Source organism: Mirounga leonina, unplaced genomic scaffold (assembly GCF_011800145.1).
Source record: "Mirounga leonina isolate KUSES-001 unplaced genomic scaffold, KU_Mleo_1.0 Mir_99, whole genome shotgun sequence".
NCBI classification, from domain to species: domain Eukaryota; kingdom Metazoa; phylum Chordata; class Mammalia; order Carnivora; family Phocidae; genus Mirounga; species Mirounga leonina.
The window spans coordinates 4,874,713-5,013,939 of NW_023270971.1; the positions used below are offsets into that span (position 1 = coordinate 4,874,713).

The window sequence follows — 139,227 nt, forward strand, 5'->3', positions numbered from 1 at the left end:
GGCTTTAACAAGAAGGTTTTATTACTTCCATAACGAGAACCCTTTGAAGGGCAATAGTTCCAAGCGCAAGGATATCTCCAGGAACTTGGGACCTTCTCATCCTTCCTCCCAATATCCTCTGCATATCACTGATGCTTCCCCTCATGTCCCAAGATGGCTGCAGCAGCTCCAAGCATCACATCCGCATAAACTCACACCCAGAAACAGAAAAGAAGGAACATGGGGATCTCTCTTGAACCTATTGCTTTCTTATGAAGAAAGGAAATATTTCCTCGAAACCTCCCAGTAGACTTCCCTTATCTGACATTAGTCAGAACAGGATTATGTGATTGCCCTAGTCACTGCGGAAGGCTAGAAAAGCACAATTCTGCTATTTTGAGTCACTACCTACAACTGGGCCCCATGGCAGAGAGGATGGGAGGAAGAAGAGCTGTTGAATGATTCAACCAACCTGCCTTGTAGAATAGTCTTGAGAAGGAAACCAGAGAAAAGGTACACGAATGGTATGAAACATACCTACACATACTGAAGATATTGTTCTCATAAATAATAACAGCAGTGCTAATCCCTTTGGCTTTAAGGTACAGTCTCCAGAAAAGCAAGATGTCAATAATTCTAGGTAGTTCTGTTCTTTCCCTATGGATGTGGCAGGCAAGGGAAAAATGAAAGGAAGCCAACTGCCTCATGACTCTGACCACTAACACTGACATTATATGACCTCACAATAACCCAGACCCAGGGAACAATTGGTCACCAACTTCCCCTCTCAGTTCGTAGGTATAAATAAAGCCTGGAGGGGAAAAAAAATAAAGTTAGTTTAAGAAACAGTTTTCTCTGAGAGGAGAAAACTTTTGTTTAGAAAACACTTTGATGGGCCATTTTGTAGTGAAAAGTCAGCCCTCCGGCCATGGTCTAGATCAGGGATCAGCTAACTTCTTCTATAAAGCGCCAGATAGTAACTATTTTAGGCTATGTAGACAATATAACGTTTTTGCAATGCTATACTCCAAGTAGTGTGAACGCAGCCATGAACAATACATCAACAAATAAGTATGACTGTGTTCCAATAAAAATTTATACAGGCAGGTGGAGGGCCACATTTGGTGGAGGGCCACAGTTTGCCAAGCCCTGCTCTACATGGCAAGTTACATAAGACAGCAACCTTGGCTAAAGGTTTTAAACTCCAATGCAGGGGAGTCTTTGCAGGTGTAGAAGTGAAGCAGGCGGGGTGGGGTCTGTGGCAATGTGGAGAACACGTGACTCATGCAAAGGGGACAGTTGCAAAAACCAATATTGTCAGATCCTCCCACTTTTCAAGTAAAGCAGAAATGCAGCTCTTTCTATCTTCTCATTTTTAAGTGTCAGCAATCAATTCAAATTTTAAATCTGATGACGCAGACCAAACCAAACCCATCTGGGGACCAGCACAGCTTGGGGGCAACCAGTTTGTGACCTCTGGCCTAGAAGATCATCCTTCTTGAGCAACGTGCTTTGACAACCAAGTACACATGACAAATGTGAGTGACACAATCCAGGAAACTTAGCACAAAGCCAGTCTGACCTATTGCAAATGGAATGCATCGTGGCTACCATCCTGCCTGGGCGGCCGGCCGTATGTCAGAGGCCTCACACAGAAAAGACAGCAATCAGCCGGCCTGTGCTGTATTTCTCTTCCTATCTCGCTCATGTTTCCCTTTGCAGGCATGGTGGGGCATCACCAGGGCTCTGTGACATCAGGTGCTGCGGAACATTCCTCATCCAGACCTCCCTTAGGTTCCTCAGAGGAGCAATGCGGTCATGTGTAGAAAGGTACTTTGCAAACCATAAAACTACATACGTGTCACCTTGACCGGTTTCTGGCTTCCAGAGCCCCAGATACTAACTCAAAGGTTCTGATAAGGAGTATATTTTTTAAAGAGACGTCAAGATAGCCCAACAGCAGGACAGACGCAAAACAAAAGGACTCAACAATATTGCTTGCTGGTATTATTTGCTTCAGAGAATATGTTAAAAAAAAAAGAAGAAGAAGATAGCAGGAGGGGAAGAATGAAGGGGGGGAAATCAGAGGGGGAGACGAACCATGAGAGACTATGGACTCTGAAAAACAAACTGAGGGTTCTAGAGGGGAGGGGGGTGGGAGGATGCGTTAGCACGGTGATGGGTATTAAAGAGGGCACGTTCTGCATGGAGCACTGGGTGTTATGCACAAACAATGAATCATGGAACACTACATCAAAAACTAACAATGTAATGTATGGTGATTAACATAACATAATAAAAAAAATTTCAAAAAAAAAATAATAATCTTTAAAAAAATAATAAATAAGACCACCCAGTGTGGGAAAGCATAGGCCAATTGAAAAAAAAAAAAAAAAAAAAAAGATTGCTTGCTGGTAGGAAAGCCCTTAATCTGTGCCCGAATGGCCTCTGAGGAAGCCCAGGCTCCATCCAAAAGCCCCAGGCCGCAGACAACTCAGCAGATCCTTGGCTGTCTTTGAGCTACTCTCCTCACCTAGTCACTGACTACTTTGTTCTTCCCACCCATTCCTGTAAATCTGAGGCACCCTGACTTCCTCTCCTGCCCCACTCACCTCTCCATCATCCAGCCTTCTGCCCTTGTCTGCCCAGAGCTTCAGCTTTAAAGGATACACTTTGCTCTTCTCTCTGTAAACCACCCTATTGATTCCTTCAGCCATTTCTGGGGGCAGAGAGAGGAGGGTGAGACAGAGATGGAGGAAAAAAGACGCAAACTTCTTAGCTCAGATGTCGTTCAGACCTATGACCACCGAACCCAATTCAGTTCAAACCGGACACGTGCTGGGCCAGCAGATGTCCAGTGTTTCTTTGTCCGATGCTTTCTCAACAGCTGTGATTCTTCAGAGATGCCTCGGGGACCGAGGTAGGAGAATTAATTCTAGGAGACGCCGCAGGTCGGGGGTGACTTCAACAAAGCAGCTCCATCTTAGTTCTTTTGTATATTATAGTCCCTCATAAAACTATGATCCAAAACCTGATTCCATTGCTAAAAAAAAAAAAAAAAAGTTTGAAAGCCCCTCTGCTGGCCACGGTGCCTAAAACAGAAGGAAGAAGCCCAGCCCCTACACCAAAGAAGCCAATAGGATTGCCTACAGTAAGCAACATCTTCTGGCAAAGGGCAATTCAGGAAAACTTGGGCCAAATTTTTGTTGAAAATAAAAATAGCTTTGTTGTGTCTCATATGGGAAAAAGGTTCACACAATTCAAATTACCTACTTAGCTGATAAAGGAGAATAACAGTGAGGAAATGAGTATTACTTTGTAGCCACTTAGATATGAATATCTGTTTATATTTGCTTAATATAAAACACTTGTCAAGTGTTTCTCGAAGTCACCATGAGGGCCGGCTCATCCTTGCCAAGCGGTAGACCATGCTGGGGCCACACTGGGGACTGCCCGGGGCAAAATCTCTTGGCGTGTCCCAGCTCCTGGGATCTCCACCTTCTTGCTCAAGTTCGTATTTCTTCTGTGTAGTCTGCAGATTTCTGCCAGGGAATTGGAAACCCTGGGTCTCGGGGACAAGCCAGGGGCCTCCTCTGGCAGTGCTGTGTGACGTGGAGCCCCGGAGAGAGGCGGACGTGAGTAAAGGGATGTGTTCTGTCTGCTGAGCCCAAGTCCACCAGCCCTCCACGCCCTGCTGCTGACTCAGCTGCCAGCTCAAGCCGACAGCTAATTTGGGAGGGGGGTTTGCAGGTATGAACACTGACCAGCTCTGAAAGAACAGAAAAAGGAATTAATCATATATTAGAATCCTATACTCTCAGATTTTCAGGAGCTTACAACCTCACGCCGAGGAGGAAACAGAGAGGCACAAATATTGTGTAATTGTTAGGTTCGTGGGCTCTGGAGGCAGAAAGACCTGAACTCAGGACCACCCAAAGACTTCGGCTAAAAAGCAATTTGCTGGAGGGCACGGGGCAGCTCATAGACGGAAGACAAGAAAAGGTTTAGGACAAACTCAGAGCAGGCAGCCGAAGTTATCTGGCAATCTGGTCCGAAAATGAGCTGCAATCAACAAGTCCTGAGGATTTCTTCTGCTCTCAGATGATAAGCTCAGGATTCCAGGCCCTGGAAGAGAGAAATTCGCATTGGACTTTCCCTTGCCTCACCAGTGTGATTTGAAGAAAACCTCGGGCACCGTAGACATCTGATTTACCCGCAACAAGACCAAAACACTGAACATGACGGAACTCCCAAAGGGAAACCAGGGGCTCTTGGCATGTGGGAAAGCTGCCTGGGACCATAAACAAGGACATCCCACACCTGCCACAGGCCACTCAGAGTAATGACAGAGACATCTACATCTTGTCTGGCACAGAGCGAGCCTTTTATTAACCCTTAGTGCCTTCCATTGTCACTTGTGCTCCTGTATGGAGCTAGATCCCCTCTATGGCATGCCTAACCATTGAGACCCCTTCCCCTTGGGAATCATGGTTCTAGGTTCCTTAAATGTACAGGCCATTTGGCTGGAAACTTTCAGAGATTTTACTGACCATGATCTCTATAGCCCATGCATTGAGCACCCAATGGTATCCGGGATAGGACAGACCATGGCTCCGAAAGAGAATTTCACGTGGACTTTATTCTCCCCATCATTCCAGCAATGTTCTATATGCTGCCCCCTCTAATCCAAGCAGTCTGAGTAAAGTTTTTGGTGCTGAAAGCTTAGCTTCATCACACCCTGAGGTCAGGGAAGGAGATCCAGAAACCCTTTCAGAAGACACAGCCTTAGAGACCTTATCTCCTCTTACTATTCCATAGAGACCACAGCAGATTCCTTGGACCCTCCAGCCAGACCTCGAAAACTCTAAAAGCATGTGCCAGACAGGGGACGCCCGCCCACCTGCTTCACTGCTCCCAACTATGCCTTGTTAAAGGGCTGCTGCGAGACTCTGGCTTCTGAAGACATGGTGGCCTCACTTGAGGCATAGTCTGCCTTCAAATCAATTATGCAGAAAGGGGAGAGTGAATGGAAAGTCATTGTCTGGCCAGTCGAAGACACCCTGCCCTGAAGGACATCAGCATCAGCTGACAGGTAGCAGATCTCAAGCTTGTCTCTGAGCTCACTTCATTCTGCTCTGGTATTTCATGGGAGTACCAGGACCGTGACTCAGTAACACACATCTTTAACGTGGACACCTCTGGCTTCCTCCCTCGGAGGCAGCCAGCTCATCATTTTCTCATTCCATAATCGAAGACTGAGACCCACTGGGAGCCATCTACTGCATGAAGAGTGAAAGACTCCTGGCTAGTATTTATGGAGTGCCTCTGATGGGCAGAATGCTTGATCCACATTGTCTCAACTCATCGCCATGATAGCCCTGGGGAGTGTAACACTCTATTCTTTTTGTAATAACTGTCTGTGCTGCTTGAGCAACCAGACCGCTTTTCAGTGCATTGCAATAATTCTGCTTCCATCCTCCATGTCCTTGATGTTCCTTTGCCCTCAGAGAAGGCTATTAAAGGAAGCCAATTGGCTGGAGCTGGACAGAGGGGGCAGGATGGTCCTATCTGAGACAGTCCAACCTCCGGCTCTCGGTTCCACGAACTCTGGCTCCAGCGGCAGAGGTGCCCATGATGACTGGAAGTCTGAGCCAACGACAGCTCCAAGTGAAGAAAGGAGGAGAAACCAGAGATGGGCAGGGGTCCGCAAGGCTCCCCTGAATCCAGTGCTCTCCCTTGGACCCGAAGAGACCACCTGGCCCCTCAGATGTCCCCCACAGGTACAGGGATGCGCAGGCCAGCACTGTTTCTGGGGAATCTCCCCACCGATGACTCTCCCTGCCGGACCAGCTGTTTGGCTATGTTTAAGCTGTCACCCAGCCAAAGCAACTTGGTGACACGCCCAAACTCCAGCTCGGCAGACACACCAGGTCTGTAGCCCGCGCCAAAACTTTAAAACATAATTTGAACCAAACAGCCAGTCAATTTGAAAGTACTCCAGGCAGAGGACCAATGAAACTTGAAAACAAAGAAAACTGAAAAGAAAAGGTAAATGCATGTAGTTATTTGTTCATTCATTCATTACTTAAACCTTGCCTTTTTCCGGAGAGGATCTAAAATGTCAAGAGACAAATTATATATTTTTTTAACAGTATTACATGTGTTCTATAAATTTCAATGATATCACAAAAATTCAACTTGGGTTGACATTCAAAACGTAACGTGTTCTTGCACGTGCGTGCACGCATGCCCACCTGTGCCTGTCACTGCTCCACAGGATGTGAAATGCACGCGTTTCCTTCTCTTTTGTTCCCAAACATATTGAGATGTCACAACCCCGTATTTTGCACCTGAATCATGCATTCAGTCTTCAAAGTCACTTGTTGAAATCCAACCGTGTGCCACCTGCTGAACCAGGTGTTTCAGATACAGTGGCCAAAAAGCAGCATATGGTCTCTGCACACACAAAGCTTACATTTAAGGCAGCTGGAGCCCAACAGTGTGTGCTCCGTGAGGAAACTGGGGCGTTCACATCCACGGACCCTCAGAGCTGGAAAGGTTCCGGGAGGTCATCTCGACCAGAATTTTCCAAAGGGCAGCCTTTCATCCACCAACCACATGGGTTTTGCCATTATGCCAATACCACCTTGATATATTTCTCTAAATGTTCTCATCTACAAAAACCCTTTTATTTTAAGGGAAAACTCTACATCACTGCCGTAAATGGAAAACCAGGATCACTTGTCATTAACAAAAATAAATAAATAAATAAAAAGGTAACCCTAAAAATAAATAAAATGAAAACAAAGCAGTATGATTAAACTCTCATCCAGATAGTTACGTGCAGTCCAAGGAAGACTCTGAGCCCAAAGTCTGCTCTCACTTTGTAAAAAAGGAAAATCAGGAGGTGTTGAAAGGTGTTAAAGATACATGAACACTTCTGAGAGTTCTCCTTTCCCTAATCAGGAGGATTAAAGGAAGATTAAATTATGCACAGGTCTCTACTATGTGACTTAATGGTTTATAATGTTGTGATAATTAGTCACAGTGTTTAGGGAATCATGATCTAATTCAGGCTTCTCATTTTCCAAAGGAAGGTGGGTCCCAGAGACGGGTGGCAACTTGACCAAGGGCAAACAGCAACTGAGTGGTAGAGTGAATACCAAACCCCAAGTCCCTGTCTTCTGCCCAGACCAGTATGTTCCGCTATAGTGGGCCGCAGACCACCAAACTAACATCTAAACAAATTCCTATATTTGTAATTCACCATGATTGAAGACCAGGCTTGATCCACCTTACTTTTGGACTGGAAGAAACCAAAATTCATCTCAAACTGACAGCCATGTTGATCCCTCTCATTAGCAAAAATGGAAAGTTTTCTTTTTTTCTTTTTTTCTGTTTTGCGAATCCACTCATTTTCCATGTGTTCTGGAGGTCCTTGTAGTAGAAATATCCACTAAGATCCCAAGTAAAACCTAGAAAGTGTGTAGAGACTTCTGAACCTCCCAGTGCTCAAACAGGGTGTTTAACCTGCTTTGAAAAAGAACTCAGTGGGGAGAGAATAGCCAGCCCCACCCCCTACGGACTCTTTGTCCTAAACAGCCCTCCGTGTGCACCTCCTGTACTCAGGCCCTCACCACGTATTGATTATAACATTTTAAATCAGGCATAGGAGATAAAAGGAGAAAAACTGCTCTCTGCCCCACTAAGAAGGTCACCTGCAAGTTGCCTGCCCTCAGTCCACCTCAAAGAGCAGCTTTCAGCAACAGTCCCTGGGAAATAATTGGATATCAAAGTACACAGAAGCCATCAGCCTATCAAGGAGGGGGCATTCCAGCATCCTTGCTCACGCTGCTTCTCTGGGAAGATGAAGCCAGGGTTTCAAAGCTCCTCTTGCAGGACAGGAGGGATGGAAAGGGAGACATGACGGTTCATGAAATCTGGCCACTTTTTCCTCTTTCCTTTGAAGCTGGTGCGGGAACACGTTAAGGCTCCTTGGGTGGGCTGAAATCCATGTTTTATGGTGACAACTCTTAAGTTCAGCTTTTCCCTGCCTTCCCTGAGGGAAGGATTCCTGCTTCACCCCCCAGTATAGACTGGACCTATCTATAGTGTTTGAGCAGCATAACCCTGTGGCCTCAGGGCTGGTGCCATGAGAGCTCCCAAAAGCGAAGAGAAGCGACTCTTGTTCCTAATGTGGAAAGAGCAGGACTTCCTATCATGCAGCTGGTGTTTCCTGAAATAGAACAGGATTTGAGCAAACGGTTTTCACTAGGCAGGCAGGAAAAGCTGAGTGTGGCTCCGTGTTTCATTAGCGATGACTCAGACTCTCACTCCTGGGCACTCACTCATCCTGCTTGGGCCTGACTTTTTTCCAGTTATCATGCTCAGCCGTTGGATTCCCTCTTTGCCAATGCTCAATGTCCTGCCAGCATATTTGATTTCCTGGGGAGGCCACGCCTCTGTCCTTACTCTTATGTCATTTACACTCCGTTCTAGTTTCTATTTTGAAATTGATTAGGTCTTGATCAGCCACCTGTGTTCATTTCCAGAACAGCAAAGACGGCCTCAGACTTGCTGCACCATCCAGAATCCATACCAGACACTCCGTCCCTGTCTCCAATTGCACCTCATTCGGTCAACGTGGAAGGGCCTGGTCCCCAGGGCCACATGATCCGTCACCCCCCGCCTCTCCAGCTCGGATCACAGTGCTCTTGTCCTCGCTCTGCATTGGCCTCCCTGTCCTTCCTTGCATGGCCTCTGTTGTCCTTCTCTTCCCTTGCCTGGAATGATCTTTCTCCAGCTCTTCACTTGGCCAGCTCCTTATCATCAATCAGCCTCGATTATACATCCTCCTCAAAGACCTATCCCATTACCTTTTACCCCGGATGCATTTTTCACTCTCTGACATTACCTTGTTTATTGATCTGTATATTGCCTATTGTCTGTTTCCCCCCGAATAAAATGCAACCTCCACCAGAGCAAGAACTTTGAATCTTGTGTTCATCACTATCATCCTCAATGTTTAGAACAGACTTGGCACAGATTAGATATGCCAACAATAAATGTTTGATCATTGAATGAATGAGTATTCTATGTGGAGAAATCAGGAAAGACTTCGGGACGATGTGACTCTGGGAGGTTGCCAGGTGAAGAGTTACGCAGGTGAGCAGTTCCCAAACCAAGACATGAAGCATGAGGAGAATGATGGGCAGACAGTGACATACTCGGGGAGGGATCCAAATGGAGGCTGAAGCAGGGGCCCTGTGGTGATCATCTTTGGATGCCAACCTCAGGAGTTTTTACTTTTTTTTTCTCTAGGGCGGTAATGAGGTCATGCTTCAGCTGCATCTGAAGGAGGCAGCCACTCCTATTTCACAGGAGGTCTCCCACCTGGACAAGTCAGAGAATCAGGGTTCACTCTATGAGCTCACTCAGGCTGTCTGCCAGCACCATTAAAACTATGGCTGGCACTTCTAAAGACTCGCTGTGTGCTAGGCCCCGAGTTAGGGCTTACAGCCGCCATCTTGTTCACTCCTCACAGCACCCTGAGGAGAGACCTTATCTTCCCCACTTGAAGAAATGGAGAACAAAAGAGAAGTGACCGACCCAGCACCTGCTAGGTGGCAGAGCTGGCATTTAAACCCAGGAATCTGCCACGCCCATGCCTGACTGCTTTCCACTCCCTGACTTTCCATGAAAGGATGGGCGAGACAGGGTGTTCCAGAGTCTTTGCTTTCCCCATTTTTGAGCATAGGCTCTGGAGCCGGAATATCATCCACTTTGCTGCCTGTTGACTTTTGCCACCTACATGCTGAGGCCTTCTCTGAGGATGCCGTGCATGGCCGTGGCCTTGACCGAGTCACCCTGCTCAAATGTAATCCCACTGGGTCTCATGCCACTGAAGACCGGCTCTCTATCTTCAGAGATGTCTCAGGGAAGCAGGAGAACACACCAAGGTTGAAAAAGGTGCGGTAAGATTGGTGCTAAGGAGATTCTATGAAAAACTCACGCCTGACCTATCACTCCTCCTCAGCCCCTCCGTGCCTGCACAACACTGTGGGGATAAAGTCAAAGGTCCTTGTCAGGGCCCTGTCTGGTCATCTTCAAACATCAGCTCCGTGGCCACATCAGCCTTCAGTTTTACGTCAGCTCTCCTCTGTTGGGTGCTCACAGGGACATGTGTCTCTCCTTCATAGCGCTCACCACAGTGGCGGTTTTCCTCGCTAGAATGTGAGCTCCAGGAGGACAAGGACCTGTCTCTTTTTCTCCATATCGAAATCTCATGTTCCAGCGCAGGACCTGCTTGCACTGGGACTGCTCAGCAAATATATTGGCCGAACTAATGAACTCCGCATCGGAAGGCAGGTAGTGAACGAGTGGGAGTGGGTGAATCATTTCACCTCTTTCATTTTCTTACTCGCAGAATGGATTATATCAGTTCTATGCCCTTTTCAAAGCAGTGAAATAACACTAAGCGCTTTATAAGTCATTGAGGGCTCTACAGATTATTTTTATTAAGGAACTACTGACAGAGTATATCCCCAGGATCTGGAGCACTTCCAGAAATGTCAATATCTAAAGCTGAAGCCGAGCCGCTTGTGAATGGAGCCGTGACCTGGTCTCAGAGGTGGCCTCCTTGTGGAAATGGAGGTGGTCACGGAGACGTGCTCGAAGCCAGCTAGGAATCAGGGCCTCTCTTCTAGATGCCATGCATCTAGAAATGTACCCGACCAACTCCATCCATCTTTATTCTTGCTAAATATTTTCAGCCTTAACTTCATCTTCTAGCTGAGCCAAACCCTGGTTTCTACTAACGTGGTGGCGAGAACCCCAGTTTTAGAGTCAGAAAACCTGGACTCAAGGGAAACAAGAAAGCTGCCAAATACTGAACTCTTGCTGTGTCCAAGCACTCTGCTAAACGCATGCCAAGCTTTGCTTCATTTACTCTTGCAAGAGACCCTCTAAAGCACTAGTACCATCAGCTTCACTTTACAGATGAGGAAAGCAAGCCTAGCCCCCTGCCCAAGGTCACACAGCTTCGTCTAAGCTCTGTAAGTGTGTTTCCTGATCCACATCATGAGAACAAACATCTCACAATGGGGTGGTCTTGAAAATCAAGTGGGCTCACGCAGGGGTCATGCAAGACTCCGTGCTCCTTGGGCCAGGAGCAGCAACATCCCCTTCAAGCTGGTTGGAAATGCAGAAGTTGGGGTCCCCTTCCAAACCTATGGAGCTAGAATCTGCATCTTAACAAGATTCCCAGGTGATGTGCACATAGCTTAGAGTTTTGAGAAGCGCTAATATACGCGGTCACTAGCCACCGCCCCAAAGTGTTGAGCTGCTAGAAGACTCATTACTGTCCTCCCAGTGTGGTTAGTGAGAGTCTATTCCTCCATGCTGTGATGACTTCTAGGCCAGTCCTTCTCACACTTTAGTACTGAATACAAAACAAATGGGGATATAGATTCTGATTCCATCCGTCTGGGATGGGGCCCCAGAGTCTGCATTTCTCACATGCTCTCAGGTAATGCAGCAGGGCTCATGGACCACACTCCCAATAACAAGGAACCTGACAAATCAAACATCTGAATCAGCAAAGTAGAAAACCATACTTTGCTGGGATGATGCTATTTAGGGGAAGCATCCACTCCACACACATACCCAGAGAGCCGGCGGCATCTCTGCCTTCCTTGTGTGGCCAGCACCTTGTTCCATATCTGTCGCAAAGGAGGCATGTGTCATTACTGAATGAATGGATGGATACCAGTCAGTTCTCACCTGTCCCCTACTTAATCCTGTCCTGTGGTATCCCAGATTTACAAAATCCCATGAGACTCACCGTGGCCCACAAGGTCTGACCAGACCTGGATCCTGTCCACCTCCCTGAACCCTTCTTCCTTCTCCCCAACTCATTTCCACAATGCTAGCCTTTTCTTGTTTCTCAAACACACCAAACTTTTTCCTGCCTCAGGGTCTTGGCACCTGCTCTCCCCTTTACCTGGAATGCCCTTCCTCCAGCTCTTTCCATAGCTGGCTGCTTCTCATCATTCATACCTCACCTCAGATTTCACCTCCTCCACAAGGCCATCCCTGACTGACCTGTCTAACCTGGTATAAACTCCACCCCAAAACTGTCTATCATAATTTTTTTTCTTAGCCTTTATCAACCTGAAAATATTTTCTTTTTTTTCCCGATTCTCCTATCAAAAAGGAAACTTTATGAAAGCTGGGACATTGTTGACAATGCCCAGCCGATAGTAGGTACTCGATAAATAGCTCTGGAATGAAGAGATGGATGATCTAACACACCCCAAGGAACCCATAATTTGCCCCTGTGGCTGCAACAGGAAAAGGAGAGATTGAGCACTGTGTGAGGCCAGAAGAGGAACAATCCTTTCCTCCTGGATGAGGAAGTGCATGTAGTAATCAGGGCAGCCTTCCTGAAGGAGGTGGTGTTTAAATTTCACCTCGAAGAATGGGAAGAACTTTTTTGGGTGATGAGAAGAGGAGCGGCCACCCCAGGCAGAAAGAACAGCTTGGGCAGAGGCTGACCGAGTGGGAGGGCTTAGGGAACACAACATACAGCTGCTGGGTGGAGACTCAGTACCTGCCCTGTCCCTGCCCAGCCCGGGGCTTCAGGCAGAGGCAGCCCTCGCTGTAGGTGTGACAGCATCTGGCAGGGCTCCTGCAGCTGAATAGTTGAGGTCACTGCCTTCCCCCAAGCAGGCCTTGCCACACCCTTAGCCAAGATGACGCAGCCCAGCTCTCTGAAGCAAGACAAGGCATTAGTGGGGGACGGGTGGGCTTGAGGGTCTGACCCCCCCCCTTCCTCACCCAGCGGGCACCCAGCGGCCTGCCTGGCTCCTGTCCTCCCATCTGTCAAGAGTCAGAGAGTTGTGATTATTGCTCAAACCTCCGTGGTAATATTTCAGGTCCAAGTTCCAGTTTATCCCTAAGCTCAGTACAAGAAGGAGCCATGGTTCTATTGGTCAGCCTTGTCCATGGTTCTATTCCCAGAGCTAAGGGCGGGGAGCCTGGCACATGAAAGCTCTTCAACGAGACTCGTTCTTCGTTCACCATGATTGATCAAGCCCCTACAAGGTGCCAAGTGTTGCACCACACATGAAGCCCGCAGCCGTGACACATGGCAACGAAGGTCTCTACCCTCCCAGAGGCAGGATTTTATTTGAAAGTAACATATTCTAGAGACTGGATTTGGCCAGTCTCTCTGTGTGACCTGAGCAAGCCCCCTAAATTTCTCTGCTTCCTATAAAGTAGAAAGGAATAGACTAGGTCACCTAGTTCAGAGTTTCAAACTAAATTTTGAGGGTCCTAGGGGTCTGTGGTGCCTCTTGGCTCAGCAAACCATGATGTGTTTCTCTTAAGGAAGATTTAATTAGCCCAAGTAACGTTTGTTGTTTTGTTTTGTTTTGTTTTTCCTTTTTTACTGTTTTCTGTTTGGGGTTCCATTTAAAAGCTTATGTGTAAAAGAAAAAGATGGTTGGAAGACGCTGCCCTTGGCCACGGTATGGGCCAGAATGGAAGAAAGTAGAAACTAGACATGCCTCTGAGTTGGGGACAGAAGAAGCAGGCCAGCTGTAGGTGGTGATAGGCCCCTCTGAGAAAGAGAAACGATGTCTGAGGAAGGGCAGTCATGGGGTGCTAGCCAGAGAGAGAGGGCAGCCTAATGGAGATCCAGCAAAATGGGGTAGAGACAGGCCCTCCCCGTGTCCTGGGCACACGGAACTGTCTGCCTGGGAGCTGGCGGTGGCCAGCGAATTTTCCAGCAGTTCTGAGAGACAAAACTTAGACTAGAACTGAAGTCCAAGGTGGAGATCCGGTTGGTTTCTGAAAAGAGAACCATGACCCACGCAAAAGCCAGAGTCACAACTGCAGCAAGCTGACTTCATCAAGCTACGTGTCCAGCAGTCTTCGAGTCTCCCTCTGAGGCTTGTCCGCCGTCATGTGGGCAGCAAGGGCGGCATCAGAAACACAGCTCCCTTTACCAGATCTTCTGCCCATGCTCTTAGTACAACCTGATCCGTGGGCAGCCAACTGAATGAGATTCCAAATCCAGACAGGATTTTCTAAACCTGCAAGAGACAATGTATTGTTTCTTGAGTACTTGGTGAAAGGGAGGAAATAATTTTTTTCTTAACTGGTTTCTCCCTTGTGATCTCCGGAATTAGCACCAGCCCACTTGGGGGGACCGGAATGGCTTTTTCTGTCGCTAGCTCAGCGCCCCCGGGCCGTCTTAATGGCAATCTGAAAGTTCTGTTTACATAACACCAAAGCAACAGGTCAGTTCAGGCCAAAACTAATAAATGAAATTACTATTATTAGCAGTAGGTTTGTGAGCGCTTTTTGCTCACTTTACATACCAACCTTTTCGCTCCTAATGATATGGGGGGTGGGCAGCTGGTTCTGCCCCCACCTCAGCTCCCTCTACCACATCACCCGGTGTTCTTCAGGGCACTTGACTTTCTCCAGAATGATAGTCTCCGTTGTTCATCCATCTTGTAAGGTCTTCACTGCTAGAGTATAAGCTCCACAAGACGGGGAATGTGTATCTTGTTTGGAGCTTTATCTCCAGGGTCTAAAACCCAATGCATGCTCAGGAAACAGCTATCGTATGAATGAATGAGGCAGATCTGTATGTTCTGAATAATGACAATGATGTATTTTGAGAGAAAAAAAAGCTGCAAGTACTCCTGGGACCCTTAACATCAGAGTGATAATAGAAATTTATCCTGGAAATGGGATTCAGAAGAAATGAGGAAGGGACATTCAGTGACTGTTTATTTTTCTATAGTTTGAATTGAAAAGCAGTGAGATAACATCTCACTACGATCAAATACACAAAGATATAAAATTTGGTAACAAGCTGTTACCTGAAGAAAGGGGCCACCTCAAATGTTAGAGGAGCCCACACTGACTGGACTGTCATGGAGGGCAAGTTCAAAAACCCATGAAAACAACAAATGCACATACCCTTAGGATTTTGCTCTTTCATTTTGGGAGACATTATGTTGCACGTACAACCACAGACACGTGAAATGATGTGTTTATAAAGTTATTTGTGGCAGCATTGTGGAGAATAGCAAAACATTGAATGTCATCAAAACTGCCACCATTACAGGACCAGCTACATAAACTATGACCCCATCTCACGATGGAAAACTAGGCAGCTGTAAAATTGATGAGGATGGTCTTTATATACGCATAGGGAAAGTTGTCCAAGATAAGCACCTGAGTGAAAAAAGCAAAATACAAAGCAGAGCATATAGTATGCTATAATGCATTTTTTTAAAATGGGGAGTATGTCACTGAATGGTTTGTATATGCGCAAAATATTCCTGGAAGATACACAAGAAATTAATAAAATGTGTTGCCCATGGGTAAGGGAAATGGAGGCAGGGAGGGAGAGAAGCTTTATATGCCTACCATTCCCTATTTAATTTTTGATTTAGGAACCATGAGAATGCATTATCTGTTCATAGATATTGCTAAAAGAGTATTGTTTAAATAAAAATGAGCTCTTTCCACATGGGTGGACGCTACGGAAGATCATTTCAGGTTGGAACAACAGAAGCACTGTGTCTGAAAACAGAACTGGGGCACATACTGAAAAGATGTTGGTCCTAGGTCAACTCTAACATGGACATTGACACCAACATTGATGCTGATGTGAACTTTGGAGAAATCACTCCCGTCCCCAGCCTCAGTGCCCCCATTTGTAGGATAATGAGGGTGGACTAGGGGACTTTTTTTTTAATTTAAAAAAAATTTTTTAAAGATTTTATTTATCCATTTGAGAGAGAGAGTGTGTGGGAGAGAGCACGAGTTGAGGGGGTTCTGGGGAGGGGCAGAAGGAGCCTATGTCCCAGGACCCTGAGATCATGACCTGAGCCGAAGGCAGATGCTTAACCGACTGAGCCCCCCAGGCGCCCCTACTAGGGGACTTTTTTAAAGGTCCCTTACTGTTCTGACATTCTGGGATCTAATCTATGACTACACTTTACTTAAGTTGAATTAAACCACATGTTCTGTAAAATAGGTCCTGAAAAGGCATCACGAGCTCTGCATTTTGTTTTACTCTGCTTCATTTGTTTCCTTTATTAAAAAGTGCCACTTACCTATTTAGTAAGGGTGTCTTTTGAGAAACACTCACCTTGTCTCTGCTGAAGGTTACCTGGGCCATGAAGGTGACTATGGCCCAGGCTGTGATGGAGAAGACAGGCCAGATCCTGAGTATAAGATGACCCGAAAAGAGACAGAGAGCAAGGAGCACCAAGAACCAAATTCACTAGGATGGAAGCAGCCTCTCAGATGCATGCTAAACGCCTGGCCTCAGTTTTCCTAGCCGGATGATCCAAGAAACCAAATGCAGCTCCCTTCTTCCTGCTTCCGCATACCTGGGAGCTGAGCCGCTCTGAGTAATCAAATTTGAGATGAGGTCAGACACATGGGTTTCATCTCACCGAAGTGAATGTTTCCACTTCCAGTAACAGCATTCTAGTCTTCTATGGGGGAGGTTTCTTGCCCACTCCCACTGTCCCCAGGCCATGTGTTCCACCCTTGGATCCGGGTGTCCCAGGCCGGCCCAACTCTGGAATCCTCCCTCCCTGCCACAACCAGCATCAGACCTGGAGCTTTTGTGCAAAGCATTGGGAACAAGATGCTCTCTTTGCTGTTACAACCAAACCTGGGGGAGGGGATGTGCAAAGTGGAGCTGCCGGTCACCACACTTACACGGCATGAAGCTAGGGAATGGAGGGAAGCAGAGACAAGAGATGGTGACACCATGGGTACCATTAACCCATTCCTGGAACTGGCTTGGTTTTTAAGTCACATGAACCAGCTCCTTCCTTCCTTCCTTCCTTTCTTCCGTCCTTCCTTCCTTCCTTCGTAATTAGGTTTCACCTAACATTTCTTGCAGTCAGAAGGACCAGCTCCAGCAGTCTGAGAGTGACGGCATGAGAACAAGATCGAGAAGAACCGGGAGGCCCTCTCAAGGCTCACAACTCATGCGGAAGGTATGCCAGGAGACAGAAAAGGAAAAGATATAAGGTGGTGCATCCCTTTGACTAAGATGAAACCCCTGACTCAGTCCTCTGCCTTACTCTGGACTGGGCAGTGTTTCATATTTTTCCAAGGCGTGGTCTTTCAGGTGGGGATACGGGAAGGAATTTGGCAGTATGTGTCTCGGAGTGATGTACATCCACGTTTGCTTCGAGGTTTAGCGGACATTCTTGCCCTCAAAGAACTGTGCTTGGTGCCATAAGCAAATTAGCGTCTAGTAGCTGTCCTCAAAGAACTTATACTATGAAGGGAAAAATCTACTTCTGCTGAATGCTTTGTGTTCCACTCACTTCCCTGACCTCAAAAATTTGCCAATTCTATATGGTTAGAATGAGTGAGGATGCTCAAAACATAATGGATTACAGAAGTCACATTTTACAAGTTTACAAAACAGAGGATAGGATGTGAGTCCTAGGGACCAAAGCAGTAAAGATTCCTGGCTGATTATTTCCAACCTGGTTTTCGTGGTTCCCCCAACTTAGGCAACCTGATCTGGTTAACCAAGATTCTTCCTGACAGGCCTTTCATTAGTTCTGACCCCATCTGACATCCTCAGAAAATGGACACTGCAAAAAAAAATGGGGTGCTTTGCTAACATTAACTATTGACTATTAACTCAAAACATTTAAAAATCAAAACACACACAAGTATATATTATTACTTTTTTATACTCACACGCTCTCTCTCTCCTTCTAAAAGGGAAAAAAATTAAAATTAAAAAAAAAAAAAAACAGTCCCATCACTTCAAACGATTCCCTGGGTCCCCTGATCATCAACCCGTCCCCCAACTCCCAATGCCTGGCAGCCACACATCATTTTCTAAACTGCCACATCAGTGGAATCATACATTATGTAGCCTTTTGCATCTGACTTCCTCCAATTAGCATAATGCACTGGAGATTCATCCAAGTTACTGCATGTGTTGGCAATCCATCCCTTTTCATTACTGAGCAGTATCCCATAGCCATGGGCACACCACACTTTGTTCATCCGTGCACTTGTTGAAGGACGTCAGGTGCTCCTGTTTGGGACAACTATGAATAAAGTCACTATAAACATTTGCGTACAGGTTTTTGTGGACACAAGTTTTCATTTCTTTCATATAAATGCCTAGGAGTGGAACTGCTGGGTCATTTGCTAAGTGTATGTTTATTTATAAGAAACTGGCAAAGCCGGGCGATGGGCATTAAGGAGGGCACATGATGTGGTGTTATATGCAACTAACAAATCCTTGAACACTATATCAAAAACTAACAATGTAATATATGTTGGCTAATTGAATTTAAATTAAAAAAAAAAAAAGAAATTGGCAAAGCATTTTCCAAAGCGACTATTCCATTTTACCTTCCCAGCAGCAATGTGCCCACCTTCATGTTTCAATGGGTGAATGTCATTTTATGTTTTGCTACATTGTTATGTCGCCTTCAAGGCTTAAGGAACTTCCTGTCTGTGGTAGGGGCAAAGTAGCCTATAGATATCACGCAATCACTCAATCATGTCTGTGGCATTCTAGCTCCAGAGTGGGGTTTTTGTTTTTTTTTTAAGGACACAAATGTAGAACTTTGATGTTGGAAGGATATCAAAGGTCACTGTTTCAACATCTTTGAGTAGACCTGAGTTGGGGAGGGCTCGTTTTTTTTCCCCTGCTTTATTGAGGTATAATTGACAAATTACAATTGTATATATTTAAGGTGTACAAGGTGATGTTTTGACATATGTATGCATTGTGAAATGTTTACCACAATCAAGCTAATTAACATACCATCACCTCTCATAATTAGCTTTTTTTTTTTTTTTGGTAACCACAATTAAAATCCACTCCTTAGCACATTTCAAATTACACAATACAGTACTGTCAACTGTAGTCACCAAGCTGTACATTAGCTCTCCTGAACTTACTCATCCTGAAAATCTGGAACTTTGTGCCGTTTGGCCAACATTTGCCCATTCCCCACACCCTCAGCCCTGCTAACCACCATTCTCTCTGCTCCTTAGAGTTCAAGTTCTTTTAGCTTCCACATGTAAGTTGCATCATGCAGTATTTGCTTTATTGTGTTTGGCTTATTTCATGTAGCATGATGTCTTCCAGGTTCATGCACACTGTCACAAATGGCAGGTTTCTTTATGTTCACTGCAGCGTTATTCACATCGGCTAAGGTATGGAAACAGCCTGAGTGTCTGCCAACACATGAGTGGATAAAGAAAATGTGACATATATATAATTGGATACACATATGTATTCAGCCTTAAAAAAAAGAAGGAAGTATTGTGATTGGAGTAGGGCTGTTTTGATCTGATAGTAATCAACTGTCACTCAGTAAGACTCTGCTCCACAGACCCTCTGTTTACTGCCCATGTGAAACTGGGTATGTTACTTAGCTGATTTAAACCTCAGGTTCTTCATCTCCACAGTGTTTTTGTGAGGATCAAGAGAAAAATGTATGGGAAAGAGGTCTGGAATCAGAAAGCAATTAAACATCAAGTGTTAGAAAAAGAGGCCTTGCTAGTGAGTCTAGCTCTCTCTGGGCAACCTTACCAAGCCCAAATGTTCTTAAAACCTAAAGTACAGATGACGTGATTTTTAAATGTTAGAACTAAAAGAACGTTTGAGATTGTCCACCAAGTGGTACCTCTTAATGGCAGCCTTAGTGAAGAAGCAGAGGCTGTGCAAGGCCAAAGTCACAGTTGCCAAGCTAAGGAGAGAATTTAAAACTTCTGATCCTATGCCCACTGTTCTCATTATTCTGCACGACCTTCTTCCAAAGGTTGGTTTAACCAGCAATCACTCACAAGAGTGAGGCCAGTCCCCACCAGGATGAATTTACCACCCAACTTAAAATAACGCCCCGCCATTCCCTGTCCCAGATCCCTGTCCAACTGCATAGCACTGATTCCCACCTTCACTCATTTGTTTCACTGTCTCTGACCCGCTGGATGGGAAGTTAAATCAGTTACACCCAAAAGGATTGAGATTATTTAACAATGCAGTAACAGGAGGTCATATCAAGGTCATATCTGCTAGGGTAGGCACCTCTAGCAGCTATGTTGCCTGGTGCATAATAGGTCCTCAGTAAACGTGTCTTGAATGATGATTAGGAATATCGACTTTAATCAAATTATTCATTTGATTAAATAAGTTTGGCTAAATAACACATATCTTCTTTGACAATCTTGAAGCCATTTGTTTGGGTGCCTGTGGGTGTCACTGACCAAATCAAAGCGTACGAACGGCTCAGACAACCAGATGCGAGAGGCCCAAATCCCATTCCCAGGCTGTAATCACCCAGTCCTGCTCCGTCTTGCTCCTTTGAGGAACACGTTGTCTAAACAGCATCAAGTGTTAACTTGTTAAATCAGTTACACCCAAAAGGATTGAGATTATTTAACAATGCAATAAGATGAGGTCATATCAAGAATTCTGAGGAGAGGCAGAGTTTTCAAAGACTCCCGTTCCATGCCAGGGAGCTATTGTTTAGGAAATGATTTTTGGAAAACGAAGAATTAACTCATTCAACTAATCTCTTTCATGGGAATTCATTGTTCTTAATTCTCTAACTTGAAATTCTTTATTTTAAATCCATTCCATAATCATTTTATAGTCTCACTTTTTTTTTTTTTTTTTAAGTAGGCTCCAAGCTGGGCCTGGAGGGCCCAAACTCAACGACGCTGAGATCAAGATCTGAGCCAAGATCAAGAGTCAGGCACTTAACCGACTGAGCCACATAGGTGCTCCAGTCTCACTTTTCAGGAAAAAAAAAAAAAAGAAATGTATATATATATACATATATATATATGAAGGAGATGCTTCTATATTTAATTTAAACTTTAGCCATTGTAACCCATCTGTGTGGAGAAGAAACCCCAAATTGCCAACCATCTTTGTTCTGAACAAAGGTTGGTACCGTTTGCCATCACTGAGTCTATGTTCCAGGAGGTCAGGGGCTTGATAGACTTTGTTTACAGGTCTATTTCCCAGAGCCTGGGGCAGCGGTAGGCTCATGGGAGAAAGCTGTAACTATTGGCTGAGTGCATAAATAAAGTTGGGGTTATTTACTCACGTTGAAACCCTCGCATGGCTTCTTCAGGTAGAGATTAGACTGGGCCTCCAGATCCCAGGCCTGTCCCAGAGGAGACCTGTGTGGCCTTTCCATCAATGATCTCAGGCATATTCCATGTGAATGCCGTGTTTAGCTGGGGTTTCCACTCAAGCTAACTTATGGTCCTTTTCTGAAAGCCTCACTACATACAAGTCCTGAAATAACTAGGTGCCAGGAACCACTACAGAAATAAAGGGAGACCTTATAAGGAGGGAGGTAGAGTGACTAGGTGAGGATCATCAGGTTAAGACTCATAAGAACACAGGTCTGGTCACTCCCACGTCACTTAACTAGTGTCTGAAGCTTGCCAAGTCATGTACTCACTTGAGACCTCATTCAAAAGCTGAGGGGGTTCTTTAGATCTTAAATTTTTTCATCCAAAAATCTCCACTCTGTGGCCTAGAGTGAGTTTATATACCCTGCACCCAAAGCTGAATCCATCTACACTTCTGCTACTCCTTCAGAGATGCCCATAAGAAAGGTCTGAGAATGCTCTTGTACCTGCCCTTGGCTGGGGAGAGAGTCATGCTTGCCCTCTTGGGCACAGAGAAGGTGACTGGCCTAATATACCTCCTGCAGCTCTTAAGGACAAGGCTGGTTTCTTTTGGCCTCGCTAGGTAATAAAAACTTGTGCAAGTATGCTAGGAGTTGCATGATGGAAGGTTCAAGATAACCAGCTGAATTTTATGAAAAACAGGCAGCGAAGCATCTTTACTCCTTTTCCATGGAAACAAAAATAATTTTCAAAATTATTACCTAGCTAACAGTGCTATCTGATCTAAAAAAGCCCTTTGATATCTAGTCTTCAAAGGTGACCCCAAGGAAACATACCTCTCAGTTTTCATGCCCTCCCACATCAAATTGAGGCCACACCTATATAACCAACAGAATGCAGCAGGAGTGACACTGTATGACTTCTGAACCTAGATCATAAGAAGTCTTGCAGCTCCCCTTTTAGTCTCTTAGAATGTCAGTTCTTGGAATGCTCAGTCTTGGATCCCAGTCACATGCTGCAAGAAGCTCAAGCTCTGTGGAGAAGCCATGTCTCAGCACTCCAGTTGACCATGGGCCCAGTTGGGCTCCCAGCTAACAGCCAGCTTTGACCACCAGCCCTACAAGGGAGCCATCTTGGAGGTCTGGCACTTTCAAGTCTTTGGATTACTCAGCCCCGGCCACCCTCTGACTGCAACCACAATTCTGCATCCAATCTGCATCTTGCAAGCTGTCTCTCACACCAAAGAATTGTACAGAAATTCTAGGTCAGGTCAAGTATTTCCTTTTACAGTTCAAAGAACATAATCCCTATAACTCCAATTTCTCAGGGTTGTCACTTTGCTTTCTTCTTTGGATTTGGGATGCTGATTTATCTGGACTGGTTGGGCCCTACTGAGCCCAAAGAGGAGGGAAATAGAAACAACTCCCAATCACACATTCAAATAAACACACAAAACGTACATAAAACAATGTCTTGGGTCATGGAAGACCTTGGGAGTCAAGGTTGTTTTGTAACTTATTTTCTTTATGTTTCTCTGGGTTCCTTTTGGAGTTGTTGAATTCCCTTTACGAGTCGTTTTTTCTTCCCAGATAAATATATAGGCTTAAACAGAGTCATAAGGTCATATCTCCTATATTCCAGGCACCATGCTAAGTGCTTTAGATACATTTATTATCCCACTTACAGTTGGAAGAATCATGGCTGGGGACAGTGACATCATTTGTTAACACTTCACAGATAACTAGGTAGCCTGAGCTGGGATCTGAACTTAGGTCCACCTCTCAAGCAGAATGAAACGTATCTGAAATCCCACACATCCAGAAATCACCCCTGAGTTATGGAATCCCTGGGCAGGAGCCACAACTTGGCCAATAGAACTGTGTATCCTTGGGGATCACCCTGAGGGAAGCACTTAAATCTGAGTTTGGGAGATTGCAAAGTGTTGACATTTTCCGACTGCTTACTTGTATTAGAAGCGCAGTTGCCACAATTCTCTATTGTCCAGATTGTCCTGGTGGTTTCTCTGCCCAGTAAGAGTTTGTGTCATCTTTCAAGTGCACAGATGCTGGGGATTATTTGTTCAGGGGGCTTTGGACAGGGGCACGATAATCACAGAGACCCACAAGATTCAACACTCTGGAACTCAAAAGCAGTGGGAATGGGCTACAGCAGAAAAGCTAAGTAGCAACCAGAATATTCAGAACTGTCACAAGGAAGTGATCCATGGCCACTGGGGAAAGACCAGGTACAAAACAGAACAGAATTGGTTCTTGGAGTGGGTGTGTAGGTACACATGTGTGTACGTGTGTGTGTGTGTGTGTGTGTGTTGGATGGGGTGGGGGTTGCTTTCTTCCCTGAGTCATTGCAAGCTGTTTCCCCCTTAAGCCAGTTTGCTCTGCATTCTCTCATAGACAGACCATCCTGGGGAAACTGAGACAACCGGAGAGCCTTGAAATGAGACTTTATGCTAGAACTGAGGGTGGGGTGGGTTGCTCTGTTTGTTCTTTTTTTCCGACTTATTCCTGTGTCTAGTCACACCTGCAGTCCTTCTTTCCCTCTGGAACATTGGCCGTTTAAAATATACTTACATTAAGATGATCAACAGTTCTTTGGAAATGCAAGCATGTGACTCTCTGAGCCTCAGTTTCCTTGTCTGTAAATGTTCATACATCTTCTCACAAGTGGGGTGGCCTTTGTTAATGCACGCACACACACACACACACACACACATGTCATTCTACTGGTTCTATAATCCACAGTTCCCTCAAAAGCAAAGTTAACCCCGTCTTTATGGGATCATCCTGTATGTCCCAGTGCCTGGTTGAATTCAGAAATTTCTCAAGCAAGTTTCTACCTTGGCTTTTGCCTGAGTCAGATAATAAGGTGATTATGTCAGAAGGGTTTCCCCCAGAGACTCTGGTCCTTCCAAGAGTGGTAACATTAAACAGCCCCTGATATTGCAGTTGGGTAGTTGAAATGCCTACTCTGGGAGGGGCCGCCAGTCATGGAAGCCAAGGTCATAGAAGCCTTGTAATTAGACTTAGTGTGACTAATTTCCGATGGAATTAGAGGCTCCTACAAATTGCTTTTGTAGAAGTCATACCATGGGTGTTCAACCTGCCCTGAATCATTCTGTGCTCACATGCAGAAACAGCTGGTATTGGAAAACTCTACAAATACAGCAAATAATTACATGGGACTTGGTCTGAGGGCATAGGCCTCCTCTTGCGCTGAAAAATGGGATGCCGATGACATCATGTTAGTTGCCAAATTTTTCCACTGTCTAAGGGGAGTGTCAGAGAGCAACCCTGAATCGACATGGGTGAGTAGGGTGACCTCAGGTGAGGCTCCTCCCTTTACTGATTCTTCCTAAAATGAGAGGTGAATTCGATGGTCTCCAAAGCCCACCAGCTGAAATAGTTAACCACTTGTATGACATAAAATTCTCTGAGCATTTGTTTATATAAGAGGTGATAGGAGGTGACTTAATCAAATATCTAGCTGGTTCATACACAAGCCCTTTGAAGTTGATACTATAATATTCCTATTTTACAGATGCAGAAATTAAGGTCCAGAATGGTTAAGTGTCTTGCCTGAGATCATGCACAGAATGGGGATTTTAACCCGAACGATATAATCCCAAGGTCTAAGCTCTTCACCATTTATAGTATTAATGAAAATACTAATGAACCAGCCATGCATACAAAGGATTCCAGATCCTTCTTTTCTGGATTTCTCCATTTTTATCTATAAACAATGTGTGTGTCAGCTCTCAGGAATCAGCTGGCAGATGTATATATATCACCTACCTCAGTCCTGGCATGTCAACCCTGGACAGGTCCTAGCAGATCACCCAGGCTGGGTGTTCCTAACTCATCATCCTGGGGCATGCGTTAAAGGGTTCAGGGACTCTCTGAAGATGTGTACAAAATGTGAGTGTGTGTGCATATTTCCAAGGGCAGATCTCAAAGATTTCCTTAGATTTTCAAAAGGGCCTATGAACTTTTAGGACTAATTCATCCTTTGACAGTTGGTAAAACTGAGACCTAGAGAGGAAAATGGACTTGAGGACCACAGCAAGGAGTAACCAAAATGCCTGAGGACCACAGCAAGGAGTAACAGAGCTGGGTTCAGACCCCAGAGCACCTAACCTGGAGCCCAAGGCTATCAGCTGCATCACACTGACCTTACTCTGTTCCCTCTGAACACCCAAACCCTGACAGATTCAAGGTGCCTTAGTGAAGATCCCATGCGCAGCCCACGGGTGTTGGCGTATCATTTAGAAACATTGTGCTTCATGTGTATCTTTGAGTTTAGTCTTGGGCCTCTGCATCTCACTGTTTCTCTTAAGTTCTTATTGTTGATATTTACTCACTGATCCACCTGTCTGCTCTAGATGAGAACTTAGGTGATGGCACTTCACTCAGACCTGATCAGTTGGCCTGTACCTAGCCCCATTTCTCCATAGATGCTGAAGGTGGTTGGGCACTTGTGTCTCAGTGTTTTGCTTGAAATAAGAAGTCCAAAATAAAACTGGCAACAGCTAAACCACACAAAGCAAAATGTGTTAAAGACTAAACACTGGTGAAAGAATCAAATTGTTCTGACAAAGTTCAGATCAATCAAATGTGAACTGGGGAAACTGGACTTACTAGAAATAAAGCCACAATGCAAAATTCACTTGGGCAGAAGCCAAAATGTGATACAATTAAATTTGATACAGATAAATCACACTCAGTAAGTTAAGACTTTCTTATAAAAACTCACACACAGTAGAATTAATCTCTATAAAATTATTTTGATCAAATAAAAAGGAAAATGGCAAAAAGTAGAAATAGTTTCACTGCACTGTATTGAACATGGATCTTGAAATTAAAATGGTTTAATGAGAGTTAATTAAGAAAATTCTTGACAAAAATTCAGCCGTGTTTGTCCTTTAAATATCAGTAGTTACAAGCATGGAATCAAAGCATCCTCAGTGCCAAATCACAGAGGCTAGAATGTCTGCCACATTAGGGGCATGTGGGTGGTTCAGTCGGTTAAGCGTCCAAATCTTGATTTCAGCTCAAGACATGATCTCAGTGTTGTGAGATGGAGATCCGTGTCAGGCTCTGTAACCGGTGTGGAGCCTGCTTAAGATTCTCTCTCTCCCTCTGCCCCCACTCTTGTTCTCTCTCCCTCTCTAAAAAAGAAAAAAAAAATTTTTTTAATGTCTGCCACATTAAACAAAAGGCTCAGAAGAAAGCTCCTCCATAAGGAGGACAAAAGTTCTCGTAGCTGTGTTTGGTGAGTAAGGAGGCAGTCATTTGCGGGCGATGCTCTGATGAGGCAGGCAAACTGAACTAATCACTGCCTTTGCAAAGCTCGCTTGAAGAGCCAAGCATCTAGCATGGACTACATTCTTCTTATGCATGCTTTAACCCTACAAGGTCAATGATTAAGTGAAACACCAAAGAATATATGCTGTGAGTGAGTGAGTGAGTGAGTGAGTGAAGAACTTTCCAAGCCTGTTGGAGGGTTCCTGGGGAATTTCCTTTACTTCCTGAACAAGAGGAATCTCTTCCTTCTTCACCTTCCATTCCGGGTAACCCCATCAGTTTACTTGTCCCATGTCATCTTCAGTACTAGGTACTGGCTCATCCACTAGACCTCTGGCCCACTCACTCTTATGCCTTCATCTTCTTTGATGGAGCTGGGGTCAGTGGTGGGCTAGAGTTGGCTTGAACCTAGTTGTTAAATTTCAGGAATTTTGTAAGCTGGTTGTTAAACATAACCACTATTAACAGTTAAATTATACAAAGAATATAAACTCATGATTTCAGATATCCCATTAAAAAGAGGTCATAAATACTCAATATTCATCATTTCCTAGTTAGCTTAGTAGTCTTCACTGTTAGATGTGCTCTGGAGTTTGTTCACACTCATCATCTCCGTGTGGTACAAATACTATATGGTTATGTGCAAATCTTCCCCAGCCTATACTCAGCGACATCGCGTTAATAGCTTGAAATCAGCCAAGGTGGGAGTATTTATATCACAGAAATTTGCAAACGTTATGAATCAGGACTTAATTGGTGGCTTCACTGATTGTCTAGCTTTAGGAAAGTGATGCTAACAATGCAGATTATACTTAAAATTGTCAAGTCCGTGGCCATTCCATTTGATGAGCACAAAAAAATTAAGGTAATATCCTTTTGAATTCAAATGCAAAAAAGTCGCTCATGCTATTGACAAACAAGTGATTTCAAACCTCCTTTATCTTACTTGTAAATATCAATCAACATTCATATCAAAACTATGCTTGTCATCTAATTGCAACCATAGTTGACTCTAGATACAAGAGGTCCACATAAATCAGTGAATGCACTGTCTGAGAATCAATTGGCTATATGAAAATTTACAACGAAGGTATTCATATTTATTGCTTTTGTAAATTGTTGCTGTACATCCTTTACAAAAGGAAAATTTACAATTAACTTGATCAACTTGAGTGTGCATATACACACACACATTTTCAGAGAACCAGTTGTTAGACACTTACCTCTGATTTCCCTCATAAGCCCCTCCACTCTTCCTACAAGTCCACCAGAATGTGCTGCAGCCACCAGGCCGTTAGGCCAAGTGAGGTCATGGTGGGCCCAGGGAAGTACCTGGAAGCTTCAGGCCAAAGAAAAGGAAGGCCAATGTTTACAGTGAGGCCTGGCTTCAGAATGGCCTTTGTCTGCCCAGGGACTTTATTTATTTTCCAACCAGCCTAACGCCTTTGACCCCAGCTTAAAGTCAAAGGACAGGAAGAAAGGTCCTTTTCTTTCATGGGGATTGGCCACAGGGCTTGGCCGGGGGAGAAATTCGGGATGCTGTGAAGGCCTGGCCCAGGACCTCCCAGAGCCCCGGAATGACAGCTCATGTTAGAACTGGAAAGAGAATGACCTCGCTTCTTCCTGGAGGCCCCAAATCCTACAGAGTCTCTGCAGGAAGCCCATACTTATTCACTCACGTACCTCTCTAATTCAGGTCTGCTGATGTCCCACCGAGGGCATACGTCTTCATTTCATCATGTTATACTGTGAGTAATGTCTACAGTCCATTCATTTATTCGTTCATTCATTTGTCCAGTCAATCAATATTGAGAAGCTTCGATGGGTCAGGCGCTGTTCTTGTACTGCGGGTGCATCAGGGACCCAGATAATCTCTGACCTCAGGCATATGAGGCCAGGTGGACAATATGGACATTAAGCTGGTTTCACATCTGGTCAGATGCAAACTGTAAGTTCCAAGTTGAATTCCTGGTCTTCAACCAAACGAATACTTTTCTGAAACGTCTATCAGTAGGACAACAGTCATCATAGCCACCATGACCATGACATGGGCCCAGCACTGGTCCAAGCACTTCACATATATTAACTCATTTAACCCTCCCAAGAACCCCCTGAGATAAGTACTATTATCACCCTCACTTTACCAATGATGACAGTGAGGCAATAAGAGCTAAAAACTTGTCTGAGGTCACACATTTGATAAGCTGTGTGGAGTTGTTCATTGGTCCCACCATTCATCCTGGGCAGAATGTATAGGTGAACAAGATCAATCTGGCTGAAGTCCCATGAAATTTAGCAAAAGTCTAGCTCCAGTTCTGGTAATAGCAATATGGACAAGGCTTAGATTCCTTTGCTGACTTTGCCACTTTCTACCTTTAGGACTTTGAGGAAGAGTTCCTCTCTTACTTAACCTCTCTGAACTTGTTTCCTTTCATGTACTGTATGAACAACTATCACATGCAATTACTTCTTGGGTGGGGAGAGACTGTTAGGGGGAGTCAATGATATAATGGGAGCACACATTTAGCACAGTGTCTGGAGTGAGCGTTCACATCTCAGCTGTGAAGGCAAGAATGTTGGAGAAGTTCATAAGAGGACCTTGGTCACCCAGGAGCCATAGGTTCCATGGGGTCATGGACTGTGATTACCTTGCTTACTGGAGTATAAGCCTAGTACATGAGAGGTGCTGAACATTGGCTGGTTGGTTGGGTGGGTGGGTGGCTGGTTGGAGGAAGGGAGGGGGGGAAGGAGGGAGGGAGGGAAGGAGTAAAGCATGGTTCGCTGCTTCCTCTGTCCCACAGGAGCTATCCCCTGAATCTCCCTCCTAAAACTTTTCACATGTGTATCCAGTCTCCTCCAAGTCGACTAACAGATATTCAGAATCAGGGACTGGGTTTTTTGTCATGTATCTCACCACATCCCCAATTTCTAAGTTCCCAAGGAAGGAGCCTGGGGGTTCTGAAACAATACTCTGCGCACTTAGGCCAGAAAATACCCTAAAGGTGTCACCTGTCACTGGGTGTTCTCTATTCCATAGACCTTCAGCACTGAAGCACCTATGATGTTTGATGGCACGATGCTTATATAAACCAAAGGTCCTGCCCCCGGTTTCCTGGTCACTGCTCCTCCTTAAGGCAAAGGGGAACCAGCACATGCTCATAAGAGAAATACTTCTCTTGAAGATCCTAAGTTCTAAACAAGAAAATGTGAAGCCAAAATTACATAGTTATTAAAAGCGCTGATTTTCAGGTTCAGAAAATGTTGCGAGTGTCTTAATGACTTTGAGCCTTGATTCCTTCACCTAGAAAGTGGAGAGAATAACACCTTCTCTGTGGAGCCATTTGGGGGATGAGGTCATATACTGTGTGTGAATTACTTGGCACAGTGCCTACTACAGGGCAGGTGCTCAGTAACAAACCATGATTATCCCTGGTCATAACTGCTACCTCCTTCAAAATTAGGAAGACACCACCAAGACATATACTGCAACTCATCCTAAACAAATGAAAATTATGCTCATTATTCTCAATAAACTCTAACTAAGCATTTGCTCTGAGTGTAAACAGCCCTCCCACCCAAGTCCCGAGTCACTCATGAGCAATAAGCAGGTAGGTTATGGTTTTAATAATTTCTCCCTCTCATAAGTGATAAGAGGGGGTCACAATCTGAACCCAAAGTCTCAGTCTTTCATTTTTTCATTAACCCATTCACCAAACCTTTATTGAGATGCTACAATGTGTCGGCACTGGGCACAACTCTGAAAACACAGAGCTGAATGACCCAGGCAAGGTCCCTGCTCTCATGGAGCTTCCAATCGAGGTGGGATTATTTGTTTAAAAGCCACACAGAGAGCATAATGATAAACTGTGATAAGTTCCCTGAAGGAAAAGTACAGGGATCCTTGAGGGCATGCAAAAGCGTGAACTTAATTTAAGGATACTAGAAGAAAGAAAGAGACACAGACTTTACCTAACTGGAAAGAAGAGAAAGGAATGTCACAGGACTTGAAAGAGCGGCAGAAGATCCATTTGTATAATCCCTTAAGACTTCAAAACCATCCAAAGTGCAAATCCTGCAGGCCATCTGTCCGTTTGGCCCTCTCTCCCTCAGCCCACCAGAGTCCCAAAGCTACGTGTTCTAGGGCAGACAAAAGTCCATTTTGTTTGTTTCATGAATAAGTAGCTGTGTGGTCACCAGAATGACCAGGCCACTGTTACTTAGCCTGTCCCACAGCAGGTCCCCAGGGAGGAAAGCAGATGTAGTGGGTGTCACTGCAATCTGGTACGTTGTGCAGAGAAGTCAGGGGCATTCCTGTGAGCATCTCTACGAAGCAAATGTCCGACCTATCTCCAGATGAACAAACAGCAAAAGCCCTCGATTTACAAGATAGTTCAAAAACAAAGAGTTCACCTTCACACACAAAAGTTGGCCCATGCAGGAATGGTAAAATAGTTGAGAGTCACAGGCATCATGTTTAATATCATACTCTAGATCTGAAAGGTTAGCATCAAAGGCAGAAGAGATCACCTATTTTAAAAATTCTTTCCATAGATAAATAATTCATAATCGATAAAATCTTGTAATCCTAAATAAAATAGAAGGTTAAGAGAATAGATAAGCATTTCTAAATACTGTGAGTCCATGAAAAACTGTTTCTAGCACTCTTTATCCATAAGAATTAAAGCATCTCCACACGAGCATGGCTTTCCCCAGCCTATCTGTTTCACAAGATGGGTCTGGAAGTTGATTCCCACCAGCTCTTTCATGATATCAAAAGTAGGTGATTCTCCATGGAACTAGAGGGTATCATGCTAAGTTAAATAAGCCAGTCAGAGAAAGAGAAATACCATATGGCTTCACTCATCTGTGGAATTTAGGAAACAGAACAGATGAACATAGGAGAAAGGAAGGAAAAATAAAATAAGATAAAAACAGAGAGGGAAACAAGCCGTAAGAGACTCTTAACTATAGGAAACAAATTGAGGGTTGCTGGAGGGGAGGTCGGTGGGGAAATGGGGTAATTGGGTGATGGCTATTAAGGAGGGCACTTGATGGAATGAGCACTGGGCGTCATATGCAACTGATGAATCACTAAATTCTACCCTTGAAACTAGTAATACACCATATGAACTAAATTGAAGTGAAATTAAAAAAAATTTTTTTCAAACTACAGTCTATGATCTCCTTTCTGCCATTCAAGCCACTGGCAGCATGATGAGCGAGACCCTCAAGGCTCCACCTGGCTCCTCCCTTGCTCAGGTGTCCATACATTTCCACTGTTGGCTCTGAGCTATCCTGCAAATTCCCTTCACTCACCCCACTCCTCACCTGGAATCTTCAAAATCTAATTCGTAATTTGTTTTGACCTATCACCACTATGCCATTGTACTGTTCCTTCTTTCATTTTCCTTTTGGGAAAGGTGGTTTATCCTCTCTTCTAGGCTGCTACTTGACTGGTCAATGATAACCTTCATATTTTTCTTAAGACCTCCTAGAAAATCAGTTCTCTCCAATCCTGTTCTGGAGCAAGTCATTTTTTGACCCACCAGACTCACCGTGTTGATTTCAGCCCAATATTCCAGGCTGATGAAACAAGTCTTAATCTTGTTCCTATTGGTGATCACATTAGTGATGGTGTCTGTCCCAGACATGTGTCACCTGACATGGACCCATAATATAATGTAAGAAGTTAATGCTCTTGTTTCAGTATCAGGGAGACATGAGTTCAAATCTCACCTCCACCACTTACTAACTATAGACTTAAGCCACTTCCACTCTTTCAATCTCGTTGGAGAATAAAAGCAATTGTATCTTCCTCCAAGTGTTGTTGGATTAAGTTTTAGATAGACCCTAGTGCATAATACTCACTCAAAAATATCAACCGCTATTTTTATTTTGATAAGTGCACATTCTCTGGTCTCAATAAAATTGTCCATCAAATGATATATAAGAAAAACAAAGGTCAGCCGTCTCTTGCGCTCTTTGTGATTTCCCCCCAGGTCAGTGCTTTTCAAACTGCAAGTTAGTGAGTCTGTGAGAAACCAGTTTAGCAGGTCATAAGCTAGATATTTTTAAATTAGAATAGAAGAGTTTTAAAGGGCTTAGAATAGGTCAGTGCTTCTCATGTTGTAAGGACTAAATAGTGTATCAAATGTGTATTATATGCATGTTTGTGCATATGCATACTGAGATCCAAAGTAAAATGCATTTCTCACTGTGTGTCGCAGTAAAAAAAAAAAAAAAAAAAAAAGTCTGAAAGCCACTGCTGGAGGCTAATCCAGAGCCATTATATACATTCTTTGGTAACGCTATACTATTTAAGAAGACATTACTGCCCCCTACTGGAACTCTTGATTTCTCACAAAGAGGGACAACCACTGATTAGCAAAAGCCTTGCTTCTCTTTGCCCATGTGACCTCGGTCATCCTCCCTGTACCCTGTCTGGAAGCTCACCCAGAGGGAACTCTTCCCTGGATCTATCCCGATGCCCTGAGCAATGAGTCAAAGGCAGCCCCAGAAGTGGGAGCTGGAGTTCTCACCTCTAAAATAGTTTGGAAAGCAGTGTCCTTCCCTCCCACCCACTTTCCCCCGTCTCTCTTGGAAAGCGAAGCTGAGCAGCCCCATGACTGAGTCTCAGCCCAGCCGCCCAAGTTCTCCTTGGCCCCGCCCCTACCCCATCACATCTCAGGGCGGCGCGGAGCCTCCCCAGCCCCTGAGCAGCCACCTGTCTCTGCTTCCCAGGGGGAGACTTCTAGGCTTACATCAAGAAACACAGGATTGAATTGCAAAGTGGCAAATAAGACCTATTAGGAAAGAAAGTTTAAATCTTGGCTTTAAAATAAAACTGATGGATGGGGTCAGGCATTTTTTTATAACGTAAGCCATTTGTATTAACCCCCTTTAAAAATAGCCTCGTTTGCTTTGAGTCTTGCATCAAACTTCTTTCTTCCTTGGGTAAAGGCCTGCCCCCAAAGACAGATGTGCTTCAGCCATTTCCTTGTCTATGAGGTAGAGAAGGTCAACAAATCTGTCAGGTCATCCAGCATTTATACCATGTGCTGGGCACTGTGTGCTCAGGACTTTTGTGTGTCATTTCATCTCATTCTGGCGTCGCTGGGCTCGGAGACCTTAATTAACGTGCTAAAGGTGGCAGAGTTAGTGAGAGCCATCTTCTGACTCAGTCTGCCTGCCGCCCTCGCCCCCTTGGGTCCTGCCTGGGTGAGGGCCAGTCCGCTCCCTGGGATTTCTCCTTCCTCTCCTCCCCTCTCCCATCTCAATGGGAGCAGTTATCAAAAAGGAAGGAGGTCACAATGGCCAGCCAAGGTCATGAAAAACACAAAAAGACAGAAACTGTCGAAGACCAGAGATGACTAGGGGAACATGACAGCAAAATGGAGCTTGGTACCCTGGGATTCTGGATCACAAAAAAAGGACTTTAGTGGGGGAAACGGATGAAATCCAAGTAAAAGCTGGAGTGTGGTGTTGTCATAGCTAGGTCCTAGTGGGCTTCCCAGCTGCCTTCCCAAGGCCCTGTCAGCCATCCCATACGGCTTCCAGAATCATCTTTGTAATGCACAAATCTGACCATCTCTCTCTCCTGCCTATAACCTTTCCATGGCTCCCCCTCACCCTCAGCTCCCTCTCTAGCAGCTTCTCCCACTTCCCCTTCCCTACCTCCCTGACTCTGCTCCACCTTTACTAAACTCACTGCTGTTTTCAGAAAACACCAAGTCCCCTCCACCTTCTGGAATTTTGCTTGACACATGCCCTGCCAATTCCATACCCAGCTTGCAATCAGAATTAAGTAGATCTCTCCCGCTCTCTCTCTCTCTCCCCCTGACACAGGTTAGATGTCACTTCTTCCAGGGAGTCCTCCCTGATGCCCTGGGTCCCATGCTGGGGTAAATGCCCTCCCCGGAGTTCCCATAACACCCTGTAATTAGCTCCTACCACAGAGCTTCCCATCCTGGATTACATTCATATTTTCCCCTTCTATCTTACGACACTGAGCACCCCCTTCCCTGAAGTGGGAAGTCCGGGTCAGGCATGGCACTGAATAGCACTGACTGTCATTGTGAGGATTTCAGTCCTTTGCACTGCTTTCTCCATTTCTTTGATTGCTCCAAGAGAACCGTGTTAGTCTGTCTGCAACGCTCCCGGCCACTTGTTCATTTTTTTATCATCAAATAATGCCAGATCAAGCCGAGGCCAGGCATCTGCCATGGACAACAGGACCTAGTTTGAATGTGGTGCATTGTTTTGTTTTCACTGTATTTGTTTTCATTTATGAAATTCTATTTCTGGAAAGCAAAACTTGTGTTTTCCTTCTACACAGACCAGTCATCCTTTATAAATTAATTTATATGAGTAAAGAAAACAACTCAATTTAGAAAACGTTTGAGAAATGGTTGCTCGGATGGCACATACAGTGAAAACTGCCTAAGTGCCGACACACATGCACACACGCACATGCGTGCTCACACATGCACACACGTGCATACACACATGCACGCACACATGCAAACACATGTGTACACATGTGCATACACGCATGCACACACATGCACGCACTCACATGCATATACACACATGCATCCCTGCAGGAAGGTCGCCCTGAGCGAGAGAAGCACTGTAGTACTGTGAAGTCCTTGGGTCGTGAGACCCTGAGTACTGCTGTCTTTGCCACTAACATCCTCTAACAGGGAAAAAATTACTTTTCTATTTCTGTTTATTCACCTATAAAAGAAGAGAATAAAATGGGGTCATAAAAATATATATCTCCTAGGTAAAAATCTCTTTTCCTGCTCTCATATGGTATGGAACAACACTGCTGAGAAGGAACCCAGAGGTGATTATCCTTTTTATATCACAGATCAGAGATCTGACAGGTATAGAGACTCAATGACTTGCCCAAGGTCACAGTGCAATTTAATGTCAAATTCAAGACCAAAATACAGGTCTCACCTAACCTGGTGATCTGTTTCTCCCCCTAATTCTCACACTTTCCACCCCTACATACTCCCTTCCCCCGGTGTTACTTACAAAGCACAAGCAAACACACACACACACACACGTATGCACACATGCACACAGAGACACAATTTGAAGACATCTTAAAATAACCAAGAAGCAGGGTGCCTGGGTGGCTCAGTTGGTTAAGCGACTGCCTTCGGCTCAGGTCATGATCCTGGAGTCCCAGGATCGAGTCCCACGTCGGGCTCCCTGCTCAGCAGGGAGTCTGCCTCTCTCTCTGACCCTCCCCCATCTCATTCTCTCTCTCAAATAAATAAATAAAATCTTAAAAAATAAATAAATAAATAAATAACCAAGAAGCAAATAAGCAAAGGATCACAGCAGTACTGGATTTCAGAGTGGTAACACTGTTGGGTAGGATAGAGATGCACCTGAAAGTTGAGAAAACACGTGACAGGGGTTTCCACAATGTGTAACCCCCTCCTTGTTCTTTATTCAGGTTAGATACAAGCGGCCGGGAGCTGGGTGGCTCTCACAACTTTTAGGGGAGGACAAGGATAAAAAGAGTAACTAAATCATTCACCTTTGGCTACGATATATATACAACAGAACCTGCTTAAATACAGACCAGATCCAATCACCACTCCACGCTCTGTAGATTGCGGGGGGAGGGGAACATCAACATGATTTCAAGGGGAATAGTTAACCATATTTTTTTAAAGACTTTTTTCATTTATTTATTTGAGAGAGAGAGAGAAAGAGAAATAGCATGAGAGGGGAGAGGGTCAGAGGGAGAAGTAGACTCCCTGCCAAGCCGGGAGCCCGATGTGGGACTCAGTCCCATGACTCCGGGATCATGACTTGAGCCAAAGGCAGTCGCCTAACCAACAGAGCCACCCAGGTGCCCCAGTTAACCATATTTTTTAAATGGGATTCTTAAACACTTTCATTTTTTTTCCCTAAGATTTTATTTATTTATTTGAGAGAGAGAGCACGAGCAGAGGGAGGAGCAAAGGAAGAAGGACAAGCAGACTTCCCACTGAGCAGGGAGCCTGATGCAGGGTTCAATCCCCTGAGATCACGACCTGAGCCGAAGGCAGACGCTTAACCGACTGAGCCACCCAGGAGTCCCTCTGAAACACTTTTAAAGACTATTTTAGCAGAGCAATTTCATATAGGCTGTAGTAATTGCAATGATACAGTGCAATGTTTTTCTCATTTAAAAATGAATCCTACCTTCGTCTTTGGAAACATGCTGAACATTTTTATAAATGATCTGGGTAGAGGCAAAGGTACCAGGTTAACAGATGAACCAAAGTGTATAGAATCAGAAAATTTTAGCTAAAATTCCCAATGAAATGTAAAATGGGTAGATATAATACCCTTCACTTAAAAATAAATAAATACATATAGGATATATGTATGTGTGTATGTATATATATATATATATATATATATATATTTTTTACATATATAGATTTGTAGCAGTTAAGAAAGATCTAGAGAAACAGAAGCTCACGTGGGAGGAGGTTTCAATTGATCATAAGCTAAATGTGAGCCAGAGGTAAGATGTGACTGCTGGAGAGAAGAAAAATCTTAATGCAATGGTAAACTACAACACTAAATTACATTAAGTACAGTAACCTCTCTCTGTACTCTCCCCACAAGCCAGTCCCAAAGCTGGTGCATTATGGGAAGCACACTTTCAGAGCTGAAACTAGCATCTGGCCAGAGGAGAGTAATAGGTCAGTGGGAAAAGGGAAAGGGGCTGCAACCTGAGACAGATGGGGAATGAATGGTTCATGGCATGGGTTCCAGGGCCAAACAAGCTCTCTTCAAAATAAGATGCATAACTGTTCTGGAACGCATATGCCCTTGTCTGTCTCCCAGGAATGTTGTTGAAAGGACGCTGCCTGGGAGGTTAGACCCATCCACAACATCCCTCCCTGCTCAGGGATTTTACAGTTTGTGGTGGGAACAGAATCACATCTATTTTACATGGTTGTGGATTAGGTCACTTCGTTTCCTTCCTGGAGAAGAATATTCTAGAACAGAGACCGTTTTGGCAACCAACCAAGCTCCTAAAAGAAAATAAGATGTACTGATGTGTAGACAATCTTGATGACTAGAAGATGCCATGTTGACTCAGTTTAACACCCCAATCCCAACTCACCGCACTACCAACCATCTGGTGGGCCCAAGAAGCTAGAAATTAAGGGTAGAGGGTCCGATAAAATCTAAGCTGCTGGGCATCGGTGGCCAGCCCTATGGCTAGATCATCTTGTATGTTCCCACATTTCAGAACAAAGGTGAACCCCCTGCATCAGGATCACCTGAGTCGCTCATTTAAAAATGCCTGTACCTGGGGCATCTCCCAGACCTACTGAATCAGAATTACTGGAGTAGGAATCAGAAAGTTCATTTTCAGCAAGTTCGGCAGGCGATTCTTTTGCACATTATCTGAGAACCTTGGCTCCAAAGCAGTGTTTCTAATGCTTTAGTCAATCATCTGGAGAGCAAGGCAAACGCGAGGGCTCCAGAGATTCTGATTCAGAGGTCTTAGGTGGGCCCCAGAATTTGCATTTCAAACAATCTCACAAGTGAGGCTGATGCTGCTGGTCCAGTCAGAGGACCATACTTGGGATTCACTGCCTTAGGGAATTCCTGATTCCATTATCAAAGTACTCAGATACTGAGGTAGGCAGCTTCTGAAAAGGCCCCCAGTGATTCCCTGCCTTCTGATACTTACCTCTCCCTCTTCCTGTGGGCTGGACCTAGCGACTCCCTTATAATGAATAGAATAGGCAAAACTAATTGGATGTCACTTCTGAGATGAGGTTAAGCCGAGACTATTCTCTCACTCGGCTCTCTCTCACTTGCTCTCTGACGAAGCCGGCTGCCATGTTGTGAGCTGCCCTGTGGAGAGGCCCACATGGCGGGGATCTGGGGGCAGCCTCTGGCCAACAGCAAGCAAGGAACTGACTCCTGCCAACAGCCATGGGTGTGAATTTAGAAGCAGAGCCTTCCCCTAGCTAAGCTTGAGGAGACCGAAGCTGACAAGCCTTGACCGTAGCCTTGTGAGCTGCCCTGAGCCAGATGACCAGCTGAGCCATGCTTGGGTTCCTGCCTTCCTACAGAAATCATGAGATGAAGGGTGTTCCAAGCCACCCCATGTGCTATGCAGTGACAGATAACTGATAGAGATGCTTTGTTGAGGAGCCGCCCTGAAATCCATATGGCACCTCGGTGTTTAAACCAACCTTCAAGCCTCCCCCATCTCATCTCTCCCCATTATAAAGGAGACAAATGTGCATAAAAGTAGAAGAGCAATATTTAATAATATATACTATTTACATGTAATTTATGTCATGATTTTCTTAGTGTTCAATGTTTCAGCCTTGGCCCTTGAGGAGCCTCCCGGAGTTTCTGGAAGGTTATGGAGGAGCAGAGCCTCAGGCAGGATGGAGAAGGGAATCCGCATGAGACCCCAGGCCGTGTGTGCTGAGCTGGCCATTCTGAGGCCGTCTTTTGAGCTAAGAGCATGGTGAATTCCCACCCACCAGTCCCCATGAGCAGGAGGAGGAGCACCTCCTTTGGCTGAAGAAAGAGAAGCAAGAAACTACCAGTTTCTCTGCTGGCAAGGGGAGGGGGGCTTTCCCTGAGAGAAGTCAGTGTGCCTCCTTTCCTCACTGTGCGCAGGAGAGAGCCTCCCCCTAGGGGCAAGCTTTCCCATTTTCTCTAGGAGAGCGGCATATTGACAGAGGCTGTACGTGTGGACTTGAGTCCACTGGAAACGCTCTGGACACGAAACCAGGACTTCCAATCCCTGCTCTATCATCCACTCCTTGTGCGGCCCACCTGGAATGAGGCCCTCTCCCTCTGGGCTGTGCTCGTCCCCTGGGAAGATGAGGGACTGGGCCGGGTGATGACACAGACCCTCCAGGTCGGGGTGGAGGAGCCCTGGGCGGGGAGGCAGCTCTGGCCATGGCCACCGGTCAGATCGGGGACAGCTGTCCTCAGAGGGCCAGCCCCCCACCGCTCAGCCACCGTGCCCTCTCTGAGGCGCGCCCAGAGGGGCTGCTGTACCACAGGGGGCTCTGGCAGATGTTGTCCAGCCTGCTTCTGATGGCGTCCTGCAGCTCCTCGTCACCCAGCAGGACCGCTGCTGCCAGGGCCAGCCGGAAGTACTCGGCGGCATCATGGGCATCCTAACCGCACGGCAACGGGGCAGAGAAGAGACAGCAGTAAGCAAACACTTCAGCAGGGCCGGGGACTCAGAACTCGAGCTGTTGTCTGCCCCACACACTTTCCCACCCCCTCCTCCTGGTTCCTAGGGGACCTCCTGCCCCCCTCTACGTGGACCAGACAGGTGACATTGCTCCCTCAGTGGCCCTCCATCCTCAGGCCCAGGGGTGGCACCTCACCCAGGCTCAGCTAATCATGAAGCGACATCGTCCTGGGCCCAGGGCCTCAGGGATTCCTAAATGACTCAGGCCGACCCAGCCCAGTCATTCCCTGGGACCTCGCAGCGTGACCTCACAGAGCAAACGGTCCCTCACCCTCTTAGCCATGGGCTTGAGGCTGCCAATAGCTGGACGCAAAGGACACCAAGAAACAGAAGTAGAAACATACAGAGGGAAGAGAAACAGGAAAAGGTGAGGAAATCTGTGATGACATTTGAGTGCCAGCATCCAGAACTACCTAAAACTCCTAAATTTATACTTGAACTTCCCAGTTACTTGAGCCAATAAATTGCCTTTTTTGTTTAAACTAACTTGAGTTGAATTCCTCTGCCTGGCCCCTAGATCCCCTGGTTGAGTCAATCCGGTCATACACTCCTTGTCCCTGAACCACTTCTGGGGAGCTATGGGATAGAGGTAAGATGGCTGGGGAGTCCTTCACTACCCCGTCGTCCCTCCCCACATGGTAGGAATGAGGCTTATTTGGGTGAGATTCAAAAAGGGTTGTCTGTTTCCCATTAACCCTCATAAGTCAATAGTTAATTCAGGCCAGAAACAATGTCTGGTAAATAAGAAAAGGACAGCAGAGTTGCCCTGAGGTTCCCCTGGGGGCCAAACACAGGCGTGACTCAGAAGGATATTAAGAGATTAAGGGCTGGGGGCGCCTGGGTGGCTCAGTCGTTAAGCGTCTGCCTTCGGCTCAGGTCGTGATCCCAGGGTCCTGGGATCGAGCCCCACATCAGGCTCCCTGCTCCGCGGGGAAGCCTGCTTCTCCCCTCCTTCTCCCCCTGCTTGTGTTCCCTCTCTCGCTATGTCTCTCTCTGTCAAATAAATAAATAAAATCTTAAAAAAAAAAAAAGAGAGAGAGAGATTAAGGGCTGTGCTGGTGCAGACAGGGGCCTCTGGTCAGGGGAAGCCAATACCGGGGAAAAAGTTCGAGGGCCAGAATTGTAACAGAGACTTTCAGACCACCAACACAGTTCTAGAAGTGCCTGGAAAAAGAAGCTCTGAATTCAACTCCTACTGAGCAAGCAGGAGAGTCAGGGCTAAGGCCTCATTAGGACAGAGACATGTCTGCCTTCCTAGACCCCACCTCACTATCTCAAACATGTTAGCATGTACCCAGGTTTCTCCTAGAGTCTTATATAACTTTATAAGAAATATGTCACGACTGACTAGTTAACCTATAATATTTTGAAGATGCACAATTAAGTATTAATTTTTATTTCAATGTTGGAGCTTATAGTTCCTTTGTTTTGCATCTCACATATTTCTATAGGCCCTCGAGGAACCCACAGGGACCGGGCAATGTCCCCATAGTACCTGACAGATAAAGTGGCTACGGAAGTCATAGCAGGGTAAGGAGAAAGAGGAGCTAGGATCCCTCTCCTCAGCAGACAGGAGCATCTTTGAGGTCTCCACTGGGGCTGAAAAGAACCATCATGTCCCCAGAGGAGTCACTCCCCACCCTATGAGATGTGATTCCCCATCTTGGGCCACTCGACTGTACCCTGAAGGCGAAGGGTCAGGGAAGAATAGGGTGGGACTGCAGCTCTCACACAGCCTCGTTAGCCCGGCTCTTACCTTCAGCTGGTAGAATGTGAGTCGGCCCAGGCGATAATACACCTTCGCGTAGTATAGGGCCTCCTTGGGACTCTGCAGCCAGGGTGGACAGAGGGACAGAGTCTTCAGGTAGCAGTCCTCAGCCATCTCATACATGCGCAGGGAATAGTAGACTGTAGCCAGACGGTGAAAGGCCACCAGCTCCTGCTTCTGATCTCCTAGGAATTGGAAGACTAAGGGAAAGATCTCGCAGCCAACACTTCACGGGCATCCGATCACTCACCCCGTTCTGTGCTATTTTTTGAAGGTCTTCTAGGGATCGGGGACTGTACTTGGGATACACGGAATAAAGCAGAAGAGGTCCCTGTCCTCGTGTGAGGTTCACTGTCTCCTAGGACACAGATGTTCCTTGAATAATCTCACACACGAAGGCAAAATTACACCTGTGGTAAGTGATGCAAAAGAAAACACTAGGCTCTGGGAGTGACAGCTTAGAGCACGTGTGCTCGTCAAGATTTTCTAGGACGATTTCCTGAAAAAAATTTTCTCTTTTTAATAGATGTTTCTGTAACTCAAGATTCTGGGAAATGATTATTCCCAAATCCCTGTAATGAAACATGGTGACAAAACTAGCTTGATGGGGTAGCTAAGGATTCTTTGTAACGAATAACTCTGTAGTACAAACGTCTTCTCCACATGAAAGCCTCCCCCTTCAGAGAGCTCCCTGGGGCTGCCCCCAGGAGCAGTCACCCTCTGGCTCCTTCACCAGCTCGAAGTCTCAGATGACTACAGAGAACGCCCCCCACCACCCACTTCTAACTCATGCTTTAGAACCTTGGTTTCTAATGGGTCTATGATTTGTTGTTCTGGGTTTTGGTGGGTCTGTTGTTTTAATAACCAACTCCTTTAATACAAAGTGGCCTTTTAAAGAGAACAAAGGCTTCCCACTGTGGTTTTGGAATATTTGCAAGGTGGCTGTTTGATGCAATCTGAAAAACATCACTTTTAAGCTTCAAAGAGACAAAAGCCAAAAATAAAAGAAAAAAATCCAGGGGAGAGAAAATTCTCTGATATGGAAAAATCCGGTCACGGGGAAGTGCACAAAAGGGTGATACAGCCTCCTTTCAGCTTCTGTCCAGGGAAGGATAAAGGAGTGCTCAGAGCGGGAGCTGCCTGGGGCTCCCACCGCCTTTCCTGAGATAGCACACTGTCCCTCAGATAAGATTTTCTGCAGTAAAGAAAAAGGTAGGAAAAGGAGAGAGAGAGCTCTGAAGTGCAATTAGACACAATAAAGTCCAGTGCCATCCACATCTCAGGCCCTTGAGAATGCCCAGAAGTCCCTTCTAGAATCCTCCCAGAAGACTCCATTTGCCCCTCCATCAAATCAAGCCTTCTCTAATCAAACCTGCTTTTCCTCAAGACCAACATTCAAGAGGAGGGGTTTTTTTTTTTCATCTTTTTTTTTTTCCCCTGCCTTTTTCCTGTTTCCCACTAGCTTCTGGGGTCATTGCAAGCGTTTTCAGCTACACAGTGAGTTAAGTTCATGGGAATTTGATCTTCATTTACTTTTCAATTCCGTGTGGAAAATGTGCTTTTGACTAACAATCAACCCATTAAAAATCTAGAGCAGAGGCCTCTGGTAACAGGGGCATTACCTGTGCACAGGATAAAATACCACCTACCCTGCCCTGGGGAACAATGCCGACGGTGGAATGGTAATCAGTATGGCGCAGGTAACACTCAGCAAGGACCTAGGGATCAAGCTCTGTGCTGCGGGTTTTACGCGGATAATCACTGGTCTTCATAACAACTGCATGAGGTGGGGGCTGTTTTTAATCCCCATTTGCCAATGACACACTTGTGGTGTATAGACATTAAGCAGCTTGCTTGCAACTAAGATCTCAGTTGGCACCTGGGATTTGAACCCACACAGTCCGACTTCAGAGCCTCTGCTGTTATACTCCGTTATCCCCCCACTGGATAAGCGGGTAGCCCTCCCATTCAATATGGCCGACCATCAGGACCACCTACCTATGACCGTGCTGAGTCTGGCCGCCAAGGTGGCAAACTCCAAAGCCTTCTCATAGCCTTCCAGGCTGATCTGCAGCTCCGTCAGCTTGTTGAAAACCCGGAGCTCTGTTCTCAGGGCCTTCATCCTCCTCGCTAAAGGAACGGCCCCGGCCTGAGAACAGAAGCACGTGGAAACGTAGTCCAGCTAAGAATCCTTGGTACAGACCATACTCTAGGAGGCTTACATTTTGCTGGAAGGGGTTGGGAGGATGGCCATGGCTTTTCACAGCTCGCTCTCCTGGCCCTTGCTCTGGGTTGCTCTGCCCAGATTTTAGAGGTAAGAGAACTAAAGGTCATCAGACCTCCTAAGACCAGAAAAACGGAGATGAGGAAAAGGAAGGTGACATTTCTTGAGGTCACATGGGAACGTAGTCACCTCCCAGCCCCATGATCCATTAGCGACCACAGCACCATCTGTGGAGTATGCACATGGCGTCCGAGAGGGCCCAACAAATAGTCATTTCTATTACTTTCATTATGATAGAACTGTAGGCAGGTCACTTCATCCCTCTAGACTTAATTTTCTCATCTATAAAGTGCATAGGACAATGCGTAGCTCAATAGTCAGCGACATGCTTCTTGTTCTCCCCTCCCCTAGCTCAGTCCCTGGCACACTGATAAATGTTTGATGACTGAATAAAGAGCTGAATGAGCAAATGAATGAATAAATGAAATTTTAGGGTCAAATAAGATAATGAGGTTTCCGACTTTCAGTCAGTGATGAACAATTATGATTTTGACATATCTGCTTAACATCTGCACAATTATTTAATTACTATTATTTTTAAATCAATGCTCTTTTATTACTTTGCCTCATCCTTTGCAATAATATCTGTGAAGTCATGGGTTTGATGTGCTGGTGTTACACATTTTTAATTTTTAAAATATATTTGAATGTGCACACTTGATAAAAACATAGTAAAACGAAAGTGTTCATCCGGGGACCCATCATCTCCTACCATGCCGCCAGTGGTACACAGGAACCTTCTGGTAAACACAGAAGTATGCTAGAAATGGTAAAGTACCATGCACCCAAGAGGTATAATTATTTTGGTGTGTTTTCCCAGAGAGGATAATTTATCAAGCCCAGGAATGACAGAGTTTATCAACCCCTTCTTTGAGAGCCTGTTGATTGAAAAAAGGGAGAGCAGGTGGGCACTGGATGAGGAAGGAAAGAAAAAGGAATCCCAGCAGGAGAGGGGAAGGGGACCCCAGGCCACGTAGCCCTGCCCACGTTTGTGCCAGGGCCCAGCTTGGTGCACGACGCAGCCCGGGGCTCACTCGGTAATACTCCACCGCACGGTGCCTGTGGCGGGTCCCATTGAAGAACACGTCACCTGCTTCTTCATAGAGTTTGAGAGCCAGAGAGGGCTCCTCAGACTTCAGGGCTTTCTGGATGGCTGCCTGGATGGGACAGAGACAGGTGTCAAAGGCAGAGAGGCCTTCCAAATATCCACAGGAGCGACAGGAATGAGATCCTGGCCACCTGGGTTAACCCTCTGCTCACATCCTCCGAACCTGAACTGTCCTCCGCACTCACAGGGCCGGTAGGAAGCCTTTGCGACTCCCGAGTCTGGCATTTCCCCACCACGGTATGAGAGACTGCTGTGGTAGCCCGAGAGATGATTTTGAGCAGTACATAGACAAACATCTTATGTTTTAATAGTTCAGTATTTATTTTAATGTGTTTTAGAGAAAAGATTAATAATACATCCACACCTGTGGTTTCAGATAGTGTTATTTAGTGTAAAAAACTAAGTTGATTTGAAGTTGAGTCAAAGAAAATAGTAATGGGACAGAAAATACATGAACATGGCAAAACCATGAACTTCACCCATAAATGGCTGCAGTTTGGAAAACAGTGATCTCATCCAACACCTGCACTTCGCAGATGGAGAAACTGAGGCTCAGAAAGGAGACGGGAACTCTGTGTTTACATAGTAGTGAGTGGCAAAGAAATGCTAGTGCCTTCCAGCCCCCTACCCTTCTCCTGGCACCCAGGACCTCTTTAGCTCTCGCTTCCATACTGCATCTAAACAGAAGGCGGAGAGGAAGCCCAAGTGGCAGATGGACCCCACAGCATCTGCAGCACCACTAGGGGGCCTCAGAGAGCCTGAGGTTGAGAATGGCCCTGCAGAACAGCGGGAACCAGTCTGGGGTTGTGCGGGCCTGGGACCAGGCCTGGCCGTGGAGTCTCTGGCGCAAGACCCCGCCATACAGAGGAACAGGCAAGGAGATGGGATCCTGCCATCCGGAGGCTCTGCCGCCAGGCGATGCACAACCCCACGGCTCAGCTCCCTCTGGGCCTCACCTCCTGGAGAGCCAAAGGCAAGACCTAATTGTCTGCTCTCCGAAAGCCCTCCGAGCTCTAACATCCCACGGCAGAATAGCGTAGAGGCTGAGAGTGAAGGCGTTATGTCACACTGTCGGTGTGCAGTTTTCACCACTTACCAGCCGGGTCACCTTGAGTAGGTTACTCGGGCTCATTGAGCCACATCCGTAAAATGGGAGCTTGAGTAGAAACTCCTGCTGCATTTGGAATGAGGGTTCAACTACAGCAGGTATGTGACGTGCTTGCAAAATCTCCTGTGCATAGTGAGTGCGCGCTCAATGCTACACAGTCATAATTAAGCCTCAGTGGAAGTGGGTTTGTGTGTGTTTAAGTAATAAGGGGAATAATAGGGAGAAAATAAGAAATGGGAAGGAAGAAAAGATAACTGGCATATTTTCAATGGAACAAATAATATATGCCATCATAATGTCAGCCTCGTGCAGATAACAGAAATGATGATTAAAAAGAAAAAAATCCAAGGGATTTTTAATAATAATAATAAAATACCATTCATTAAGGATTTACTAAGTCCCAAGCATTTAGTAAATGCTTGCTTTGCATATGTATTTACTATGCAAGTGACACACCTAACCCTTACCCTAAGAGATTGGGTTTACCCATGAGGACACTGAGGCCCCATGACATAGAAGTAGCTAATGTAGCAAGCCCAAGGTCACACAGTCCGTAATCGATGGCCCTGTGATTGGATTCCAGCCCTGTCTCTCTCCAAGGCTTTTAATCACTGCACTCTACCATAGCTCAGGTATTAAAGGGACACAAGAAAAAAGACTGGAAGAGGACAATAATGTTAACGCCCTGCACACAACCTTGCCTCACATTGCAGTGAAACCCCAAAGTAAAGGTGTGTGTTGAGCTTAGCAAAAATAGATCTACTTGACGTGACAGATGAGTGAGCCTCCTAGCACGTTCTTTGAGAGCTCATACATGTATCTGGGACTCAGGGATTGTTGGTCACCAGCCCTCCCTTGGTTCCATCTTGTGCCCAGGGAGCATCCCAGGGTCAACCCTCCCTCCAAGGGCTCAGCATGGATATCACCACTCTCTAGCTACAGCTGATCACTTTGGAGGGTACAGCTGTCTCCTCTAATGGCCCAAGTGGGCAGATGAGCTCTGCGGGAGACCTACCTGCAGGTACAGCTCCACCAGCTCATCTTCCTGCATGAGGTAGTGGAGTCGCCCAGCCCCGAGCCAGGCCTCAGCAGCCTTGTCTTTCTCCCCTAGGTCGATGAAGATACGCAGGCTCTCTTTGATGCAGGTGAGAGACTTCCTGAGAGACCTGGGCAGACAGACACAGACCCATTAGGTGTGAGTCAAGGGACCCCTCCAAGGGGCCTTGGAGTCACTCAGCACCAGAGGAAACTGAGGCTCTGGGAGGGAGTGAGATTGACCCTGATCATACAGACAGGTTGGGGCCTGATTGGAATCTTGGCTCTGCTTCAAACATCTGTGCGACCTTGAGAACGTATAAAACCTTTCTGTGCCTTAGTTTCCCCATCTGTAGAGTGGGGCTATCATTGTACCTGCCTCAGAGGATTGTTGGAAGAATTAAATGAGATGGAGAAACTGCAGTGCCCAGAACAGTACCCCCCACAGAGTAAGTAACAGTGATGAATGCTCACGTTAGTTGTCACTTTCATTAGTATGGCCCATGGTCCATCCATCTTTCGACTGCACTATGACATTTTTTCCCATAAGCACCTATAACACACAGGGGATGCCAAATGCATATTTACTGAATAAACGCATGAATGAATGACTGTGGTGGTGACTTTAAATCATCAAAAAGATGTTGATGTTTTGTTTAAGAAGAAAAATCAAAGAAGGGCGAAAGTTTTAAGAGGTTGGTGCTTAATGGAGGACTCTAATTATCTGGAAAATTGTCTTACGTAGAAAACTCTTCCCCCCCGACAGGGATTAATGAAGAAATGAGGCATAGGTAATGTAGTGTGCACAGATTCAGAATTCTAGAACCAGAAGGAACACCGGGTATCATCTAGTAGTTCTCCGTTCCAGCAGCAATTAGAATCACCCAGAAGCTTTTTAAACATATATACACAGGCAAAGTGACCCCAATGCGTGGACACGCCATGGTAGACTGGGAGACTCTGGGAGCATTTTGTCAAAGCTCAGTAGCAACTTGACTGTGAACGTGGGTTGAGACTTGCAGATCCAACACAGCCCCTTATGTTATAGAGGAAACAGGTCCAAGGGTGGGAAGTAATTTGCACAAGGTTGCACAACACATCAGGGGAAGATCCGGGGCCACAACTCCCTTTTCCTGAGTCCCAGCCTGGAACGCATCCCACAGTGCCTACCTTCCTCTGAGACTCATGGTGCTCCTGCAGCAGCATTATCTGGGAGTTTATTAAAAACACAGACTCCTAGAGTTATCTCAGACTCACTAAGTCCAAATAATTACAGATGCAAGCCCTGAATCTGGATTTCTAATGCACCAAGGTTATTTTTCACACACACCAAAGTCTAAGAGCCACTACTCCAAACCATACAGATCCTTCTAGAAACACTGATCATCATCAACCGAGTGTATGAACAGTTAGGAGGTCCTCATCAAACCTCATTATGGGCAACTCAGCCCCAAACCCTTGTGCACAGTGATGGAAACAAGCATCGCCTTCGACTAATGAGGCCCTGACTTATCTTGGCGATGAGGCAGCTATTGGCCTTCTAGAGAAAGTGCCAGGTGTTTGGCCCTTGGGAGTTTTGAGAAGAAAGAACTTAGGTTTTCCCCACTGCCCAGCTCCTGACATGACATCCAGGATGGTCACAGGCCACCCTCTCTCAAGTATTAGAATATCAGACTTGCTGCTGAGACCATGCTGTGAGCTGAGAAGCTGCACAGGATGCCGAGCTGGTCACCAGTCTCCCTGGTTGAGCTAGGATAAAAACTCTTTTATCACAGAAGCCCTGTCCTTCTCTCTCCTGCTTCATACTGCCCCCCTCCCAGACCTCCAGCACAGTTTCCAAGCACTGCTCTCCCCACTCCCACTGGAACAGTTGATGAAGACAGGACTCATACATCTCATCCTCCTATTTCCTGCTCTGTTTTTCTTTATCACCATTTGCTGTCCTGGGAGACCCTTAGGCTATGGTTGCTTTGTCCAGACCCCCAGGGAGCAAGATTTGGGTTATTACAAAGAAGCCAATTACAGAGGAGGAGAGGAACTTTGCTTCTTAGACCTTTTCTCTCCGAGCTCACCATGACTGCGGATGAGAGATCAGTATTTCCAAGAAACACCCCATTGCAGGAGGCAGGACTTACAGAAGCCTAGCTACTCACACAGCACCATCAAGACTCCTTGTGCATGCAAGGTTTTCCAGAGACCACTGCCTCCCACCAGCATGTACACCTGAGCCATGATATCCAGTAAAAACACATGCATTAAGGCCTGAACTTGGGAGGTGGTTTCCAGCCTCCTTGGTCTTGTCATGTCAGCAATCACCACCCCATTCGTTCACATATGACAATGGCAGTGCTTTATCACCCACCGGATGAGCCACCGGCTTGGCCTGGAATGGCTCAACATCCCAGTTCCTTCAGCCTCACCAGCAGCAGGCTCTAGGTGTGGTTTGGCTCCCAAATCAAAAGAAGTAAGGAGCCTGCTGGGGGGGACAGCCTTCATCCCAAGTGTCATGCACTCCTGGGCCATGTATGCCCACGCCCTGTCAGGGTATCTCTCCTCTTCTTCAACCCTGAGTCCTCTGTTTCCCATTTTTCCTGCCCCAAAGGTTTGGTCTTTACAGCTGAGTCCTTATTTCTTCCTTCCCACCTGGCCCTCAGCCATGAACTTGTGGCCAAGGGACTCTGATGCACCTGCATTCCCAGACTTCCTCTTTCCCTCCCTTACCGGGGCTTTCCAGATCCCTGCCCGAATGAGCGTCTGACCTCTCACTCATTGGACCTGCCCCATTGCCATAATAAGAACTGCTACTCACCAAGGGCTGACCCCATGCCAGGTGTTGGGATATGAATTTTCATGATACGTTCTCCCATTTAAACCTCAGAAACACTAAGCCGCGAGGGATCTTAGCCCATTATGCAAATAAAGAAACCCAATGGGGACCTTTTTATCTTGTCCAAGTTTGCACTGTTCATTTCTAAAACTTTATGTTGAGCCCTCTGCGGTTTTGTCTTGTGATACGTGACAGTAATGGTTCCCTGATATTTATTGAGCATTTGGCATGCATTATCCCATGTAATCATCATAACAGCACCAAGCGAGCAGTAACATTATTACATCCATTCTACGAATGGGAAAAATAAGGCTCAGAAAGGGTAAGTGACAGGGACCAGGTAATAAACGCTGGTTAAACCAGAGTGTAACCCTGAGAATCTGACTCCAGAACCCCACACACTCCCTCAAGCAGTGCTCAATCTCGGGCTCAGAAACCAGCATATGGGAAGGTTTCTGCTGCTTTTACCTCTCTAACAGCCTAGAAGTTTTGAAGAACATAAGCTACTTTTCAACCTTGAACAAAGTTTCCTCACCTGCAAAAGTGGGGTGGTGAAGTACATCTAGCCTAGCGATCAAATGATGACATGTCAGTTGAAAACAGTTCTTTCCTTGCTCGGGATTACAGAAATGTTAGTTATTGGTCATATTCGTTACATTGAAAACCAAATGTTGAGGCATTTCTTTTTTTGTTCCACAGGAATAAGAAGCATAAAAATAAGAATAAAAGCCAGGAGTAATGACTTCTAGGCTACTATTATATTCATACGCAAAGAACTGTTATTTTGTGAGGACCTATTGCATGCAAGGCATTTCTTCTTTCTAAAGATAATATGCACACCCTTCGTGGCACCTACCACAGTTTATAGGATACCTTTGGCGAATATGTATATAAATATTGTCAATTTCTTGAACTAGTCTATAAGCATTGTGAGCTCAGGGACCATATCTCTCTGTCAGGTGTTTGGGCTGTAGTAAATGCTCAGTAAATATTTGTTGCATGGGTTCAATAGAGCCTCAAAATCCATGGATCCCACCTGGTTCAGCTCTAGAACAAGGTACAGTCTGTATTGTAACAGACAGAAAACAAGATCCCCAAGGACTGTGCATTGAGAGATTGAAAACACCAGATCCTATAGTTGTCACCCTGGAGGCAGAGAGAGCAAGACTTTAAAGGTCCTGGACAAAGGGACAGCGAAGTGTTCCAAGGCAAAACCCCAAAGGCTGGGCCACAGCTTTCGTCATCTTCTTGCCCTCCCCTACCATCCTCCACCTCTAAACCCTAGAGAAAATCTTTCAAGGAGGAGGAATTAACATGAGCAGCAAGGTGGCACGGAGAAGTGAAGCCATCTTAAATGGAGGAGGCAGGGATCTGGGATGCTCCCAGTGTGACTAAGTGGGTCAGCAGTCTGGATGCTCTGGAGCAGTCAGGGGTCAGACCAGATGCAAAATGAGGCCCTTCTCATCCATACACCTCCCCGAGGTTTCACACTATCACCATCCACACTTGTGGTTTATTGAGGGTGAAAAGTATTGGCTGAACAGGCAGAAGACCTACAGAGTAGTTAAGAATATGGACTCTAGACCAGGGGTTGGCGAACTATGGTGAACTATGGCCCATGAACCATGCAGCCTTCCTCCTGCTTCTGTAAACAAAGTCTCAGCCGCACACAGCCACACTCATTCATCTATGTCATCGACGGCTGACTGCACGCTGCACCTGCAGTGTACTTGAGACAGAGACCACATGGCCCCAGAGCCTAAAACATTGACTATCTGACCTTTTACCAAAGTTGGCTGACTCCTGTGCTAGACTTAGCCTGGCTATCGATCCCCACTGTGCAGCTTCACGCAAATTACTTGGCTTCTTTCGTTCTGTTTCTACAGCTCTTTGTGCCCCCACGCAGTTATCCTGAGATTACACATTGCTTGGGAAACGCCGCGTGCTCACTGAACGCCGTCAGTCACCATTACGACCACCATTTTCACTATGGCTGCTCGCTGTGCCAGTCCAGAGGCCCACTGCTCCCCACCCCGGCCCACCCCCACACCCCCTCCTAGGGCACGGGCTGGAGGCCTCTCTCTCCTCTACTACCCACATCCACTTGAACACCCACCTTCCTCAAACCTACAGAATGCCTTCCAAATGTGTCCTCACCTTTCCACAGCTACTTCCAGTCCCTCAGCCCAAAATGCTTGTTCTCTTATCCTCCTCCACTTTCCAAAATCTTACCCATCCCTCACGGCCCTCCTCAAATGCTACTGCCTTCATGAAGCCTTCTGTGATAGTTCCCCAACCCTCAGCCGAAAATGTCCTCTTCTTTCCCTCCACACTCGCCCCTGCAGCTGCCTGCCATCTTGCCCAGGAGTGTTTGCTGCTTTTGAGCTTCATGAGGATGGAAATTTCGTGGGGAGAGTTTAGTTGAAGAAATCTGTCTGTACATTAAGACCACTTAATAAATACCTCCTAGAAATCAGTGCCAGAAAAGCATTTGCTCCCACAGGTACATTTGTTTATGTTGTGTTTTGTTTTGTTTTGTTTTTTTTATCACACAGTGAGAACCTCTTGTGGCTTTCCCCTTTTTACCTCAGCTACCAGGAAGCTTAGAGCGAAATTACAGTAACCACCTCCAGGTGCGTGCAAATACCTGTTTACCCGTGTCTGTCGGGCACTCTGTAGGAGGAGGTGATTTATACATGCTAAATAAATGTGGCATTATAGCACATTCTCCTTGTTGAACCAAGCATTCTGCAAAGGGACAATGCCCTTATGTTTGCATGGTTTCCTCTGACACCTGAGGCACTTCTCGATCGACTTCCTCGTATCACTCACATTGGTGGTATAGCAGGAGCAGGGGAGGTTTAAGTCCTCCCCCAGTTATGCAAGACAGAATCTCAGAGATTAGACTTATAGAAGATTAGGGTTAAAAGATCCCCATCTGGATCAACTTCCAGAACGATGGAATAAGGACCGCCAAAAACCCACTACCCCATAAAAGGACATTCGAAGGCTGTCCTAGAATGAAAGCAGTGTCGCTCTGGGGCCACAAGTCCTGTCCCCTCCCACGCTGCAAGGATCTGAAACTCCCTTCCTAGAATGGAAGGCAGAGATAGTGGGAGGTCTGGAGGACCCCTGATTCTTCCAAGAGAGGGAAAGGGTGAGGGAGAGGGAGACAGAGTAAGGGGGACAGAGAGAGAGAGAGAGAGAATTTGTTATCTGATTATTAGTGATCTGGTTGTCAGGGGGCCCAAGGTTGCCAGGTTGCCTAGAAAAGCAACACTTGGGGGTGCCTGGGTGGCTCAGTCATTAAGCGTCTGCCTTTGGCTCAGGTCATGATTCCGGAGTCCTGGGATCGAGCCCCGCATCGAGCCCCGCATCGAGCCCCGCATCGGGCTCCCTGCTCAGCAGGAAGCATGCTTCTCCCTCTCCCACTCCCCCTGCTTGTGTTCCCTCTCTCGCTGTGTCTCTCTCTGTCAAAAAATAAATAAAAAATCTTTAAAAAAAAAAAAAAAGAAAAGCAACACTTGTCATTCAATTAGCTTCTCCTCAACTACCACTCTCTGCTCAACTATAGCAATGATCCCGGCTCTATTTTAGATGTCATTCATAATTATGAATACAATGCCATGATGCTAATCTGTTGCAAAATGTAATCGGACATCTTGCAAACCATGCAGAATGTAATGGAATCAGTTAAAGGCCCGTAGAGAAGCAGAACTGAATGAGGGGTAAGCAGATTCCACCCAGCAAGGAGATGAGAGAAGAGAAAGGCAGCAGGACATGGGGGGATACTTCACGCAGGAATCATTTAAAGATCAAGAGGTTAAAAGAAGCTTTGGGGTAAAACAGTTGCATTTTGGTGTATTTTTGCAAAAAGGAGCCTTTAGAAGAGAGGGCTGAAAAGTCGATCACAACATAAAGGATATTTCATGGTGCTCTTATGCAATTCTGTCGACACAATTAAGCTAAAAGTCAACACTTCTTTAGCGGTTGATCCTATGACTTATCGCAAGGCTGCAATTCTCACCTAAGTCTCTTCATTAAACTGTGGAAATAAACTCAGTTCTGTCATTTCCAGTTTCATTTTAAAGGGAAGGTTCCAAATCAAACTTCCTTACGATGAAATTTTACCTGCCTGCCAGTGGATCGATTCACTTTGTGCCATTTCTCTAATACCCCCCCACCCCCCCGACCCCCGCCCTGTCCTCAGGTAACCAAGGCCTCCTAAGGGGGCCAGCCTGGGTATAACTGCCACCTCTCTGAATTAGCTACCCGCAGCCAGGATCACGTGATGCTTATTACAGACATAAGGGAGTAACTGCAACCCAGCCAACATCACCGAGCCCCCTCCACGGATCGGGCACTGTTCCAAGAGTTCCATGGGTGTCGACTCATTTATTCCCCACATGAATACTATAGTGTAGATGCTACCATTATTGTCTTCGATGAGGAAGCTGAGGTAGGGTGAAATTAAGTAGCTTGCTCAAAGTCACGCAGCTAATAAGTGAGAGAGGACACTGTGGTGGCTGTAGGTCCCACGCTCTTTTCCATGATGCCATAAACACACCATGAGCCTGGGAACTTTACTTCCGGAGGAAAAGAACGCTGTTTCTCTTGAAGGAAGATAAGCTGTTTCTAGACCCGTCCCCAAGCCCCGACTCACCTGGCCGTGTTCAGGTTCCGATAGAGCTGCCCGAGGGACTCCAGCAGCCTCCCCTCCATCTCTCGGTCCCTGAGTTGCTGAGCCAGGGTCAGCCAGTGCTCGTGGTAGGTGATGCATGCCTTGGGGTCTGGGGATACAGAGCTGTAGAAATGGCAGAGGGATTTGGTGACCTGAAGCTGACCTGAACATAAAGCGGGGACATGAATGAGATCGCTTGAGATAGGACGAGGGCAAAATGTGCTCTCACACTTTTCTCTAAAGCTTCCAGTAGCGCAGGACATACTCACTCTTTAGGTGTCGATGCCTTAAGCCAAACAGCAATGCCATTTCATAACAAAGGCGGCCACTGGCTGGCTGGCGCCCATGCACCAGGACTTGGGCCAACCAGAGAAGGACCTGTACTAATTCCATGTCTGTCTCCATGCTGGTATGGAGTTCAGAATAGAGTCGGATGGCCTGCAGGAGATAGTCCTTGGCTGGCTGCTGAGCCCAGGACATAAGGGTCAGGTGGCCAAGATTGGCCAAAGTCACCGCCTGGTTACGCACATTCCCCATTTCCTGAGCTCTGTTCAAGGCCCGGAGATAGCTCTTGGCTGCCCTGTTCAGCCGGCCTTCACCTTGAAGTGCAAGTCCCAGGAGGTTATGGACCACCCCCTTTCGGGTGATACTCTCTGTCTCCTTCTGGGAGTATAGGAGTGGCTCGAGGATGTCCAAAGCCTTCTTGGCCTGGCTGGCTAAGAGATATGCCCACGCCAGGCAGAGGGAAGACTCAAAGGCTTCCTGCTCACTCAGCAGCTGCCCTAGCACCAAGGCCTGGCTCAGGTAGTGAATGGCACCATCGGGACACCTGTGTTGGAGGTACACTTTGGACAGGATGAGACACAGGGCCCTCTGGGTGCTCCGATTGGCCTGCTCCTCACAGGCAGCCAGTGCGTGGCTGAGTGCTGGGCAGGCCAGAGCAGAAACTTCACCCCAGCTTGAAGAGGGAACTCTAAGGAGTTTGGTGGTATTCTGGAGAACCAGGTAGACCTGCCAAATTGGAAAGGACATCCCTTGGCCACTCTGGGTACCACGTTCCTGGACAGAGGCCACTGCAAGGTGTGGGAGATATTTCTTATCATACAGAAAACTCAAGATGGTTGCTGTAACTTCCAAGTCAGGAGGGTGTCCAGAGAGGAGCTGCAGGCGCTCGGCGAAGGGCAGGACCTCCTCATGCCGGCCTAGGCTTAGGAGCAGTCGGATGGCCAGGAAGCAGGCCCTGGCCTCCAAGGGACAACTGCCTGCTACAATGCCCTGGCGTAGTATGTAGGCCACCACGTCGAGCTCGTTCTTGGTACTAGACTCACGGTCCGGCAGGCAGGCCAGCAGGGCCCCTGCTTTTTCCAGCAGAGCCGAGCCTTTATGCCTTAGCCTCTGCCTCAGATAGATGGCGGCCAGATTGATATACAGAGCAGCCACCAAGGATAGATCTTTAAATGTCCCATCAAGGATGTACATAGCCTCCTCAAAGTAGACCCTGGCCTGGGAGAGTTTGACCTTCCTGACACTCAGCCGGCCCAGGAGGAAGCAGAGCCGGGCGTGGGCCCAGGTCCTGTGGCTCCACTTAGCCCACTTCCTTGAGGCCTCCAGGTAGGCCACAAGTTCGTCCTCCTCAGAGAAGCTGTAAAAGGAAGACGTGAGGAAAGAGAAGGAGAAATCATAGAGGCCCTTAAAGTGGTCAGCGTAACCCTCGTGATCCAGAAAAGCCAATATGGGGGTGAAGTTCTCAGCCTCCTCCTCTTCCTGACTAGCGTTCAGGTCCACGAGCAGTTCCGGGTCGTCGAGATCATCGGGCTCTGGCAAGTGATAGCTGTCCGAGGCTGCTGAGAGGAGCTCCTCCTCCAGGCTGGAGTCCTCAGAGCTGCTGGACTGTCTGGAGCCCACGGCCTGATGCTCCTCCCAGGCTCTGCCAGGCCGGGCCTCCTTGAAGCCTTCAGGCTGGGACACTGTAAGGGACAGGCAGAGTTGAGCGACCATGAGCACCTGCCACTGTGGTGGCCAGCTCCTGGCAAGAGGACAGGATGCTGTTCTGAAGGACTGGAGGTCAGGTTCAGCATGATCTCTACTCACCACTTAGATCGTTTGGAAGATTCTGGATGGATTCAAACCCACCTGGATAGAGAGGAAGGACAGACCCGGTGTTAGGTCAGAATGGGCCACCAAGCCTATGCCTGCAGGTGCACCCCAGACCCGTGGTCCCTGAGGACACTTTGTGTTTAAACTCCTCTGAGAACCTGGGTAGAATTCTCTCCTTCATCATCAGTTTAAGAGCTGCAGGGACCTGCAGAGTATCTTGGTTAAGCCACTCACTTTAGAGTTGGGAACTGAGGTAGAACTAAGACCCAGAGCCAAAAAGAAAAGCAGAGAAGCTAGAAACACAAGTCCTTTTCCAGGAGGTGTGGTTATGGAGAGGATGACGGAATCTAAAGGACCAAATCCCCCAGCTAGATGACAGCAGAGCCATGAACAAAACATGTGGCATCACCTCCCATTTCCATGTGTACATCCTTCCTTCTTCCTTCCCCCATTCACACAACATCCATCCTCTCAACTGTCATTGACTTAACTGTACAATCCGCCATAGGACTAGGTGACCAAAGGTGACTAATGAAGAAAAGAGAGTGAAGAGGCATCTGAGGTCTTAGTTTTGTTCCCTGAAGTGACTTCATGGGATGAGGTGGAAGAAGGAACAGTCTGGAGCAGAGCTTCAGACATTCTGCATCTGACGTACATACTCACAGGAGCTCTAGGCTGAGAAGGAAGTAGATCTGTAGCCAAAGAAAAAAAGTTGAGACTTGCAAATACAGATTTAGGACCCCCAGCGGGTCACAAGGAATGGGTCCAAGTCCTAGGAGAAGCATTCAGACAAGAAGGCAAAGCAGCTGGGGAAGGGAAGTTTGTGAAGGAGCCAAAGAAACGTCAGCATTTCCCAGCAGGTAGGAGGGAGCAAAGGGGACTGGAAAGGCACAGTCCGAGAGAAAAGAAGAGACACGGAGACCAAGGTACCTCTGGGACAGCCACCTAACGTCACAAAAGTGGAAGAAGGCTAGGTGAGAACCAAGAAGACACCTTGGGTTTGGCAGCAAAGAACGGAACCCTCTTGGGTCTAACTGTGGAGGTAAAGTGTAACTGTGGAGGTGAAGGCCAGATTCACTGCCCCCCAGGACAGGGGCTGCTGGAAATAAGATTCTACCTCCTCCCAGCAAAGAGGCACCAACTGCCTGTGCCCTCACCCTGGGCTCTCTGGTGGACATTGAGGACAGCGGGCCCCACACCAAGTCAAGCCGCTGCCTACGACTCTCTGTGAGAGTCGCTGTAGCTACATGAGATCTGTAACCTGCAATGGCAGAAGGCCCCACGCCTAACGTGGCAGAGCTAGGGAGCTGCCCTTGTGCCCTGGCCCTCGCTGACATTGGGAGCACATGCCATCCTCACTCCTGGCCAGGGCCACCGAGAACGCAAATGGTGCATGAGTTACGAAACGATGCTCCCTCTGGGAAGAAGAATCACAGAGGGGACTGCTTCCCCATGTCAGAGGCCTTGGGGAAGCTAGAATTTACCAATAGGACGCCCCTCTGCTGGCCGCCGTGGTGTTGGGTAATGCCTGCATCATCATGAGGCTCTGGCCTGCATCCAGCAGAGCTGCACTCCTGGGCTTTACATAGGAGGCAGTGGGCTGCCTGGGACCTGCTCCTAGATCTCTCCCTACCATTGGATCCACGGTGAGCGGACCCCTTAGATCCAAGCCTGTGGCCCACCCCTGTCCAAGGCACACCTGAAGTCGTCCTGGATTTTCAGACCTCAGGTCCCCCCACCAGGTGGTGCCCATAGCTTCAGCTTCCTGGTTCACCCTGGTGGGTGGTGTGGTCTGTTTGTGGCAAGAAAGTTCGTGGCCAGGTGCTCCTCTCAAATGCCTCTTGTGCACGGTGAGAGACTCTGATGCCCACCTCTGCTCCGGGGAGCAGGCCTGAAGGCTCCTTCTGCAGAATCTCTCTTCTGTGCCCATGAAGTGTGCCCCATCCAATCTGGCCACACAGGGGTGGACACAATACCACCATCGCTGAAGAGATGGGGGAAACACGAATCCTTCCTCAAACCACTACCACAAGGTGAATGTACTTCCTGACACAGAGCAGTGGGTGCTTCCAAAGTAGGAGAAAGGCGTGGCATTCATTCGCTCCGTCATTCAGACACTGATGAGAACTGGCAGCACGGAGGCCCCTCTCCCATCCAAAGCCAACACTGCGCCCCCCGCCCCGCCGCTGCCGGGGCAGTCCAGCGTCAGTTTGTGTTGGGGGCAGTGTGGTGGAGTAGGGAATGTCCTGACTAGAAAATGGGGAAGGCACTAATTCACCAGGGCCTCAGTTTCCCAAGCTGTAAAATGGGAGGAGAAATCACCTCTTAGAAGCTGTAATATTCTATGGTCCTGCCTTTATCATCGGGGACCTAGACCTCCTTCAGCCCTAAAAGAAGCGACCTCAGCCACAAGTCAGGAGTTTTTCTTCTCCAAGATTTGAATGGAAGGCTCAGTAGGGCTGGGCCCCTCATGCTATCGCCGAGCTGAGCTTTCAAAGGGGTCCGAGGAGCAAACACTCACTAAGCCGGTAGACAGATGCTATGTCAGTATGAGCAAGCGTGTGGAGGAAGCTGGCACACTCAGCTTTCCTGTCACTTCCCAGGACCCACAGAGAGCATCTTTCCTCATCACTGAAAAAGGCGGAGCTCTTGTTCCTGCATTGAGACAAAAGACATGGACGCAGATCAGTGCAAGGCTCCAGACACAACCGTTCTCTCTCCATCCCAGGACACAGTGAAGGACAGAGAGAAGCCTCCGACGTGCTTGCCGCAGCCGCAACCAGACTCCTCATCCCACTGTTGTACAATCTATTTATCTCTGCTGCCCAGGGGGAAGAGCTCTGAGCACCCGTTCATGAAGAAACGAGCTACATGGCTGCTGAACGGGTCACAGTGGGGATGAAAACACCCCTCCTGTTAAAACTCTATCTCCCGAGAAAAACAAAGCCCCTCCTAACTTGACCCCTACCCTTTCTTTGAGACCACCTGGTGCCCATTTTTAATAGAGAAATACAAATTGGCTGCCCCAAAGGTTAAGGTTTGAAAAGGGACCATGAAAAGATGTTTCTTTGTCGGGTTATTTCAAGAAAACAGGAGGGACAGGTGACACAATCTAGAGAAGCAATGAAAAGAGTTTGACTATGGTCAGAAGAAACCTTCACAACTATTGACATCTGATTCCATGGCACAGAACAAGAGCATTATGTGGCATTCAGAGAGGGGAGGGGAAGTGGGCAGAAGGAAGTCAGGGGCTGGAAGAAATGACTGCAAATAATAGAGATCCTTATACTCACTGTACTGTATAAACTCATTGTTAAAACTAATTTGCTTACTATCAATTTGTCATATAATCAAAGAATGTGAAAACTAGAAGTGCCTCAGAAAACATTCAATCCAAAATCTACCTGAACAATTTTTAAGATCTCTCTCTTTCAGGTCTAAATAAAGTTGGGGGGTGGAGAGTAACCTCAGAAACCAATCTTTTAACAAAAATAATTTGGAAGCCCAAGAGGTTATAACAGCTAATATTTGGGGTGGGGGAATGTGTTATGAATCAGACACCCTTATCTCCTTAATCTACACAATTACCCAATGAGGCAGGTACTATTCTTACTCCTTTTTACAGAGAATGAAACTGAGGCACAGAAAAATAAAGTTGGTAACCAGGAAGTGGTTAAAAAAAAAAAAAAAAGCTTCTCTAGTTCAAGCAGAATTAAGGGGGGGGGGGGCGGGGATGGGAGTCCCATGGTCTGCCACCTACATTTTGTCCTCATAACTCAGGTAAAGCCAGTGATGAGGAAACCAGGAACTAATATGAACTACTCAAGGTCACACCACTAATTAGTGACAGACCGGCACAAGAGCTATGTCCTGACATCTGGCCCAGGACTCTTTCCAGGACAGTTATTGAGCCCACATGTCTCTGGCCTGACTTCCAGATTCTCTCAGCACCAGCCATCCTCAAAAGAGCATCTAGTTGAAATCTACAACTAAGCTCATCTGAGAGAAGAAATCATTATAGTCATCATATGATTATATAAAATCATTATATGATTTCAAATTTCCGGAGAACGCTTAAACTGTACAAAGCATTCCTGAATTTACTATTTCATTTAGTGACATGCTCAGAATGACACAGCCAGCAAGTGGTAAAGCTGAGACAGAAACTGATCTTCCACCTCTGTAGCCCATTTCCTCACAGCTGATCTGCTGTTGTCCTGAGTCCCAGGTATTTAGAAAGAATCCAAGAAGCTTGACAAATTACAATAGGGTGTTCCTAGCATGGAAATGGGGTTAGAATGGTAAGACTTCTAGAAATATGGCAGGCTGAGATGCTCCACAGGAGCCACAAAGACAGACAAATCCTAGATAAAATGTGACAAGGATAAATATTTTAATACATTCTTTGACTTGAAAGAAAGAAAGGGAAACGCCTGAGAGCCAGAAACAAAAGGAGAAACCAAAGCCGAGTTGATAAACAACAGCAGATGGCTGGGGGGGGGGGTTGCTGTTCTCAGCTGGGACCCTGGCCCTCAGAGCTGGGGCTCACCCTGTAATGCCACCCAGGGACAGGACATGGGACTTTGGGTCTATGTGAAGCAGGGAAGCTGAACTGAGCTCCCTACAGCCTGACGTCAGCAAGAACTGCAGCTTCTGTGAAGAGGAGATCGAAAACTCACCTACCAACGACACATTTTCTATCTGTCTGCGTCCCCGGAAAAAAAAAATCAAACACCTGGACTTACACCATTAGAAGGTGTGAGCTCTAAATTACACTGTACAGTATAAGTACAATCAAAGAACTTTACATTAAAAAACCAGCCCTGGACCACTAAGTTCCTAAATTTCCAGGGAAAACAAAGGCCAGAACTGCTCTACTGGGATGTTTTCTTCAGTCGAGGCTTCATGCAAATACTGTCTTTGAAAGTTAGGGCAGGGCGTCTTTGTTGAAAATTCGGGGCAGCCAGGTGGCTCAGTCGGTTAAGCATCCAACTCATGATTTCGGGTAGGTCATGATCTCATGGGTCATGGAATTGAGCCCTGAATCAGGCTCACGCCCAGTGGGGAATCTGCTTGAGTTTCTCTCCCTCTGCCCCTCCTCACACGTGCACACACACACTTGCACATACGCACACTCTCTCTCTCAATAAATAAATCTTCTTCAAAAATTTAAATAAGAAAAAGTAAAATGTTGAAAATTCGTTCACATAACCAAAACTACAAACACAAGAAAGGCAACCACTGACAATGAATACCAGCAGGTGCACAAATAGGTAAATCAACACTACAAGAACTAGAAATAACAACAATCTAAAGATTAACTTATAATAATCATGGTTAAAATGATGACATGAAAGACTAACTAGAAGCCACAGGGAAAATATGGAACCTGGTGAGCAAAAATAAGTATATGTGGAAAATAGCAAAATAGAAATTCTAGAAATGAAGATAAAGGCATGGACACTTAGAACTACATGAGTGAGTTCAGCAGCAGGTTGAGTCACAGCAGAGGAGAGAATTAGTGAAACTCAGACTGTTTGGAGGAAATCACCCAGAATGCACCTAGAGGGACAAAAAGATGAAAAATATAAAAGAACTGATTAGGCAAGACTGAAGCTAGAATGGCAAGTCCAACATACCTCTATTAGGAATTCCAGAAGAGAGACTAAAAAGAATGAGAGAGAGGCAAATATTCAAAGGGAGAATGACTGAGAATTTTCCAGAACTGAAGAAAGACATGAGTCTTCAAACTGAAGAAGTACACCACATCCTAAGCAAAATAAATAAAAATAATATCATTTTCAACATGACTTCCATTTCTTTAGGCTTATCCTTCTCTTTGTGTTTTCTATTTCTCCTGATCCTTCTTTTGGGGTTCAATAATCTATCACTTGATAGTTCAATTTACAGGATGAAAGAGTTAAACAGAAAGGATAAGGGCATAACTCAACAAAATAAAAACAAAGTAGAAGAAAATAATAAAGATAAATATGAAATTAGTGAAATAGAAAACAATGAAACAATAAAGATGGTCAACATAAGAAAAATTGTTTTTCTCTAAGGATTAATGAAATGGACAAAATTCTGGCAAAACAGATTTGAAATTTTATACTAATAGTTATTTTCCCCTCCACTTTGAAGGTTATTCTACACTTAGCTAAATTATCATTCACAAGTATCTTTTAAGTACATTTAAGACAAACAAGGAGTAAAGACTGAGAGTAGTTAAAACTCACAGATCTCCACTAAAATAACTACTAAAAGATACACAGTGGACACCTTGAAATAAATATGTAACAGAATATATCACATCTAGATATATCATCAGTAAGAAAAACTTAAAAAAAAATGAGAAAAAAAGCTGCCTACCTGCAAAGAAATGTCTATGAGACTAACAGCAAACTTCTTATCAGCAAAAATAGATGCCACAAGAAATGGAATTATCAAGAGGACAGAGATAAACAACATGAAGAATAAAAAAAGGGATATAGGAAACAGAATTTTTCAAATTTCTAATACTAAAAAATGCTGGCTTATCTCCGGTGTTCTTTTTCCTGGTATTGAGTGCATTAATTTTTCAACCTTGCTTATTTTTTAATTTACACATTTAAATATATAAATTTCCTTTAAATAACACTTTACTAAAATGAACCATATCTAACACAATGTGAATAAATCCTAAATTTACCATATCAACTGAAAAAAAGGGGCCAGTTACAGAAAAAAAAAATGTATATACATTTTTAAATACGTAAAACTCTTGTGTGTTTTTTCACAAATACCCATTTCTAAAATGTATCAATCAGAATGATGACTGGGAAGATACATATCAGCTTCAACTAGAGTCTGCCCCTGGAGTAAGAATCAGGATCACAGGATCAAAGAAGGAAGGAGTAATGGGGGTCTTCAGTTATATCTAAAGACATTTTTCCCCTCAACACACACACAAATACACACATATCAAATACTTTTTAAAAGCATAAAACCCAAGGAAAGGAAAGGTGTGGCATTCTGTCACCATCAGCAACTCTTAAATCTCTAAAGGCACTCTGGCCAAAACAAATACCATGTCTATCAGACAGAATGCCTGCCCCAAGTTTTAGCTGGTGTTGAAATATGAGCTGTAAATAAAAGGAAACCCACAACTTTGCTGCCATGGAAAAACGGGATCCCTTTCCCATGTGTCAGAGGCACAGACTAAATCTGACTCACAAAACAACTTCTGAGAAATTTCACTCTCAATATACTGCCGATTTGGTTAAATAAATACAGATGGATGGATGGATAGATAGATGGATGGATGGATGGATGAGTAAATGAATGAATGATTAGTGAATGAATCAATCAATCAATGAATACACTTTAAGGAGAAATATACTAACTAGCACATGGAAGGAGCCTGTGGGAAGAGGATGGAGACCAGCAAATGCAGGACCTTCTTCAGAAGCCTTATACCAAGTGAACACGGACTAAGAGTGACACCCAGTGGCCAGACCGTCTGCATAGCACACAGGATGATTCCCAGGACTCCACACCCTGGCTGTGCTTGTGGCCAGGTGGCTTGTGGGCTTTTTCTCTCATTGCTGTATTTGGGGAGGTCCGTGATCTAGAGAGTGCTGGGTGGAGGCAATGAGCCAGTTCCTCTCTCCCCTCCTTCTTCCACCTCTCCCCGTCTCCTGGCTCACTCTCCCCTTCCCTATGCAATGTGCAGTCTCTGGTGATGGGGTCCCACAGAAGACACTGTAGAAATAAGGAGAAGTTCTCATGCCCCCACTTCAATACAAGGGGTGGTGTTCTTCATGGCGAGAGTGTATCCCCTACAACTAAGCCGGCTAAAATATGATAATCAAATTAATTTAGCGGTATAAGTTGTTGAGATTTGGGGCACGGTATGAGGTACAGAAGTCCGAATATAGTTTATGAAATCTGACACCTGCACCCGATGTCCAATTAAAACTGCCTCACAAAGATTACCACCCACGGCAGGAACAGCCATAGGAAGAGTTAATGCAAATTGATCATACACACACACATGGTGCCAGACACCATTCTGAGTGCTTTACATGTGTTAGCTCATGTCAACTCCTGACAATCCTATGGGCAAATACTAATACCGTATGCATTTTACAGATGAGAAACCTGAGGCATAGAGAGACCAGTTAACATGCCCAAAATCGTTAAGCTGGTCAGCTAATGGAGACACACAACGTGCTTCCATGGCCGTAAATGCCTTTCAGGCAGTCTGACTCTGGAAGTCTGATTACTAATCTACTCTGCCTCCTGATGACCAGGTACCTCCCAATTGCCACTGACCTCTCACTGACCAGTGACCTCCCAGTGGCCAATCCCAAAGGCCTTTCAGCAGGCAGCCCTGCTTTACCTCTCTGCAGTCTGCAACAGTGTTAACTGCCCCCCCCCAACTCCTTTCCTTCCTCTCATGCAGCTCCTTTGTTCCTTTATCTCCTTTGCTACATTCTTTCTTCCTCTGCTCTGTAAATTGCTCTTCCTCACCAAATCTCTGTCTCTTTATTCTTTCCCCCTCTTACCAGACATCAGCTGCAGAACTGTATGGCGGAAAAAGAACCCTAGATTTAACGTCAGGATTCTGGAGTTCCAGATCCAAGGCCTTGGGTTCAGCCCTTTCACTCCTGGGATCCTCACTTGTCCCTGCGGTAAATGAGGGGGTGCTTTGAGCAGTGGTTCCCACCTTGGCTGCCCATTAGCCCCACCTGGGGAGCTTTCTTAACCATGGCCGCCAGGCCCCACCCACACCAATGAGATAGAACCTCTGGAGGCAGAACATGGGCATCCATATTTGTGAAGCTCCTGGAATCTCTAAATTCCTGTTGATTGGTCCTCAGCTGTGTCCTCTTCTCCCCATTCCCCCACCCCTTCCCAAGTGTCAGCCTTGGTCTTCTCACTGGTCTCCTGCCTCCAGGTTCTCCCCTGTCCTTGCATGCCTCACTTAAAGCCAGGGTTCCAGTCTCATCGTTCGTCACTCTTGCTCAGAGATACTCAGTGGCTGAGTTGGCATTCTCTGCCACGTCACGGTCCCACTGACCTTTGCCGCACCAATGCCTTCCTGGTAACCTGCCTCTCAACCAACACTAGTTATTCCTCACACAGCCCCTCACTTTCCTACCTGTGATCGCTTTTCCCCATTTCCATCTGTTGAAATATCTTGCATCCTACAAAGTTGAACTCAAATATTGCCTATTTCATGAAAGTTCTCCTGACATCATTTTCCTGCTTATAAACTCCCGTTCACTTCATAATCTTCTAGGGGCTCGGCGATCGCTCTTCCTCCTTTAGAGTCACTTGAGTTCCCACATTTCTGTGTAGGGAAAATGACCTTCTGTCTCTTCCGCCTACAAAGGGCAGGGCTTAAAGGGAGCTTCTGACCGTGATCCACTCTCCTCGGTGGCTCTTTTGCACAAGGGTAGACATTCTAGTCTGCATGTGCAGGGCCTTGGACAATCGTGGGGCCACATTTTCCCAGTGTCTCTGTGCTAGCAGCCAACTCTGTGTTCCCTCTGGTACTTTCTGGGCCCAGGGTTCATCCTGTTTCCTATCCCCATGCAGGATGCCTACCCCAGAGAGATGGGGAAGGTGGCCCACTCCAGGACATCCCAGAGGGCCCTTCTGCCATACTCACATTGGGGAATACGACTCAGGATCTATGCTCCTGGTGGGAACAAAGCCCACTTCTCCTGAGCGCGTTGACTTCCCAATGAACCACTGAAGCCCAGGTATGACAAAGCCGATGATCTCGATGCTTTCTCCCCGGTGAAAATTCAGCTCATCCTTTTCTTCTCTCTCATATTCCTTCCAGGCCTTACATTTTCCTCGACCTGTGGAGAAATAACATCCACGTCAACCAAATAAGGTAGAAACTGCTCTTGGTGTAATACGAAATGAAGGGTCCCCAGAATTTAGAATTTCGAGGACCAATAACATCATCCCCCCCCCCAAAAAAGAAATTGGCAGGAATGACACAGGGTAACTGACTTTTAATTTTGCCAAACTAGGACATTCAAAGAAAGGAACTACCATCCACTTTCACCATCACTTTACAAAAGAAAGGATGTTTTAACAAATGGAGGAAAGATCATCTCAGAATACCTAAAACTGAATAAAGTTCACTCATGGAAAACTGGAAAGCTTACTATATTGCCTTACTGTGTCTGATTTGCCATTATCATGTAAATACTTCATCATGGTTAGCACAAATCCACAGACCCGGGTGAGAAACATTGTGGGATCTCTCCATTTCCTTCCAGATCCTTTGGCTATGACCCTCAGTCTCCCCAACTGTAAAATGGGAATAGTAAGAATACTTGTCTCATAGATATTAGGAAAAGTCAAAGAGATTAAGTGCACCATGCCTCGTACCTAATCAACCTTCAGAAAATGTTAGCCTCCCATTACTGGCAAACAGAAAACTTCTCCGGCCTCAGAGGGATTTGGAAGACTCCCCTTCTGACTATGGTCATTGCTCAGCTTGATGAGTCACCCAGCTAAAATCTAGTAATGACATATTTATGAGCTCTGTGCTGTCCAGTTTACAAAGTCCATGTAAGCCTGTTTTCTCAGATCTTTCCAAGAGTCCTAAGGTAAGGTAGAGCAACCAATAGACTCCCCTTTTTATAGGTTAAAAGGTGGAAGTACAGAGAAGGTCTGTGATTTGTCCAAGGAGCTCGGTTAACCAACTGCTGGTTAACCCTTCTTTCCACTAATGCTGCTTTGCTAGAGAGAGCGGCTTTTATGTGTCTTGGTTTCCATGTTTGCTTTAGCTTCTCTGCTACAGCTACTGGCTTGCTTTTTCCCCCTGACGTTTTCGATCAAGTTTCTATTGATTGTGTCCTCAAGAGCAGAAATTCCCACCACTTTGTAGGCTAATAAGATCTTTAGTGTGTTAAATACTTGCAGTGTGAAAAAACTGTATTGAGTGATTTTCAGACATCATTTAATTGATTTTTCATGGCATCCGAAGTCAGTTTTACGGTAACATTTTACTCATGAGAAACTTGTAGCATAGTGAGAGCTCATGAATTGGCCAAGGGCACATTGGTTTTAAGGTGTGGAGCCAGTATTTGAACCGAGAACTTCACAGCCCTGTGTTCATAATTCCAAGGAATGCTTATACTGCCTCAGATAGCCAAAAATCTTGTTTATGGTCAGTTAACTGATTAGCTTTAATGTCTGCATTCCATAATTCCCTCCATTTCTTTTTTTTTTAATTAATCTATTTATTTTAGAGAGATAAAGAGTGAGTGAGCAGGGGGAGGGACAGAGGGAGAGAGAGGATCTCAGGCAGGCTCCCAGCTGAGCACAGAGCCCAACACAGGCCTCAGTCTCAGGACCCTGAGATCATGACCAGAGCCAAAACTAAGAGTCGGACGCTCAACAGACTGAGCCACCCAGGGGCCCCTACGTCTATTTCTTTTTTAAAAAGTGTTATTTGGGCTCACAGCTTACAAAATTGCACTTGGGCTAGGCTTGTTGGTGGTGGGAGGGGCTCTAAGGATGAAGATGAAAGGAATATATGTTCTAGATACTAGAAAACATTAAAGTTCATTTCCAGTAGATACATGTGTATATGTATGTATGTGCACGGGTACACACAAACATACACATTCACACAGAGATTCCCTAAAATATATGCATGTTTACATAGTACATACTATTATATACATATTTCATTTATTTATTCCACAAATATTTACTGAGTATTTCCATCATGTGCCAGGCATTCTTACTCTTCCTAAATTCAAGAACAATTTCACAGAAGTTTAAGGGAAATTGAAAACGTTTTGACCTGAGATTGAAAACAGGCAAACTGCAGGCCCCATGTGGCCCACACTGGGCTTTTTAGTCACCTGATATATCATTAAATCCCCATGGTCCCCACCATTCGTTAACCTCTTCCCCCCAGGCTCTCGTGAATCTGTGTGTTCTGTCTGCCACAGTGAGCATTTGTACCAACAGCCCTGGATTGAGACCTCTCCTCTCAAAGGAAGAAACCCATGTTATAGACAGCAACTGGCTTCCCCACGTCCAGCCAGCCGCAGAGGCTAAGCAGGAATTCACATCAACTGACTCCAAACTTGCAGATAAAATTAGGAGGCAGGGCAGTATTATCTTCCTGACAACACTGTCTTCAACTCAGCCATACCAGTCTGATAGGAGCCTGTCCAATCCCTCTTCCTGGAAAGGCCACAGCTTCCTGGATAATTCTTTAGGAACCATCTGCCAATGGAAACATGGGGTTTGCAAACACGATTTCAAAAAATGACAGCAGCGAGCAGAATAGTTCATTAAAATAACAACAATGGCAATGATCATAAGTATCATGGTTAGTACTCCTATTATAACAATGGCAAACATTTATTGAGAACTTACTTTGTATCAGGCGCTGTGAAAAGGAGAGGAGTTCAGCAGGCCTAGGATGTTTTCTGGCTCTGAATTAGTTTGCCGGTTAAATAACTAACAAAGGCTCTCTTTCCAATTCTCACTGTCAGATTCTCTGCCAGAGCCAACCACAGGGTCCACAGCATGGGATCATGTGTATTAGCACTCTGGATGTTTGAGTTTACAAAACCTTCAGGCCCAGATTCTCAAACTTAAGTATGGAATACATCCCCTTATATTCAAGGGGAGCTTATATAAAATGCAAATTCCTGAATCTAATCCCAAAAGAGTCTGAGGATGGCCAGGCGAGCTGAACTTGCAATAAATCCCAGGTGATTCTGATACAAATGGTCCCCAGTCCCCATATTGAGAAACACTGCATTTGAAGACCAGGCAGTAGGTTTCCTCTTACTTAGGTACAATGTCCATCTGAAATTTTGAGGTGTCTCCGATTTCACCACATTGTGCAAATTTTGACTGTTAAAAAAATAAATAAATAGGGGCACCTGGGTGGCTCAGTCGTTAAGCATCTGCCTTCGGCTCAGGTCATGATCCCAGTGTCCTGGGATCGAGCCCCACATCGGGCTCCCTGCTCCGCAGGAAGCCTGCTTCTCCCTCTCCCACCCCCCCTGCTTGTGTTCCCTCTCTCGCTGTGTCTCTCTCTGTCAAAAAAATGGATGAAATCTTTTAAAATAAATAAATAAATAACAAAAGACAAAACACACACACACACGCACACACCCAGATTTTGTTCCCTCCCTAGCACTGTAGATGTCCATATTTGCAAGCCTATCTACTCTGTTCTGTTCAGACCTCAGTCTGCTCTGGGACCCACGCCCAAGATGCAGTTGGCTACTCACTGGTGGAAAGGGAGCGGCAGAGGTTCCAGAGCTGACAGGGGCACCAGTCCCCGCTGACCCGTCACCAAGGACACGCCCTCCCACTCGGATTCGCCTTCAACTATCTTCACGGAGATTAACTCCTTCTTGCAAAGCGTCAAATACTCCCCTTCCTTCTCAGCTGGCTGAGCCACGGAGCTCATGGCTCTGCAGAAGAAGTGGCCTGTAGATAATAAGAAAAGCCCCTCCAAGGAGTAGCAGTAGGTGGAAAGGGATTATCACACAGTGTAACGTTTCTAACCAGAAGCCCAACTACTTTTCGTCCTGGGAGTAAAGGACGCGGCCAAGGGAGAGGCACCACAGAAAGTCTTTGTGATCCCAGAAAAACTAGACCAGGGGAAAAAAACCCACAAGGCGGGAATTCACTTAAATTAGACACCATAAACTCAGAGTAGTTTGTGAGAACAAGGTTTAATTGGGACTTCACCTTGAAAAAAAAAAATGAAACAAAACTTAGCAAAAATGTATTTAACAGAACTTGGGTTATAACTGCAACCTTCTGCTTAATCTTAGGGCCAAAACAAAGAATAAATTTAGTTGATATGGGTGAATATAATTTCTCCAACTAGATTTTAGAGTAGCACAGTATGAAATTCTTTCCTTCAATTGTGATTTGTGCAACGTGACCATAAACAGAATCCTTTTGCAAAATATTCTATGCAAATCTGGCTCTTTCAATGTGCCGGTGATGTCATCGGTCATTAGCTGGTTGGTTGTAGCCCAGATCGGATCCTTCCTTGTAAATAGATTGGCCTATGCTCCAAGAAGTTCCCCAAAACTGTTTGCCTCCATCTCAGGAAATCTTGCAGGTTTTGCAAGATTTGCAATTTTATTTCACAATCAAATGATATCATATATTTTAAAAAGCGATTCTTACTCTTGAATGCACATTAGCATTGCCTGGGCAACTTTCAAAAAATACCAAAGCCTGGCCCCTATCGCTGGAGATTCAATTGGCCCCGATGGAGCCCTAGCATGGGCATCTTCTAAAAGCTCCCCAAGGGGTTCTCACATCAGACAATCAGTGAGACTGACAAACATAGCTGTTCATGTGATATCAGTGTGGAACTGAGAGAGATGTTTGGAGTAATATTGTAACAGATGGGGTCATTTATGAATATTCTCACCTTTGAAATTTTTTTTTTGCCTCCCTTTGTATCCTAATTACTTCAGGGGCTCTGATAATAAATATCCAGATAAAAACCCATCCCACCACTCCTCCATGCTCACCTTCCTGTATCAGGAGTCCCAGGTATATTGTTTCCAGGTGTTTCTCATCCACTGACACTTGGATCTCTGTATCTTCCACCAATCTGCAGTTGAGCCAGTACTTATGGTCAAAGAGGAGATGTTCCAGACATGCAGACACATAGCCTAAGAGGTCAAGCCAACATGATTCCTTAACAACCGATTTCTGCCATTAGCTGAGCAGAGAAAATGGTGAGAAAGCTCCTTTCTGAAGTTCCGTCCCAGACCTTCGTCCCCAACCTGATCCCATTTAACTGGAATTAGAAGAGCATAGAGAGGTAGCTAGAAAATTTCTAGAGTGAACTGATTCTTCTCAGCATCTGTTGGGAAACACAAGTCATTTTTAAATGACATTTACTCCTTTCAGCACAATATGGGTCTCCATAAATGCATAATGAGATGACCAAATCTAATTACCTTTTTCTAATACGTCCATAGAGAAATTTCCAAGATTCTAATTTGGACTCTGGGGGTCCTGGTCCCCCCCGCCTTAAAGTTTTCCTGACTTGAGGTTCAAATTCCTGTACCCTTGACGAAGCAGTGGCTGGGGCGGAGGGTGGTGTCCACGACCCACAAAGGAGTCGGGATTCACTTTACCATCCCTTCTCTGATTCTCTCCATCATTCATGCCCAGCATGTTCTCCCTTGTTAAAACCAGACTAGACACTAAGCAAATTGCAATTATGGATAGTATTTCAAACATGCCTACAAATGTGAATTATTCGTGTTAACATTTTGCTTCTTTTGACTTCTTCTTTCTTAAGATGCAAAAACCTGTTTCTTTCCACTCTGACTCTGTTCTATCTACTTAGGCCTCATGTGCTTCTTGTACTTTAAGGTGTACACAAATCACCTGGGGATCTTATTAAAATACAGATACTGGTTCAGTAGATCTGGGATGGGGCCTGGGTTTCTATTTTTTTTTTTTTTAAGATTTTATTTATTTATTTGACCGAGACAGCGAGAGCAGGAACACAAGCAGGGGGAGTGGGAGAGGGAGAAGCAGGCTTCCCGCTGAGCAGGGACCCCGACGTGGGACTCGATCCTGGGACCATGACCCAAGCCAAAGGCAGACGCTTAACGACTGAGCCACCCAGGCGCCCTGGGTTTCTACTTTTCTAACAAGATCCGCGTGATGCCGATGCTGCTGGTCCATGGAGCACGCTTTGAATTGAAGACGGGTCTCTAAATGATTGTTGAAAGAGATGCACAGTGTGGTGAGCAGAAAATCAACATAACCATGAGAGAAGTTCTACCCTCTAACCAAGAGCTATCTTGATCCTCCACCCCTACACAAGGTCACTTCCTAGGAAACCCTGCAATCCGAGTCCCCTTTAGCAGATAACTCCCCCATCTCTTTCTTTGACTCTTTTCCAGAAACATGGGCTAAAGTATCCACAACTGTACTATTTTGAGCAGCTACTTTGATCTGACTCAAGACTGGTTCCTTTTTTTTTTTTAACCATCATTCTGCATCTCTCCCAGTCCTTCAAATTTAGTGATCACCAAGAACAGTTTACCAATGGATTGATTATTGAAGAAAGTAGTCTCTCCCTGAAAACAAAGTAATGTTGCACATAGCATTTGAGAGTAATAGTTAATATTTGCTTTAGCTTTAGTTCCAGGCAGTTTGTGATATTTCAAAAGTTAACCATCTGTGTCAGGGCTCTACCTCTTTTAATTATCAGAGCCAGACCAATTCCCTAATGTCAAGCCCTTACAAATTGGCTGAACCAAGATGTAGGTTCTCCTCCACCCACCTGCTCCATGTCATACCTAAGTTCAAGTAGGTGGAAAACTTCCAGATTTCCTCCATGGTCTTGAAGGTGATAAGGAACTGAGCCTTCTGGGACTGGATGCCCACCAACCTGGCTGAGAGGTCCTGGGTAAAGAGAACAGTGAGTCAGCCTGGGATGACCGCATCCTGTTAATAATCTCAGAGAAGTGCAAAATGCTTCATGTGATTTTCTTGATTGTAGCGCCGGGTTTTTTTACACCACAAAAAAAAAAAAAAAAAAGAAAAGAAAAAGAAAAAAAAAGGAAATAACCTAAATGTCCACCAATAGGAGACTGGTTAAAATGAATTCCGATTCATCCATGCAATAGAATATTATGATATTATGCAGCCATAAAAAAGAATGAGGAAATTCTTTGTGCACTCATGCAGCCTTCAAACATACACTGCCAGATGGAACAATAGCAGTAACAGAAAGGAACCAGGATGCAGAACTGTGTGCAAAGAACTCTACCTTTTGTGTTCAAAAAAAAAAAAAAAGGTGTATGGGAGAAGGTGAAAGATAAATAAGAGAAGGCACGTTGGAAGTAAGTTTGATTGTGAATCTATGTCCAATGATTACTTTTATAAAGATGACAAACAGAAAAAGCAAATTACACAAAAACAAAAATCATCCATAGTCCCTCCTCCTAGAGCTCATCAGTGTTAACACTTTAGTGTATTAACTTTGAATCCTTTTTCCTATGCAGGAGTTTCAGTGTAACTGTTTTTATATAAATAGAATCACATTACATAAATTGTTCTATAATCTTTTGAAACTAAACAATATTTTGGGAACCATCTCCCACATCATTAAACAATTTACATTATTTTCAATGGTTATATATGTCATCATTACATTAACATAATCCTTAGTTAGTATTTCCTATGGTTAGACGATTGAGTTATTTTCATTTACCATCCTAAACACTACTGTGATAAACATCCTCAATCTTTGTACACATCTTTGATGTTTTGACACAAGTCATTCTGAGAAGTGCAGTTGGGAATGCAGATATCCACATTTTCAATCCTAAAATGCAGGAGCCATACTGCCCTCCGGAAAGGCTGGGTGGTGCCAATTTGCATGCTCCCCCGCTCCCTTTTTTTTTAATACCTGAGAAAATAGGCCTGACCTACTGTACAGACTTGGTTTTCCCCTAAAATCTTTCTCTGTTGCTTGTCCAAGCTTCTAGAGTTGACTACAATGAGTGATGGTCAGAACATCCTTCGTCCCCCAGGCCAGGTCCTGCGATCAAAGATCAACCCCTGGAACGCTGCTCTGGGGGAACCCTGTGGAAAGAAGAAGAGGATAGAAAGAGAGGAAGGAAGAGAGGAAAAGCCCCTAGGTCAGCAAAGCCAGAACTCTGGGGTTCTCCCATACCAGGCTCCAGGAGTCCCCAGAGCCTATTATCAGGGAAGGGGTTCTAGATAAAAACTGATTTCCGGAGATTCATCAATTGACAGGCACTTCATCAACCTCTGAACAATGCTTCATTTAACTCACAATAACCCTATGCAGAGAGTACAATTACACTATTTAATCCATTTTAAGATGCACTTTTACCACATTTAATTATTTCTGAAATAAAAGATAAGGAAGCATGGCATCCTACTTAATTGGCCACATTTATTTCCCTTTCTTTGAGGTATATAAAATATTCCTGCATTTTATAATCAAACGGCATCTCAGCTTTAATGGAAAATGGCATTATCCATGTGTTATAGTCAAGGAGGACCAGGCACAGACAGGTTAAGCAATTTGCCCCAGGTGACCTGAGCGTAGGCGATGGCCCCCCTGACTGGAGCCTAGATCCAGCTGACTCCAGGTCTCTGCTCCCGCACGCAAGCTGGCCCGGCTCCACCCTCAGCCTAGCAGACCACCTGGCTCAATCAAACCCAGCTCTTGCCCACGCCAAAATTTGGCCACGCCAAATTTTAAAAAACGATGGTGCTAGTTAGCAGCTCATGCCTCCAAGTTTCTGAATTCTGGAAACTAAAAATAAAAGAACCCTACTATTTATAATTTATCTGCTATTTAGGAAGCACATACCACCACCCAAGCAAAGTGCCAAGCTCTCTACAGATACCTACTCACAGGCTCCTCCCGACAAACTAGGCTTTTTTTTTTTTTACATGACATGTTAATAGAACACATTTCCCTTTTTAACTTGTATCAAATTAATTCAGAGACTGTAAAAATAACTAGAACATAATAGTTTATTACATGAAGTAATATCCTTTTTCTCCCCTCTAGTTGCAACAACTTTTAACCATTTCTGACTTTGGTTCTCTTCAGAAGTCCCTCCCAGGGGACACCTGGGTGGCTCAGTTGGTTATGCATCTGCCTTCAGCTGGGGTTGTGATCCCAGGGTCCTGGGATAGAGCCCTGCGTCAGGCTCCCCGCTCAGCAGGGGGCCTGTTTTTCCCTCTCCCTCTACCTGCCACTCCTCCTGCTTGTGCTCTCTCTGTCAGATAAATGGATAAGTTCTTAAAAAAAAAAAAAGAATCTCTCCTAAACTGTAAATAATTTGGTCTTACCCTTCTTCCTTGGTTTAACAACTGAAGATACTAGCTACCCACTATGAAAGCAGGAACTGGTTTATTTACTTGATAGCCTTTTTCTCCTCTCATTCTAAAATTTATAGTTATTAATTTTTTTTTTATTTGAGAGAGAGAGAATGAGAGACAGAGAGCATGAGAGGGAGGAGGGTCAGAGGGAGAAGCAGACTCCCTGCCGAGCAGGGAGCCCGATGCGGGACTCGATCCCGGGACTCCAGGATCATGACCTGAGCCGAAGGCAGTCGCTTAACTAACTGAGCCACCCAGGCGCCCTATAGTTATTAATTTTTGATTGGCAATTTGGGTACATAAAAAAAAGTATACTAGTGGTGAAGGAAGGGGATGGGAGGGGCTTATTGTATAATAGATACAGAGTTTCAGTTTGGGATGATGAAAAAGTTCTGGAATGGATAGTGGTGATGGGTGAATAACAATGTGAGTGCATTGATGCCACGGAATTGTACACTGAAAATAATTAACGTTGAAAATTTATGTTACATCTATTTTATCGCAATGAAAAAACAACAAAATTCCAATTTACCACATTTTTTTTTAAGCTCTACTTCATGAGGTAAATAATCAACAATTCTCATCCTACACAGGTGAGTCACTTGTAGAAGGTCAAACAGCTGTGAGTGGCAGATTTGACACTGTTTTTTCTCTGACTCTGCAACTCCAGAGTTTGCCCCCTTCTGAGTTGTGCCTGTTCTTGCTGAGCAGCAAATGTGTACGTTTTCATTCATTCTTTCCTTCCTTCAGCTGTTTTCCTGAGGGCCTACTTTGTTCCTGGAGCTGTCCTAGGTGCTGGCGAGCCATGCGGCGGCCGGACACAAGGCAGGCTCAGAATTGCACCCGGCCACCCCAGCTCACCTGAAACAGGGCACGCACCTCCTGGTCGTCATTCTCCAGGGCCCAGAGCCGCCTCCTGGCCGCTTCCTGCAGGAGGCCGTTTACACACCTCCGGGAGCGGCTCTTCACACTGAAGGACAGCGTCAGATCTTAAAGAGAACACAGAGAGAAATGCAATCAGGTCAGGCTGGAAATGCAACAAAAGAGAAAAAAGAATTAGGTGAACCCCAATGTTTCCCACACCTAAATCTTAAATTGGTGTCCTCATTAATTAGAGATTATAAGGAATCTTAAAGATCTCCTAGGTACCTCCTTTAAAATGTCCCCCAAAAGAAAAAAAAGAAAGAAAGAAAAGGCTGCAACCTGGGAGTGTTCCGGAATCCCAGGAGTTGCTGTTGTTATTTCTGCTTTGAACAAGGTATGTTCCTAGGCTTCCTGGCACTGAGGTGACAGTACCAACAAGAAGAACTAGACATGTATATCTTCCTGTGGATGATTTGTGAAAGTTTTGAACAAATACTAATTTATCCATATATATGGAAATTATTTATATGTCAAATTTATGATATGTAATAGTCTATACTTTATGCATTATGTATACATCATACATTTTCTCTAAACTGTTTCTAATAATGAATTTTTTAATGTTTGCCGGGGTAGTTGCTTAATGTATTAAAGCTTATCTTTAATTTCTTCAAAATGCACGTTTATTTAACCAATACTATGAGCAAAAGCTGTTTCAGGTGCTGGGATACAGCAGGAAACAAAATAGAGGTGGTCCCTGTTCTCATGGAGCTTGTATTCTCTGCAAGTAATCAATTCTATGAACATAATAATTTCGGATGGAGAAAAGTGCTAAGAAAGCAATGTAATTGGGTTAACAGACAGCGTGATGGAGCAGTGCAAGGGGCAGGGGTATGCCTTTGGACAGTATTGTTGGAAAAGGCCACCCTGAGGAGGTTCATCTTACAATTGCACTTTGCCACGTCTTCTTTAGACAATAAGTAGCTATCGCGTTAATAATTATCAAATACAATGAACCAAACAGGCATTGGACTGGATAATCATGGAGGTCTCTCTTCTAGCCCTAACTTGCCAGGGACTTTGCCAATCCCTGAGCCCATTAAAGACAGCCCCTCTCCTGCTGGGCCGTGGTAACACAAGGCAGCCTGGGCTCCCACATTTAAAAGGCCCCTTTTTAACCTCGAAGTCCTGAAAATGCTGTGGCTTCTGGCCAGCTGCAATAGGACATACCCCACCGACCTGACATGGGTGTGAACTGCGGGCAGATGTTTGTTCCACTCTCTTCCTCCCTGGCCTGTGTTCTAACCTCGGCCAAGCCCTCCATCTTCAGCTGTCCGACCCAGCCCTCTGTCTGGTAGCCTCAGCGATCAGCACACTGACCTCTAGGAGGAGGTGAAGCCCAGGGACCTGGGCTCAAGGCTTGGCTCTGCCCTCGCTCACTGTACCATGCTGAGCAGTTAATGACCTCTCTACACTTGACTTTTCTCATTAGCAAAATGAGAATAGTACCTAATTCACAGGGCTTTTAAGAGGCTTACAAATGAGATTATGCATTTAAAGCTTTTTGTTCGGTGCCTCCTACACAATAAATATTCAATTAACACATGAAGCATTAGCTGTTAACTCTACTGCTCCCTCTGCCCTCATCTTGTCACACCTGTAATCAGCCTTGACTCTGACTGGTTCTATGACTCCTTTTCACCAAACCCATCTCTCCTGTCCTTCCAAAGCCTGATCCAAACTCCCTTCTAGAATCTCTCACAATAGCCCCCAGTGAATGACAGCCCCTTCGGTGTGGCTCTCCTTGTCCGCATGTGAATCCACGGATCTGTCACTCAAAAGACCTGGATTTAAATAAGCAAACTGCCTTTGAGAACTCAACAGTTAAGAGCTGCCACTCAGAGCCTCCTGTATGGGCCCCCTGTGGGATCCTACAGTGCCCTCAGCAGACCAGACGAGGGAATAAATCAAGTTCACTCCAGTGTTAGTATGAAATACACTCTGACATTTTTTCTAAGTCCTTCTGAAAACCAGTCATTTAATCATGCTAATGTATCTGATTGATTTTGTTGGTGACTCTTCCACATAAAGGAGAGATTGGAGCCTGGGGTGGAATGTTCCCTTCTCACTCAGTGACTTTCCTGGAAACAGTTCATCATGGTGGAAAACGCTAAAAGACAGACAAGTTCAGCCCCTCCTTTGTTCATTGGCTTTCATGCACTGATAAGGCAAAATGCTGACTGCACTGCATTCAAGAAACAACAGGTGGTGAGTCACCTTTTGTCTAGGACAGCCCAAGCTAACAGACAAAGAAGCAGACTGATATAAGAACAAGAAAGGGCAAGGTTTTTCTCATGGCCAGCCCAGCAGTTTGACCGAATCTGAAAATGGGAAAAGAAAGAACCTGGTATGACATGTAAACACCATCCATTTACCTGGTCTATGTCCTTTGAACCATTCTTAATGTAAATCTTTTTCACAAATCTATCATTTGTCTGCCCGAGAGAAGTACATGTTTGGAGGGGCAATGAAGCATCGTGGCTATGAACAAGGACGGGGTTTTGAACCCCTGTCTCATCACAGACTAGCCGTGTGGCAGTGGGCAGGCTGCCTTCCTCTCTGAGACTCTGCCACCTTTGAAATGGGGAGTTTGGTGGCACCTCCTAGAGGTGCACACGTGAGAATGAGAGGTGATCATTTAGCACCTGCTTGGCACACGATTTGGCCCCCAAAATGGTCCCTGTTACTATAGGACAGATGCTGGGTCTTCTTCGGGTTAATCCCCAGAGCTTCTGGCACAAAGTTCAGCCCAGGTATACCACCCTCTGCTGCCAACGTCTCGCCAGCTCCGTTGAGGTCTCTTACCGGGAACCTTGTGAAAGTTGTGTCTTGAGAATAGGATTTCTTTCATGTTAATTTCAAAATCTTGTTCTGCTTCTGAAAGATTCATACAGGTGCTCTTCTGCTCGGCCCATCTCACCCCACATATTCAACCGTTTATTCACTTATGCATTTACTTAACAAGTGATTATTGAGACCCTGCTATGTATAAGGTACTGTATATAGAATACGAACGTGACCTCCACATATTTATTCAACAATTTGTGTATTTATTTACCAAACATTTTCTGAAAAACCAGCCATGTACACATAACTCTTTAGGATATCATGTAGAATAAATACATAAGTCTTCCAAAAAATTACCTCTGCCCTCCAGCACCTTAAAATTTAATTAATGATATACTTTCTTCAGTAGAGCAAATATATATGGAGCTCCTAATATGTGCCAGATTGTGAAGGGCTTTGAGTGTTCACCTGAGAAGCTTTAACTTAATCTTGCAGGCAATGGAGAGCATTGGAAGATTTGTAAGCAAGTGAATACCACAGTCAAGGTCATGCCTACAAAGATGCATTTGGTGGTGGTGCCTAGAAAGGATAAAATGAAGGGAGCCTGCAGATGGGAGAGATAGGGAGGATACTGTGGTATTCTACATGAAAAATACTTTAAAAAAATAGGGCTTCTCTTTGGGGTTTAGATACCTGGAGTCATGTTCTGTGGCAGGAAACATCTTTCCTTGTCTTCAGATGAGACTATAAACTCACTTGATATGGTTGGATCCTTGGAAGGAGTTTCTTTACCTGGAGGAGATCAAATGAAAGATCATTTGTATGAGTGTAAGCAGGATATAAGCATGGACTGCAAATTGCTGTCAATTGACAATTTTTTCTCCAGGGCAGGTGGCACGGAAGAATTCTCCCTGCTATCACCAATTGCCTAATAATTATTTTGTACTCAACTGTTATCAAAGACCTGTCATACCTGCTATCTCAATTCTGCAGTAGGCTGAGTATCCCTGTTTTATTTAAAATAAATAAATAAGACAGAGTCCCACCCACAGGGCAGACTGAGTCCCACAGCTGAGGACACTGAAAATGCTCAATATACGTTGAACCTAAAATGTCATTATAGATCTGACTGCAGCAAGGTTTAAGGTCAATGGGTAGATAACAGAAGTGTTGGAGTAGAGCAAGGGAGCGTGGCATCATTAGGGAGATGGCTGGTCATGCTTGTAATGGACTTGAAATATACTGATGGTCACCAGACTGTTTGCCTCTAAGAGTCCTCTATGGGACTTCTCCTCAGATCTCCAGAACGTTCCTGTCTTTGCCACTATCAAATTGGAGGGAAAAGGAGAAGAAAGAAGATCATGGCACAGGCTAGGCTTAGGGAGGAGGCTATTTTGATGGCAGAGAGTTGAAAAGAGAAGAGAAGAAGCTGTAAAGCACGAGGCAGTAGATATAAAAGAATAGAAGGAAATTTCACAAGCATCGCTATGAAATGTGGGCCTCCCTCGTGGTATCCCCAAAATACAACAAGAGAACTCAAGTCTGTAACACATTACTTTTGGTTACTCTGTTCCTTTGACCATGGAACTGTTCAAGAACTATACCATGGGGTCAGAATACTATAAGCACTGCATGGGCCTGGAAAGAAGGGTTAAGAACCTTGGCTCAATCACTGTTTGCAAGTCCCTCACTTAATTCTCCCAGGTTCTTCGATTGTAAAATTAGGCTAGATCAGAGTTAAACAGACCAACCCATTTTGCATTGTGGACCTGTTCTTCTACTAAGGAAGCCCAAGAGGGATAAGGGACCAGCCATCACACTCCTCCACTCACTGTTGATGAATGCTGACCCCAAATCCTCACATGGCTGCCAGATGTCTGTGCCTCCCCTCCCTGCTCCATGCCTACGCAGTGAGATTGTGAGACCCAAATGGAGAACCTTCCATTTCTTCATAGCAGGAGTGGTTAACACTTTTTGGGGTGATGCATAGGGAGAATGAAGTGGATTTGGGTTTGAATAGGCAGAAGGAGGGGCCCGTCAGCTCACAGCTCGTCATCTAGTCTTGTTAAAGGTTCAGTGTTGAAAGCAGCTTAGCTGAAGCTGGCAGTAATGAGCTATTGATGAACTGGATCATTTTGTACTTCTGCCCCCAGGAACCAAAGGCAACTATAGCAAAAGGGCACTGGCTTGGGAATCATGAGATAAGAGGTTGAGCACACATCAGATTCTCCCAACTTTAGTTAATGACCTTGGGCAAGGCATTCCATCCTTCCGTTTTCTGAAGTTTCACTTTTCCCACTCACAAATGACAGACAGATCTAAGTTAGTGGTTCTCAACTCTGACTGCCTATTTGAATCAATCAGATTGCTTTTTAAAAATAGCAGCGCCTAGGCCCCATCTCCAGAAACGTTGATTTATGTGGTTCGTAGGGAAGCCCAGCCATAGAAATTCTTTTAAGTTCCCCAAACGATTCTAATTTGAGCCAGTGCTGGGAACCATACATCTAGACTGGTGCTTCTCAAACTTTCATGTGTGTATGAATGGCCTGAGGACATTGATAAAATTTAGATTCTGCCTTGGTAGGTTGAAGGCCTAAGGCTCTGCATGTCTAATGTGCTCCAGGGTTGGTGGGGGGGGTGCCCCTGCTGGTCCCATGATCTCACCTGGAGTGGCTGCCTCCTTCCCTACTCTACGACAGTTTGAAAACTGATAGGCTAGAGGCCAGAGGCCATCACAAACCCACAAACATCATTTTTCTTTTTCTTTTTTTTTTTTTTGTTCTTTTTTGTTATTCTTTTTTTCTTTTCCCCAGCAGTGAATTTTTAAAGTTCGAATTTGAGTTGCTTGACATCACTCAGAAAGTGGGATATTTTACATAACCCAGATGCTTGGCTTTGCTTTGAAAACGGGAAGATCTGTAGTTCGGGGCCCTCATTCTCATGTGGCCATAGTCGGCTAGGGCCAAACGTTTGCTGCCCCTCTGCGGCATTCCTTCTCTGTCCACCATAGTCTGCACACCGTCAAATTTACTCATTCACATCCGGCCCCCGCAAGCTTCGAGAGTGCGTCCCTATTGCAACACTGCATGGAAAGAAACAACAGCCTAAGGATGGTGAATGCCCACCAGGTAAGCCCACCTTGAAGGAGGACGTTCATGGCCACCCTGCTTTGAGGGAGAGGGCAGGGCACAAAGCTCTGAAAAGATGTGTGACGTTCAGAGCAGAAGATTACAATGTTTCACGGGACATAATTTGTAGACTGCATCAGAGTTACCTAGGTGCTGGTTTTTAAAAAGTTGTCTGTCCTAGCCAACTTGTAGAAAAATAGAGAAGAGGGGCACCTGGGTGGCTCAGTCAGTGAAGTGTCTGCCTTCGGCTCAGGTCGTGATCCCAGGGTCCTGGGATCGAGCCCCGCATCGGGCTCCCTGCTCGGTGGGAAGCCTGCTTCTCCCTCTCCCACTCCCCCTGCTTGTGTTCTCTCTCTCTCACACATACAAATAAATAAATGAAATCTCTAAAGTAAAAAAAAAGGAAAGAAAAATAGAGAGGAATATCTGCATGACTTGAGGTAGCCAGTTATTTCCTAAACTGGATGGGAAAGTGCTACCCACACAAAAAAATAATAGATAAAAGTAGGAACTTTTGTTAATCAAAAGATGCAATTAAGAGAGTGAAAGGTAAGCGACGGAGTAGAAGAAAATATAAAGAATGTATAGAATGTAAAGAATTCAAATCCAGAATATATAAAGAATGCTATGTATCTTTCAGAAACAAGTAGGCAACCCACTAGAAAAATGGATAAAAGCCGTGAATAAGCACTTATCAAAGGCAATATCCAAATGGCCAATAAATTTATGAAAATTTTCTCAAACTCATCAGGTACATGAAAATTAAAACCACAGTGGAACACCTCCACACAGACTGGCTAAAATAAAAAAGACAGATAAAGCCAAGTGTTCATAAGGATACAAAGCAACTGGAACTCCCATCCCATATACTGAAAGTGTGAGAATAAGCCTTGAAAATTTTTACTTTGGAAAAACTGTTTGACATATCAGTTCAAGCTGAATATATGCCTGCAGTAAGATTCAGCAATTCCATTCTTAGGCATATACTCAAAAGAATACATATACGTGTTCACCAAAATACAACACCCAAAACCTGGCACCAACCCAAATGTCCATCTACACAAGAATGGACAAGTAAGTGGTAGTATATACAATCAAGTACAATAAAGCAATAAGAATAAATGAATGACGACCCCAGGAAGCACTATAGATGGATATATTCACCTTGTGAAAATTCACTAAGCTGTACACATGTAATTTTGTGTGTCATTCTGTATAAATGGTAAATTTTGATAGAAGAAAAATTCAGAAATATTCCTTGAGCCATTCTCTACCTACTTCACATCCAAATATCTAGGAGTAGAGTCTGGAGATGTGCATTTTCAATTAACATCTTGAGGATTTCTCTTGTACTTTAAAGTGTGAGAATCTCTGGAGCAGAAAGAACCTATTCACCAGCTGCCTGGGGACCCATGAGCTAGAAGACAACCATTTGAGACACAATAAGGGATCTGGAAAATTTGGGTGAGCCACATAATAGGAAGAACAGTTAATAGCTGCACAGGGATTCATAGTTTACAGAACTCTTTTGCACATGGATTGTATTTCAACATGAAAGAATGAAGACTTAGCTGGGCCTTAAAAAAAGAACTAGAGACAAATCAAGGGAACAAAAAGCTATCATATGGAATGAAGTATGTTTAAAAAAAAAGTATGATTTCTTTAATGACTGAAAGGAAATAGACCAGAAGGTTCATAGTGGTTACTGCTGAATCACTTTTCATCATCTTTTTGTCTACTTTTGTCCGCTTTCCAAATATCCTGTAATAGACACACATTTGTTTTCTAACACTGAAGGCAGGTAGAGAAGTGGCTAAGAACAAAGACTGCAATTAGACAGTCCCAGACTCAACCCTGAGCTTCTTCATTAGTCAGATGAGCCACGCAAACCCAGTCCATGTAGTTCAGGTGGGGCTGACTCCATCCCTAGCTCCAAAAGTGGGCACCAGACTCAAGCATAAGCCAATCATGTTATGTTATGCCATGGCCACATAACCAAGGTGAAGCCAATGAGAACTAGTCCTAGGACCCTCATCAGCACTCTGCAGGAAGAGATTTCTTTCCATTGCACTAGGAGTTGTGACTATGACAACCTGCAATGGGGGGCACCTATCACAGGGTGAGGGCCTGCCTAAGGTTGAGGCCAACCCAATAAAAGTTTAGGAGTTTAGGAAAGATAACTTTCTGATAACATCATTTGAATATCTTGATCCAGCCATACCTAAAGCAAACAACCCCTGGACTTTTCATTTATGAATCAATAAATTACTTTTGGTATAAGCTAGTATCGTTTTTGTTATTATTATTATTATGAGTGAGAAAAAGTTACGAATTAAAAAAAAATTGAGATTTCTTTAAAAACTGCCAAACTGCTTTCCAAAGCAGCTATAACATTCTGCATTCCCATCAGCAATGTAGGAGAGTTCTGGTTTCCAGTTGCTCCATATCCCCACCAACCTCTGATATTATCAGGTTTTTTAATTTTAGCCATTCCATAGGTGTGTAGTTTTATCTCACTGTTTCAATTGACATTTCCTTAGTAACTAATGATGTTGAGTATTTTTTTCATGTGCTTATTTGCCACACATACATTTTCTGAATGAAAGTGTCTTTATAAACCTTTTGTTCCATTTAATTAGGTTATTTACCTTCTCATTACTGAGTTATAAGGGTGAGCTTTTTTTAAGATTTTATTTATTTATTTGTCAGAGAGAGAGCGAGTGGCAGGCAGAGCAGGTAGAGGGAGAAGCAGACTTTTGTCTGAGCAAGGAGCCCGATGCGGGAGCCCGATGCGGGACTCGATCCAGGGACCCTGGGATCATGACTTGAGCCGAAGGAAGATGCCTCACTAACTGAGCCACCCAGGTGTCCCAGGGTGTTTTTTTGTTTTTTTTAATGTTCTGGATACAAGTATCAGATATGTGGTTTTCATGTATTATCCCTGAGTCTGTGGCTTCTTTTTCACTTTCTTGGTAGATTTATATGGGGGGAGGGAGGGAGGGGAGCAAAATTACTGGCAAAGAGATCGGCAAGATAAGGGGGAATGAACTTTGCATACACAGAGACAGCAGAAGCCAGGCTGTACGTACCAGAGAGGTCAGTGATCATGGGGCTAAAATTGATAAATACGGTAGAGTCAGGAGAGGGACGGCATTTCAAGGCAAGCAGAGGAATTTAGAAGAGATACAGCAAGCAGCAGGGAGCCATGAAGCATTCTCGAGCATGGGAATGGCCTAATAACAATGGAAATTCTACCTGGGGTGGCACAAGAAGGACAGGGGAGAAGAAAGACGAGAGGCAGGGAGGCCAGCCAAAAAGCCGTCTGGCAATCCAGGAGTATAAGTGTGAGACTGTGCGCTGTGATTTTGGCAAATGAGAAGTGAGGGAATATCGTGAATGACGTGGTATTTTAAAGTTAGAAGAGAGAAAGCATCTTGACATATTGAGTATGAGGGATAAAAATAAGGAAAAGGCAATAATTACAGAAAATGAATAGATAGAAGGGATTTAAGAGATCATTTCGTTCTACTCCTCATTTTACTGCGAAGAAACAAAGGAGTAGTGATTCTACAAGGTCACATAGCACGTTCGCGACAGAGTCAGAGGCCATCCAGATCCCTGGGGGCAGACCGTGCTGCCACCACAACGTTAACCTGACCTCAGATCTCTGAAGTCTGCAGTCTCTAATCTGGAAACATCTCACTCTCAGCAACTTGTTGGACGTGAGCTCTCCTTGTTCCTACCTTCCACCCCAACTTTAAGAAGAAAACTTGAAGAACTGTTTCCCTGCGTGCTTTTTTTCTCTACCTACATATTTTTTTTCCTTCTTTGACCTGACGGTCACACCACCAGCAGGTTTTAAGATGTAAACCTACACTGTCTTTGTTAGGACAGATGTTAAATCATAGCCACGGCTCCATCTACCTACACGGATGTATCTCCAATCATCATGTGGAGGGAGAGGAAAAAAGCAAGTTGCATAATGCTACTGTTTTGTTTTAGTATCAAAATCTTCAGAAAAAAATTCTTTGCAATGATTAGGAGCACAGGAACATGTAATAAAAGCACAAAATCACTGAATCCATGAAAGTGATTAACGCTGGGAAGGAAGGGAGGGAGGGAAATGAGACTGAGGAGAACTACCGGGGGACCCTCCTTGCACCTGCAATGTTTTGTTTTTCTTTAAGAAAATGAAATAAAGATATTCTGAAGCAGATGTGGTAGAATGTAGAAATGTGCTAGAGCTAGATGGTGGGTTTATTGTTCTGAAATTCTCTATTATCAGTAAGTTCAAAATGCCTCGCAAGCTTTCTAAAGTTCAAATATGAGGCATCATTCACTATTGCCAGCATTCTCCCTCAATTTCCTATTATTATACTCATGATTCACATTTACCAAAAATGTTGAAAGTTAAAAACACCAGTGATCAATATAGGCAAATGTTCTCTCTCACAGCCCCTGTTCAAGAGTGTCAGTCTGCCAAATTTCTTCAAGAACATGTTGATGATAACGGGGCAGTGCTAGAAGTTTTTAGGTCAATGAACTTTGACATGACTTACTCTGCAATCCTCAGTGAGCAACTATAATTTATTAAACAGTGGCAAGAATCTCCAAGGGTCCAGGAAGACAGACATGAGGGCAATTGACCAGAACCAGCACCTCTCACCATGCGCAGTGGGGAGACTTAAGTGAGCAAATGAGAAATATTATGGAACAGATGCTCAGGCAGGGCCCATGTGTGAAAATGCAGGTCACCTGGGGTGGCCAGAGCCAACATTCATCATTGTGTGACACTGTGGCAAACCAGCTAGGCATCCGTCCAGGGCTCAGTGCTACCGAGAGCCTTCTCCTTTCCTGCCTCTCTTACCCCTGAGGACTGCTGGTCCTCCCTGTTGACTCCCCCTTAAACAGTTGTAATGGCAGAAGCAGCCAGAAACAGGAGGACAGTGGGGCCAGGAATTAGGGAGAAGGGTTATGGGAATAGTCTTTACTAGGGAACAATAAAACAACCCACAATTACTGAGGGATTATCAGAAGCCAGACCCTGTGCTAAATCCATGAGATGAATTATCTGATGTAATCCTCACCCAAAACTCCATGGGATAGAGAGTACCATTAGATCCAGTTTACAGACAGGAAAACTGAGGTTTGAAGAATATAAGAGGTTTGCCCAAAGTCACAGAACGATGGAGTCACTCCAGGATATGTCTCATACTTTGTTCCATTTCTCTAGGATAAATAGGGTTGCCTAACAAGGGATGTTTGTATCAACGGTCCTCAAACCTACAACACCCATATCGTCCTCCCTAGGCAAAGGCGCTGACAAGCACAGAAAACAGTTTGGGGAAATGGCATGAAAAGCCCTGGTAAGGGAAATGGCAAGTTGATTCAGAGAAATAGTGGATTCAGGATGCCAACCGCTTATCGATGCCCCAAATCAGGTGAAACGGTAAAATCACTGGACGATAATGTCATAAGAACTCTGAGGATGCTTTCTTCAGTGCTGCTTGGTTGGCTGGTTGGTTTGCAGCCACAGAACTCTTGTACATGAAACCTTGGGCTGAGGACAGGATGTCAGACAGAAGCAGAGCTGCTCCAGCTGTGGCTGGGGGGTCAGAAAGCAGGAGCAGAGCTCCCTAGGGCACCTCTGCTGGCCAAGCTTACAATCCCTCATCTTACAGATGAGCAAACAAAGGCCTAAAGAGAGAGCTTGATAAGCTAGGGTCATAGAAATATAATTAATATGGCTGACATTTCTTGTGCTTAATTAACTGTGTGCCGGGTCGTTTTAAGTGTGAAACTTGATCCCTACCACAACTCCATGAGCAATGCATAATTATATCACAAATCTACAGATGGAGGAACTGAAACAGAGAGGGTAAGTAAATTGTTCAAGTCAAGTCAAAGAACCAAGATCAAGCCAGACCCTTCGGCCTCAAAGACCAGGTGATTCACCATGATGATGCCTGCCCAAGTGAGGGTAGACGGAGTTGGATCTAGAACGCAGGTCCCTGGCTGGTAGACCAGTGGTCCTTCATGTTCCCCCACCCTCCATTCAGCATCTGCTCCTGTGGGGTACAATGGCAACATGATTTAGGGAAAGGGTCTGAAAAGTTTCTAAATCTTAGAATCTTAGAAATCTGGAGACACAAAATGTTTTCATAGCTAAAGGTTGTGCCAAGGACATCATTTGCAAATCCGTTTGCCTTCGTTAGGGGTTCTCCTGAGTTCCCCTTCCAAGGAAACACATGGAACTCCAGGAAGACATGGAATCCTAACAAGGGTTGGGAATGATTCCTTGGCATGGTGCTCTCCTATCTCCCAAGCAAGTCTTCCCTGACTCTGCCACCTTCCCCCAAAGCTGTCACACATCCTGATGAATGCCCTGCTCCTGTCAGGGCCCCACCTCGGTCCTGCTCTGAAAAGAAGCAAGGAGCTTGCATTAGGGTGACTAACCACCCCGGTTTCCCGGGACTCTTCTGGTTTTAGCACTGACTGCATCCTGAGAAAGTCTTGAGGCCCAGACAAACTGGGATGGTGGGTCACCTGATGTCAAGTCTCAGATGACTTGACAATTTCTTGGGCAACAAGTCTCCATGGCCTCAAGTTGACATAAAAAAAGAAAAGAAAAGAAAAGAAAAATCACACTGTAATAGGTAGGAGGCAGGAAATTGCCTGTTTTTCTCTAGTGACAGCAATACTGATGAAAATAGGGTTGAGTGACGAAGGCCAAGTTTATGACCACCCGAAGGCCCCAGAGGCATTCACTGCCTGAGGTTCCTCCCTGACCTAGGGAATCCTGGGAAGAAAAGACGGAAGGGGTTAGTCACACCCTGCGAGTAGCAGCCAAGAGCAGCACCGCCTCCTCACAGAGTGAGCTCAAAGTCTCTCTCATAGGGAAAAGTAGAAGTTTCCCAGGGTCTACTCCCTTTTCACAAAGGCAGAATGACAAATACTGAATGAGGGAAGAGGAGAGGGGGCCAGAAAGCAGAGCCATCTCCCCGTCTTTGGAAAAGTAACTTTCCCAACCCAGCAGATCGCTGAGTCTTCACTGGACTCCAGGAGCAACTCCACTGGACCAACCACCTCAGCGACTCCACATGCCAAGGCCCCCCCCAGGAAACTCACCTGTGCCCCAGGACAGACTCGGCTCCCCCGGAATGCAGAAGCAGCCACCCATGTGTGCATCATTCTCCCCAGGCCAAAGGCCCCTGGGAACACCAGCCAGAAAAGCACTGGGAGGGGACAGCCTCCCGACGGTGTCCCTCCTCCCGCCTCCTCCCTGGCACACTAGGGACCAAAACCCAGCTCAATGCACAATGCAGCCTTTGAGATCTGGCTGCTGCAGGAGGCCTAGGGAGGAGGGGAGGGGCAGCCCAGCCCTCAGGACCCAGAGTCCTTACACTGTCAGGCCTCTGACTGGGGAGCAGCGCTCCTCCCTGCCTCTCTGCAGATTGCTTCAGGCCTATCAGGCTCTGGCGCATTCCTCACATTCTAGGACTGAGATACACAGTTAGGTTCCTGTGGGGGAGGCCAGGGTGGGGGAGGAGGGCAGAGAGCATCCCAGGAATCAAAGCTGCTGTTCTTGTTTTCCCCTGACTGCCTTGGCCCACACTGCCTTGCCTGCCAGTGAGAAAGCCATCCCCACCCAGCCTCTCTCTGCAAGCACCTCCCGCGGCTCTCTGGGTGAAGCTGGAGCTGTGGGCGCAGCATCTCGCCTGGGTCCCAGCAGCACCGGTGAGCCAAGTCCTCACTGGTGAGTGTGCAGGGCCCCAGCCCCTGCTCCTAAAGCTTTGGTCAGAAGGAATGTGGGAAATCGCCTGATGGAGCCCAGCACCTTACAGATGGGAGAGGATGGAGGACCAAGTCTGGTAAGGGTCCGAGTGTGCACAAAAACCCGGTCACCCCAGACCACACTCTTTTCCATTTTGGACAAGGAGCAGAGCCAGAGAATGCAGTGGACACAGTGCAGAAAACCTCCCGTGACATCGTCCACACGAGGCAGAGAAAATATGGTTGAATGTCCACAAGACTGGGCAGAGACACGACTGATCTACCAACCAAGCTCACGGATCACTAATTACGTATTATTTTCTTAACGCCTAGAGCAAAGTTCAGTGGTGAGTGGACCAAAGCGGGAGGCGGGGCGGCCGAGAGGAGGCGGCAGAGTCCTAACCGCGGCCGTGCAGGCTACGTGCAGGCTGGACTGGAGGTCAGTCTCGCGTGCGTTTCAAGGAGGGAGGTGGCCTGGCCAAGTTTATAGTCTGGGAGGAGCACTGGGGTGACAGTATGAAGGATAGCCACAGGTCGGTCTCCCTGCAGTGGTCACGAGTGTCCACTGCACACAGCAGCTCAGCCTCAGGTGACAAGAGTCTGGCTTCAGTTTCCATGCTGACTCATCTTGACTCCCAGTCCCTGAATGTTGGCCACGGGAAGGCACTCACTATACATGACTTCCTTTAAATCCCGTAACAGCCCCATAATGGAGGCCCTATCAGCTCTATTCCACAAGTGAGGAAACTCGTGAAGAGGGGCGTATAACTTGTCCAAAGCCCCGCTATCTACGAACGTCAGATTCAGGACTGGAGCCAGGTCTAATTGACTCCGCAGCTCGGGAGCTTCACTTTTCTAATATACAAGCTCTTGCCGTGACCACAGTGGAAAAACAATTCGATGATCTGATAGTGAACCCTCAGAGCTTGCTGATCACTATGGAAAGCCCAGGAGAGGAGGACTAGGGCAGGGGCAGGGGGGGCCGGGGGACAGGGTCTCTCCAATTACATGGGGGATCACATAGGGGATCACAAGGGGGATGTTTCCTCTGTGCACATCTGTTTAAAGTATCCACTTCCCATAATGTCCCATGCCTTTTCCCTCACCAAAGCAGTGTTTTAGGATGTTTTCATGGACTTAAGATAAAAGAGCAAGAGTTTCTTTAGAAAGTAGTCACTCAAAATTTTGGGAGGTACATGAGAATCAGACAGTGAAGAGAAACCATGGTTTAACGTGCACATGATGACAAATGCTTAGACTTATCATTTCTCCTTGACTAGCCTGCACACCATTCTTACACAGGTGCAGCAACAGATATCCAAAATTGCAAATGACCAAGACCAACCAAAGGAAACCCATCTGTCCCAGATGACACCCTGAGGCAGTTGGCTGAGACACACATTTTGGCAAGTCCATTCTGGATAAAGTCATTGCTTCTCTTGAGATGCAAGAAACTAGTGCTATCTTGCATATGGGTAACTCAGATGAATTAGCCTGAACAAAGGGCTTTCCAGGCAGAGAGAGCAGCAGGTGCAAAGGCCCTGAGGCTGGACCAGGGGTGGCAAGTGGAAGGAAAAGCATGTGTGGTTGAGTCCATGAGGCAGGGCAGGGTATAGAGATGAGGTTGGAGAAAGCAGTTGGAGGCCAGATTGCATAGGACCTTGAAGGCCTCTAAGGACTTCAGCTTCTACTGTGAGTGGGATGGAAGACAATGGAGGATACTAAATAGAGGAGTCTCATGATGGACTTATGGCTTTAAAGAGTCACCCTGGTTGCTCCTTGAAAAATAGGCTGGAGGCGCCTGGGTGGCTCAGTTGGTTGAGTGGCCGACTCTTGATTTCAGCTCAGGTCATGATCTCAGGGTCCTGGGATCGAGCCCTGCATTGGGCTTCACGCTCAGTGGGGAGTCTGCTGGAGATTCTCTCTCTCCCTCTCCTTCTGCCCCTTCCCCGTGCTCACTCGCACATGCTCTCTTTCTCTAAAATAAATAAATCATATTAAAAAAAAAAGAAGAAGAAGAAAACAAAAGAAAAATAGGCTATAGCTGGGATTCCAGGTATGCTGCAATTGTAACATCCAGAAGAGAGATAATGATGGCCTGCGCCAGAGTGACAACAATGGAGGTCTCAAGAGGGGCTTAGGTGTTAGACATATTTCTGAATGAAGAATATATTAATCGAGGTTCTCCAGAGAAGCAGAATCAATAGGGTATAAATATATCTGTGGTACAAGGAGGGCACTGCCCCACCTAAGAACCCCCTGCTAGGCTTCAGGCAATGAGAACTATGGTGCCGTGTTCCTCTGGTAAATAACCAGACATTCTGGTTTGTCATAGAAATCAGACATCAAGATTTTAACTTGAAGTTCCCAAACTTTTTAATGGTCACAAACTAGGCTCACTTCAGCAGCACATATACTAAAACTGGAATGGTACAGAGATTAGCATGGTCTCTGTGCAAGGATGACATGCAAATTCGTGAAGCATCCACCGTTTTGAGCATTGTATAGAACTGTTGAATCAGTATATCGTTCACTGGAAACTAATATATCACTGTATGATAATTATACTTCAATAAGAAAAATAATCAAAAAATGAATACTCACAGACTAATTCAGAAAACCTCCCAAAGCACTGTGTAGGCTAATACTTCAGAGCAGACAAAAATGCCTGTAGGCCAAATCCAGCCCAAAAGCAGCCAGTTGGACCCTTCAGATGTAAAACTGAATTTTTTTTCCTTGCGAAATTCACAATCTAGTTGGGATAATAAGATATGCACTGGAGAACTATAATTCAAGGGGAAAAATGCAAGACTATGTCATGGGTGGAATTCTGTCCCCTCCAAAAATGATATATTGAAGACTTAACCCCCAGTACCTCAGAATGTGACTCTATTTGAAAATAGGATTGTTGCAGATATAATTATTTAAGTTAGGTTCCTAGTGGAGTAGGGAGGGCCCCAATCCAATATGACTGGTGTCCTTATAAAAAGAACACCCTGTGCGGACAGACACACAAGCAAAAACCCCAGCAACAATGAGGGGAGTAGAGTTACAAATCCACAAGCCAAGGAGTGCCTGGGATTGCCAGCAAACCACCAGAAGTCAGGAAGAGGCAAGGGATGCTTCTCCTTGCAGGTTTTTCAGAGGGAGCAGAGCTATGCAGACACCTTGATTTGGGACTTCCAACCCCCAGAACTATGAGACAATGTATTTCTGTTGTTTGGGCAGTTTATTAGGACAGCCCCAAGAAACTCCACAATGCTGTGTTTTTACCTCTTGGAGTTCTGTTTGGGCATTAGATTTGTGGTCAGAAGACCGAAGTTCAATTCCTGGCTCTGCCATTTCCAAGTTGGATGCTATTTGGCGTAGTCTCTCCTTTGCAAATAACAATGATGGTAATAGTCACATCGAGATCACAAAAAAAGTTCTACCTCACAAAATGATTGTCAGGATTTAAAAGGAGTTTATAGGGGTTGGTTTTTTGCTTGTGCAATTCTTGCACATGCGTGCCCATGCGCACGCGCATGTGTGATCACTGTTATGCTAGTTTTTGGCATATTGTCCATGCGTCCGGACTCTGAAGAAGAAGAGACATCCTTAGTGAGTAGAATGTGCCTATCAGCCACAGAGACAAAAATCTCAGTTCCAATCAGAAAGCTTACAAGGAAATGCATCCAAGTAAAATCAGGTCTGCCTGTCCTCAGATAATCAGGAAGATACCTTTCACTACCTCAGACAAAGGCATCCAGCTCAGCCACCCTAGCTGCATTTCTCTCCTTAACTCTCGACTGGTCAGTGTTTTTGATAGACATGAGTTTTGCAAACAGTTTACTTAAGAAAGAAAAATGAAACTTCATGCTCAACTGTTTTCATCGCTATGGTATTTGGCTTTTGTAATTTTGTAAATCGGTTTCAAGCAGAAGGAAATGTATGTCTCTTTTCTAGGTGTTTTCATTGATAAATTTCATTGGGTGGCCTTCAGAAAGTCAACCATTTCCTCTTTGGTGCTTTCCTTATGAAAAGTCACTTTGTGTCCCCATCCATTCAGGTCTTGTTCACGTGATGACCTTGTTCAAGTTCCTCTGGTAGTGGGGTCCCCAGATCTCCAACCAACTGCCCAACAGAGCTGTGTGTTCTGTACACAGCTCTGAGGCATGTCCCCTCCTTCGTTTCACATATTGTTCTTCTGTTAATGGATCCCAAGCTTACATCAGCCTACAGGAGTCAGAAGATAGCTCACATTCTATCCACTTGGAGAGATTTATCAAGGTTCAGATGCCTAGATCTTACCCAGCCCCAGTGAAACAGAATCTCTGATTAGACCCATCCCATGTAATTCTGATGTGCATCCAGATTTCAGCAAATAATGCCCCAGGGGTTTCTTTTGCAGGGATGAGGGACAGGCCCAGGTGTAGATTTCAGGGGTCTAGATGTCCATCTAGTTCTCCTTTTCTTCTGATCTATGCCAAAGTTTTTTGTTTTTTTAAGATTTTATTTATTTATTTATTTATTTGTGAGAGAGAGAGAGAGAGAATGCACAAGCAGGGAGAGTGGCAGGCAGAGGGAGACGCAGGCTGCCCGCTGAGCAAGGAGCCCAATGTGGGACTAGATCCCTGGACCCTAGGATCATGACCTGAGCCAAAGGCAGAGGCTTAACCAGCTGAGCCACCCAGGCGTCCCTGATCTATGCCAAAGTCAATTAAAAGCCTTAACCTCAAGGGGGGACCACATGCAGGGACTCTGCCTCTCTCAATGAAAAGAATGTGAGGGGGCAACTGGGTGGTCCAGTCGGTTGGGTCATGGACTCTTGGTTTCAGCTCAAGTTGTGATCTCAGGGTCGTGGGATCAAGCCCCAAGTTGGGTTCCATGCTCAGCATGGAGTCTGCTTGAGATTCTCTCTCTCCCTCTCCCTCTGCCCCTCCCCACTGTGTTCTCTCTCGCTCTCTCAGATAAATAAGTAGATCTTTAAAAAACAGAAAAAAGAAAAGAATGTGAGAGGGTCCCTCTCATCCTCAAGGTTTAGCATCCACAGATAAAAAAATGACGTAATTATTTAAGAGTTCCCTGTTGATGAAATCCTCCATCTTACTATATCCTCACACCTATATTAGTAACATAGGAATTGGACCTGCCATTTTGTAAGCAATGAAAGTGTTCTGTGAGAGTGATCACGTGACTTCTCCAAGGTCTTACGGCTAGTAATTGACAGAAATAGCTTTCTCAAACATTCCAGCACCAGCACATACAGTAGGCTTCACCACTTAAGAGAGCCAGGAGGATATAAACCAGACACATATACACAGGATCCCAACCCCCAAACCCTCCCTCAAGCAACACCTGTCTAGTAATAAAAATCAGAATTATCTTAACCTCCACAGAACCACATATGTATAGAGGTCAAGCAAACGAGTAAAACAAGTTTATCATCCATGCACTTAATTTAAAAGGTTTCAACAATATGTGAACATCCTGGGAAAGTAGGAAAGGAAAACCATCTAAACACAATGGGCCAATGCTTCTCAAACTTTAATATGGATATTAATTATCTGGCATGATGGGCAGAATAACGCCGCCCAGAGATGTCCATATCCCCAGAGCCTGGGAATATGTTACCTTACCTGGCTAAAGGGATTTTGTTGATAGGATTAAGTGAAGGAATTTGAGAAAGGGACATTATTTGGATCATCTCATGTAACCACAAGGGAGGTGGGAAGGTCAGAGTCAGAAGAAGACACGACAAGGAGACTAGATGCCAGCGGTCAGAATCCGAGAAAGTGATCTGAAGATGCTGTCTCAATGCTGGTTTCAGATGGAAGATGGGGCCACAAGGCAAGGAATGGGGGAAGCCTCCAAAAGCTGGAAAAGGCGCAGAATGGATTCTCCTCTAGAACTTCCGAGGGGAACACGGCCCCGCCCACACCTTGATTTTAGCCCAGTGAGAACCACCTGGGACTTCTGACACCTGGAACTCCGAGATGATGAAGCTGTGTTGTCTGAAGCCACTAAGTCTGCATTTGTTGCAGCAGCCATAGGAAATGAGAGACCTGGGAACGGGGAAAATGCAGATCCTAATCCCAGGTCTCCTCAGGGGTGAGAAGTCCTAGTGGGAGCTTGCAGGTGCCTCCCATGCGCTGGTGCTTAGACCACGCAGAGTCGAGGCCATCAGAGCTGCCCCACTGCTGCTCCTTCAGTGTCTGGAGGCTTCAGTGAGCATGCCCTGCAGACCCCTCAGTCCCTCACCTCTGACTGCCCCAGCGTCTGTCCCACTGCACACGGTGCGGACCTCGGGTCAGCCTTGTTTTCAGTATCACCTACTCTGAGAGGTACCTCCTTTTATTCTTATTTCTGCTCCCTGCTTATTTACTTGAGTGATTATAGTCCTAAGTCTGGGTGTTTATTTATCATCTCCCCCCTCACGTTTCTGCTGCCCCATTCCCACCATGCAACACAGTGCCTGACATAGAATAGGCACTCTTATGGGAAGAAAGGAAGGAAGGGAGGGAGGGAGGGAGGAAGGAAGGAAGGAAGGAAGGAAGGAAGGAAGGAAGGAAGGAAGGAAGGAAGGGAGGGAGGGAGGGAGGAAGGAAGGAACTAAAAAATTAAGGAAGCTCTTAGTTCTTTTTTCAAATAGATGCCTGACCAAATCTCTCACAACTTGTGTTTGTACAACTGAATTTGTTTTAAGCTACCTAATCCAAAAGTTTATACTGACCCAAGAAGCTTAATTTTCTCAGACTGGCCTCTATGTTCCAAACAGATAAGATCAATCTGAACACTGATCTTTTCCATCCCTGTTCAAGAGTCCTCCCCCAGTCTGAAAAGCCTGCTGCGGCAGGTCAGTTCCCAAGAAGCAGACTCTGAGAGGAACCCTGGCAGGCAGGAAGCTTATGGGGTTGTGCTCACAGGATCCCTAGGGGTGGGGGCGGGGAAGACAGGATGGAATGGCCTGCAACACAGACTCAAGAGAGTCCTCAGCTCGTTCCCAAAGGGAGCCCAGGGATCGGCGGGCCCTGCAGAGTCATCCTGGGCCAGGGGCACCTGATAACCACCAGTCACTGGACAGGCTACAACCTTGCAATGGCCAGTCATTGAGGGCAGCTGCCCCGGAAGGGAGCACGGACTGGAGAGGGCACTCTTCTGTTCCAGGCAAGCCCCAGAGAGGGATCAGCTGAGAGCTGTCGACCTTGAAAGCTTCCAGCTGGGGGAAGGAGTGGGCCAGTCGAGATAGCTTGGGTTCCAGGCAGACTCCACAACATTCACCACGCATGCCCTCTGTTTCCTCAGGCACTGGGGGAAAAGAAACTATTAAATCAAGCGAAGCCCAGAATAGAGCTTTGTGTCATACCAATGTGAACTAGAGAGGAATAGACTAAAGACGCAGCAAGAAGCACACTGATGTAGAAGAGTCCAGAAGGAGGGGAACTGGGATGGCCTGGAGGGTGGACACAGAGCCTGTCTTGCAGACAGGGATCCTCTGAGATGGGCCGTGTGAAGGCGTTGAGAGTATGGAGGAATGAGGTGTGCGTTTGGAACAGCTCATGGCTGAAGGCCACAATGTAACCAGGGAGGAGGAGAACAAGGGCGTCCATGGGGGTAGCATAATAAGAAGCTGATCTGAAAGGAATGGACGGGTCACTGGTCCCAGTGAAGGACAGAGGGTGCTGGCCGTTAAAAGTTTGCAGGGGCCCAGCCGTGGGGGTTTATGTCTCTCCTCCAGGAGCCTCAAAATGGAGCAGGGACAGCATACAGCAGTTCAGAGTTGGCAAAGCAGGGGTGTCAGGGGGCACTAGGGTGCGAGAATCTGGGGGGCTGGTGAGATTGTGACTGAAACGGGCCACCTCGGAGTCAAGCTCGATGAGGAGGCCCAGGGGGGATGGACATATAGGTGATCAGACAAACCATGTCACAAGATCCTAAGGAGACTGTCCAGCAGCTTGGGGAGATTTCAGGGAGTGGGTGAGCTGAAAGTTGGGGGCTGCCGAGGGGAATTTCAGAGACCACGTCTGTAGTGGTGGAGGGTGAAGAGGAGCCCATGCAGAGCGTGGTGGGGAGTACTGTCCTGCAGGAAGGCCAGGTACTCTGTTTAAAACGGTGTCATCACAGCGACGGTCACATATGTAAGCAAAAGTTCAGGCTGCATGTTGAATAAAAAGGCATGTCCACTTTCAAACCACCTGGCTCCTAACCAAAGCCCACTCCCCTCCCTGAAGGCAACCACAGGCAATCTGCAGTATCCTTCTGAACTTGGGCTCTGCATCCTAGACACACGCCTATGTGATCCCATTTCTGTAAGGAAGATTATATGTACATAGATTCTATATACATGGTTTATATATATAATATATTTATTCCTCTAGAGGATCATATTATATATATTATCATATATATGCCTCACTCTTGGCCCTGGACTTAGCCCACATTGTGAGAATGATGATTCTGACTTGGCCTGTTTCACTTGACTTGTGGCTGGAGCCTCAAGTTAAAAGACGGGAACTCTTGTGGGAAAGAGAGGCTTCAAGAGGGCAGCCCCAGCAACAGCCATGGGTGAAGCTGGCCCAGAAAGGGCTCCTCTTTCCCCTGGAGGAAGTCAGAACAAGTGAGTCCTGATGGGTTAGCCACTGGATGGCTAACATTTTCCTGTTTCTGGGTGAGACTCGTTAGCCTCGCTTCCTGGAATCTAAACAAAGTTCAAAACAAACTTCTAAACAAAGGGATCCTCTGCTTCCCCAGATCTTGATTCCATTCCCTGAGAGGAGTGAGCCAAGATACTCCTCCTCTGACCACTTTCCCAGCAGAGCCCCGTGCCTTCCTCCTGTACCTTCCTGGTGGCCAATTGTTGTGATCATCCTCGTGGGGGTAGTTTTTATTTCTATTAACCCCTTTCTTCACATCCTCATAATGATGCAGAGAGACTGTTTTCCCAATAGAAATTATTCAGGTCTTTTAGACGGTCCAGCGTTTGATGGTCTCTCCTAAAAGCCTAATCCACCAGTATCCAGCTGAGCAAGGTGAAAAAGAGTCTAGACCGAGGTGAGGGGCCCCACATTCAAGCCAGATGCTGCATCTGCCTCAGCGTGAGGCTGAGAGGTTGAGTGGCAGGTTCCAGGGTAGGGTTCATCAGCCATCAGATGGGAAGGGAACTCCTGACTTAAGGTCTTTACAAAGTGGCTGCGAAGAGAAAAGTAGAAAGATCCCTGAAAGCATTTTGTTAATTCGAAGCGCTGGGAAGCACTGCGTGTGTTTCTTTAAACTGAGTGCACACAACTGGGGGAAATATTTGGTCAAAGAGAGGGAAATTCATCTCAGCCTGGAATAAAGGGAAAGAATTCAAGACCAGGTCGCCTTCCTTTATGAAGTTATGCTGCTTTGAAAGCCCTTTCATTCAGATCCTCACAAGCCTGTGAAAGGAAGGGGCAGGGTGAAATGCTTATTGCATTTGCAAGAGAAGGGATGGGGACTGAGAAGGAGGCCGGCTCTCCTCTGCCAGGTCCCTACCTCAGTACTTCTCTGCAAGGAGATGGAAACCGGAGACACAGACCAGCTTCATTTAGCATCATTATAATTGGCCCAGAGGAAGGACCACACCCTGCAATCCCCATGGCAACAGAGGTTCCTGCACATTCCCAGGCAGGGAAAGGCTGACAGGAACAAACTGTGGGAAGGTCCAGCAGGCCTGCATGAGAAGAGAGATGATGGGCTTGTCACATGGGTAGGCGTAAGTGAATAATGATAATGCTAGTTAACTACACGGACAGCTTCATATGGATGCACCACACTAGTATTTTAATGGATTTACTCATTTAACACACACAACCACCTGGAGAGGCAGGTCATGTCATCTCCATCTAAAGATGAAGAATTTGGGGGTCTGGGAAGCTGAGTAAATTTCCAAAGGTCGCATAGCTAGCAAGTGGTAGAGTCGGGATTCAGAACCCAGCAGACTGAATCCGGAGCTGGGCTCTTGACTGGGGCACCACTGAGTCTGCCTAATTTTTGCATTTGGCAAAGAATAATGCAATCTACATTTATATAGTCCCGGAGTATGGAGAGTGGAAGAAATCCTGAAGATGACCTGAGGATTTCATTCAAAACATCTTGATTAAGCACCAGCTATGGGCAGGCACTAGGTTGGGATCTAGGTCGGGATGGAGAGAGTAGCACAGTGGTAGAGTCAACAGACACAGTATATTCTTTCATGGAGCTAACATTCCATTAGAGGAGAAAGATAACAAAAAAGCAACAAATTAATTAGCAATGGAAGTGGAAGGGGGATAGGTAAAGCGACAGAAAATGCCAGGACATAAGATAATAGGCTTGGGAAACTCCTAATGTCTCCATCCACTTGTCCAGCCACCACCTTTTACATTTGAGGAAGACAGAGACGCTGCTCAAGACTAGACCACATCAAGCCCCTCCCAATGATGGATTTATTTTCCTATTATTATCTAGCCCATTGACCTCAGCACTGAGGTAAGGGCAACAAGCGCTCAAGCACGCGTTTGTTGGCCCCAAGACACAAAGGATCCTTCCATCTCGGCATCACAGCCCAAGAACGAGGAAGAAGTCCAGGCACAGCGGAGCCTGGACACGCACCGGCGTGTCCAGCAGGTGGCAGCAGCGAGCGGCCACGCCTCCAGGCTCCCCCAGCCCACCTAACCACCCTGGGACCCCGCATCACCGATATCAGATTCTCCTATTTCATTTTGCTCATCTTGGAATTCAAGACTGTGGACCAGGACCAGGATTCATGAACCCGTCGCAAGGGCTCTGGCTGGGGTTTTGGGCTCCTAATGCTGGCCAAAACGTGGATCCTGGGACGTGGCAGTGCTCCCTGAGACTGACCTGGCCAGGACACACTACCCTGCGGAGCCCCGCACCTTGCCTCTCTGTGGCAATCCTCTTTGGGTTCCCGAGCCGAGCCGTGGGCAGTCAGGAGAGTGCACCCGCAAGCAGGCCCTACCAGCCCTGCTTCTACCCGGCGTTTGGGGCGCCCATGTCCCGCCCTCCTCCCCACTACCTCCTTCTCCTTCCTGCTTTCACCTGCGCCTATTAGTCCACTCAGCTTCAAGGCCAGTGTTTACAGCCCAGAATGCGAGGGGACCGCAGAGGGAGAGAGAGCACCTGAGGATACGGAACTGGCACGGGACTGCCTTTTCACCTCCCAGGTGATGAATGAGGTTGGAAGACCAGAAGATTTAAAGGCAACTGGGGGGGAAAAAATGAAACGAAAAGCATTTCAGGTTGGAAAGGAAGAATTAAAACTATCTCTCCTCTCAGGTGATATGATCTTATATGTAGAAAATCATAAGGAATCCAATTTTTTAAAACCATTAGAACTAATAGAGGAGTTTAGCAAGATTGCAAGATATGAGAACAATATACAAAAATAAATAAATTTGGGGGGGCGCCTGGGTGGTTCAGTCAGCTAAGTGTCTGACTCTTGATCTTGGCACAGGTCTTGATCTCACCATTGTGAGTACGATGGTGAGTGCAGTCATGAGTTTGATCCCCTATTGGGCATGGAGCCTACTAAAAAAAAAAAAAAAAACAAATTTTTTTCTCTGCATTAGCAATGAACAATCCAAAAATGAAATTAAGAAAACAATTCAATTCACAATAGCATCAAAAATAATAAAGTACTTAGAAATCTATTTAACAAAAGAAGTGCAAAAGTTGGGGTTCCTGGGTGGCTCAGTCATTAAGCGTCTGCTTTCGGCTCAAGTCATGATCCTAGGGTCCTGGGATCGAGTCCTGCATCGGGCTCCCTGCTCGGCGGGAAGCCTGCTTCTCCCTCTCCCACTCCCCCTGCTTGTGTTCCCGCTCTCGTTGTCTCTCTCTCTGTCAAAAAATAAATAAAATCTTTAAAAAAAAAAGAAGTGGGAAACTTATACTCTGGGAACTACAAAACATCATTTAAAGAAGTTAAAGATCTCAATGAAAGAAAAACATCTCATGTTCACGAATTTGGAAGACTTAATTTTGTTAAGATGGCAAGACTCCCAAAATTAATCTACAGATTCAACATAATCTCTATCAAAATCCCAGCAGCTTCTTTTCTAGAAATTGACAAGCTGACACTAAAATTCATATGGAGACTTAGGAACCCAGAATAGCCAAAAGAGTCTTGAAAACAAAGGATAAAGGTCTCAATTTTACACTTCTCAATTTCAGAAGTTACTGGTAAAACAATGGTAATCAAGATAGTGAGATACTAATATAAGGATAGGTCATTGTAATAGAATTGAGAGTCCATAAGCCCATGTCAATTGATTTTCCACAAGGGTACCAAATCAATGGAGGAAAAAAATAGTCTTTCAACAAATGGTGCTGGGAGAATTGCATGGCCACATGCAAAAGAATGAAGTTGGATCCTTACCTCACACTATATATATGTGAATTAATTCACAGTAATGGAAACATAACATTGCCTTTAACTAATGAGACTGGTTCATTTTGATAATGAGGCAGCTTTTGGCCTTCTGAAGAAAGTGTCAGATTTTGGCCCTCAAAAGGACTGGGAAAAAAGATCCCACACTTTCCCTGCTACCCTGTCTTAAACATGATATATAGAACATCCCACAACCCTCTCTGACCACCCTCTCTCAAGTACTAGAACATCAACCTTGCTGCTGAGACTGTGCTGTGAGCTCCAGGGTAAGCTAAGGTGGTCACCAACCTCCCTGGCTGAGCCAAAGTAATCAAAGCCTTCTTTTACTGATGGACCCCTCAACCACATTACATCCTCAAACCACAGGAGAGTTCAGAGGTGGGACAGTCCTGGCTTACTATTCTCCTTGCTTCCACTAAGTGTAAGACAACATGCTCTATGTAACCCTGGATTTTTTACACCAATTGTTCCAATCAACTATTATCCACGTCATCAACTCAATTATGACCGTAACTCCAAATTCATGGATAGAACTGGAACAACCCTATTCACAGTTAAAAAGACCCTATTGATCTTGAGGGGCTTGGGCCTTCAGAAGATACTAGGAACATACAATCAGCTGGTAGACAGATGTTATATCAATATGAGCAACCCACAGAGAAGTAGGCCCACTCCAATCTTCTGTCACTTCCCTAAACCTAAAGAGAACATCTCACCTCATCACTGAAAATGGGAGCATTTCTGCACCTGAATGAAGGCCCAAGGAGGGTAGGGAGGAGAGGGGGAGTCAGTGCAAGGCCTCTGACCTGCCAATTTTTACATTCCACATTGGGAGGTGATAGGAGACCATCAACCCTCGCTCTTCATGGCTGAATCCTGACTCATCATCTCATCAATTCATAATATAATCATGCCTGCAAGTAAGCACTGCTATCACCAGTCCATCAGTGTGGACCTGCACTGAACATTTGCTGAGGAGGTCGAAGTGAGAATGAAAATGCCCCTCCCAATAGCACTTTCTCTTAGAAAACAGAGCAAAACCCTTTCCCTAACCCTATTCTTTTTGAGACTACATAGTCCCCCACTTTCACATGAAATGTAGAAGAGGTTACCATAAATGTAAAGCTTAGAAAGGGTCCATTAGATGCAATTTCTTTATAGTTAGGCAATTTCAGCAACAAATCTAGGGACTGGTGACACAACGTTGACAAACCATGAAGCAAGCAAGGCTGACTCAAATCAGAAGGAAGCTTGTACAATGGTTACAACAAGTTCATTGTGAAGCATTAAGAAAAGAAAAGAATTGCTATGGGATGGGAAGTAGGGTTGAAGGAATGTCAGGGGGCTGAAAGAAAATTATCATAAACAATAGAGATCTTTATGTTTAGAGATCTAAAACTAACTTTGCTAGGCAAGCTTGGCTCAAATTAACTTTCCTGCTGGCAGAATTAGCATAGAAATGAAGAATTTTCAAACTAGAAATTCTTTTAGAAAAGACCCAGTCTAGAACATATCTATATAGCTTTTAAAGCCCCATTTACATCTGAAAAGACTTTTTTTTTTAGTTCAGAACCATTTTTTTAGAAGAAATATAACTTGGAGCTCAATAATTAACAATAAAGATCACTTACTGCATGCTTATTTTGAAGCAGGCTCTGAGTGCTTTGTGCATATCTCATTTGTCCTCACAACAGTCCAGGGAGGCAGAACTGTTATTGTTCCCTTTTTGCAGATGAAGAAACGGAGGTACACAAGGATGAAGTACTTGCCAGGGTCACACAGCTAGGCTGCTATAGAGCAGGACACAAGAAGAGCTTCCCTGCTGAAAACAGGGTAGAGGGCAGGGTTCAGAGTGAGGAAGCTGTCCGTATCCCTGCAGCTTATCCTTCTCCCCCCACAGCTCGCATGACCCTGTTTGAAGACCTCTCATAAGAAAACCAAGAGATGGAGGTCAAAAATGGCAGTGGCAGCTGGGTCCCGAGTTTTGGGCTGCTAGGTCGGTCCAGGGCACAGCTGAGGCCACCCGTGTTGGGTGGTAGCCATGGCGAGGAGGGGTCAGCTGGCAGGTGGAAGGCCCTCAGCTATTCTATAGCACTTGCCAGCATGGGGGTGAGTCTGCTGAACATCTTCCTGAAGTCATATCACAGAGAGCACAAGAGACCCCAGTGTGTCACCTACCCTGTCTGCACATGAGGGCCAAGCGCTTTCCCTGGGGAGATGGTACTCAGACTGGCTATGAAGAGATGAATAAAGAGAACACAGACCACTACCCAGTGGGGACCACAACACTGGTTTGGACCATCACTTTGCACACAGACCAGAAAAGTATATGGGACCTTAAGTTCAACTTTCTTACTTGTATCAAATGATGACCAGTATACTGATCTTCCATCCCTTTGCTTATGGCAGGAGATGGCTTAAATAAATAACCTAGATTGTTCCATGGGGGGGGGAAATAAAAGAAGGAAAGAAAACCAGAAGATAAACTGAATCACTAAAGGTCAAAGTAGGATAAAAATGTGACAAAGATAAATATTTTAATACATGGTTTTTTTTAAGGAAAGAAAGGGAAATCCTTAGGATCCAGAAACAAGCACAGAAATCAAAGCCCTATGAATAAATAGGAGCAGATGCCATGGGGACCCTGGGGATTCTCAACCAGAAGATGAGTCAGAGCTGGGGCTGGCCTTCTAATTTCCCTTCCTCCTTCTTAGAGATGACTTGGGGCTTAGATCAAGCAGGGGAGCTGGAAGGTTGCTCCCTGCATAAAGCTTGAAATCTAGAAGTGTTCTTTTCCATCAAAAAGGGATTCGAAAACTTCTTCCACCTTCCAAGGACACCCTGGAGAAGCTATGTGTCTGTCTGAGGACTTGTGTGGAAAAATTGAACACCCAGTCCTACTCCTTGAGAAGGTATAGGATCTGAATTTATTCTAAAGGCTGAAGGTATCCCAGTCAAGGGGCAAAAACTAGCCCCTGGGTGTTAATTCTCTACAGAGACAACAGAAACAATCACAAAAACTACTCTTCCACAATGTAGGGTTCATGAGAAACCCAAATTTTAATGTTAAGGAGTAGCTCAGAGTATGGTTGACCCTTGAATAACATGGGTTTGAACTTCACGGGTCCACTTAACGTGCATTTTTTGATAAATACAGTACTGTAAATGTATTTTCTCTTCCTTATGATGTTCTTTTTTTTTTTTTAACTCAAAACATTTAATTGGTTGATTTCCACAAACTATACATGAAGTTTCCAACCATCACAATTCGGTGAAGTACAAAATGTTACATTATGGGCTGCGGGAAAGGAAGGCACCTGGTCCACGGGTGGTGGGGGAGGTTTCGTTTTAAACCCAACTCCTCATTTCAATGTGCAAAGGACTTATTCTGATCGCCATTAAATTGTATTGAAAACAAAGTGGACTAAAAAGCAAATACTACTCTATGTTGGGGTGAAAATGGGAGGAAAGAATGAGTCCTTCAAAGCAAGAGTGGAGACAGTTGGGGGAAGGTTCTGTGGTTCACGCCATTCCATTATTACTTTTGATGGTGGAAGGAAGGTCCAGTTTTTCTTCTTTCTGCGCCTTTGGATTTGCCTGGAAGTTTCGCCAGCTGTCCATACGACCATCTCGACTTGCCTCAAAGTTTTTCTGCCACTCCCTTTCTCATTTGGCTTTTTCTCCAGCTTCTATCTCTTCTTCCTTTCATGCATCTCGTTGGCTTCTCCCTCTTTCCTTTTAATTTCCAGGTCAGCAAAGAGTTTTATGGTCTGTTCTTTTTTTTTTTTTTTTAAGATTTTATTCATTTATTTGAGACAGAGAGAGCGCATGAGCACAAGCTGGGGGAGGGGAGCGGGGGGGAACAGAGGGAGAGAGAGAAGCAGACTCCCAGCTGAGCAAGAAGCCTGATGGGGGTTCAATCCCAGGACCCTGGGATCATGACCTGAGCTGAAGGCAGGCAACCCTAGTCTGTTCTTACTTACTGCTTGTTTGAACAGCTCAGGATCATCCTTCCCCAAATTTGTAGGTTTTCCTTCCCCCTTAATTGCTTTTTTCACTCTCACAGTGTGTTCTATGTATTCTTTTCCTGCTTGAATGATATCCAGGGCCCTCTTCTTTTGTTCCTGATCCAGGAGCAACTTCTAAGCTTTGTCCACAGCTTCAAAAGCTTTTTGTGCTGTCAGCATCATCTTCATTTTGGTCAAAACTTTTTTATTCCTGCATCTGTCACTTCAGGATCCATCTGAAGAACCTCAAATGGGTTCAAAGTAAAGTCGGAGGAACCAGGACAGGTCAATCTTTCAGTCTGATTTTTGGATGTTAGAACTGAATCTCTCTTCTTTATTCGTTTCACCTTGTTGTAGAAGGTCATTAATGCTTCCTCGGTGCTCCCTCTGCCAGCCGGAGACCCACTCTTTCTCCTTCCTGATGATTTTCTTAATCACATTTTCTTTTCTCTAGCTTACTTTATTGTAAGAATACAGTATATAATACATAGAACATACAAAATACGTGTTAATTGACTGTTTTTGTTATCAGTAAAGGTTCCAGTCAACAGTAGGCATTAATAGTTAAGTTTGGGGGGAGTCAAAAGTTACACACAGATTTTCAACTGCACAGGAGGTCAGCATTCCTAACCCCTGCATTGTTCAAGGATCAACCATAGATCATAAAGAGATACAAATCACATAAGGAAATTAACTACTGAGAGAGAAAACCAGCAGATGCAGCCAGCCCATAAATCAGCATTGCAAGAATGGGAAATAATAGAGCTGGAAATGAAAGAACAAGCAGGTCAAAGTAATTTAAAAGATTTTTAAACTGGGACATCCAGGTGGCTCAGACGGTTAAATGTCTGACTCTTGATCTTGGCTCAGATCTCAATCTCAGGGTCATAAGTTCAAGCCCCACGTTGGGCTCCACGCTGGGCATGGCCTACTTAAAAAAAAAAAAAATTTTAAACTTAGGAACCATAATGAAAGAATAGAGTATTATAGGAAGAGGGACAGACAGATTTGATAAATAACAAAATTCAACTCTTGGAAACAAAAAACAAAGTCACTGCAATTAAGGACTCACTGGATAAGTTAAACAAAAGATTCAGCACAGCAGAGAAAAAAAACTAATGGACCCGAGCATAGATTTGCAGAAATTACTCAGATAGCATGGAGAAACAAGAAAACGGAAGAATTAACCAAGAAAGTTGGAAGATAGAATGAGATGCCCAGCATAATCTACTAGAACTTCCACAGGAGAGACTCACGAGTCAGTATTCACAAGGAAAATGATGGAGAATATTCCAGAATTGAAGACATGAATCTTCAATTGAAAATCCCACCAAGTTCTAAAGAGGGTAAGTAAAAATAATAGGTTTGTTAAATATGATTTCTATTTCTCTAAAGGTTTTTTGTGTTTAGGTCTTTCCTCCCAGTCCTTCTGCCTGGGTTTAATTTCCACTTAATCTACATGTTCAATTTGATAGAATGAAAGAACTAAATAAAAAGATAAGAATATAGATTAATAAAATAAAAATCAAATAATATATAAAGGAGGAAATAACAGCAATAAATGATAAAATTAATGAAATATTTCTATGTTTTAAGAGTTCACTTCCTGGGTGCTGTGGCTATAGAACTAGTTACTGCTTGTTTCTGTGACACACAGGCTACTTTCCCAGGTGCAGATCAGAAATCCGCTTCTGGGGTCGTTTCATTCTCAGTGCACTGTCTACGCAGTCAGTAAAGCCTGCCAAGGGAGATAGATCAGCACAGGGAGGGAGCCTGGGGGAAGAAGAAGGAGACCAGCAAATGCCAGAAACCTGATACCAAACCAAAGGAACACAGACTAAGAGTGACACCCAGTGGCCAGACCACCTGCATAGCACACAGGATGATTCCCAGGACTCCACACCCTGGCCGCGACTTTGTAGCCAGGTGGTTTGTGGGCTTTTTCCGTCATTGCAGTGTTTTGGGGAGGTCTGTGATCTAGAGTGTATTTGGGTGGGGGCAATGAGCCAGTTCCTCTCTCCCCTCATTCTTCCACCTCTCCCCGTCTCCTGGTTCACTCTCCCCTTCCCTACGCAATGTGCAGTCTCTGGTGATGGGGTCCCACAGGTGACCAGGTGGAGAGGCCACAGAAGACATTGCAGAAATAAGGAGAAGTTCTCATGCCACCACCGCGATACAAGGGGTGGTGTTCTTCATGGCGAGAGTGTATCCCCTACAACTAAGCCAGCTAAAATGTGATAAATTAATTTAGTGATACTGACTTACTGAAATTCAGGGAGGGGATAGAGGATATTGGAGGGCCAGGGTAGACAATCCATTTCATCACAAAAAGGCCCTGATGAAATTAGACCTGGTTAGATCCACCGCATTTCTGCAAAGGGAGCTGCGGGTATGCTTCTAATCTCTCTAGCAACAGCCAGTTTGGAGATTATGCTAAGGAAATGCTGGCTGAGATGCAGAAGCCCATAAGAAAATTACAAAATCTGACACCTGTCCCACCATCTAATTAAAATGGTCTCTCGGGGGCGCCTGGGTGGCTCAGTTGGTTAGGCGGCTGCCTTCAGCTCAGGTCATGGTCCCAGGGTCCTGGGATCGGGCCCTGCATCAGGCTCCCTGCTTGGCGGGAAGTCTGCTCCCTCTCCCATTCCCCCTGCTTGTGTTCCCTCTCTCGCTGTGTCTCTCTCTGTCAAATAAATAAATAAATCTTTAAAAAAATAAAATAAAATAAAATGGTCTCTCAAAAGTTACCACCAATAATAACCACAAAATAAGAATTAGCACATATTGATCATACACACTGTGCCAGGCACCATCCTAAGTGTCTCACATGCATTAGCTCATTAAAGTTCATGACAATCCTATTAGGCAAGTACTAATATTATACACATTTTACAGATGAGAAAACTGAGGCATAGGCAGAGAGATTAACGTGTCCTAAGTTATACAGCTGGCGAACTGATGGAAACACATGATGTTCTCACATGGCCCCCAAATACCTTTGAGGCAGTCTGAACCTCAGAGGATACAGATGATCCTAGGTGAAAATATGAGGGAGGGCATAAAAAGTAGTGGGAAAGAAATGGATGAAGACTTGGCAGTCAAATGTGCAATGTATGTTTGGCAGATAATACAGAGTCCACATGAACTATGGCCAAAAAAAAAATTACATGAGATGGCGCATTATGAGTCATGATGATAGGGGGTGGAAGATGGCAGGCAGATTGTGCTTCATTTTGTATGTCAGTCTGAAGAGATTTAAATTAACCTTGTAGGCAGTGGTGAGTGATGGAAGATTTATAAACAAGTAAATGTCATAGCCAAAATTAATGTCCTTACAACAATGTATTTGGTTGTGGTGTCTAGACCATATGCAGATGAAGTATGAGTTTGAGCATGGGTCATATTCTTCACAAATTGGGTCTGTCTCAATAAAGGTACTGTGTACATGAGAAAAAAAAAAAGATCTATTCTGTGGTGATAGGATATAGTGTTCTCTAAATATTGATTATGTCAAGATGATTGTTTTCAGATGACCTTTCCTTTTACCGACTTTTGTGTTCTTTCAATCATGTGTGATTTTTTTGTTCTTTTCATTACTGAGGGTGTTAAGACCCCCAACTGTTATTGTAGAATTTCTATTTCTCCCTTTAATTCTTTCAGTTGCTTCTTTGTATACTTTAAGGATCTATTATTGAGCCCACACATTAATGATTGCATCTTTTTGTGTACTATAGCCACTCCAGCCTTCCTGTGCTTACAGGTTACATGATATCTTTTCCAATCCATTTGCTTTTAATCTCTCCTTGTGTTTAAAGTGTATATATCATGAATAGCATTCATTAGGTCTCACCTTTTTTCAGTCAGCTCTGAGAATCACTCCTTATCAATTAGTGTTGTTTTATAGTCCTCTGGCCCCCATGGTTTGTAATGGGAAATCAGATGTCTTTGGAATTGATATTTTGTAAAGAAAAAATATTCATGACACTTGTTAAAGATGATAAGAGAGTCTGTTCAAGAAGGGACTATTACAATAGGGTTTTGCGGTAGGGGAGAGAGATTAGGCTCAACTCCAAATACAATGAAGAAAAGTGAAAATTTATAGCCAAGTAATAGGATAGGGGGAAGTAAATGGAAAATTACTGACACAAAACATCAGGAATAGGAGGATTCTTGCTGGGCTTGCTCAACAGAATTCTTGCTGAAGGCAAGCCAGGATGATAAGATATTGAGGGTAGATGAGGAATTTTATCAGACATCGAGGGTGATCAGATACTAAGTAAGGAATTTTCGCTAAACTGACTCAGCAGGATTCTTCCTAACCCTGAACTAGGTGGATCAAGGACAGAGCCTAAGGTTGGGACCTAATCAGAAAAAAGACTCAGAGGAACTTGATTCAAGTTTGGTCAAAGTAGAAAGTCTGTCATATTCCACTGTATGTCATGTGTCTTTTCCCCTAGCTCTTTCAGTATTTTCTCTTTACCTTTGGTTTTCAACACTTTGACTATGATGTGACTAGATATACTTTTCTTCTAATTTATCTTACGGAGCTTCTTGAATTTGTACCTTTGAGAAGATATCTGCCCCATTCTATCTCTCCTCTTATTTGAGGAGTCCAATTATGTGGCGAGTCTATAATGTTAGAACTTTTGATATTGTCTCCCATGTCCCTGAGGCTCTGTTGATTTTTTTAAACTTTTTTGGAACAGTTTTAGGTTTACAACAAAATTGAGAAGATGATACAGAGATTTCCTATATACCTACTACCCACCCCCACATGCACGGCCTCCCCCGTTAACATGACTCACTAGAATGGTACAATATTTACCAAGGATGAACCCACATTGACACAGCATAATCACCCTAAGTCTATAGTTTTAGGATTCATTCTTGGTGTTGGATATGCTATGGCTTTAGACGATGTATAATGACATAGAGCCATCATTATAATATCATAGAGAATATTTTCACTGCTTTAAAAATCCTCTGTGCTCTGCTTATTCATCACAACTCCCCTCCCCTATAACCACAGATCTTGTCACTGTCTCCATAGTTTTGTCTTTTCCAGAGTGTCATATAGCTGGAATCGTACAGTACATAGCCTTTCCAGAGTGGCTTCTTTCATTTAGTAATATGCATTTAAGTTTCCTCCATGTCTTTCTATGGCTTGATAACTTGTTTCTTTTTAGCACTGAATAATATTCTCCCTGCTCTGCGGGAAGCCTGCTTCTCCCACTCCCCCTGCTTGTGTTCCCTCTCTCACTGTCTCTCTCTGTCAAATAAATAAATAAAATCTTTAAAAAAAGAAAGAAAGAAAGAAACCACCAAACTGTATTCCAAAGCATCTGTACCATTTGCATTTCCACTAACAATGAATGAGAATTTCTGTTGCTCCACATCCTTATCAGCATTTGGTGGTGTTAGTGTTCTAGATTTTGGTCATTCTAATAGGTATGTAGTGGTATTAATTTGCATTTCCCTTATGACAAAGGATGAGGAACATCTTTTCATATGCTTATTTCCTTCTGCGTATCTTCTTTGGTGAGGTGTTTGTTAAGGTCTTTGGCCTATTCTTTAATTGGGCTGTTTTCTTATTGTTGAGTTTTAATAGTTCTTTGCATATTTTAGACACCAGTCCTTTATCAGGTATATTCTTTGCAAATGTTTTCTCCCAGTCTGTGGCTTGTCTTCTCATTCTCTTGACATTGTCTTTCCCAGAAGCAGTTGTTTTGTTTTGTTTTATTTTTAATTTTAATGAAGTCCAGTTTATCAATTATTTCTTCCATGGATCATGTCTTTGGTGTCATATCTAAAAAGGCATCACTATACCCAAGGTCATCTAGGTTTTTTCCTATGTTATTGTCTAGGAGTTTTATAGTTTCATAGTTTACATTTAGGTCTGTGATCCATTTTGATTAATTATTGGGGAAGGGTGTAAGGTCTGTGTCTAGACCAGACACAGGTCTAGATGTCCAGTTATTCCAGCACCCCGTTTCTTGAGAAGACTATCTCTGCTCCATTCTTTTGCCTTTGCCCCTTTGTCAAAGATCAGTTGACTATACTTATAGGAGTCTATTTCCTGGGCTCTCTATTCTGTTCCATTAATCTATTTGTCTGTCTTTTGCCAAAACCACACTGTCTTGATTACTGCAGCTTTATAGTAAGTCTTGTAGTCAGGTGGCATCAGTCCTCCAATTTTGTTCTTCTCTTTCAATATGGTGTTGGCTATTCTGAGTCATTTGCCTTTCCATATAAATTTTAGAATCATTTTGTCAATATCCATAAAATAACTTGCTGGGATTTTGATGGAGATTGCATTGAATCTATAGATCAAGCTGGGAAGAACAGACGGCTTAACAATATTGAGTCTTCCTCTTATTCATGAACATGGAATATTATCTCCATTTATGTAGTTCTTCTTTGATCTCATTTATCAGAGTTTTATAGATTTCCTCCTAAAGAACTTGTACATATTTTGTTAAAAGTATTTCCTTTTGGTGGGTGCTAATGTAAATGGTATTGTGTTTTTAATTTCAAATTCCACTGGTTCATTGTTAGTATTTAGAAAAGCAATTGATTTTTATGTTAACTTTGTATCTTGAAATCTTGCTATAATCACATATATTATACAGATGATCAATGACAGTTTTAAGTCTTGCTTCCCAACCTGTATACCTTTGGTTTCCTTTTCTTGCCTTACTAATTAGCAAGGACTTCCAGCACAATGTTGAAACGGAATTGTGAGTAGGGACATGCTTGCCTTGTATCTGATCTTAGAGGCAAAGTCTTGAGTTTCTCACAATTAAGTATGATGCTAGCTGTAGGTTTTTTGTAGATCGTTTTTATCAAGTTGAGACAGTTCCCCTCTATTCCTAGCTTACTAAGAGTTTTTATCATGAATGAGTGTTAAATTTTATTAAATGCTTTTTCTGCATCTATTCACATGATTATGTGATTTTTCTATGGGATAGATTACATTAATTGATTTTGAATGTTAAACCTACTTGCATATCTGGGATAAATCCCAGTTGTCATGGTATATAAGTCTTTTTATACTTTTTTGGATTCAATTTGCTAATATTTTGTTGAGGACTTTTGCATCTATGCTCGTGAAAGATATTGGTCTGTCGTTTTCTCTTCTTGTAATGTTTTTGTCTGGTTTGGGTATTAAGGTAAAGCTGGTCTCATAGGATGAATTAGGAAGTATTTCCTCTGCTTCTAACCTCTAAAAGAGATTTTTAGAGCTTTGGTATAATTTCTAACTTAAACATCTGGTAGAATTCACCCATGAACCCATCTGGGTCTGGTTCTTTCTGTTTTGGAAGATTCTTAATTATTGACTCAATTTCTTTAATAGATATGGGCCCATTCAAATCATCTATTTCTTCTTGTGTGACTTTGGTCAGATTGTTCATTTTAAGGAATTAGTCCATTTTGTCTACATTATCAGATTTGTGGGCATAGAGTTGTTCATAGTATTCCTTTATTATCCTTTAATTTCCATGGGATCTGTAATAATGACCCCTTTTCATTTCTGATATTAGTGATTTGTGTCCTCCCTCTTTTTTTCATCTATTTTACTTTTTATCTTTTTATTGATCTTTTCAAAGACCCAGTTTTTGGTTTCATTAATTTTTCTCTATTGATTTCCTGTTTTCAATTTCATTGGTCTCTGTTCTAATTATTATCATTTCTATTCTTCTACTTACTTTGGATTTCATTTGCTCTTCTTTTTCTAGTTTCCTAAGGTGGAAATTTAGATTATCAATTTTAGGTCTTTCCTTTTTTTTAATATATTCAGTGTTATAAATTTCTCTCTAAGTACTGCTTTCACTGCATCCCACAAACTTTGATAAGTTATTATTTCAATTTCATTGAGTTCAAAATATTTTTTAAATTTCTCTTGAGATTTCTTCTAGAATCCATGTGTTATTTAAAAATGTATTGTTTAATCTCCACATATTTTGGGATTTTCCAGTTATCTTTCTATTATTGATTTCTAGCTTAATTCCATGGTAGTGTGATAGCAAAAATTGTTTTATTCTATTCTTTTAAATTTGTTAAGGTGTGTTTTAAAATTTTAAAAAGTATACCTAATATTAAATGTAATCATTAAAAAATAGTCAAACCAAAAGAAGGCAGGAAAAGAGGAAAAAGGAACAAAGAACAAATGGAATAAAAAATAATAATAATTGGGGTCTCTGGGTGGCTCATTCAGTTAAGCATCAACTCTTGATTTCCGCTCAGGTCATGATCTCAGGGTCTTGAGATCAAACCCCAAGTTGGGCTCTGAGCTGAGTGTGGAGCCTGCTTAAGATTTTCTCTCTCCCTCTGCCCCTCCCTCAAATGCTTGCGGGTGTGTACATGTGCTCTCTCTCTCTCTCTAAATATTAATAATAATAATAACAAGATGGTAAATTTAGACCCAACCAAATAATAATTACATTAAATAAAAATGGCCTAAACTCTCCATTTAAAATTCAGAGATTGCCAGATTGGATAAAGGGAATGAAATATATAAATATAAAGACATAACTAGGTTAAAAGTAAAAGGATAAAAATAGAAATGCCATTCAAGGGTGCCTGGGTGGCTCAGTTGGTTAAGCGACTGCCTTCGGCTCAGGTCATGATCCTGGAGTCCAGGGATGGAGTCCCGCATCAGGCTCCCTGCTCAGCAGGGAGTCTGCTTCTCCCTCTGACCCTCCTCCCTCTCATGCTCTCTCTCTATCATTCTCTCTCTCTCTCTCAATAAATAAATAAAAATCTTTAAAAAAAAAAAGAGAAATGCCATTCAAGTACCGATCAAAGGAAATGCCTCATATCAATTAAAGTGAATTTCAAAACAAGGAACATGACCAAGGATAAATAGGGACATTAATAAAGGGGCTAATTTGTTAAAAAGATATAACAATCTTAAAAGTTGGGGCACTTGGGTGGCTCAGTCGATTAAGCATCTGACTCTTGATTGCAGCTCAGGTCTTGATCTCAGGGGCATGAGTGAGCTCAGGCCCCACATTGGGCTCCATGCTGGGTGTGAGGCCTGCTTTAAAAAAAAAAAAGTGTATGTACTGGGGCACCTGGCTGGCTCAATCAGTGGGGCATGCGATCTCCAGGTTGTGAGTTTGAGCCCCAGGTTGGATGTAGAGATTACTTAAAAATAAATTCTTAAAAAAAAAAAAAATGCATGTACCTAACAACACAGTTTAAAATGCATGAAGCAATAAGTAACAAAACTGAAATAACTAATAAAATCTACTATTTTTGCAGGATATTGCAACACTTCTCTCACAGGAATTAATAGAACATGTAGACCAAAAAAAAAAAAAAAACCCCAACCACCACCACCACAAAAAATCAGTTAGGATACAGAAGACTTGAATACTTTCAATCAACTTGACCCAATTGACATTTATATAACAATGCTCCCCAAAAAACATCAGAATAGACAGTCTTTTCAAGCACATATGAAACATTCACCAAGAAGAACATATTCTGAGACAAAAAACAAATGTCAAGAAATTCAAAAAATTGAAATCATCCACGAATGTTCTCTGAACACAAAGGAATTGAATTAGAAATCAATAAAAGAGAAATATCTGGAAAATCCCCAGATATGTGCAAATTAAACAAAACACTCTTAAATAACTCAAGGGATGAGGGAGAAATCACAAGGGAAATTAAAAAATAGTTTGAATGCAATGAAATCAACCTATCAAGATTTGGGGGATGCAGCAAAAGCAGTGCTTAAAGGGAGCTTTAAAACATCACATGCTTATATGCGCAAAGAAGACAGTCTCAAATCAGTTGTCTAAGCAGAACCAACGAAACAAGCAAGGGGAAGGAGGAAAGAAAATAGTAAAGGAAGAGCAGAAATCAAGTAGAAACTGAACACATAGACATTTAATTTAAATTTATTGTGATTTGACAATAAGTCAAATCATTATGCTGTATGCCTTAATCTTCTACAGTGCTGTGTGTCAACTTCATCTCAATAAAACTGGAAAAAAATGAAGAATATGAAACTAAACAGCTGTTTCTTTGGGAAAAAAAAATAGTAAAAGCCAACAGACAGAGGACAGACTGCTTCCGGGGACTCAGAAACAACCCCCTGTGTCTGCACCATCCTTCCAAGGGACATGAGTCTTAACAGGCTGGTGGGGGCACCTTTCTAACAGTGCCCCTTCTCCAACCTCCTAGCAGACAAGGGAGGGACCTAGAGCGGACTCAATGCACAATGCCCCCTTTGAGATCCAGCTGCAGCAGGAAGCCCAGGGAGGAGGGGAGGGGCAGCCCAGCCCTCAGGACCCAGAGTCCTTACACTGTCAGGCCTCTGACTGGGGAGCAGCGCTCCTCCCTGCCTCTCTGCAGATTGCTTCAGGCCTATCAGGCTCTGGCGCATTCCTCACATTCTAGGACTGAGATACACAGTTAGGTTCCTGTGGGGGAGGTCAGGGTGGGGGAGGAGGGCAGAGAGCATCCCAGGAATCAAAGCTGCTGTTCTTGTTTTCCCCTGACTGCCTTGGCCCACACTGCCTTGCCTGCCAGTGAGAAAGCCATCCCCACCCAGCCTCTCTCTGCAAGCACCTCCCGCGGCTCTCTGGGTGAAGCTGGAGCTGTGGGCGCAGCATCTCGCCTGGGTCCCAGCAGCACCGGTGAGCCAAGTCCTCACTGGTGAGTGTGCAGGGCCCCAGCCCCTGCTCCTAAAGCTTTGGTCAGAAGGAATGTGGGAAATCGCCTGATGGAGCCCAGCACCTTACAGATGAGAGAGGATGGAGGACCAAGTCTGGTAAGAGTATGCACAAAATCTAGTTACACAAAACAAACCTCATTCGCCTTGTGGATAAGTCAGCAGAGCAGAGGAATGCAGTTCACATAGTGCGCTGAACTTCAAAAGCCTCCCCTGAGATCCCACAAATGAAGTGGAAAAACGATGGGGTGAATCCAAATATGGTTAGACAGGTTGATGACTAATTTAAAGACCACTAATAAATTACTTAATGCTTCCTTGGATGCTGTTTTCTTTCTTTTTTTATTGACGTGTAGTTGACATACAATGTTATGTTCGTTTCAAGTATACAACCGAAGGATTCAACAATTTTATACATTATGCAGTGCTCACCAGGGTAAGTAGTTACCATCTGTCACCATACAAGGTTATTACAATATTACTGACTATATTTCCTATGCTGTACTTTTCATCCCTGTGACTTCTCTATTTTACAACTGGAAGTTTATACCTCTTAATCCCCTTCATCTATTTTGCCCATCCCCCACTCCCTCCCCTCTGGCAACCACCAGTTTGTTCTCTGTATTTATGAGACTGTTTCTATTGTGTGTGTATATATGTGTGTTCATTTGTTTTATTTTTTAGATTCCACATATCAGTGAAATCATATGGCATTTGTCTTTCTCTGTCTGACTTATTTCACTTAGCATGACACTCTCTAAGTTCATCCATGTTGTCAGGAATGACAAGATTTCATTCCTTCTATGGCTGAGTAATATTCCATTGTATATATACCACTTCTTTATCCGTTTATCTATCGGTGGACACAGGCTGCTTCCATATCTTGGCTATTGTAAATAATGCTGCAATAAACATAGGGCTGCATATCTTTTTAAATTAATGTTTTGTTTTCATTTTCTTTGGGTAAATACCCAGCAGTGGAATTTCTAGACCATATAGTATTTCTAGTTTTAATATTGTGAAGAACCTCCACAGTTTCCCACAGTGGCTGCACCAATTTACATTCCCACCAACCATGCATGAGGATTCCCTTTTCTCCACATCTTGGATGCTATTTTCTTAGCAGGTTCTTAGTCCAATTCTTATTCCATTCCAGGCCAAAATTTAATAAAGTTTTGGAGGAAGGCATAAATTCACTCTTTTAAACAATACTGAATGAGCACCTACTCTGTACTGGGTATTAGTGACACTGTTGAGTGAAAACAGAGCCCCTGCCTTCGCAGAGCCCATAATCCATTGGAGACCTAAAGGTCAATCAAAGTGTCACATAAATAATTATACAATAAGGGCTATAACGAGAAGGAAAGTAAGCACAGTAAGAGCATATAAAAGAGGAGGGCATCTAGGCAGGGAAATCAAGGAAGATTTCCCTACAGAAGTGACTCTTCAGCTAACATCTGAAAAATAAGTAAGAGTTACAAAGATGGGAGAGACAGGTGCCTGGGTGGCTCTGTTGGTTAAGCAACTGCCTTTGGCTCAGGTCATGCTCCCAAGGTCCTGGGATAGAGTCGCACGTCCATCGGGCTCTCTGCTCAGTGGAGAGCCTGCTAGGCTGCTTCTCCCTCTCCCTCTGCCCTTCCCCCTCACTTGTGCATGTGCGCTGTCTCTCTCTCTATTAAAATAAATAAAATCTTTAAAAAAAATGAGAAGGAAAAGAATTCCAGAGGGACCAGCATGTCCCTCAGAGGTCCTGTGCCAGGAGGGAAATGACGAGTGTGAGGGAATGAAATGCCACTGAGCAGAGTGTGCAGGGAGCCATGAGGAGCTGCATTAACCTGCTAGAATGTAAGCTCCATGAAGGCAGAGAATTTTTATTATTTTGCTCACAGCTCTGTCCCCCAGCACCCACAACTGTGTGCCTTCCACACAGTAGATACTGATAGATATTGAATGAATGAGTGAAGAGAAAGCTGGCAGAGTACTAGAGTTAGAGGGGACAGGAACAATAGAAATGGTATAGGATTTTAGGCAAAGGGACATTGTGAACAGATTTCTCAGTTTCATAGCTTCTCGTTTCTTTAGAGATTTTATTATGAATGGATGTTGAATTTTGCTAAAATACATTATCTGCATCATTGAAATAGTTATTTTTCTTTTCTTATCTGCTGATACGGTAAATTACATTGATCGATTTTCAGATGTTGAACCAACCTTGTGTTACAGAACCTGGACTGGATCGCCCAATGGAAGAATCAAGCGGCACCTGGAGATCTTGGAGGGCAGGAGGTTTATTTAATACCAGTGCGCTCAGAGGAGAGTGGTGTCCAAAGGTCTGAGCCCCGAGCACAAAGGGGGCAATTTATACACTTCTACTTCCGCATACTTGGTACTTTTGGCGCGTGCGCAAAGCGGGGCAGGGAGAAGGACCCGGACTGGTGCTCGCGGGAAGCAGAGCAGGGAGAAGAACCTGGAAGAGCCCCGAGCAAGGACTGGGACTCTCTCGCTGGCTTGGTTGGCCATCTTAGGACACAGATTTTCCTTATCACTTGCATCCCCCACTTGTTCATTATGTGTTACCTTTTAATATGTTGCTGGATTTGACTTGCTAACATGTTGCCAAGGACTTTTGCATCTCTGTCCATGAGGTATATTTGGGCTTTAGATTTCTTTTCATGTAATGTCTTTGTCTGATTTTGGTATCAGTTAATATTGGCCTCATAAAATAAATTGGAAAATGTTCTACCCTGTTCCGTTTTTTGGAAAAATTTCTCTAGAACTGGTATTATTTCTTCCTTTAATGTTTGGCAAAATTCACCACCAAACTTATATGGGCTAGGAGTTTTCTTTTTCAGAAAGTTTGTAGCTACAAATTTAGGTTTTTTTTAATACGTATAGCACTACTCAGCCTATATTTCTTCTTTTTTTTTAGGATAAATTTATTTATTTACTTATTTGAGAGAGAAAAAGAGAGTGTGTATGTGCACGCAAGTTGGGGAGGGACTGGGGGAGAGAGAGAATCCTCAAGCAGACTCCCCGCTGAACACGGAGCCTGATGCAGGGCTGGATCCCAGGACCCTGAGACCATGACCTGAGCTGAAATCAAAAGTCAGCCAATTAACTGACTGTACCACTCATGCACCCCGATTTATTTCCTCTTGAGTAGGCTTTGGAAATTTCAGTCTTTCGGGCAATTTTTCCACTTCATGTCAGTTCTCAAGTTTATTAATATGAAGTTGTTCATAATATTCCATCACTAACCTTTTAATTGCTGTAGATCTATAAAATCTTTTCTTTCATTTCTGATATTGATAATTGGTATCTTTTCTCTTCTTTTTCCTTGATTAGACTGACTAGAAATTTATAAATTATGGTTCCACTGACTTTTCTCTATTGTTTTTCTGTTTTCTACTTCATTGATTTCTGGTCTCTATTTCCTTACTTTGGCTTCCTTTGTGTTTAACCTGCTTTCCTTTTATAATTTCTTTAGGTAGTAGCTAAGATCATTGTCATGAGACTTTTCTTCTTCATAAGTAATTAATTCTATACATTTTCCCCTGAACATTTCTTTAGCTACATCACATTTTTTTTATATGTTGCGTTTCCATTTGTTTCACTTAAAAGACGTTAGAATTTCCTTCATGATTCCTTCTTTGACCCATGGGTTATTTAGAAGTGAACTTTTTTATTTATAATTATTTAGAGCTTTTTGCTATAACTCTCTCTTATTCACATCTAGTTTAATCCTCAAAGAACATGTTTTATATTATTTAAATTCTTATAAATTTGTAGAGATTAGTTTTGTGGCCCAGAATATGAATTACCTTGGTGAATGTTCCCATGCATATCTGAAAAGAATGCTTATTTTGCTATTTTTTTATTTTGCCATCAGGTTCTATACATGTCAATTAAGTCATGTTGGCAGATAGTGTCTTTCAGGTCATCAACCACAAGTTGGTTGATCGTGTCCTCAGTGTCCTTCAGTTCCTCTGGTATCTTTCAGGTCTTCTTCAGGAGTCACATAATCACAAATATGTATGAACTTAATAATAGAATTGGAGAATACATGAAGCAAAATGATGTAACTAAAAAAGGAAAAAGACTTATCCATAATTATATTTGGAGGCATCAACACTATTGTAAATGAAGAGAAGTTGCCAGAGAAAAGAGTAGAAGAAATGGAAATTTGACTCCTATTTCTACACCATCATTAGCACATCATCATTATCAAACATTTATTGCCTCCCTAGTATATACTTGACCACAAGGGGTTGCAGACTTCTTTGTTTATAAGGGCCAAGCAGGTGAGTAAGTAAGTGGAGTTGGCTGGCAGACACCCAGCTTTAGAGGGGGGTCAGGGAAAAAATAGGAAGAGGTACAGACTTGATGCACAGGAGAAGACATGCCCAGTCTAAGGGGAAGGCCCTGTTCAGCTGTTAAAGAATGAGAAACATGATGTAAAATATGACCAGAACTTGTTTTCGCAATGAAACCAGAAATCCACATCTTCAAGTGAAATATCCCCCATTTCTTAATGTTGGAAAGATAAATCAAAATAGTATTTGAAACATTGTGTGGGCCAATACTTTAAACAAACTTGTCTGTAGGCTAAATCCAGCCTAAAGCCTTCTACCTTGCAACCTCAGGTATAAATGCTAATTATTCCTCTTGGAGAGCTCACTATTTAGTTGGAGTAATGAGATAAGCACTTGTGTTATACATTTCCTGGTGGGACCCATTGAAAACAACGTGGGATATATTCAAACATTTTCTCATTCAACAAACACTCACTTATCACCTATCACATGCCAGGCATTATTCTAATAGTGGAGATTTATCAGTGAAAACAGATGAAATTCTTGCCCTCAAGGATCTTATAATCTAGTGAGAGGATAAAGATAGTGAAAATCACAAATAAATAAATAACATCATGAGTTATATGCTAAGCACTATTTTTTAAAAAAAGTCTAATTGCCAAGGTAGAAGGGACACAATTTTATTAGGACGAAGAAACATGATCACTGAGAAGGTGACAACTGAGCAAAGATTTAAAGACAGGAGGGAGGGATCCATAGACATCCAGGAGAAGAGTATGCCAAGAAAAGGGAAGAGCCAGTGCAAAGACCCTGGGACAGGAGTGTGCTTAGCATGGTAGAGGAAGACCAGGGTGGAAAGTAAAATTAGTTGTGGTACCAATTCCAATGTGGGGGGAGTGGTGCTTCCCACACCTCCAATGAGCAATTCTCAGACACAATCAGGGTGTCCAAGAATTCAACTCAATTCAGATACTGTTTACTCAGACACAGCATCAGATTCTATAGGTTAAGGTTTCAGTTCTGCAAGACTGCACCCCACACACACCAACTTCAGATGCCAGTTGCAAACCCAGGTTATAATCTATGCTCTGACGAGCTGGTTATAAATCAGAGGCTCCCAAAACTTCCTCTTTGCGTTTGACTAATTTGCTAGAATGGCTCATAGATCTCAGAAAAACATTTTACTTACTAGATTGCTAGTTTATTCTAAAAGGATATAACTCAGGGACATCCAGATTGAAGAGATGCATAGGGCAAGGAATGGGGAAGGCACAGAGCTTCCATGACCTCTCCAGGTGCACCATTCTCCCAAATCTCCAGGCGTCCACCAAACTGGAAGCTCTCCGAACCCTGTTCTCTTGCATTTTTATGAAAGCTTCATTACATAGTCATGATTGGTTAAATCATTGGTCATTGGCAATTGATTCAACCTCCAGGCTCTCTCCCCTCCCCAGAGGTCAGAGGTGGGACTGAAAGTTCCAATCATCCAGGGGCACCTGGGTGGCTCAGTGGGTTAAATGTCTGCCTAGGGCTCAGGTCATGATTCCGGAGTCCTGGGATGGAGTCCTGCATCAGGCTCCCTGCTCAGCAGGGAGCCTACTTCTCACTCTGCCACTCCCCCTGCTTATACTCTCTCTCTCTCTGTCTGTCAAATAAATAAATAAAATCTTAAAAAAAAAAAAATTCTAATTGTCTAATCACATAGTTGGTTCTCCTGGCAACCCATCCTTAGGTTAGTTTCAAAAGTCACCTCATTAACATAAAAGAGACACCTTTATCACTTTCATCACTTCGGAAGTTCCAAGGATTTGGAGAGTTGTGAACCCTGGATGAAGACCAAATATATATGAGAAATATATTTTGATCATCTGAATGACATATATTTTTCTTATAAACCACAGTGTCACAAAATTGTTGCTTGAACAGCATGAGGCCAGATAAGGGATCGATCGAGACTAGGCAAGAAGCACAGAGCCCCTTAAAAGGAGTAACCGAAGAGTGTTAAGTATAAAGACTATTTATGAAGCTGTGGACAGGGGTAGGGTGAACCTACAAGGTCAGGCCCTGGAGAGTTAGCAGTAGCACTCCTTGGCCAGAAGGGGCCAGCAGAGAGCAGGATTCCTGGAGCCTGGAGAAGGCCAAGTGTAGGAGAGGGCTGACAGATGGGGTCCTTGGTAAAGGAACAGAGTCATGGCCACCACCAGGCTTGGCAGGGAATGAAACAGAGAGATAAATACCCCAACCTCTCTCACCTCCCATGTCCCCATTGCAAACCAGCACCTTCCATCGACTGACCAGACTACAGGCCAAAGACTGTGGAGAAAGTTTGAAGATTCCTGGGACCAGTGTCCTGGAGAAGAAGGCAGGATGGAAAAGGCTGGAGAGTGAATCTGGGGGGACAAGAGGAGACCGTCCAGGACAGAGAGAGCAGTGGGAGATGAGGTCAGAGCGATGTGTGGTTTTGTAAAGCCTGATAGGCTGTTCCAAGAATGTTGGCTTTTGCTCTAAGTGAAACGTGGAACCACTGTGGGATCTTTAGCAGGACACTGATGGTTTGACTTATATTTTACAAAGAATCACTCTGGCTGCTCTGTAGAAATGGATTGTGCATGAGGGAAGGGCAGGGGTGGAGTCCATTGGCCCTGACTTGGATCATGGTGGTAACAGTGGAGATGGTGTTCTAATTCTGGATATTTCTAAGAAAATCTAAAAAGATTTCCAGATGGACTAAGAGAAAGGCACGCATCAGGATGACTAATGTTTTGGCCTGGGCACCTAGAAAGATCGAGTTGCCTTTAACTGAGATGGGAGAGCCTGCAAGTGGAGCTAACATAGCTGTGTGGGTGGTTGGGTGGGTGGTGGACATATTAAATTTGAGTCTATTAGACATCCAAAGGAAGATACTGAGTAGACACTTGAAGACACTAGTTTGGAGCTCATAAGAAAGATTTGGACTGAAAATATAAATTTGGGAATCATCAACGGCAAAATATATTGGAAATATGAGAAGGAAGAAGCACTATCAAATGGAGAAACAGAGAAAGTTTCACAGAGGAGGTGGCATGTCATTTGCCTCTTGAAGGATGGAATTTTGACAGCAGAAATAAGTGAGAAGAACATTCCAGAAAGAGGAAAAAAACCTAGGAAAAATGCTAAGATAGGAAATTGGAGGCAGGTTTGGGGCAGGCCGGTAGAGTCGGGAGGTGCTTGCTGTAAGCTTGGTGGTAAAAGAAGTAAAAGGCAGAAATGGAGCTAGAACATGGCTCCTCATTTCCAGCTCATTCATGCAGTTTTCATATACTCATCAAACATTTCTGGACCACCTACTTGGTCTAGGTGCTATGCTCTGTTCTAAATATTAATAATAAAAATACGTATTGAGCAGTAATTATGCACTCAAGGGAAAAAAAGTCACCATCAATAAAATGAAAAGACAACCAATGGAATGGAAGAAAATGTTTGCAAATTATATATCTGATAAGGAGTTATCATCCAAAATATATTTTTTAAAAACCTCATACAACTCAATAGCAAAAAACAAACATTCTAGGGCACAACCTCATACAACTCAATAGCAAAAAACTAACATTCTAGGGCGCCAGGGTGGCTCAGTCGTTAAGCGTCTGCTTTCGGCTCAGGTCATGATTCCGGGATCCTGGGATCGATCCCCGCATCAGGCTCCCCACTCAGTGGAGAGCCTGCTTCTCCCTCTCCCACTCCCCCTGCTTGTGTTCCCTCTCTCGCTCTCTCTCTCGCTCTCTCTCTCTCTGTGTCAAGTAAATGAATGGAATCTTTAAAAAAAAGAGAGAGAGGAACGGTAGGCTTTAAAAAACAAACAAATATTCCAATTAAAAAATCAGTGAAGAATGGAATAGACATTTTTCCAAAGACACATTTGGCCAACAGGTACATGAAAAGGTGCTCAGCATCACTAATCATCAGATTATTGCAAATCAAAACCACAATGAGATATCACCTCAACCTGTTAAAATGGCTGTTAGCAAAAAGACAAGAGATAACAAGTGTTAGTAAGTATGAATAGACAAGGAAGCTCTTATACACGGTTGGTGGGAATGTAATTGGTACAGCCACTATGGAAAACAGTATGAAAGTTTCTCAACAAATTAAAAATAGAACTACCAGCAATATGATCCAGCAATTCTGCTTCTGGGTATTTACCTGAAGTGAATGAAATCACTCCTTAGAGAGATATCTGCACCCCATGTTCATTGCAGCATTATTTACAAGAGCAAAGAAATGGAAACAACTTCAGTGTCCATGGACAGATGAATGGATAAAGAAAATGTGAGACATAAATATATATAAAGAAAATGTAAGATATAAATATATATGTGAGATATATATAATTATATATATTAGCAAATGTATATATTTAAATATCTATTTTTAATGGAATAATATTCAGCCGCTAAAAAAGAAGGACATCCTGTCATTTGCAATAACATGGGTGGACCTTGAGGGCATTATGCTGAGTGAAATAAGTCACTCAAAGAAAGACAAATACTGTATGATGTCAGCTATATGTGGAATCTAAAAAAACAAACTCATAGAAACAGAGAACAAATTGGTTGTTGCCAGAGGCAGGAGGTGGGGTGTAGGCGAAACAGGTGAAGGTGGGCAAATAGTACAAACTTCCAGTTACAAGATAAATAAGTCCTAGGGATATGACACACAGCATGATGACTATAATTAACAACACTGTATTGTACATTCAAAAGCTGCCTAGAGAGTAGATCTTAAAACTTCTCAACGTAAGAAAAAAAAAATTTAACTACCTGAGGTGATGGATGTTAACTAAGCTTATTATGGTAATCATTTTGCAATTTATACATATAACAAATCATTATGTTGTGCACCTAGAACTAATACAATGTTATATGTCAATTATATCTCAATAAAGCTGGAAACAAAAGTAATAAAAGATAAAAGAATATAAGAACCGTGAAATTTAAAAATAGATATATATTTATAAACACCTACTCTGTGCTATGGACACTCTTGAAGACATTAGGAATAGAGCAATGAATGAAATAGACCAAGATCCACGCTCCTGGGGACCTTTCAGAGTAAAGTTTGTCCAGCTTTAGCAAAGACCCCCCCTGGCAAGTAGGTCCCTCCTGAAGATTCACCTACAGCCCTCCTCCAAGAGCTTCTCACCTCCCACCCACTTTCTACTCCACCCTCTGCATCAAGTCTCCCAGATGCCAGTTCTTTGGGTTCTATAACTAATGCTTTACTTCAAATTTTATATTTTCATGATGAGAACTCTTTTTATGTTATATGGATGGCTGGAATAAATGTCCTGTCAACAAAGTAAAAAGCAAAGGGGGAAAAAAGAAAAAGAACTTCCATTGAATCCTTACAACACTCCATCAAAGCTCTATGAACATTATCCCCAGTTTAAAGACAAGGAAACGGGAGTCTGAGTCACTGGCCCCAGCTCACTCAGCTGACTGGGCACAGCAGGGTCGGGATTCGAGCCCAGGCAGTGGGACTCTGGGGGCTCCATCCTTACCGCTCTGGTTAGTGCCTGTCACTCTGGCAGGATCTGTGGCCGGGTAGCCCTCAGAAGGTAGCCGATTACCAAGCCACAAGTGGGGGAGGTGCTCCCCAGGCTTTCCTCTGCCCGGGTGCCAATCGTGCCCGGGCCAAGGGGCAGGGGAGGCACTAGTGGCCGCAGCTCCGGGGGAGGTGGGGCTGCTGACCTGCTGACCCGGCAGAGGTCACCAGGGGCCGGCTCTGACCTCACCCGGGAACAGCTGATGTTCTTTCAACATGTCAGTTTCCTATTTCTTGGCTCCCGCCGCCAACCTGGGGTCAAGGGCGGGCCACCGAAGCCTCACCCTGGAAGGCTGGCAGCACAAGCGTCCACCCCTACTCGTTCTCCTCCCAACCCACCTTAAAGAGAAAAAAACTGAGGCCCAGAAAGACAGAATCATTTCTTCAACACTTTAAGGCAATTTTGTGGCAAAGCCTATGTTAGAATTCAGACCTCAGGACTCTCAGTTCGGTGTGAGAACTGCTAACACTAATCAGCTCGGGTTTTAAAATTAGATTCCCTAGCGAGCAGGCTGGGATAGGATGGTGCGTGGGTGCATGTGTGTGTGCGTGCATGTGAGCGTGTTGGCCGATCGTGGGACACGAGCCCAGGACTGACACTCCGCACCACCCCCAGGGAAAGGAATTTCCCTCAGTCCAGCTTGTCTTTCAGGGACATTCAGGTTTTCAGTCATCGGACCCAGTGAAGGGCATGGGAAGGAGGAGTCCTGCCACCAGCGAGTCCCTATCAGGTGTCTTTCCTGGGAACACCTGCATCTGGGCAGCAAGAGGCTTGTGCAAGCAGCATGGCTGGAAATAGTGAGAAATAGAAGGAACTTCAACACCATCCATATGGGAGCCGTCACACAATGGCGGTATACTTAGTCAGTGGTGAAAAAGAATGAAGTAGGTCCAGATATCAGTCAAGGAAAGATCCCCAACGTATATTATGAAGCAAAAACTAAAGAAACGTGCCTACAGTATGAACCCAATTATGTACAAAAGCAGACTATCTATATGATTTTGAATGTGTAGGAAAAGGACCACATCGGCCTGACAATGGCAGTCCCTTTATTCACTCCACAGGTGCATGCGAGTGCCCTCCCTGTGCAGCGGGCCCTGTGCTGGCTGAGGGCGTCAGCAGGGAGCAGAGCAGACCCCAGCCTGCCCTCCTTAGCCCAGTGATGAGGGGGTGGGGGAGGGAAAGCGCACTATCTCTTTGTTTAATTACTCTGTTATCTGAAGTTTTTAACAATAATTCACTTGTGAATTTGTGCTTATAAATGGGTAAATACATAAATAAACAAAAGAAGGCGTGGGGAGAAGAGAAATGCATGGCTAAGTGCGCTGTGTGCCAGGTGCCTTAACCAGCAGGGGGCAGCACAGACAGAGCATCTGAGCTCCAGAGACCATCTTTTTTTTTCTTTGCAGGTACAGTGATCACAAGTAACAACCTGTGATCGTACAGGAGGTCCCTGTTTATAAAGCTCATCCAAAGTCATCGACTCCTTACATCCTCGCACCGTGCCTGTGAAGCAGGACTTTGTGTGAGTGAGGAGAATGTCAGCTGACTTCTCTGAGGTCTTATTTCTAATAGTTGGCAGAGATGTGTTTTCTCACATACGGGGGTGGGCGCATGTGTGACAGGGAATACACATACAGTAGCTTCATCACTTAAAACTTATAAGGGAGCATAAACCGGAAACACACACACACCCCCCACCGCACAAACCTCGCATCCATCTTCAACAATTCTGCCAAATAATAAAGTCTGGATGCTTCTAACCTACACAGAACCACTTGCCTATAGCAGCTAAGCAAATAAGCAGAGCAAACGTATCATCCACACACTTTCATGCACAGTCAGCAAAAGTGAGAGAGGGATATATAGATATATATAGATATATAGATATATATATAAAGGCTAGTTCTTCTCAGTTCTTAAAGTGTGTCTTAATAGCATAGACTACTATTTCTCAAACATGAAAGTGCAAACAGGCCACTTGGGAATCTTAATAAAATGTAGATTCTGATTCTGTAGGACTGAAGGAGGGCCCAAGTGTCCGCATTTTCTAGCCAGCTCCCAGGTGCTCAACGGCTGCTGGTCTACGGGCCGCACTTGAAGTAGTAAGGCTGTTGCCCATGTCACCCACTGCCATTCCTTTCCCTCTAGTTTGCATGACATGCGAGCAACAGAGCTGCCGACCCCTCAGTTCCTTACCTTTCACTGTGTGAGCATCTCTCCCCACTGAGAGTAATTCCAGTGTTTTTTGTTTTGTTTTGCTTAATTCTAGTGTTTAAAGGCACATTTTGCTCATACGTGACTCTTAAGCCAAGCCCATCAATTAACCTCAACTTCACCTGAAGAAACTATGATCATATCATAGCTCTAGACTTCCACATCATCCCAAGGATGATTTTAACTATTATGAGATGTTGAGGTCCAATCTTCTGATATGATGTGAGTCCCATGAGTGCAACCCTGTCAATGACTTAAAGCAAAGAAAGGCTCAAAGTGTGGGGCCCTTTTACTTAATGCCCAGATGCTTCAGTTTGCTCATTTAGAAGACGAGGGATTGGACTACATGCTTCTTTCCGGCTCCTTTGTTTTGTTGTCACTCAGTTCCCATGGTTCTCAGCCAGTGGCAATTTTCTTCCTGGGAACGTTTGATAATATCAGGAGACATTTTTGGTAGCAACTGGTTACTACATTCCAGTAGGCAGTGGGCAGAGATGCTGCTAAACCCCCTCCAGTGCACAACCAAGAATTATCCAGCCTAAAATGGCAATGGCACCAGGGTCAAGAAGCCTGGCCCCGTTCAATCCACTCATACTGATCCCTATCTTTGGCAACTTATTGAATGATTATCTGAATACCGCCACAGATTTGGGGAAAGAAAAAGATCACAGGCAGCCTTTCATATTGGACCTTCGAGGTCTTGCATTCCATTACACAGGGAAGTTGAGTGCCTGAGGGGTCCAGTGGTTGGCTTGCATTATGATTCTGCCACAGACGAGCTGGATGGAATGGACAAGTGATACAAAATCTCTCAGCTTTAACTCCCTCAGATGTCAAGTAACTATAGGACCCACGAGGGCAGGGGTCTCTATAGAGGGGTCTCTATTTGGGACAGCAAAGTATATACATTCTCCTTGCTTATAGTAAGCACTTGTGCATTTCTTGAAGCAATGAATGATGCCTGACTTGCTTATAACATAATCTTTTCTTAGAACTCTGATGTTGACTGCTAGTTTTTAAATCTCGATGAGAGACTTGACAGTTAGGGATTACTATTATTAACAGCACCATGTCCTGGCAGAGCCAGAACGGCACTCCAGGATCCCGTACCATGCACGTACAGTACTGGCAGTAGGAAAGACGGAGGGCTCTAACATCAGATGGCCTGGGTGCAAATCTTAGCTCCCCTACATGAGCTTAGACATTTGATTTACCCTCTCTAAGCCTCAGTTTCTTCATTTGAAAAATGGAGGTAATAATAATTCCTATGTCACAGGGCACTTGGAAAAATTAAAGTGAAATGAACGCAGCCCCTGGCACACAGCAAGCTCTCTGTAAAAGGAGGCTTTATCATGCTTTTGGCCTCCCGCCTCCAAATCAAGGGCACCCTCTCAGTTACCTCTCCAAACAGAAGTAGAGACACAGTGCTAAAATCAGAGCCCAGCCCCAGAGACCAAGCTGACCCAGCTCCTTTCTGCTGCAAGGAAAGTTAGGAGTTCACCCTCCTCGCTTCCCACTCTGCGTGCCTGAATGAGGGGTTCTGGAACAAATATTCCATACTTTCCTGCATGCCCACTTGGCCATATTCAGAATACAGTCCCAATGACTAGATACACCGCATTTTCATTCTGCTTAAAGGCCAAAGGACACTAATAAAGATGTCAGAGCTCAAAATTGTTTGGAGAGCGAAGAAACAAATGAGAAGAGAAAACTGCAGCCTTTGATTCAAGAATGAATTTTGCATCGAGGGCTCGGGATTACAGGGCACCAGAGACCACACTGGCACTCACGCTGCATTCCATTTTCTATGAGAAAGAAGAAAACGGGGGGTGGGGGGGACACAAACTGATATTAAAGAAAGTGCATTCAAGCATATATCTTGATTTGAGCATGTGAACCCAAACCATTTATATTTTATAGCATAGTAAAACTTGGAGCCAGAAAGAAGCATGTAGTCCAATCCCTCGTCTTCTTTTTTTTTTTTTTGAAGTAAACAGAATAAACCATTTATTAAAACATCGTGTAATAAAATAAACTTTTTGATCCAATGCTACAGTGGTAAACATTTTCCCCTCATTAACATTCCACCTAAAACACAGTTTAATTAATACAGAATCTGACCAGAACTTAAAAATACTTCTGTTCTTTACCGCTCAATGATTGAACAGTGAGGTGAGTGGAGATTTAGGTATTCTTGATGAGGCAAAGACAGAGGATGATAGCCTAAAAGACAATCGAAATTCCATATGCCCAAAGGTTAAATTTTATTTACCCTGTTCACTGGTCCAAACTTAAAATTTTCATTATATCAAGTAAAGATTTCATGAATCACCCCCTCCCAGCCAAAAATAAATATCAGAAACAAAATAAGGATAAGAGTTGGGTTTTAAACTGCACTTTATTTGTTACTATAACAGTCTTTTTTTTTTTTTTTTTTTTACTGATCAACTATAAGCATGCAACAAGTTCTCTTCTGAATAGAACTGCTTCCACAGCCCTTTGGATATCAATAAGTAAATTATAAAGTCATTCAATTTGTAGCTCTCTCCTCCTTTAAAGCACTTCTAAGCAGTGAGGTAGGAAAGACCATCTTTAATAAATTATCTTCTTAATTGTAGAGAATTTCTGAAAATAAAACTAACAAAATGCTAAACCATGCCTCTGATGAGTACCAAAAGACCACAGAGCCATCTCCTCTTATTTGAAGAATTAGTTCCCTGGAGAGTTCTGGCCTTTGTAGGGCACTTGATAACAAGATCCACCAGGACTCCAAACAAATGCACTAAGAAAGCCTTCCACCACTCTCACTTGCCGATTCTTTGGACCACCCAATCTTGCTGGCAGAGAGGGCAGCGATTGTTCTGTTTCACCCACAGGGACATGCAGCAGTTGTGAAAGGAATGATTACATTCTCCCCAGACCACAACACAATCCTCTTGTTTGTTTTCAGCTTGACATCTAAGACAGGCATCCATCACCTGGACCCTGCAGATGGCGCACGTATCGCACTCCACGTCCCAGCTCCACATAGCCACCGCATTCCACTTTTTGAGAGAGAACATTTTGTCGCCTCCCGACTTGGAGCCTGCGCTCCCGGAGTGAGCGGACAAGGCGCAGGGTTCCTCGCCGTCTTCCACGTCGGCCATGGCGGCGACGCGGAGTCGGGGGAGGCGGGTGGCTCTGGCGGCTCTGTGGGGTCCAATCCCTCGTCTTCTAAATGAGCAAACTGAAGCATCTGGGCATTAAGTAAAAGGGCCCCACACTTTGAGCCTTGCAGCAGCTGACTTGAGAAGAAGAGCCATGGGGCCTGTTCCTTCAGCCACTCCTGCCTCTCTCAAGGACTTGACTTTTGACCAGAAGGGACTGGAAGGGACTGGAAGGGACATTGGAATCCTGCTTCTCCCGGTGCACTGTTTTCACTGGGCTTGTGAAGGTTGTACATTCACTCACATACTCTTTACTGAGCACTTACTATGTGCCAGGCTCCATTCTCGGTTCTTGGGCTACAGAGAAGGACAGGGCAGGTGCCCGCTCCCAATGCACCTGCCTTCCAGGGAGCCACACAGTTCATAAAAGTGCATAAATCAGTTCTACAACATAATTCTGGTGGTGTTTCCTGCTCTCAGAGAAATAAAATAGCATGGGTTGGTGGAGAAGGACTGACAGGGAGGGGATAACTCAGAAGACCCCTCTAAGAGGCAGCTGGAGAGGAGATCTGACCCCTGAGACGTAGCCAGTCATGTGGAAGTCAGAGGGAAGAGGGTTCTGGTGAAAAGGAACAGCAACCATAAACACCAAGGCACGCGAGGGAGGCAGAGTGAGCAGACAGGAAGCCAGTGCAGCTGGAACAGAGAGAACAAGGAGAAGGTGGTAGGAGAGAGGTCAGAGCCTGCGGGGCCACTTGTCCGAGGACGACGCTGGGAGGTGGAAGCAGGACTGAGATTCGGCCTGGGGGCTCCAGGCTCAGTTTTTACGGGTCTGTGTCGACTATGCGGTGCAGACCCTTCTGTCGTGTTGAGTCTCCAGGTCAGATACAGGAGGACCCTGGCCACGCTGTGCTTACACTCAGCACCTGGCATGGGACAGGGCTCCAAGGCCAAGGGAGCCCCCAGGACCAGCCAGCACGGAGATGGAAAGTGGGCCCCTCATTCCCTTTAGGCACCGTGACTCATACAAGGTTAGTCAGTCATGAACCAGCCCTGCCAGCCCAGAGAAAGGGCTCAAGAGAGCCTAAGGCTAATTTTTTAAATCATTATTATTAATTTTTAATCACACAAGAACTCACGAATACATTTCCCTTATTTTAAAAACATGAAATGAGGGGCGCCTGGGTGGCTCAGTTGTTAAGCGTCTGCCTTCGGCTCAGGTCATGATCCCAGGGTCCTGGGATCGAGCCCCGCATCGGGCTCTCTGCTCGGCCGCGAGCCTGCTTCTCCCTCTCCCACTCCCCCTGCTGTGCTCCCTCTCTAGCTGTCTGTCTCTCTCTCTGTCAAATAAATAAAATAAAAATCTTTATAAAAAATAAATAAATAAAAATAAAAAATAAAAACATGAAATGAAACATGGTCCCTAAGTCCAGTGTCCCCCTAAGCCACCTCTCCCCCAATCCTGGCCATCTGTCGGTGCCCCACATCTTTCTCACCTGGAGCTAAATACTGTCATTATTCCAGACCACATCTTATGCCCTAACATGCACTCCTAGGGAAGATAGTGGGCTTTCTACATGTTTGTCTTAATCATTTGTGGTGTACTGTAGGTATGGGTCTGCAGCTTGCCCTCGCCCCCACGGGACACTAGGTCTTGAGCAGGTTATGACATCATCAGCACCCACCTCATTTGGCTAGTTGCTGTGTGCCATTCCTTAGGACGATATGCCACTGTTCAGCTCCCTCTGCAGTGTCATTTATATTGTTTCCAATTCTCTTTGTATCACAAATACAATCCCGCTGCAATGAAACTTCCTCTCTGCCCACCTTGTGAGGATTTCTCTATGGTGGAAGGAGGCCTCGACTCTTAGATGCAATTCCCAAATGGAAGCAGAATGGGTCCTGGGAATTTCTAAGCACCTAGTGATCCTCTAGACGCCAGAGGCCTTGCCTTATGGTTACTGCCCAAATCCCCCAACGCCCACTGGGGCTCTGTAGAAGGAGGGACTTCTTTTCGATGAGCTCTAATGTTAGCACAGCAAGGGCAACCCAAAACTCGCCGATGCTGGGGAGTCAACTGTGGGATTCTCTCATAAATAGAGGCTTGCTGCCCTTTCTGGGGTTATGCGGTGCTTACAGGAGGCCTGTGGATTGCAAAGTCAGGCCAAGCAGCGCAGTGCACGTTAATGGTGTTCCTGGGGAAATGACGAGCACACACATACCGCAGCCTTCTGCTTGCCCTTTGCCATGGCCTTCCTGGGCATCAGGGTATAGGATGTTACCTTCTGCAAATTCTGTGTAAATAACTGAGCTCGAATGGCTAATTTGTAATGAGATGAGGGAAAAATAATCATCACCTACTTTGCATAGACTTTCACTCACAAAGCACGCAGTTTCTCATTGCATTCCTGGAACAACCCTGAGGTACACACAGGAAAGGGATAATTATAATATGTATTATAATAATGTTTAAAGGCAACTGTTATTCATTACAGCTGAGTAGATTCAGACAAGAATTAATTGGTTGCCCAAGGTCGCATAGCTAGGAAGTGAGGGCAAACCCGAAACTCAGGTCCTCCGATTGCCGATGCTTTTCTCTTGCACAGGACAGCGCTGTAAGGTCCAGCTGTGCCACCATGAAGACCCACTTGTAATTCTTAATACCTATGAGAGAGGGGCGCCCTCGGCAGATTCTAAAGGATATATTGGAAGACCATATTCTGAGATAGAAGTTAGGTCTTAAAGAGCCAAGTGAATAAAGAGGGAAGCCAGCCAATTCAGGGTAGGAGGGCATGGGAGTTAATTTAACTGAACTCTGAGATGAGTAAGTCCGTGTTGTCTGAGAGGTTTTCACTCCACCCATTAATTAAAGATTCTCAGGATACTTTAGCTAGCTGGTCATGCAAGGCCTCTCTAGGGAGGCAGCAATTAAGCGAAGACCTAAAGGAAGATGAGCTTCCAGCTTTGCAAAGAAACAGGGGAAGAGCAAAGCAGGTGTAGGGACCAGCATGTGCAAAGTTCCAAGATGGACAAACTCACCGCAAGGCCAGGGACTCCTTCCGTGTAGGGAGCCAAAAGGAGGGGTGGGTAGGAGATAATGACTGGCCTGGGCAGTCAGGGCTAGAGGAGCTCAGAGGATGGTTTCCAGGAGAAGACAGGACTTGAGGGCATCGTGAGGAAATGACTGGCATTATTAAAGGAAGGCAGAGCAGGGAGGTTGCTACAAAGCAGTACTGTAGGCAGAAGAGAGATGATTGGTGAATAATGAGTAAGGCAAAGTCCCTTAATCTGTAAAATGGAAGAGTAGGTTAGAAGGCTCACTGACATCCCTTTTAGATCCCAATAAGAAAACTGAGCCCAGGGAAGCTTGACCAAGGGAACAGCAGGGCTGAGTCCAGCTCCCAGATCTCCCAGATTCCCATCCGGAGCTGGCTCCACCCCAGCTCCTGGCTTCTGCTGGCAGGGCGACTGTCAGGAAGGAGGCTCGGGCTGTGGTCGGATGTGAGTACGGGGCCACAGCAGAACCCTGTGGTGGGACCGTCTGCCCAGAGCTCCCCGCAGTCAGCACTGCAGCCCCCAGTGCTCTGATCTCAAAGCCAGTTCCTTTGTTCCCTGCCCCCCAGAAGCTTCCCAAAGACCTCAGGAACCCCTTTGATTTTTTTTTTTTAAACATTTCTGCACAAAACAATGTAAGCAACAAGAAGAAAAGTATGGCTCTATCACCAAACTGTTTGGGCCAGAAAAACAGGCCTGTGTCCTGCCAATTCCACCCCAGTTTGGGAGCTCCCCCAGGGAGGAAAGAGGAACAGAACTGGAGTCAGGGAGCACCACGCAAAGCACCATTTCCTGGTGGGAAGTCTAGTCTTTGCTCAGGGCCTGGGGCTCAGCCACAAACTAGTGGTGCCCCTGGGGGATCAAAGGTCTCTGCATCAGCCTGGAACATGGTCAGATCTTCTGCCAAACTCCAACCACAACACACCCAGAAGCTGAGAACCAAGAACTCTAGTAGGGCATTCCCATCCCAGGTTCCTGCATCTTGAGAATGTGGTCTTGACCATCTGCACCCCACTCAACTCTTCCACAAAGAAGCCTTTAGACTTATCACCTGCATCTGGTTCTGCTTCCCACTGGACCTGTGATTTTCTCTTTTTTCACTTAGTTCTGTACCCTCTCCTTCCCCACGGCCCTACGGCAAATCAGGATGGCTGTTCCTTCTTCTTCAGCTGATCTCAAATGTCACCTGTTGAGAGAGACACCCATCTTTTAGTGTCTATTACGGCCCTCTCTCTTCACTTGCTTTATAGACTGTAATCATTAGTCTGTGTGTTTATTTATGTATTGTCTCCCCCCCCCCCCCCTGTGTTTCTGGCAGGCATAGCTCCTGGCATGGGTAGACACTCCATTAGAAGTTGTAGGATAAATGAACGAATGAATGAATGAACTAGAAAACAAAAGAATACCTTAGTTCTTCTTCAAATAAATGTCTGCCAAAAAGCTTACACTTGCCCAAGTGATTTTGTTAAAATTACATAATCCAAAACTTTACTTTGATCCAAAAGCCTGAAAATTAAGAGTGTGTCTTCCCAGGTCTTTTTTCTACGTGTTATAGATATATGTACATGTGGTACCTATATGGGATCCCACTTTGATTTAACTATTTTATATGATATATATATTCTATATGGTCTCTATATGATATTATACACATGTCCACTAATATACATTATCCCCCCAAAAATACTGAAATATTTTTCTGCAATTTTCTGATTTAACCACATACCGTGAAAGTCTTTCCCCACTACCACATGTAGATCTGTCTCATGTTGTTAACAACTACATATTATTTTTCAAAAATAAAAATAAAAGTACTCACTCTTAGTGAGATATTTAAGTGGTCTAGGAATGGCAAGCAGAAATCATTGGATCACAAGCACCTCTTCCCACCATTACCACACCTCATAGGCCAGAAGGATTTCATGTCCAGATGAGGGTGAGTGAGGGGGTATTCATGAATGGGCAGGAGAGCACAGGAGTGGGGTGGGGTGGGACAGGCTCATGTAGAGGCAAGAAAGGTGGGAGGCAGCAGGATGGGATGGAGAGAAAAGCAACTGGGAAGAAAAGTTGGGGAGCCTAGGGCTGGGTTAGTCAGGGAGAGCAAGAGAGGGTCAGAAAATGGGGACAAGAGGTAGAAAGCAGCCCCTTCAGGGACCGGAAGTTAGGAGACAAGGGGGCTCTTGGAGTAGAAGAGAAACATAATGGAGGCAGCCAATCCACCCCTTGAAGAAGGTGGAAAATCTGTCTCCCAATGGTTTTCCCACCTGGTTTTCCAACACCCAGGAGCATTTGCCTGTTTCCGAGTGAGACGTGTTTATCTCCATTCTGGAGTCTCAAAGTTCAAAACAAACTTCCAAACAAAGGGACCCTCCGCTCTGCGGTTTTCAGCTTCATTCTCTTGCAAGGACAGAGCCAAGATTCGGCTTTCCTGATGACTTTCACAGCCAATTCCACTGAACATCCCACCCCCAGCTTCCTTCTGCGTCTTTCCTGGCTGCCTCCAATTGTTGTGGACATCCTCACGGGCTTAGTTTTTTTAGCTCTTTTTAACTCTTTTCTTCCTATCTTTATAATTACGCGAGGAAAATAAGATTGTTTTCCCAACAGAAGCAATTTGGGGCTTTTAGAGTGGACCAAAGTTCTCTCCCAAGAGCTGAATTCATCAGCATCGAGTTATAGATATTATTAAAAAGAACCCTAGAGGAGAAGAACCTATCTGTTAAGCTCCCTGCAGTTGGAAAATTCTGAGACATATTTTCATGGCCATCACCCTATGGAAAAGCCCACCAGGTTTACATAAATAGAAAATGACAAGACTGTCTCTGAGGGTAGGTGTAAGTGGGGGATGATACTAACAATCTGCGCACATCATCTTCTTTTGCTAAGCATTACACTGAGTATTTTAATACACACAATAATCCATGAGGCAGGTACCATATCATACCCATTCTACAGATGAAGAATTTGAGGCTCATAGAGTATCTCACCTAAGGTCACACAGATACTAACTGATGGAGCTGGGACTGAAAATCAGCCAGGCTGGAAACAGCTTCTGGGCTCTTAACCAAGCCACCACTGGGTTTACCTAATTCATGCTTTGCTAACTTAATTATTGTCTACCAATCCTCCCCCAAGTAGGAGTTACACTCCAGGAGAGCATGTCCTTGTCTGTCCTGTTGTATCCCTAGCTGCCAGCACAGGGCCTAGCCCAAAGTAGACCCTCAATAAATGATTACTGAGTGAATGAATTAATGAATGAATACTATGTTTTTATTTGACTATGTCCTGTAATCTAAAAAATTCTGAACACTGAGGCTTTGGGTGATACTTAAATATGTTCATCCAATAGTCCTATTAATTTTAACCCATTTAACTTACCTGAGCTTTCTCCCAGAAAAAAAAAAAAAAAAATCTTTTTCCAAGCATCAGAACCTGGCAAGTTACACGAAATGTAGGAATTGAATAAGGAATCCCAATCTGAAAATGTAAAGAGAAAATGTAAATTTAAAAGATCTTTTGGAATCATATAAATATGTATTCATCACTTACAAAGCTGTTCTAGGCCCCTGCCTTTTTCAGTAGCGAAGAGTGGGCTGTGAATCACCTGGGATACTTATTTAAAATGCAGAGCCAGGGCGCCTGGGTGGCTCAGTCGGTTGAGTGTCTGCCTTCGGCTCAG

The 139,227-nt window shown here is 44.7% G+C and overlaps 1 protein-coding gene, 3 long non-coding RNA genes, 1 other non-coding gene and 1 pseudogene across 7 annotated transcripts in view; 3 read left to right on the forward strand and 3 right to left on the reverse strand.

The window, feature by feature from the left end:
- The first annotated feature begins 9,738 nt into the window (after positions 1-9,738).
- Positions 9,739-17,356, forward strand: LOC118006725. The gene is made up of 2 exons (XR_004678170.1): positions 9,739-10,347; positions 16,922-17,356. It is a non-coding gene; the product is annotated as an uncharacterized LOC118006725 (long non-coding RNA).
- Positions 17,357-38,760: 21,404 nt separating this feature from the next.
- Positions 38,761-90,512, reverse strand: LOC118006723 (SH3 domain and tetratricopeptide repeat-containing protein 2-like). Its single transcript, XM_034999479.1, has 17 exons — positions 89,514-90,512; positions 79,951-80,049; positions 76,408-76,535; positions 72,978-73,083; positions 71,184-71,327; positions 69,915-70,116; positions 68,819-68,892; positions 66,299-66,494; positions 59,165-59,298; positions 56,638-56,679; positions 54,816-56,513; positions 54,529-54,709; positions 47,019-47,169; positions 44,822-44,944; positions 43,502-43,652; positions 41,492-41,688; positions 38,761-39,655 (listed from the first exon to the last, which is right to left on the reverse strand). Exons 1-17 carry the CDS (start codon positions 89,563-89,565, stop codon positions 39,464-39,466), a joined length of 3,870 nt encoding a protein of 1,289 aa, XP_034855370.1. The 5' UTR covers positions 89,566-90,512; the 3' UTR covers positions 38,761-39,463.
- LOC118006724 lies at positions 90,232-120,091 on the forward strand. The gene is made up of 4 exons (XR_004678169.1): positions 90,232-90,256; positions 90,492-90,597; positions 117,096-117,336; positions 119,461-120,091. It is a non-coding gene; the product is annotated as an uncharacterized LOC118006724 (long non-coding RNA).
- Positions 92,553-92,654, forward strand: LOC118006836. The gene has a single exon (XR_004678203.1). It is a non-coding gene; the product is annotated as a U6 spliceosomal RNA (small nuclear RNA).
- An 11,639-nt stretch (positions 120,092-131,730) lies between the features above and the next one.
- LOC118006760 lies at positions 131,731-133,679 on the reverse strand (annotated as a pseudogene). The gene has a single exon (XR_004678181.1). The product of XR_004678181.1 is annotated as an RING-box protein 2-like (transcript).
- Positions 133,680-135,983: 2,304 nt separating this feature from the next.
- LOC118006755 overlaps positions 135,984-139,227 on the reverse strand; it is a 5,442-nt gene continuing 2,198 nt past the window's right edge. Inside the window, exons 2-3 of one of the 2 annotated variants that reach the window (XR_004678180.1) lie at positions 138,927-139,025; positions 135,984-136,734 (exon numbers count right to left, since the gene is read on the reverse strand). This is a non-coding gene — a long non-coding RNA (uncharacterized LOC118006755). Of the gene's footprint in view, positions 136,735-137,812; positions 139,026-139,227 lie in introns of both variants that reach the window. The other variant, XR_004678179.1, reaches the window with a different exon arrangement.

Coding starts and splice junctions, on each gene's coding strand:
- LOC118006723 (XM_034999479.1), bottom strand. CDS start 89,565: ATGGGTGGCTGCTTCTGCATTCCGGGGGAGCCGAGTCTGTCCTGGGGC. Junction 73,084..76,407: donor AGGTGCGTGCCCTGTTTCAG/GTGAGCTGGGGT, acceptor CTCTTTACCCAG/GACCTCTCAGCCAGGTTGGT. Junction 68,893..69,914: donor CTGCCGCTCCCTTTCCACCA/GTGAGTAGCCAA, acceptor TTCCATTGGCAG/ATGGTTCCTAAAGAATTATC.